The sequence below is a fragment of the Hypomesus nipponensis genome, chromosome 2 (genome assembly GCF_054491055.1).
Source record: "Hypomesus nipponensis isolate SF chromosome 2, ASM5449105v1, whole genome shotgun sequence".
NCBI classification, from domain to species: domain Eukaryota; kingdom Metazoa; phylum Chordata; class Actinopteri; order Osmeriformes; family Osmeridae; genus Hypomesus; species Hypomesus nipponensis.
In genome coordinates, this window is record NC_140362.1 from 17,370,264 (window position 1) to 17,511,377 (window position 141,114).

Genomic DNA, 141,114 nt, shown 5'->3' on the forward strand with positions numbered 1-141,114 from the left:
AATCATTATACAAATACAGTACCCAAAGTAATACAAAAGATTTTAACCGTCCAAAGTACTTTTGGTGAGCTTTAAGTAAAATATAACTTCTAACTCTACACTACTCATACTTTTTATTACTATGCTAATACCAATTAATTTAAATGTTTTTTAAACGTAATTTTGAAAGCTTTTTAGCAAGCACTTCCTAGCAACGTTTACATTTTCTTTAGACTTTCTGTCACGGTCTGCAGTATGTGCAGACCGTGTGTTACCTTTCTGGCAAGGTCTGCAGGTAAAAGTTTGCATTTTATTCATCAACGTCAAACATGACATATGTAAAACATGTAAATAGCCTAAAGTTTGCCGCTAGCTCTATTGTTAGATAAGCCTAAGAACCGAGATGAAAAACTGCGCTATCTTGGTGGGCAAATGAATGAGTACCTCGCTTATGTTCAGATCGTCTCCTTGCGGTTTTTTCCCGACACAATCAGAATCATTAGCCTACTGCTTAGGCCATTGTCACTGCGGCTCGCTTTGTGTTTCAAACAGTCTCAATTGTTTCAATAGTCTCAATTGTTTGTGCTCCGATTTGGGTTGCAATTACTTTCGTTTGTGCTGCTTTCATTTTTTAGATATTAAAGAATGTTTTATAGGTCATCCTGAGGTCACTCATCCCCCCCCCCCCCACATATTCCGAATGAACCCAACATAGTCTCATTTGTTTGCGCTTCGTTTCTGTTGTTAACATTTTTGTTTGTGCTGCAGCGGTATTTTTTATATTAGACATTTAATTATGGGTGATGACGTCACCAGCCCCCCCACTTGCTCCAAACTGATTGTAAATATACCTATAAAACATTCTTTAATATCTAAAAAATGAAAGCAGCACAAACGAAAATTGCAGCACAAACGGAGCACAAATGATTGAGACTATTTTGACGATGTTTTGCGAGGCGGGGGGCAACTTCAGTCAGGTGTCAAACCAATGGCCAAAATAATGACTACTAGTCAACTAGGACAGGTCTTTACTCGGGGGCAACCCTTGTCAGCTCTGATGTCAACAACAATTCAATAATTTAACACGACACATCTAACAATAGCGAAGATAGACTGTCAAATTAAACAGACAATGATGTATTTAGTATACTTACAGTGTCATAGACGTTGACCACCTTCTTGAGGACATCGGGTAGCAGTCCTTGGGGTTCCAAGATGGGGTACTGCTCCTTCAAGTTGAATATTAATAATGGGTTGTTGTCTGCCCCAGTCAGTCGAGAAGTTAGGGCCAAGATGCACTGCTTCAAGTTAGCCACAGCTGAAAGGCCACACAGCTCTTTGAAGGGCACTATGGCATTCTGCAGAAAGAGGGGGAAGTTTGGATAAGTACGTGTGAGCAGGTGTACACATAGCACATGGGGTTTACATGAGCCAAAAGTACTTAAACTATTACTCATTTTAATTTAGTTTCACAACGTAGCTATTTTTCTACATAAAACAACATTTGTGTTGTTTATTCTTCCAAGTACTTTCAAGTTGAGTTAAATGAAAACTGGTTGTTTCTCCATATTTATGCTACCTAACAACAACTGAAATGACGGTACAATAGAGGCTTTCAGGAAACCTTCACCACAGTAAATGTGTATGTTGATAGAAAGTGGCTTTGTTAGTCGCTCAAGTCAACTGGCCATTATCATTGCAGTGCACCAACAATAACAATTGTATACACACACTTGTCTACTGTTAAACAGAGGACAAAGTAGGAGACAGCCTAAGGCCGTGTTCAAACTTGACTTCTTTTTATATAAAAAAGCGCTGCCTTCAGTGCCTTTTGAGCGCCTTTTGCCCTTTCAGAAAAGCACTCATCAAGCGCCTTTCTCACGAGAATTCTGTAACCTGAACGGGAATCATACATTCTAGCGATACATTATTATCCGTTTTTTTCCGTTGGTTACTTATTGACAGCTAGCTACTATGTCGAATAAAATGCAATTACTTGCTTTAGCTTTGGCGTTTGAGGGGCCATAGCCTGGTAACTAAGGTAAAAGGTTACAAGGGAAGGTACACTCGTACCTACTCTCCTCGTCCTGATTGGTCAGCTGTCAGAAAGGCGCTTGACGTCACCCAGCGCTTTTCTAAAAAGTGGAGAAAATTGTACTCAAAAAGGCGTTGGGTAAAAGGTGTCCGCCTTTTAAAAAGTCGTCCGCCTTTTTCTATTTCCCATTGGGTTGCATGTAAAAAGGCGCTGAAGGCAGGCAGCGCTTTAAAAAACGAAACAAGTCAAGTGTGAACACGGCCTAAGATCTGTTGTACAGCATCTTAAGGCCAGTGTTATCACACAATGAATATGATGTACACAAAGCTACGATAATAAACCTTTGTACACAATGTGTAATGAAATGCCACCATGACCAACAAGTTTCAGGAATTTAGTATCCAGTTCCCTCTATTACATGTCAATACATGTAAAATTGTGAAAATTGCATGAAAATATGTAAGCAATGCTGTTTTAGAGTGCCAGTGACTGATGAGTATTAGTCTCAATATGTACTAGACTATGTAAATATCATTTAGATACTTCAAGGGACATTCTCCTTCAAAACTCATCTGTAATTTACACCACCAATTGAATAGGACAATAAACATCTTAAAGGAAAGTTCATACCTGCATGTTTTCTCTGAGGTCAGTTGCCTCTTTGAGTGGCAGAGTAGCTGTCTTGAATACATCATCAACAGGCTTGATCGTCAACACCCTCATGGTGGCGTACTCCCGACTCTGCTTGCCCTTGCGCACAGACAACCCTCTCTTGTGGGGCTTACCCCCACCCCTTCTGTTCGTGATGGCCACATGGACAAAAAGCCAGGCATGAGGCAAAACCTCACCTGTGAGGGATTGCAGTGGAATGTGCCGGAATCCTGGCTGCAGACACTCAAAGGGAATTGTGTATTGGCCAATGAACTCATCGCCAATGTAGTCATCATCCAGAACCACAAAGCGCACCATGGCCAGCTCAGGGAGGTTAATCTGGAACTCAAAACTTTCATCAAAGAGTGGGTTTTCCCCATTTTGATTGACTGTTTTAGTTCTTTGCTCTGCACAATCGGCCGGTATACCGTGAATCTCCACATAAATGTAAGGATCGACAACGTCCCCTTTAGCTCCTGAGCCTTTGGGTTTGGGAAAGTTTTGTCCACTAATAATCTTAATGTGCAATAACTGTGGAGAGACACCAGGCACTGAATCTTTAGTGTTGGCACTAAAGTAAGACACCTGTTCCCTCATGATGGCTGGCCTCAGAACATAACCACAATTCCCATTCTGACGGAACCAGCCAATATTTAAGTCCATCATCAGACCTGGTGTCTGGTAGTTCATTGCCACAACTTGGCAACCACACTTCCAGAAGGCCTGAGGGTTCATATTACTGGAGTCAATTCGCATTGGGCTGGGGTACACTCGTGCCAAAAACTTCTTGTTGTAGTTCACAAAGTCTCCAGGGAAGTCGCTGGCACATCGACTGGCAAAGACTTCATTAAAAGAGCAAAGCTCCCAGTGCTTCTGGCTGTGAAAGGACGTTGGAAAGTCTTTGAACTCAGTTGATTTACACAAGGTTACAAGGTCGGAGAGGTCCTTTGACAGTTGGAACTTCTTAGGTGCAACACTCTGTAGTTCTCCAGGCTCGATGTTCATTCTTTGGGACATCTCAGCACCTTCATCCTCATCTGTTACCTCACCTTCTGAGCTTGTGCAGTTTGCGCCGAGCTTCTTCCCCTTTAACAAGACTTTACCCTTCAAGTCACTGGGTGAGGGAAGGTAGCTATCCTCTGGTTTGGGGGGATTCAAGTGGATCCTATCCCCAAGAATCTTTTTCAGATGCTGAAACATGACCTTCTGCTGCTTTAATGAACAATGGTTTTCCAGACATAATATTAGGGGGAATTCAGATGCCACAAAAGCATATTTGTTAATGATGTCAATGACACTGCGGAAGACTATTTGCGAGGTCATTGTATGGCCAGTGTAAATGACAGGTTCATTGTCTGGTCCATCCCATACATCTAGTTCAACACTACGACAGCCCATCTTGAGTGCTCTGATGTACCCGGTGATGTCAGAAGGGCCTCGAAACTGATCCTCAATTAGGTAGGTGTTGTGGGAGGCATTGATGTAATAGTGGGATAGAGGCTGATTCATGTCCTGGCAGACAGTTTTTTGTTCTGGGTCAAAGATATGGCACTCCTGAGACATCAGGTAATTCGTTAACCCATCAAGTGAAAGCCAGCCCTTCATCTGACCTTCTTTAGAAGGTTCATAGTTTTGAATGACTTCCAGACTTGTGTCTTCACTAACTTGTGCCATACCCTGCTCAGCCTCCAGAAACATCATTAAGTCCTTGGTGTCCAGAAATTCCTTATTGCTAGAAAACTGGACAAGAAGGAAGTAAATTTCTGGTCTTGTACAAAGGTCATGAAAGACTTCAATGAATTCTTCTTTACTCACGTCACAACCCATCTTATCTTTCGCTTTGTGGAGCTCCTTGAATTTGAGTTCTATCTTAACATGTTTAAGTCCAGGGTTAAGTTTTTTGATTAGTTGTACAGCATCACACAAACTGATGTGCTTGCTATTGATGATCACAGCCTCATCAAAGAGTTCACCTATCCATGATGAGCGCATGTTATTCTGGCTGCTTTCAATCATATTCAGAGTAAGTTTTCCATAGGATTTCAAGTATCTAAGCCCAGTCACCCATATGTTAGCTATATCAGCTGAATTTGCCACCAAGTCCAAAGATTCATAGTTCTCCCCATAGATGATTGAGAATGCACAGTCTTCCGATATTTGATCATTAATTCCATTGGTTCTAAAAGTGTCTGTGTTCTTCCCTGTCCGCACCTCCTTAATGGACTTAACATCAATTTTGGCTTTGTCGGACTCCTTTTTGGAAGGCTCCCACCTGAGAGACTGCATGTCTGCGTCCAAGAGGAAGTAGCGGTGATAAATGCGGGAGTTTGAGCGAACCTTCTTCAGTTCAGATCCGTCCACCATGGCGTTGATGCAGTCACTTGCACTACTGATCTTTTTTTCTGTTGGCATGCTACTGAACGACACAGTCTTCTTCCTCTCTTTGCGCTGTCTTGAGCCATCCTGTACAAAAGAAGAAAACTAAAATAAACAAACTAAACACACTCATCTGAGCTACCAGTTCATAGCCACATACATCAGTAATAACATTTCAGAAATGTAGCAGAACTTTGAATGTTTACACTCTGTAGACAGATTATTAGATACATCTAGAACCCCCCACCCCTTTGCCTTCAAAACGTTATGCATCTGCCTCTGTATAAGCATGTGCAAAGCACATTGGAATAACTATTAGAGCTTTTTACAACATACCTTAAGATATGCCATTAGTCAAACTCCTATACAGGTTGAGCATTCACCATCAATTTAGAAAATGCTTTAGCCTCACTATAACCACTCAGCTCTCATCCCTATCAGTTATGCTTACCCTGAGGCTTGCCATGTGACTTTACTCTCCTTTGTACGCACTTACGAGAGTAAGAATGCTCATGAAAATCTAGGCCTGTGTGCTTTACCATAAGGAAAAAGTCAATTGGAAATTAATCATTTTCAGATCAAAGGAGAATTTACTTCCCCACATATATTTGGAAGACTGTTAAATTGCAGGGTTTAAAGTGAAACATTGGACTAATTGATTTATGATATAAAAGTGTCAAATTTAATACTTAATATATATTGCAAAGCCCAAGAAGAAAGCTGCCAGCAGTGGATGAAACAGTGAAGGAGGACCCATTTTCAGCCTAATACCTTCAACCAACATAGTTACATTTACATTTAGTAATTTAGCAGACGCTCTTATCCAGAGCGACTTACAGTAAGTACAGGGACATTCTCCCCAAGGCAAGTATGGTGAAGTGCCTTGCCCAAGGACACAACGTAATTTGGCACGGCCGGGAATGAAACCAACAACCTTCTGATTAATAGCCCAACTCCCTTAACTGCTCGGTCAACTTTTGTCTCCTAGCTAACTGGCTAATATGTTGTCATTTATTTAACACAATGCAGATGTGAGAAAACATTAGTAAAACTGGATTTTAAAAGTATGGTTACCATTTGCTGGTATTATTACTACTATTACCTAGCTAATATTATTATTACGGGCAAACTAACATTATCCGCTGTAAAGTTTAACTAGCTAATGACAACTATAGTTTGGGTTGCATTGTCTCAGTGCTGGAGGTTTAATGTACCTTAAATTTTATAGACTATAAAGTTGAACATTACATCCCAAAAGGCAATTTCAAATTAATTTTCCTTTAATTTTTGTAGCATTTTGTGAATGGATGGCCATCCACCAAGTATCCTAACACTGTAGTTCTGTATGCTTTTGCTTCAATTATTTTTCCTTGTTGATTTAAATATTCAAATACTCCTCCACTGCATTTTCCATTTCATTTTACCTCGATTTGGAGGAAATTGCCGAGGTAATACTCCAAAAACAATACCTTTATTACGGACCGGCAATATACTACTTTTCCCCCTCCATGCTCCATACCCTTAGAAGGGCATCTTGACGGAGTAGCAACAGTAAGTAAGGTGGATGGGCTTTTACGAAAGATGTATTGGCTCGAAAGTAGCGGGCAGCTCAAAATTGAAATATAATTTATATCTCACTTCAACCAAGCTGAATTTGTTGCTAAACAAAACAAGGACCTCATTAACTTTTACAACATGTTTTTACTTTTCTTTGCTTACAAAATAAATCTTAACTATCGTACCTTTTACATTGCATGCTGGTGCAATAAAAATATTTGGGGTAAAATGTCAAGACATGCTTTAAGAAGCATAAATGGTTTGTATTTCCATTTTTTCAACCCCTGAGCAGATGAATTATATAATGCGATACCATGTCTGAGAAGACCTAACCTAGAATAAACTTATACACTATGGCTACATTTCTCTAGACAGTCTCAGCTGCTGGATGGTTTAAGCTCCAAGGGAAGAAAAAAAAATCTAAAATGCATGACTGAAGATAATCCGCATGATCTGGACAAGAATGTGGACTTTATCTGCAGGAGAGCTTTCATTTGTGTTGACCTCTAGGTGTGGCTGCCTGCTAGCCCTATGTTCCTGATTTACGTTGAATGGCTTGGGCTTCCAGGCCCGGGTTCCGCCTCAGGATTTCCTCTTCCACTTGATGGGGACCAGCATCAGCCCTCCAGGCAAGAAAACAATACAGCCAAACTCCCCTGTGTCTTAGTTTTTTGTTTTGTTTTTCGTGAAAAAACTATTTTTGTTTACATAAAAAGTAAAGGGGGCTTTCCTTGCCAATGCTCATTATTAGGTGTGTATTCAAATGGTTGGTATAGAGGTACAGGCTGCTTGTTTGTATTATGATATTGTTTTTATACTGTACTGTTTATTTTAATACAATGTACCATGGCTTTTTTCTTCATGAGTGTTAACATTGTTTAATCAATTAGCCTCATAGCAGAAAGGATCAAATAGATCAGATCTATCATATTGGTGTTAGATCATTGTGGCCAACAAAAAGGTTAATCTGACCACTGAGCAGTGTTTGACATAACGTTCCAACGTGCATGATTTGCTTTCAATACTCAAAGGGGACCTTAATCTGGACTAACAGGTTGTGTCTTGTGACCAGGCCAACAAACTGTGAGAGCTGAGGCCTCTCTGAGCAAATACTTTTTCTTTTTTTTTTACCTGAACTAATAATAATGATCTTGTGAGTGTTAAAACCCTTTTCCTGGAATGTTAAGGTCCTGAGACATGTACTATGCCTGTATGCTGTCATATGTCTGAGGAGCCACTACAGTCCATCCAAGAAATGATTTGCACGTCATGTGAACTGTAGACGTAAAGACTGCACAGGGAGAAATGCATTGTAAACTATGGGATAGATGTTATGGATTCAATTGTTTAGTCTAGTGCCTTTCAATAGGGGTAATTCAAGATCAAATAAAATTGAGAATTGTAAAGAGCGGAGGGTGGTTTTTAGTCAAGTTTAACACTCCTAGGGAGTGACCATGCTGCTACTCGACGCCTAATGGCTAATGCTCTGGGCATTTGATATTGTGATGCCACCTCAGGTACATTTGCTGAGATTCTGAGATTGATACCTAAACCGCCAGTAAACTCACCTAGATTGTCGGATCAATACACCAAATTCTTTCAATTTTGCCTGGAGCATTAGATGGCACGCAGGAGTATTAGACGATACCCCACGCAGTCCGCGGTTCCAGAACCTTGGCCTTAGTGGCAATGTGGGCCTATCAGGTCTAGGCTTTTTGATTTTAACAAAGTTTTCAGCATCTATGAGCAACCAGTCAAGCAGACAACCTTCAACTCTACAGTGTAATATTGACTTAATTAGTCTTTTCCTTGGTCCTGTAAATAAAAAATCTATAAGGAAACACCTGTGTACAAAGCAGATAAGTTGTAACATAGGCCTACTGGATATAAGAGACCACTGTCTCTGAAAAACAAAGACTTGAAGCCTGTCTGAGCCTTAATGTAAAATATTTTGAGATTAATTATTTCCTACTCCAATGTACTAAGGAACAATGCCACCAACTGAAAACCAAGAGTTCAAGACTGAAATTGTGCTTTTCCTGGATTAAGAAAACAAAAATATAGAAAACAAAGAAACAATATTGGAAAGAAGTAGGCTCTTACTTAAACTGTAAGACACTTTGTAGAAGTTCAAAGAGCTGTTCCCGGAGTGGTTCCCAACACACTGTGTGTGTGTGTGTGTGTGTGTGTGTGTGTGTGTGTGTGTGTGTGTGTGTGTGTGTGTGTGTGTGTGTGTTTCAATAGGATAACTATGTGTTAGCCAACTGAAACAAAACCACTTACTTACTTACTTTCCACTTAGTAACCATGGTTAGTAAATAAAATATGTTACAGTACACCCAAACCCATTATTGCGTAGCAAGCCCATGCATGGAAGTAGGCCTGGTTCATCAGCATATATTACTTGATAAATAATGTAATAATTTGGTCTTTACTGGGATGACCATGTTGTCTAGTCGACATTTTCTGGACGTTTATATTGGACAGATACAATGTAAGCATATGCATCCGGTTCTAATGATATACAAAACTCTATATTCTTACTGTATACCTTTATAATGCTGCTCCTGAGAGGTATTTCAGATTTGGCATCCAATGCCAATGAAGTATTGTTAGCCGTTTCCTGTCCCTGGCTGTCAGGGAGGAAGATTAATCCAGAGACAACCATGTCTGGCGTTATTCCACAGTCCCCGTTCAACACCGATCCTTCGCACTGCGTCTTCCCAGTTGTCTCATCACTGGGCACTGTCGTCGTATCCCCAGAATTTGATGGGGACGAGCCGCTGTTCTCTCCGAACTCCGCCATAGGCACTTCACGCACACAAACCTAGCAAGGAGCGGTCAGCTGTTGGACAGGCGTTTCTGTTGCAATGTTTGTCTTCCAATTTCCTTGTGAACGTATTACCTCGTTAAAATATCCGCACGTTCCATAAAATCTTTCACAATTTACAGGACACTTAACAGTGACGAGTCCTCCATGGTTAATGCTCTGTAAAAACATACAAACCATAAAGGATTTATCAGTATCATCTAGAGAAATGTATCCACAGCCATGAAAATACTACATATCCAACGTCTATGTGTGATTGCATAAGTAATGAATTAAAATGACAACAGTTGCTACCTTGAGATTTGGGTTAAATGTAATAGGCTTCACCTCCTTGGCAATTCATGTATTGTCCTACATGCGCATATTCATACATCTTCTTTAACACCCAGTAAGAGCATTCCCTTCTTCAACAAGTTAAACAAATGCTGTTCTCGAAGCATGATTTGTGTCTCATCACACAACCTAGCTCTTGGCTACAGCTAGCTGGAGCTATCTCCAGTACCACTAGTAGTACCAGCGAGCAAGCAACACGTTTACTGTAGACCAACTATGCGCTGGCTAGGTAGATTGCTCTAGGTATAACAAACCAAGGAGATATGCAAATTATGGTAGATTTACGAAAAAATTATATGTATACAATTTGTATAATAACTTTGATATGTGTAACTTAATAACACAATGAATCAAACATTTCCATAGCAACTTCACTTGCCTGGTTTGATGAGGTCTTATTTAAGTGTCAGAGCTTCATTCTGATCTGCTGTGTGGTGTGGGGCGGATGGGAGTAAAGAAAAAATGCTACTAGGTACCTACACTACGCTAAAAAAGCATCATCAACTAGATTAGTTAGTTTGGCGAAATATCTAACGCTAGTTTGTAAAACGTCTGCTGCTGATAGGGCTGAGCTGGCTTTACTAGTAGCCCATTAGCTACACTGTGCGCGGTGAGCTAGCTACGTAACAGTAGTCTGTACAACGTAGCTCAGTTAGCCCTTTACTGTAACCAAGTCTATTCAAGCTCAAACCCTTAATATTTTTCGAACAAATTGCTGGCTAATTGTCTGTCCCTGCAAACATTATTCGTCCACATATTTGCATTGAAGTAAAGAAAGTCAGACTGAGCAACAGAAAACGGATAGACGAGGTCTTTATCAAAACCCTAACAGGAGAAACCTAACAACCTGTGCATTACCTAGCTAGCAAGCTATCTGAGAGTCATACTGCTTCCTTTTGATTTCTGGACCTTGTCTAGCGCAAGCAGCAGCGCGCTACCTTGCACGATTTAAACGTTCAGATTGATAATGTCAGGTTGATTTCTTATTAGCCTTCATATTCTGTAGCTACTTGTCTAGGCCTGACATAAACAGTAACTACAAAATATTGCTAGTGGCCTAGAATGTAAAGTTCAACTGATCTTTAACCTATGGTTCAGATAATAAACTATAGTCATGCTATTGTATCATCTTAAAGTCTATAAATCCTGTACAGGCAACAAAAAAAAAGCAATTCGTATAAAAAAAATACAACAAAATAGGTACAGTAGTTAATTTTTAAAAGAAATGTTGTTTATTAATGTATTTGTAAATAGAAAGCAGGTTGCTTAATGGTGGTGATGATTTAACTGTTGAAAATAAGCCTAGTTTGAGCTCATCATAGCCAAGCAATTGACGGGTGGAGTTTCATTTCAGAGATGCAACCTGGGACATATGGAGATGATAATATTACATTAAAGTCAAATAACATTATTAAAAGTTTATTTTAAACAGTGAACAAACCCATTATGATTTAAAAGACAGATTTGCAGCTATTTTCGCTACTGTGGCTTTATTTAGGCTAGGGCGTACTGCATGAGAAGTTTTATAGTAAACAACATCACACTTTCTTTAATTAAACTGGTTTCCGTTCTGTCATGTCGACCATTGTAAAAAGCAGCCTACATATTGGACAATATAGCCCTCTGCTGGTGAATTAACCTATAGCTACCATTTATGTTTTTGTTGTCTTCATAACCATTAGGCCCTACTTCACCAAGGCCAATGTTAATTTTAGTACTAACGTGCGTTTGTTTGGTACGTTTTAAGACCAGAGAGTTGTAGAAAAGAAAACTGCATGTGTTTGTACAACACAAACAATATATCAGTGAGTCAGATTTGTTTGGAAAACCAAAGTGCAGGTTATGAACTAGGTGCCATTTCATGTTCATGCAAGCTACATCACTTGAAACCTTTTCACCCAGTTTTTGCAATTTAGTTATAGTCTTTGATCTTTTTTAGAGTCTCACTATTGTATTATGATTACATTATTTAAGTTTGTCTTACCCTTTTAAATGAACTGTTTCCCCTTATTCTCCTGAAGTAAGCCACACCCACGTTTGGTCCAAACATTGCCCATTGTGGTAGAGCTTGGACTGAACTGAACTGGAATGTGCTTTTACACATTATGTAGCTATGCAACCCCGTACATGTGAGTCATACACTCAATTTCATGACAGAATGTACCATTTTAACTATTCAAAATAAAGGTAACACAAGGTATTTTACTGGAGTTGGAGATTTGGTTGTTTTGTCCCATTTCCCCCAAACCAGGTAATAATTTCATTGTTTGAAATGCATTTAATGCCACATTACAGAAAGGTTTAGCATAGAAATCCATAAATGTAATCATTGTCGATTGATATTAACAAAATACATCCAACATTTCAGAAATAACATTTTAAGATCAGTGTTCTTTGTGCAAACTTCAATTTTTAATCAAATTTTCTTTGCATTAAATCTAATTCTGTTTGTAGACAGCAGAAAGCTTTCCACTGGTCAATATTCCATGAAACTGATAATAGATATTCAATAACTTTTTCTATTAATGTGGTGTTAATCATGTGCTCAAGTCAACCACTGCATAACTGTAACAATAATTTGATCAAGGAAAGTATTTACGTCAATAGTCTTGAACTTGATTTGATATTATCTGGAAATTATATTAAACTGACTTAATTTAAATCAATGTATCAGCAATGTGTTTGTTTTTTAAGACAAGAAGCCAACTTTGAGATGATTCTAAGTGATAATAACACATGACATACACTGTTAGCATCTTGAGACCATGAAATAGGAGTTTCCTATTTTCGAGCTATTGGAATTATTTCATTGTGGCATTTACAGAGGGCAGGGCAAAAGGTAGACACCCAAGTGTTGGAACACCCGGCCTTTGCTTTGAGTGCTGCACAGTTGGGATACTTGTTAACGTAAGGACAGGGATTGGCTGTAATAAAACAAGGAAGCAAAGTTTATTCACAATATATATATATATATATATATATATATATATATATATATATATATATATATATATATATATATATATATATATATATATATATATATATATAGTATACAGTAATATCACTATTACTCAATTACTATGGGTATGAGGTAATTGTACTATATGGCAGGTTTTTGCACAATGTATATAATGTAACTTACTGCAAAGGTTGTTTTCACATGCATTGGGACACATGGCACATGGCGCTCCAACCTTGTATGGTGGCACTCCTCTGTAATTCCCACTGTTAACAAAATCATTCAAAGGATCACTAGCTTATAACTTCCACCCGCTTGATTACTCTACACCCATGAGAGGTTTTTACATTTAGCGTTTTGACACAGGCTGCATATATATAACTTTTCAAATGTCAGTTTAACATATGCTTATCAATTTATTGTAGTATTATGTGGATCAGAGTGCACGTTCTAAGCAGCTTGTGGAGGTTGCAAAAATGTAACTTACGCTCTGTAATAGTGGCAGCCGTAGAAATAGACTGAGCCAGGACACATGGCTACTCCACAGCCAACTTTGTAAGAGCTATTCCACACTACCTGTATCAAAGGAGAAGCTAAATTGTGCTAACAGTTTGACTGTATATGAATGATGTCTGAACCTTTACATGTTCATAAAGTCCAAACAGATGCCAAAAGCATTCATCAGAAGGTTGTTACCTGTGTGTAGTGACCAATAGGTTGACCATTGATAGAGCCATTAGGATATAGGTAATTATTGACTTCACTGTGCCAGGCTGTCACAACTTCCGTCCAAGCATATGATGCAGATGATTTGAAGAGGTTCTCGCCACATTCATAGTCTGTTCATCATGGAAATGAGAAGAGAAGCACAAATGCAAATAGAATACAGTATATCCACATCATAATTTAATATATACATTTCTTAAAATACGTTAGCTCACAATCTAGGAACACTGTACCTATAGAAGGGTGTTGGGGTCCCAGAATTTTAGCTCATGTGATTTGTTGTTTTGACTAATTGGTTGATCATATCTCTGTGATCCAATTTTGACAATGCATATTATGGACAACCCTTGGTTGGTTTACTACATTACAGACGCCCAACTGATAAGTGAAGTGAGCCATCTGGTTTACCAAGCTACTCAACTCTATGATTGATATGCATTATGTAAGTTAAATATTAGAAAGTCAGTAGGTAAGCTAAGAGTACTTTGAAATCATACAGTACCCTGTAGAGTGGGTAGATATATCGGTGAAAAAACATTTGTATGCAATGGGAACGCCTTGTCCCAGGGGGATGAGTGAAGATGTTTTAATTTAAATATGTTTATATATTATACCTCCAATCATGCGACTGCTGGGTGGACCATGAACCATGGAACAGGTATCGACCCATGCCTGAGCACTGGCTGCAGCCTCCTTACTCCAGCTCTGCAAGGTACATACAGCATGCAAGTGATGGGTCGGTAACATTTGGTATTGACCATTTGAATAGTGACCCATCAAAATCAAACCAACCAATTGTTAGACATAAGATATGAATATCAAGTCATTGTCGGTTCAGAAGGACTGGTATGAAACTTTAGATATAAAAGATTACCATCTTGAGCATGTCACCTGCCGTAGGCTGAACAGCTTGCCTGAAAGTGTTATGCTGATCAAGGATTTCCATCTGAACTGCTGTGCTGTCTGTGCAAATGTCTACACACATATTTGAAAATATATGAAAGCCAATAAAAATGTCTTAATCTACATTGACTCATAACGAGTATGGGGTTTTACAAAACACATGATCAATACAACATTGAATGTTAATTAATGTTAGTTCATTTCTGTTTAATGAAACAGTAAAATAGATTTGAGATTGGGCATTCTGTATATGATGACATGAGTACAGTCTACAAAGTTTGGTGACTATAAGTTGCACTTACTTGATTCCTTAAGACAAAAGGAGAATATGAAAGAAAATAACCAGTTAAAAGTCAGAACACAACTTCATCTTGCACATTAGTTAGCATACAACTATTGTATTCTGTGCACATATTGGCTCAGTGTCTTAAAGATTGTTACAAACAAAAATAACTGTACACACCACATTGCATGCAGAGTGAACTCTGTGCAGTGTCAGGATGCAAACCACGAACACAAACATTTTTACAGAAGTCCTGGAGAGAGGAAGATACCTAATGAATGATAAAAACAATGACATAACAGACCTAATATGGATTTACATTGAGAGAGATTTAACTTCCCTTTGTCCTGAAGTGTTAAATTCAGAAGTTGAGTTGTGATGCCAAAAACACAATTTTTATGATAATTTGTTTTCCTCTGTGTTTTAAATAATAACATAGCAAAAAGATACAGTACCTGTTCTAAGATCCAGTACCTGTTCAAGTGGTTGGGTGGTTTAGTGCTTTTTGTACTCTCCTTTTATAAGCCTTCCCTCAACCTATATTACTGGTCATACAATAGTTACTTTCTGGACAATAACAACTCAGCAAACTAGCTTTAAGAACAGCTGACAGGTGCAAATACGGAATTGTAAGCCCAAGGGTGTAGTTTATGTGCAGATATGTGCAAATACTGTGAAGTGATTAATCATTCAAAAAAATGTCATTTGTCAGACAGCAATGCATAGGGTAACAATGACTGAATGCTAAGGTTAACTGTCTAGTCAGTGTTTGTTTCATTATTGTATGGAGGGTATTAGTTCACTCTTTAGAAATATTGCTTTTGTTGCCGTATCCTGTTGTAAGTTATGTAAATATCAATATTGCATGTGGACAAGAAGTATAGCGCAGAGGCCAAATATAACACATGTGCAATGTTGTAATATTATTTGTAATTCCGTTTAAAAAGTGTTTTCTGATAACCTTGTGCCTTGATAACTGGATCAGTGCCTTCCACAAAGAGGCCCTCAACAGTTTTATCATGACTTGACTTCGAGTAAAGGCACATGTCACATTGTAAAAAATACTAGTATGTAACTACATAGCCATACCCAGTAAAACATTGTAGGTACAGAGGAATTTATGTCATCAAATGGATTTAAGTTTTTGAATTATAGGTTAGATATATAAATATATACACTGATATTAAATGAAAACAACTTACTGACCCCATAAAGGTTATCATGAGAAATAAAGCCCTATCAAAATCATACGTATCTCAATGTATGTCTTAAAATACCTTTGCTCTAATTCACAGCTATGGAATTACGTGTAGGATGACGTTCAACAATGTATACTTAACTCAAGTGGGTATTATCCAAAAGACCATGTTTGTGGCTGTGCCGATACTTGTTCATAAACACACATTCGTCGGTTTCTGTTTATTTGAAGAGTTATCAACAGGCACCAACCCACACCATGTCACAGCTTGATGGTTAGTGACCCTGATCGCAATTTCTACAATACTAGGTAAAGAATACAACTTCCAAATTCACATTTATTCATTTAGTAGACACTTTTTTCATTTACTCATGGAGTTTTTAACCCTCCTATTGTGTTTGGGTCAAATTTTACCCATCCACGGTGGTCTATTGAATACAATCAAACACAATTTGATCAGTGTTCTTTTTCTATACCTATTAAAAAAAGTTACATCTGTGGTGTTGTGGGGTCAAGTAGTAATTCTAGGTGGTTTATGCAGGGAAATAAGCACAAAATGTTGCCAAATCATCATAAATAACTGAAAGGTCAACAACACATAAATACTATGAATAAAAACCTACCCAAGTATATTAATATTGTGTAAAAGCATTCAAATCATGTTTTATGCCACTGAATCGCATTGACTTTAATTCAATTGTAGCATGCAGCAAATACTATGATCCCACACAAACACACACACACACACAGACACACACACACACACACACACCCTTCCGACTCTCTTTCACTCACATCCTCCACCCACCCACCCACCCTGCCCCCCCACTCACCCAACCACCCACCCACATCTTTCTGTCCCCCCAGCTGTATAGCAGTATATAGACTTGGACTTTCTCACACTTTATTACCAACATCTCACCGCAGCATGTGTACACACATACACACACACAAACATGAAAATACTATTAAATCTCTCATATTACATACTTTTTTGCTGTTATTATTTTGGGAACCCTTTTATTGTCCTATATGTGACAAAGGTTTTTTCAATTGGGGAGTGGTAACATAATTTTGACAAGACTTTCTTTGAGGTCTTGCCCCCATCCCATTCTGAAGCAGCATATGAGTGAACCCTAGTTCAGGCATGGCACTCTACACCTCACCCATTGGCCCACGTAGGATAAGGCGACATCATAAGGCCGGATACTCCTACACTCTATTCCGGTTGTTGTATTATTGTGCTGCTGCCACCCTCCACCATCCCCATCTCCCCCGTGTTGTCTGTATGTTACTATCCATCAGGTGGGATTATTTCTCTATTTGCTCCCTGCCTCATAGTCTATGTATGTTTTGCTTCCCCTACATACATCCACTCTGCCAAAGTCAAACTTATTTTCATGTTTATGGTTATCAATTAATGCTGAAATCTAATATGTGTCTTGACTGAAGTGCAGTTGTCAACTTGAGCAAAGAATATCTCACAGCCTATAGAAAGATCCTTATTGACATGACCAACATGGAGGGAAGATTAGTGTTAGTGAATAGTCGGAGGGAGATTGACAAATTGCCATTGTCACATTGACACATGCCATTCCAATAATTACCTGGTGTACCTTCCTGGGGTATACAAATCAAACAATGAGGCCCCTGTTTTTGGAATTATATTAGCATTACTCTCTTCTCATGGTCTTATAAATCATTTCCCTGTTCTGTACATCATTACCAAATAAAATAGATAAATGGTGCCTTTTTTGTACATAATACGTGCACATTGTAAGTTCAATATAGTCTATGGTACTTATTCAAAGTCATATATATTTGGATATATATGAACTATGGATTTGGTTTGCTAATATGTTACTTGGCAGATAAAACATTTAATTGGATGATGTTTTTTGCTTTAATTCAGTGACCCTAACCCGCAAACACCAAAGGTGTAAACACTTTTTAAACACAATAGGAGGGTTAAAAGGGTAAAAAAACCTGTACCAGTCGGTGAATGTCAATTTAGTGTTACAACTAGCCTACTATGGAAAACACCAGAGGGCACTCTTGCATCATATTACATAAATTGCTTTAAAACAACTGTACAAGCATTTTTTAAGAATCTGAAACTCAGCATTTATGGACATATGAATTAACAAAATTGTAAACTAAACTAATATACCATGGTGTTTCATTATCATATATATTTGTTATTGCTTTCAGTTAAATCTTTAACATTCATGTCACACTGCACTGATTCTTTTCAAGTAAATTATCTGTCCTGCCAGCCATCAAGAACACATGCGTTATTTAACAAATACCAGGTATGTACAAACCAATACGTGACTTCCGAGCTCAACAACTTGGACTGGCATTATATGTCCCATTAGGATTGTTTTGGAGCCTCAACCAACAAGAAAATGTCAGAAACAATCACTGATACATCCCTCGAGGTTGCTTTCGTTTCAGCAGTCGACCGTCAGTTCCACCACTGCGCGTATTCTCTGTTTTGGTTAAAACTATTTACCCACTGAAGCATTCCCTCTGATTACATGATGTTCGTGGTTTTTTGCTCACACAGTGACAGATTGTAAACAGATTAGGCAAATATACTTTGGGGGTTTGTTACTTTACTTCAAGCTTCAGCAGTATAGATACTGTATACAGTAAAGTTATAAGAAGATATATCAACTATCTACCTGAACTAGATGTTTCTTATTTGCCTCATTTCTGTATCTCAAAAGCAAAGGCTGACAAACCTCTGTCAAAATTGTTTGCCACAACTAGAAATACTGTACAAACAGCAGGGTTGGGATTAATTCTAGTTTCAATATTTTTCTAAAACCTCAATCTTGAGCATAGCCAATAGAATGATGCTTTCAGTCCAACAGGAAGTTATACAAATACAACAAAATACAACCTCAACCCTCCCATCAAGTACTGTAGTAAACCAAAGAGTTTCCTCCTACATGAAAAAGGGCCGAGGATTTTGGTGCATAACTTAAAGAAATTGGAGAAAATGATTATCCTCAAACTTTTGAATCTTTGGGATATCATCAAACCTCAAAATTGTCATAAGAGGGGTTCCACTATTTGCCACCAAGAGGCCATTCAAGCATTGGCAGAGCCACTCAGTTGCCTTTTTGACATTGTTGTTGTTGTTGCTGTGGTTGTTGATGCGTCAGACAGTTGTCCCATGAGCAGTCGCACCTCTCTCTAAGCAGCATTTCAGACTGGTCTGAATAATGAATACACACCTACAAGGGGCATCAACTGGATAACATTAAATATGGATAGTCACTAGAGGAAAGCAAACACACCCATTCAAACTTCTGAATGTACCCTATCGCCCAATTCCTAATGCCAGCCATACAACCCTCCCAAATCTACAAGGGGGGTACTTCAATTAGTTTTTCTTCAAATGCACATAGTACTCATTATGTGTCCCAGTTTCTCTTCCTATGGTTTGTTTGTCTCTGGCTGTTTCTCTCTCCTATCTCCACTGCTCAAGCACTCTTCCCCTTGCCCACCTCTGCTGCTCTTTCCCTCAGCCTGGTATGTCCCAACCCTTCCTTCCCCTTCCCTCCCTGCTTTCCCTTTCCTCTCATTCCCCTCAAGTCAAACTCCAATGGATTCTTCAGTCGACTGGAACTGGTGCTCGGCTGGAGAAGCGTTGAGTGTGAGTGAGCGAGCGAGCGAAGTAGAGAGAGAGCGACAGAGGGAGGCAAAGAGAGGGGTGGAGGGACTGCACTGAGCAGAGGCTGGGTCAGAGCGCACTGACAATCACGGAAGAGAGAGAGAGGAGACAAGCAGCGAAAACAGAGAGAGAGAGAGAGAGAGAGAGAGAGAGAGAGAGAGAGAGAGAGATGAGGTAGATGTGACAGGATGTGGTTTTCCAGAGCTTGCAGAATATCAGCGAGGCATACTTTGAGCATGAAGCAGACAGCTTTCTGCACTCCTTTAGCTGAGTGACTCGCCTGAGAGAAAACATCTCGCCACCAGAGCTACTGATTCCCTCCACATATCAGACTGCTCCCACTCGCTTGTTTCTCCTTTCTCCTGCCACCAGCTCCTTGTTCCAGCTGTGTCAAGAGGACCTGCGTCAGGAATCTCAGTGGATAGGAGCATCTCTTACTGTGCTCTTCTCCTCTCAGTAGAATGAGTTTCTCTTTTGAAACAGCTGGTCCAGTTGCTTTCTCCTGATTTCAACAGTCAACTTTCAGACCCCGGTGTGGTTCACAGCTTCTAAACAGGTAAGCAATCTATCAGACTGTCAAAGATGTGTGTCTGTGTGCTACAAGTCTGTGTGTTTGTGCCTGTGTGTGTGTGTGTGTTGGTCTCTGTATGTACATACATGTATGTTTATATGCATGTTTGTTTGTATCGTATGCATGTCAGATGGCAGACATCTTGTGATCGGTAGTATGAACTGGGGAACAGAATAAAATAATTTCAGCATCACCCATTATGCCCTCTCTTATCAGTAACTATAACTTGTGTGTATTTTCAATGTGATGCCACTGTATGTTGATCAAATCCCAGGGCAAGCTTGGACAGAAGACAAAAGTAAATCAATAGCTGATACCAAGCACCACAAGACTGTGGGCACATCTATACATCAGTTGATGGCACAAGTTACAATTTTGGTTTATCTTGGTTCAACAACAAACTCACGGAAACACAACCACATTCACCCTCAGGGCAGTAATCATGCAGATCAATTGGCTGGTGGGGTTGAAGTCAATTGTACGATGGTACAGGGGGGAGCAAGAATGCACAAAAATGTTCACCTGGTTCCAATCACTGAACCCTGACAGAACTTGGTGTGCTTGACGTACAGTATAAAAATAACATGGCGCGTACATGTCTGTGTATGTATATGTGTGCATTTACATGTCCTGAATCTTAAAGACTTTTAGTAGTATGTATAGTAATATATGGAAGGCTCAAATGGAGGGATGCGAGAAGCCCATTGAAAAGTAGGCGAATGGAGAAAGTATGAGAAAGGCAAGACAACCGACAGGAAGCATCAGAGAAGTTGGGGGGAATGAGGAAAAGACAGAGAAAGTTCAGTGAGTGAACACTGTTTAAGTCAACCAGTTAATCAGTTCCAGCTGGTGAGTTGTGAGCGCTGGACTGTGTTAACCCTTTAGTGTTGATGGGTCAGAAGCTCATTCACATACACACAGAGAAACATTTTCAGAATTCCTCATTCAGGTCATTTCAGAATGTGGAAATAAGTTTGTGTTGTGATGTTTTACATGGCATACCTTGACTATATATACACGTCAGCATAATTGTTGACGATTGTATATTTCAGAATACAAACTAAATTCATTACAATAAAATAATCTCTCAATCGTTATCACACAAAATGGTTTTTAAAAAGCATGTTTTCATTTAATATTTTCTTCTGTAAACACTAAATATCTGTTGAAAAGGCAATGGTCTTTTCTTTTTTTTTACAACCAAAACTCAACTGGTTTGTCATTTTCTCCTCATTCACCACAACTTGATCTCTGGGGATAAAAGTATCTTAGTTTAATGACACTATGGAAGATGATTAATAGATTTTTTGCACAAGCTTCATATCTCTGTTCTTTGAATGCATGTTTAGTGTGCAAGATTGCTGGCAAAGAATGTTCATCTCTTGTTCTTTATTAATGGGCTTTTGAAGGCGCCAAGTTATTCAAGCTACCGGCATAGCCCTAGACTAAGACAGGATATTACCAGAAAACCTTTCTGCTAATGGATGTTGGATTGTGATATTTCTTAGTGCTGGTACTTTCAAATGATGAATTATACTACATTAATTGAGGATCAATGTCTATTAAAGTTACAGTTGCTGAAAGGATGCTTACTGTTTCCTTAGAACAGCAGCTTAATTTGAGGGTTCAAATTGCCGGGTATAGAGTTCTTAGACTCCCCCAGATGGACGGTGAAAGTTGGATGGGCTGGGTCGACTCCCTTGGTGGGATTCACAGTCTGATTATCGAGAGGTGTTGATGGTCTCACAGGCATGGATAGTTTAACAAATGTGGATTTTGGTCTTGAGGAAGAAAGTGTTTTGTCTGTCTCTTCATAAACGGAGTGACTAAGCTCAATTAAGTTCTGGATTTAAATAAATATTATCAATCTGCAGATTGGGAGAGAAAACCAGACCTATGACAATAAATGACAACTCAACACCAGACTTAGGTCTCAATCATGTCTCTCTCAGCTCTGAAGGCCGGAGGACCATCTTTTATAGGGCACAAGAATGTAAACATAGATAGTGACAGTCAGGCAGTAATGACGTTACAACAGTCCGACACATAGACACAATCTGCTCTTATTAATAGAAAGCTTACATGACAACATACTAACTAGTATCCAATTACTAGTTCTATTGATTAGTGAATAATGTAATCACACAGGAAATCCCAATTTCCTCCACTGTCTCTAAGTCTATATGTCAGGCCAGATTCTACAAGGGAAAACTCCATGCCTAATATTCACTGCTTTGTAGCGGCTTAATTGAAGAAGATGACAAACCCCTTGATATTTCAAGAAGCCAAATGGACTCCTGTTGTTATGGGTGGTCCAGAAAATGGTGACACTATTGATTGGGTAATGTTCAACATGGACATGTCAATATGGTATATGAAAAAGCAAAGAACTTCATTGACCTGCCGCAAGTTCACTGAAAAGAGTGAGTGATTCATGTTTTGAGGAAAATAATGAGAAACCAAAAGATGTTCTATTTTTAAACAGCTTTTCCGCCTTTTTTGTTGTTGTAGAGATGCATTCACTTTGATGGTGATCCCAAAACATTTAATTGCTTATGCATGGTAGATTTAGAATATGTTTGGATTTTCAGTCTTGAGTGATGTAAAAATCCCAGTAGGAAAAGATTATGCATAAGATATTAAACTCATGACTGTCAAATGCAAAATAAGAGGAGAATATGTGGATTGCTGTAACAGATGAGGAAAGAAAGACTTATGGAGGAGGAGAGGAATGAGCCGATAGTAAAGACAAAAAAAGACAGGGAAAAAGGAGACCAAGAGTATGGGAGGGAGAGAAAGAGGGTGGGAGAGAAAGAGGTAGGGAAAGAAGAGCTTAGCCTTCAAAAAGAAAAAAATGAAGCAAGGGATATTGGTGTCTATTATTCTCCTGAGAGCGGGAATAGTCATGAAGGGTCTGGTTCCCATGGTAATAGCTCCCTAGACGTTTGTGTGTGTGTCTGGCTATAATGTGTGGATTGTGCTCAGGCCTTGAGACAGTACTGTACAAGGATAGGGGTTCAGCCAGGCCAGAGTGAGCTCGGACATTCAGCCTTGAAGCACTATAAACACAGACTCTTTTCAGACAACTTTTCATTTGCACTCTTCTCTCATCTACCAGGTAGGATTCTCTTTGTGTCTGTAAATACATATTGACCTTGCACATTATAATACAACCGTGTTTTTGTGTGGGAAATAGTGCTATTAGTTAGTACATAGTACTAGTCCTTCCAACAACATGGTTCACAAATTTACCTTTCTCAAATATTTAGCTGTCCTGTACACAATAACCCGCTACAACCCCAACACTGTTTCAGTGTTGTAGGTTAATAAAGGCAACATTCAATATCTTCTAATCATAGCCCATCCCCTGTAACCTCCCCATACACTGTCCCACCTAGGTGAGAAGCCAAGGAAGGAAGGAAGGAAGGAGGGAGGGAGGGAGGGAGGGAGGGAGGGAGGGAGGGAGGGAGGGAGGGAGGGAGGGAGGGAGGGAGGGAGGGAGGGAGGGAGGGAGGGAGGGAGGGAGGGAGGGAGGGAGGGAGGGAGGGAGGGAGGGAGGGAGGGAGGGAGGGAGGGAGGGAGGGAGGGAGGGAGGGGAGGGAGGGTATTATTCAAATGGGGAATGACCCCTGCTCAGTGCTCTGGGCTCTTGGCCCTTGAGAGCGCTCTCTCTGTAGTGGAGACAACACACCAACAGGAAACTGCACCTTATGTCCCACTTTTGTCACAAAAGGACAAGGAAATGTCAAGTGAGAGAACAATATTTTAAATGGTCTTGATTGGTTTTCTACCAGTCCCTACATTTGCAAGATAATTCAAAGTAGTTGTCTCTAGCATTCAGCCACATATTTAGCCACATCATTTCCTGGCAATTGCTTCCAGAAATGTATGATTGTTGCTTTCAGTTCCTGAACCCATGGCAGAGTTCATAACCTTGACGCCAGTGAAGCAATGGACATTGAAATGATTGCGAATAACAGGATCCCAACTTCTGTATCATATTGTCACAACAATCCAAACAAACTCAAACTTGCTGTTCTTATTGAGCTAAACATCACATTTGATGGACTTAGTGCAAATAAAAAGGACACAATTTAGTTTAAACCTCAAACCAGCCTGCAGAGTGCTATAGGAAAATGGGCAGGCCCAACAAATTCTGATTGCCCTGAGCGGACCACCTCTAGAAGAAGTTGGACAGAGAAAAAAAGTTGTTGCAAAAAAATCATAAACATCTCACACTTCCCGTGTCAGCTCTAAAAATACACTCCGCCTCGCCTCCTTTAGTCTCCAGGAGTCAGGAAAATACAAGACTCCTCCATTTGTTCTCTCCCTTTGTTTTCTTTTTGTTCACCTCTTTTGTTCTGGCCCCTTTCCCCTTGTCAATGTAGACATCATGGCAGAGCCCCTTTCTTCTCTCTCTTTCCACCTTTCTCTGACGCTTTCTCAATCTTAAACTCTCTCTCTTTTTGTGTCTCGCTTGCTCACTCTCACTGAAACTGACAGAGACCACATCTGAGGCAAGAGATTATGGTAAACGCTGTTTAAGTAGACTGTAGAGGATTCTGGGTCTTAGAAGCATGTTAACTCTTGTCTTGTTTATTTTGATGTCAGAAATTATTTTAAAAGATGTACTAATTGAACATATCAAAGTTTGCATATGGTCCTGGGTGCTTATATTCTTTTTAGATTTGAAAACACATTCAGGGAAATCAATGGAGCTATTTCCCATTTTACTTTTTGCCGTTGAATATGCAATCTGGGAATGGGAAGAAAGGATTTGATCTTGACATGTAGTATAGATGACACAGTTCCCTGAGGTGACATGCTCAGCTCCAATGAACACCAAAAACATCATAGGACATCAAAGATCCCACCGCAATCACTGCTATTAAGTTGTAGTTTCGTCATGTGCATTTTCCTCAATTTACAGTAACTCAAAAAAAGACTTTGGGTACAACCTATGTCCCATGACGCACAACAGAGACGTTTGTCTAAAATGGACAGCACTCATGGTAAAGGGTATAAATCTTCTATTGCCAACAAGCCTGTGGCCTTCCCCATCATCCCTTATTTGAGTCTTCTTGCAGTCCTCTCTTTGTCCCTCCCTCTCTCCCACATTCTACTTGCAATGCATTACAGACCCTTGTCTCACTAACGAGTAATCTCCAACAAGTCACCCCATTTCCTCTTCCTTACCTTGATTGGTTTTCACCTTTTCATTCTTCCAGCTCACCTCATTAATTTAGCACACCATTTCCCCCTCCCCACCCCCACCACGATCAGCTCTATCCTTCCACCACCCCTCAACCCCCATCTTTCCCACCAACTGTCCCCTCGTCTAGCAGTAACTCTTCTTAAGTTATTAGAAAGGTACACAATAGAGATCTATTAAAAGGGGCAAGACGGCAGCCAAGACCCATCATACTTCCAACCCACCCCATCCTTCCCAAATCTCGCTTCTGCACACGCTAGAAACCCAGATGGTGGAAACTGATTACATCAAACTGTTTAAGTAATCAAACCGTCATTTAATAAATGTATAGATTGTATGAATTATTATTTACTTATAGATATTGCTCAAATGGTTTATTGTCATCAGTAACCACACAAGTTATGAGTATTGTGAGTACAAGTCGTTTGGGTGACGGCAGACGAGTAGGAACACCCTGGAATATCTATCAGCCCCTTTGGAATAGAGGGCTCTGGGAACCATGAAAAGTCTTGCTCATTTATGACCTTTTATTTATTTATTTGGAGTCGTTATCCAGCATGTTGTTCCTTATTGGTTTTCCCTCTGAAACTCCCTGAGGGACCACGGATTGGATGTCTTTGTGTATGTGTGTGTGGCCCATAGGATCGTGTGTATTTAAATGAGAGTGAGCGTTAGAGTGACGGGGACGGCAAGAGAAAAATAGATTAATATTTCCTTCTACCAGACAGCGATGACGCTTTATGACTGGTATCCAGCTTCAACACAACTACACACACGCACACACGCACACACACACACACACACACACACACATAGAGGGAAAGTAAGGAGAGAATTGATTGATTGAGAGCACACAGAAGATTTAGCCTCTTCTCAACCCTTCTCCTCGCTTTTCAGGGTCCACAAACACTCTCCAGAGAGATGGGGTGTGGACTGAGAAAGCTGAAGCCGTCCGAGGAGAACAGTCCAGGGAAGATCTATTCCACACTGAAGAGACCTCAGGTGGAGACCAAGGTGGGGGTGGCCTACACCTACCGCTTCCTGGACTTCCTCATAGGGAAAGATGGTAAGTCATACAACTAGATTCCCAATGTAAGATTTTATTTCAAGTTTATAGTTTAAGTGCAAGTATAGGTACATTAGAATCATTTGGTCCAGCTTGTATCGACAATCCTCAGCCTTTAAAAAATCGAAACTTGTAACAATAATTCCTAACCAAATATATAATATAAATAAGAATTTGAATAGGGAAGAATACTGAATTAATTTACATGACAACCGAGAATTCTCTAAGCTATAGCAATAGCAACTCAGAAAACAACCCTACTTGACAGAATAAATAACTGTACCATGCTGTCTTGTGATTAGCAAACATGATCCTCATAGTCCACATGCCTCCTTTTCGAACCCTAAGCCTTTGTGCGACCTGCCGCTTGCCCACTGACTCCACCAAACACACACACACACACACACACTCACACACACTCATGGAGGAACTTGACACATGCACACAGGCATAGGTGTTTGTTTCTTCGTGAGATCCTGAAACCCGCCACAGGAGCAGGCGCATGGTTGGGGCGAGAGCAGGGCGTGGAGGTTGGGGCTATATATAGCACTCCCTCTGTTATTTCCCCTTCAGACACAGTCAGAGTTAGAGCAGAGGGTGGGGGGGAGGGTAGGTGGGGACCGGAGGTTGGGGGGGAGTGGCATCTCTGTGAATCTGAGCAATACTGTCTAAGGGACGGAGGCTGTGACAGTTTATTAGTCTTCATTAGTTTGTCAGTCTGACTGGAGTGGATGGATGAGGAGATGCAGCCATCTGGGTGTGTGAGTGTCTGTCCATCTCTTAGTTTTGGTGTTGCTGTATTGCTAACTAATAATGGTAACAATACAATGTCATCGTTGCCAAATACCAGTAGGAATCTATGTAAGCTACTCAGTAAGCGACAAGACATACATAGTAGAAGTTCATTTGGACTCACTCTGGATTCATTCACCAGCTGACTCCAGACAGCATGTACGTGTTATGTTGTCCTTGAAATCAAAACCACACACATGAACCACAGATGCACACATACACTTGTCCACACACTCAGACACCCAATTTGATTTAATCTTAGTGCCAGACACATTATTTATATGCAACCCTCCAGAAGGCCTCGTGTCCTCTGGTTAACAGAAGCTGTGTGGCAGGTGAGTGACATGTAGAAGCAGCTTTCTCCCAGCGCTTGACTCACCGCTCTAAAGATGGAGCTGTGATGAGGGGAGGTCAGCAGGAATACCTACAGGACACCCGTGCAGGGTTCTGAGTGGAGATTAGCCCTGAAACCAGGCATCCAGGGTTTATCCAGGTTCCATGCTCCTAGAGGCGGAATTAAATGTTGGGTCTCAGGGTAATGACATTGAAGAGTGAATTCATGGTCACCTGCTTTTCCATTATATTTCCATTATATTCTCACTGTGGGGGCTGTTGCAATGCGAGGGATCAAATACACTTCATGCAGAGCATGTTTCCTGTGTAGACCTACGTCATAAGCACACCAGGCTGTAGAAAAGAATGTTTGCCTGTATATATGTGGCCTTGAATAGTCACATCATACAGAATTCATGACGCGATTATGATTATGATGGCCAGTAGTCACCTGGTATCACACTGCTCATAAGCACGAATTGTGTCCAGGTGCATGATTACCTGAAATTATTTGTGCTATACAGAGTAAAGATAAATAAAACCCATGCATTTTTGCAGCACAGTTTTTTAACTTTTTTGTGCCACACTGAATGTTTTAATCGTAGGCTTTTTCATACTTTTTCGTGTTGGGCTAGGGTTAAGATTACATTTACAGTTAGCTATCTCTAACCCTAACCCGAGTTGCAATAGTATTTGATTTTGCTTATGGCGTTTATGAGTAAATAATCACTGAATGGGTTTGAGATTACATATTTTATTTCATGGGTAAAACATGCATTATTTAATACTCTTTAACAACAAAAACAATAATACGATCTTGCAAGTGGTTAAATGACACAATTAATACAAACTGCAAGTAACTTCAGTCATATGAATATATTTTCAGTCTGGAAGTCAAACTGGAACATAGGCCCTTGAAAACCGTTTTAACCATGATCTTGGTTCACAGTCTTGTCTCTGAGTCTCTCTTTCAGTATATTGCACCCATAAAGTACAGCAAAGTATCAGTTAGTAATTTGTGAAAGAAGAGACATAGAGTTGTGTTTAAGGCTTTGGCAAACTCAGCAGCTTCAACTCATTAAAGCTTCAAACCAGAGCAAATGCTGACAGTGTTCTTGCATGAACAGGAAACGCACATTTCGGCATAGTTCCTTCCCCTCCATATCCTCTCTCTTTCTTTTTTTCTCTCTCTCTCTCTCTCTCTCTCTCTCTCTCTCTCTCTCTCTGTCTCTATCTCTCTCTCTCTCTCTCTCTCTCTCTCTCTCTCTCTCTCTCTCTCTCTCTCTCTCTCTCTCTCTCCCTCTCTCTCGCTATTTTTCTTGATCTCTCTAATCCCTCTCTGAGCCTGTGTCAGTACAATAGTTTTTTTTCATTTGTATTTGAGGTACTTTATTGCTGTGTCCAAGGTCTTCTTTTTGTGGTGGTTAAATCTCAGTTTGCAGTATGAAGCATGCGATTTGGCAAATACATGATTTGATTTAGCTGACAGACTGGAGATAAAACAGTTTTGGGCGGGCTGGTAACTCTCTTTTTGAGTGTTTGATGCCTGATGGTACAGTATGTGTATGTGTGTGTGTGGGGGGGAAACATCCCTGAATTACTCAGTATTTTCTATTTTAAGTTGTCTTTCCGACAGACACACAATAAGTCCTCCGCCTCCACATAGCTTCATTCGGTCTCATAGTCTTCTTACTCAGTTCCATTATGCTGGTATTGATTGTGCTGAAATGAAATCTAGGCCCCCGATGGTGCCAGAGTAAACAATCTAAATTTAACAAAACACCTTTTCAAACCTTGCCCCTGGCTTCAAAGAACCAACTGGAGGAACAATTAGATTTATTTTTTGGGCGGGGGAAAAAAGAGTCATACACTTTATATAGCCTGTATTATCATGTCTATGTCACTCTAAAACTAAATGTTAAAGCTAGGTTGGTTAGGGTTTATAAAGGAACTGAACCTGAACTTTGACCTCACTTCCTGAGAGCCATGCCAGCTTTGGATGTCTCTGCTTTAAAAGCTCAAGTTTCACTTTAAGGTTTTGTTGACATTGGTTCCTTGAGAAAACGTTGTTGTGCATAATCAAGACATATTTAGGCTCTGAAATGGCATTAGAGAGTAAAGGCCTAACATATTACATTCACAGTCCCTGACTGTCTCTCACCTTTGTCTTTCTAGCATTCTCTTCTACAAGCCAATTTAAGCTTCCTGGTTCTCTGAGATAGTTTGAATCCCCCCTGAGCTAGTATGAAAGTATGAAAAGTCAGACTTTTCAAAACATTTTTGAAGTTGTATCTCATTAGATTGGTCCGCTAAGACGGTGCTTCCTTCCCACCCACTCTGTTGTTTGAAGGTGTGTGAGACTCAGCTGAGCACTTAGTGAAGGAATCAGTCTGAAGGACTTTCCATTAATAACTGAACAAAGCACTCCTGCAAACGAATTGACAAACTTGGTGGGCAAAATAGGTGTGAAATGTTGGAGGCCATTAAATCGATTTTGTCGGACAGTGGCCTCTAACGACATGGATGGAAGAAGCTGTATTGACAAAGTCATGCGGCAGTATTTAAACTCGCTGCACCTAGAGTGCTTTTGGCATGTTTATTATACTGTGAAAGTAGTTTGTACTGTAATGGTAACGAAGCTTCAGTTTGGTCCTTTCAGAAGCTATTTCTCAGACATGTGCATTCACTCTTTCATCATTCATCGAACACACTTGTCCCATCAATAGTTTTGTACATTTTTTAAGTAGAATGAAGGCATCAAAAAACAATTCTAAGTAAGCAAGCCCTAAATGACTCATGGCCTTGATACAGGGGGTGCACATGTTCTGTTTTGAATTACTTTGGATATAGATCTCACTTGTGTATGGATTAATGATTACAGATCCATATTGGAATAGACTCAACATTGAGATTGTTACATTGTGCCTACAACATAGTTTCCATGGATTTCACAGTGGCGGGATGTTAGTTTCCATGACAATTTGCCACCTGTTGCTTGACGTAGCCGCCCATCTGTTTTGGAGATTGAGGTGTATGCGGCCGATTAGATGAAGAACTAATTACTTTTGAAGAGGGTGTGAGTGATATCCTCATTCATTAATGAAGGCCCTGTCTCAGAACCTCTTTCATTAGCTTTTCAGAGCTGTCAATGTATTTGTAATCATTAATATTCACATTCTTTATATTTTTGCAATGTAATTCAAATATGTCTTAAATGCTGATGCTTCCCTACAGAAACGTTTTAAGATGGAAACAGTGTTATCAAGTTTAAACTTGAGTGAAAAAATTGCTGTTTTCCCAAACATCTGCTTGAATTATGTCACATTACTGAACAACTGAATACCATTTTTGATGTGTGATAATAGTACACATTATAAGATAAAAATTAGTATGCAGTTTCCATCATTGTATTTGAGGGCCTCCATTTTAAATCAGACTTTTGTTTTCCACAGTATTATAACAGAACCAACAAAATGTATGAATATGTTATGTATGATATTCATGACACATGCTTAGCTTTATGAATATCCCCAAAACTATTATGTTTATTCATTGAAATATTATTGACTCTCAACTAATTACATTAATACATATTTCACATCATTCATGCAATAAATACACTGGCAAACAAGTTGTTCTGCATTTTACAGAATGCCAGGAATCCATGTTAATTATGCAACCCACGTCACAGATGTCACAGTTTTTGAGGTGAGGCTTGCACTGTAGACTTTAGATAACAGGTGCTGTACATCACAGCTCAGTGTACAGCTCTCACTCTCGTGTATAAACGAACCATGCAACATACTGGTTTACTATGTCAAGCACTCTGGCAGTAATTATGGAGGCCGTATTGCCCTTACATAAAATGTTTAATTTGGTGATTCTAAAGGAATGTTAGGGGCCCGAAGTTGTTAGTGTGTCATTACATGTCATTACATGTACTGTATCCAACACAAACAAACGTAACACATGCTCATGTAAGCAATGTCAAGTATGTGGCTATACCCCTCTCCATCCTCCCATAACAAACTGAACTGGATCCCGCTCTGCTAACAAACAGACTGAAACATGTAACACTAAACATGTACTGTAACTGAGTCTCGCCATTGGTTGAAAAACCGTACTTCAATGGATTCGGCATGGGATTGAGGAACAACCTGCTCATTTAACACTACTTGTCTCTCAAGAGCCGTCTCCAGGCAACAGCCCTGTCAGCGGATATGCATGGACAAAAACTCGTGCAGAGAGTTCCTGTCAAGCAAATGTGATGGAGGTAGACTTAATTCCAGGGAGCCCTTTACCTGCTATTTATAAACCTTTTACTGGCTGAGCAAATAACAGCTAGTTTTTCTTCCATCAAGACGTCACACCAGGCACCTTTTTTATGCCCTGTTACAAAATACAGAGCCAAGGCTGCAGATGAACTCTCCGTGCTTCTCTGCTTTTTTGTGGAGGCTTACCCGAGTTAGTTTGGAGATTGAGCATTTCGGGGCATGCATATGTATGTGGAGATTTACTAAGAGAAAGCCTTAAATGCACTGTCTAGACGGAGCAAGCGCAATTGCATTCATATTTGGCATTCTTGCCCATTCCGTGTGCCCAACGAAAGTAACGAGACGAAACATCTGATCAGTATTCAAGCTGTGGAGAGGTGTGGTCTCTTGATGACTGACTGCAAACGCCTGCCAGGATGCCCTGTGTCCCAATCTCACTTGTAAGCTGTCACACAGCCGACATGGCCTGTCATAACGTAAAACATGCTTACAGTTCCTCTGTACCACATTTCCCTTCCGAATGATGACTGGGTGCAGTGTTTTTTTAGTAAAAATGATTAGCATGTGTCATGTAACATCATGCTGAGAAGGGAACAGGACCAGTGTGTTCTGTACCCACTTGAGGTGTTATCCAAGCACCCACGCTACAAAATCACATGGCAGGTGCACAACTGTGACTGTGTGACTGCGTGTCTGTGTGTACGAGCACATATGCATGCGCGTGTCGGTCTCCAAGCAAATGTGTACTGGAGGGGTCAGAGTTTGTGTCAGTGGGTGTAAGCAAATTTGAAATCTGTACATGTGTATGAGTGAATGAGAGAGTAGGGGCACCAGCAGGGCTCTAGCACAATGACTCATTAGCTGGGTAATTAGGGCACAAGGCTGTGCCCCCGAGGCTCTACAGAAGAGTACTGTGAGCCAGGACTACTAATGACGAGTCGTGGCCGAGAGCCGCGTGGAGGTTTTGGGAGGGGTGGGGTGGAGAGACTGGCCCCATGTTAAAAGCAAGAGGGTAGACAGTTACAAGAATAAAGGTAGAGGAAAGAGCAGGGGGGGGGGGGGGGTTAGGGAGGGAGGGAATAGAGGGAGGTGGAAAGGGAACGCAGGGGGTAAAGAGAGGAGGTAAGAGAAAGGGAGGTGGGAACAGGGGAGCTGCTGGCATTTCCATTCTCAGAGTGTCACAGCTAATGACACAGCAACAAGGTACAGCAAGAGAGGTCCATAGGTGGTCCTCAGAGAAGAGAGAGGGTTCAGGGGAGTCAAAGGACATTTTAATTGGCTTTAAATAAGGATAGCACTGCTCTGGGAAGATAATCATTGGGTAGATGTTCATGTTGTTGTGACCTAATGTTGCCAATTAGGCTAATATGATAAAACTACCTAGTACTTAGAAAGGGTAAAGGAAGGGTTTAGGACATTTCACTGGGTTCATGTAAAAAACAAAGGCAGTTATTAGGTCGCACAGTCACAGCCACAACCTTGTAACATAGGCAGGTACCCTACTCGAGTTGCAAGATCGCAGTTGTTGTTTCCATGACATGATTACATGATCCTGCTCTGTCACACATTGCCACATCCTGAAGTCAAAGCAACACTGGCTTTCAAAATGTTTACGAAACATTCTCTCAATCTCTACATTGGTCAAAGAGATAGAGCCTTTAATATCAATATGAGACAGTGGCTGCACCTAGTGCAAATTTAGTAATAAACTCATAACATACACAGACTTCAGTAATAATAATGGTGAGATAGAATGATACCCAAGAACAGATAGCCGATGAATGGATCGGAAGCTCTGTTCCTGCTAGCCCCAGTTATCTAATTTATTGCAGACATTTTTTTTTTCCTCTGTCAAGGTTCATGCAAATCGTATTGAAGCGTGTCCCCTTCCGGCAGAGGACCGTGTGTTTGTTCAGCCCCCGTGCTCCAATATCTCAGCTTATTAATTTCATATTTACTCATTTATTTTTCAAACACATCGACTGATGGAGACGAAGGGGCTTTAGATCAACTCTGCTTGCACGACAAAGGCAAGATGGGAAGGTTTCATAACAGATGTAAGATTCAAAACTCTGTACAGGGAGATAGCTTTGGCATGGTAGTAATGTGGTTGTCATCAAATCAATCTGATCTTAAACAAGTATAAACAAACATACTTATGCAAATTTTTATTGTCACTCAGGTTGTTATAATCTAACATATTTCTATGTATGTCTTTTTGTTCAAACTATAAAGCATACAGTATCAAAGCATGCTACTGTATGCTTGCTGTGCAGTTTAGTACAGACATTTAGTAATCTCTACTAAATGGATGCACTTTACCACTTGCACTTTTTCATCTCACAGATGAAATTGTGGTATGATTCCTTTACAAGTTTCCCACATTTTGGTTTCCTTCTTGTTGTTACAGAGGAGTCTTTGTTTGATGGGTCTATGTTAACACAATTTTCCAGAAAACCAATTTGTTGGTTGTCAGCCAGGAGCCTTCTTTCTCATGATTTGTCACAGCATGATTTGTTCTTGTTTCTTTCTGATGCGAGCAAAATTTTTCTGAGTGAATCAAAACATGGGCAGAAATAATTGTCTTTCTATTTGCTGATAAGGTCACCTACTGAAGACCGCTTGTCCAGATGGTCACATGTTTTTTTAAACAAAGATCTTCACATTTTGAGAACATTGGACATTAGACACGGTATACGTATGCTGTACAGGAGCTAATCTGTAATATCTACCTTAAAAGCAATTTGCCCATATCTTGTTGCTACGTCTTCTGCCACATCTCAAGATTTCACATAACTTTGTAATAACAAGATGTAAGGAGGATACAGGTTTTCTATCAGCTTTTGTAAGAAACATTCAGTTACTTATACCCGATGTACCTTGTATTTGCTGTTGACCAATCTAACCAGAAGAGTTCAGAGCAGATGTAAAGAGTGTTTTAAACTTGTGCTAATAATCATCATTTCACAGACCAGGCAAATGCAGCTTCCAGTCCTTGGGGAAAGAACTGGGTGTTCATGCATCCTCCAAAAAATTACAGATCACACATTATGTCCAAAGGCAGCTTGTGGGGAAGAAGAAATACGACCGTTCCACCGTTTGGAAATGGTTGGCCTATTTTTTTGTGTTAATTCCTCCATGCCTTGTTAACTCCCGGAGCTCATGTTGTGACCGTTTAGGACAGAGTGTGATTGAGAAATTCTTAAAATATATTTTTAGCAAACCAGTCTCTGGCCTGAGGGGACACTGAGTTTTTCAAAGCTGTTTCACAATGGACCGTTGGATCCATGCCCAGGAGAGTCCTGACTGAATCAGCTTTATTCCGCTTCACAATGTTGCTTTCTAATTGGCAGTGGAAGCCTTGTTCCATTTCCACCTTTCCTCTTTTGGTATCTTGGTGATAGACTGTCTAAATATGCGACAATATAGTGTTAAAGTAATTACAGCCAGCCTTTGATTTTACAGACTGATTTTAGTTGCCAATGTGTACTTTATTCAAGACTGGGCACATCTTCCACACTCAGGCTTAATGTCCCTGTGATCAATGTACAGTAGATGAAGTGTTTACAACCTTTCAACCTCGTTATTTCATTACTATGAACTATGAACACAAGAAGAGCTCCCTGAGTCCCCAGTCATAAACTACCATCACTGCTAATGTTTTTTTTATATGGCAGGTTGTATGATAAATGAAAGTCAGTGTCAATAGCAAATTTTCTGTAATGGAGGAAAGCCTGACATACTACAGTAACACAAATCTATAGACAAACAATACATGCTGTATATATGCAGTATATACTTAGATACATTTGTGAAGTATACGTATACTATATGTGTATGTACATATACACCGCAATACTGGCCCCAGCATGACCTCCCATATGTTCACAGTTTCCATGGACCATTTCTCTCTCTCTTATCCTGATTCTATGGTCAAAAGTGACAGACCCTGCACTGCAATCTCTCCCTCTTGGCAGTTTCCCACACACCACAGCTGTTTGGACTGGTTTAAATGCCGCTCTCACTGTGGATTCTGAAAGCTCAGCCGTCAATCGACCGGGGACCAGGTTCCCTCACCCGCTCGGTGTCTCTTCTCTCTCCCTTTACTTTCTCTCCATCTCTCAGAGAGATCCTCATTAGCATACATTCTGTTTTGATTGGCTGGCCAGGACAGGGGCTCTGTGTGTGCTTGTTGTTGCACAGCTGGGTGATTCTGAAGTGAGGCTGACACTCTGTCTCTGACACTGTTTTGCATGGCTTGGCTTGGCCTGTCGAGATAGCATTGAAGACCAAAATGTCATAACAATAATAAAGAACACCTCTATATTCTTTTGTATCCACGTAAAATACCTGGTTATTCAGCAAGTGTAGGTTATTGTTCCCAAACATGTACAGTAGCCTACATTTTCAAGGAATTTTGTCTTTGAAACTTGTACTGTACTGTACTGTACTTTTCAAAAACGTTTTTGGTTGCAAAAATTCAAGTTTGGGTCTGGTTAGCTTTTGTAGTCCATACATGTACGTAAATGCTTTGTCTTTTTGGTTTGTCATTGTAGCTCCACACTGATTCTGTTGCCTGTGTTTAACATTCTCCAAGATAATTACATGCCTAATCCATCCTTCCTGTCTTCTTTTTAAGATGGCACATCCACCCTGCGCCTCGTTTCAGTGAGGGAACTTCCCTCCCAGCTCCAAGACCTCTACCAGCAAGGCTTTGTACTGGCAGCAGTCCACCCTTTCATCCACCCCTGTGGACCTGACACAACCAGCACCCAGCACCAACTGTACCGGGCTGTACTTTCTCGACTCAACGAGGGGTATGAATGTTGTTGATACTAAAAAGATGAATACAATTTGTTTATATTTTGTATTTGTGTAAAACGAAGTCATGCAATTGCAGAAACGGGAACGAAGGAGCACAGTTAAGAGATCAAATGTTGGTATCTGAGAAGTGACACATTATTCGTTTTCAATTTACATTTTGGACGAACATGTAAATGTGACATTTGATCGTAAACATCTGTGTTAAGAGATTTGGGAATTAATCAGTGTAGATTTGGACCAACCACGCTGAAAAGGACAGTTGTTGCTGGAAATGAGTCAGCAATAATCTCATCCCAAGCCTCTGATGCCCTGGCCAAAATCTGCTCATGGTCCAAAGTCACATCTGCCCCCTGCATCTGCCCCTCCATACCAGACCCAAGTGCCTCCAGGCATTGCATGGAAGGTGGGTATCAGATTGGTCAGGGCATATTTTCCAGCTCCAAGGGTAGGTGGAGGGCATTGCGGGGCAGTGGAGGATGGTAGAGATGAGTGGCCAAGCAGTTCCACATGAAGCTTTCACCAGCTGGCTTTTCTGAAGGGACTGCGGTTCCATGCCTTTTTACTAGGAGTGTTTGGCCATATGGGTAAAGTGTGTGTGTATGTGTGTGGTTGTGTGTATTTGTGTGTGTCTGTCTGTGTATGTGTGTGTACTGTATGTGTATGTGTTCATCTGGTGGTTGGGTGAAGAACCACTTATGACTTTACCCCAGATATGTTACATGTTCAGCATTTGAACCTCTCACCTACCCTCTCATCCATGTTTCATGGCCTGTGTGTGTGTGAGTGTGTGTGTGTGTGTGTCTTTGAGTGTGTGTGTGTGTGTGTGTGTGTGTGTGTGTGTGTCTGAACGCAGCAGAGGTCTGCTGGGAGAGGAGCTTGGTCTTTGTAGTGAATCTAGAGCTTCAGACCCATAAGCCAGATTCTGTTTAAGATGACTTCCTTCTGAATTTCATGTCCAGGAATTTACCTCAAATTATTTTAAATTATTCTGGAAATTTCATAGACAAATAATTATAGACCAATTCCTCAGAATGTTGTGGATTTAAGATAATTTCTTTTATTTTGATTGTGTGCCTGATTGCCTTATAAATACACCCTTCAAGTGTCTCCTGTCCTGTTGGTCAATAACGTGCTTCCATTGAAGACGGATATCCCACCTCCCCACACACAGAAACATACATAAACACAGTGTTTGGTCAATGAACTTGTGTCCGGACAAAGGAAGATAAACAAGCTATTGATTCTGTGTGTCACAACATGGATGAATGAGCAGCAGCGAGGCTGCCTTCCCTCTTGAGAGGAAGAATCTCTGAGAGACAGTAGGCAGTGGCTGGGTGTCGAGGAAAGAGGAAAGAAGATCACAGCCGGGGTGTGAAGAGAAAGAGAGGCAGAGAAGGAAAAAGAAAAGGAAAAGGCAAGACGGGGGTGCCATCCTTTGATGACTCTGACCAAGCCCAAGCCCGCTTTAGCTCAGCGTCTGTCAACGTGAAGATGCCTGCTCACATCAGCAGCAGCCTCGGGGGGATGAAATCGGGAGAAATAAAACAAATCAAATGTGGAGCATCTCCACTTCCTGTCACCCTGTCAGTCCCCGTGAATCAAAAGGAAGAATAGAGGGGGAGAGAAAATGCGGATGAAAGCTTGACGGTGCACCCGTTCATCACGCTCTGAAAACAAACAGACCCCAAAGTGTCCTCTGTGCTTGACGGTGCTCTGCGAGTCAACCAGAGACAACAGAGACCGAGAGGGAGGGGAGGGGGAGAGCGGGAAAGGAGAGAGAAACAGAAATGGAGAGACGGAAATAAATAAGGAAGGAGAAAGCCAAAACAACAGCTAGGCTCTGCTTAGCAGCTGGATTAGCCAGTGTTTAGTATGCACACAGTTTCTTTGGATACAGTCCCAGCCAAATCTCTACAGTATTAGCCTGAATTCTAAAGCCAAATGAAGAATGATATATTCATACCGTAGGGTGACATTACAGGAGATTAAATAGACAACCTAATCCACGGGCCAGGTAGGTTACATAAAGCTGAACGCCATTGGTAACGCCATGTTCAACACTGTCACCTGCTTGGTATACTAGGTGCACCAGAACTTTAAACGTACAACAGGGTTGACTGTGATTTGTCATTGGTGGCAGTCAGAGCCAGGTAGAACCCTCCAATGCAAACGGAATGGATTGGACCGTTTGAAACGTTAATGTCAACTGTCAAAATTCCCAAAGTTCAATTTGGTTGAGGCAAAGCCAGGTTACTGTTCAGTAAGCAACGTCTGATAGGATATATTCATCATTATTGGGTAATTGTAAAGCTCACGCGTGCTCAAGGAGTGGTACCAACCAGAAACCATTAGAGGAGATTTGCTCCAGTTAAATTATTCATGACTCCATGAAAAGCTGACATTAAGAAAGATGTTCAATGTTTTTAAAGCCAGGGATATAAGATTACTAAATACAGGTTGGGTGATTCCCAACTGAGGTGTTGTCATGGTGATTGATGATTTTAAGTGTCCATCTTGTAAAGTCTTTCTTGAGATGTCCCTGTAGCCTATTCAGATCTAGTCAAAGGATCTCTTACACTGCTTGTTTACTGTATGTACTGTATTTTAGTCTATTTTTTACTCTTTAAATAATTCAACACAAAGCCCCAACTGGTGCCTAATGGTTCCCTTGTGCTACCTGTTCTAGTAAATATCAAAGAAGCAAACAAGACATTATATCAGAAAAAAAGTAACTAAAACCAGAATGTTGTGCTTACTGGGGATGGGGACAATCATGATTCTGTTCTTTGAGGATGTGCTGTCTACAGACAGTAGCCCATGTGAACTGTACTGTAGGTTGTCCGCTGATTGGAACCTACAGGAAATTGTACAGATTCTTATAAAGATCAGAAACTCTTTTGCTAGAGCAATATGTAGAAGGGAAAAATATTCTCAGTTTCAGTCACATGGTATGTCCTAATTATAGCATATTGGGAGTGAACATTAATCCGATTTGAGGCCAAACAGTCTGTGTGAGACTAGGTTGTAAACAAATACGAACACAATAGTTTCCTCTCAAGCTGCCATCTCAACCGAACTTCTCCCACAGAGCTGTATAATTTCTAGTCTTGGCAGTGGATGGGTGGTCCAGCAGGTGTTGACCCAGAAGGAGACTGGAGGCAAGCAGGCGTTTGACACTCACTCGAGCCACATGAGGCCCTTCAATACAGACAGCCAGAGCTGTGGGCTGAATTTAAGTGACTGACTCACACTGAGAAGATGGACTGCAGGTGATGCTGCTATTTTTAAAAGGTAGTGCATGGTTTGCCAGAAGGACAGAGATGCACTCTTTGAGATGTTTCTCTGCTTTTGTGTTTGGTATTTCGCGAAAGATATGAGCCTGCCTCAAGCATATCTGAGGTAGTTAGAAATATTTGTCTGCAAATCGGTGGCTGGAATAGAGTCTACTGTTCTGCCTGTTATTTAGAATTGTTAGGGGTGTAAAGAGTGCTTCAGTTTTTATAACAAGCATTAGCAATATGCATTCATGGTCTATATTTGGAATGGCGTTGTATATTTGGCAGTGTTTGCATCTGTCTTGATCCAGGGCAGTGGTGAAGTGTGAATGGTGACAGTAACATTGGACATGGTTGCTTTTGTGACTCTGAGAAATGAGTAATTAGATTTCATCCTGCTGTGCATTGAAGATACAACGACAGAGCAGAACTGGGATGTGTGATCATTTTCAATCTCACCCACACACCTTAACAATGCATACACATTTTAACACTCACACACACACGTGTTAAGAAAGGTTAACAGTGCTCTTGTCAACAGGATGAGAAGCAGAGAGAAACCGAAATAGAATATGGTATTATCCTCCTCAGGGGTAGCTAAGGGATTTCCTCTGGAAAAAAATAGAAAAAATTAATAACAATATAAATAGATTATTTTCGATCACTATCCTGATATGGGATGAGTGGGAAAACAAGATTTGCATTGACTTTCTTATTGTATTGCATCCTTGAGTGCATCTCTATGCAGATTATTTGACTCCAGAAGTATAAATGTTTCTCCGTTATACTCACAACAAGGCAAAGATTATACAAACAAATTACTTTCAGACTAAAATTATACTTACATTGTCTAGCAATAGACATGTGATAATATATCTACATGAATACTCTACAGACCAGGTTTAGGCATCATGTTTGGTTAAGGTTATGTTGACCATGATGGTTTCGGACAGGTTACAGGACAAAGCTTGATGCAAATCCACAATGTACAATTTCAGCACATGTACATGAACGTATTGTATATACTTAGTTTACAAGACTTGTTTGTGGAAATGTACACCTCAGTGAGTCAGCATATAAATGTGCGTGTCGTCGTGCCAAATGACGTTGTGTCCTTGGGCAAGGCACTTCACCCTACTTGCCTCGGGGGAGTGTCCCTGTACTTACTGTAAGTCGCTCTGGATAAGAGCGTCTGCTAAATGACTAAATGTAAATGTCAGATTTGCTGGTTCTGATCATCTCTCTCTCTCTCACACACTCTCTCTCTCTCACACTCTCTGTTTCTCTCTGTCTCTCTCCCCCCTCCCTCTGGTGTTGTCTGTAGAAGTGATAAGAGCCAGTCCCTCCCTGCAGCTTCCTACCGGCTGCAGCTTGAGGAGTGTCTGCCTGGTGATCAGGTGCCCACCCCTGAGCTCATTCAGGGCTACGTAAAGAAGGTAAGTCTTTGGCCACTGATAAAGCCATCCTCATCAAGCCTCCATCAACAGTACATATTTCGATTCTCACTCTGGATGTTAGAGTGAAGGTAGCTTCACAAATCCTGCCAGAGGTATGGACTTCTAATAGGGAGCCTGATTACAAACAAGAAAAAGAAGAGAAATAATAAGGTGTACACACAAACACACTCACATTCACCAACACTTTTTCCAGATTGAATTTGAGATGTCTGGACTCAAGGGCAAACAATTCTAATGAACTGCTCATACTTTTAATAACTTTTAATTAAAATATGATATCTCAAATAAAATTACGGTTGCAAATCATGTAGTTTTAGTGCGAATAAAGTACTCTTCAAATTTCCACTCACAATATCGATGTAGTTGAAGGGCAATAAGACCCCATTACACTGTATCTTGGTTATTTAATTAATATTGGATGGGAGAAAGAAGGCACTCTTTATTGTATGAAAGCCATGGACTGTGGACCTGGATCAGCAACACAGTGGCAGTCCAGTCCCAGGGGCGACAGAAAACAATCTCTGCTGGGGATTTCTCCTGACCTTCAGACTCAATACTCCCAAAGCAGTCTGATATCTAGGAAAATATGAAATATGTTCGATGTAAAAATAGCTTTCCTCATATTTGATTTTTTTTTTTTTTTTTACTGTGGGCAGCTGCCATTTTGCCATGGAAGCAGGTCCAGACAAGACTTTCAGTAGATAGCCGATGTACTGAGACATGACAAAATGAAATGTAACACAAGGAAATTGTATGAATGTAATATAAACAACATTTTTTACAGTTCATTACCATGACCTGGACAATTGCCTGAACATGCCTAATCTACAGTAAACATAGTGTGACTTCTCTCTTAGTTTTGAGCATTTCAAACCCCAGCCATCACTACATCAGTGCTAATCCAAATCAACATTAGACAAAAACATATGACAAGAAACAATTACCCAGTCCCAACAGCCATACCATCAAATGAGATGTTAAAGATTATATTTATTTCCTTTCTCTGTGAGGTTCCATTTAGCATAGATTACTATACATATAACATGCCATCACTGACTGAGCTTTCCTAGATATTGAACAATGCAGCTGAAAACGATGTCACTATTTTCCAATTTAATTTCATACTGAATAACCTACGATATGCCATCTACACTGATTAGATTTTTATTCTCTCTGCATCGGGTGAGAGATAGCCATGTAGCGCTGCTGGCTGAGTCTTGTGAAGAAGTAGTCATAATGGAGAATGGCGCCATTAACATCCCTTGACAGATAACATTTCAGTTTTGATGGATGGAAAATCTCCAATTGATATAAAATGCCAGATGACAATGAGATGGAGAAATAACTGGCTTGATTGGATGCGGCAATGGTCGCGGTCTTGAATGCAATCAACTTTGCTTCTATTAGAGTGCTTGATGCCAGGAAGAGAAGAGGAGAGAGGAAGGAAAGGAATTGGAGTGATGTAATTATGCAAGTATCAGATATGACAACTGTTATACTGTCTATAGTTACCGGAACAAGATTCAGTATTTGCTTTCATTCTCCCACAAGCTTTCAACTGTAAGAATATGTATCTTAAGAACTAACTCTTCTTTAGGTCAAATTCCACTTCTGGAATCACAAACAAAACCACTCAGAGTGCAGAAACCACACTGTTTATTTCAGTCTCTTTCTGAAGATGCTGCTTGTTCTCTATTTCCAGCAGATCCAGGATGCGGCTGACCAGGGCATCACATTTGTTGGCTTTATCCAGGAGCCACGAGGGGCCCCTGCCACTAAGATCCACTTAGAACCAGAAACCCCTTCGCTCTCCCTCCACTCCAGCCCCAGCTCAATGCTCGGCTCCCTAAGCAGCGGCAGCCCCCTAACCCCCAGGAACCATGGAGAACGAAGCTCCCCGGATCAGGAGAACATGGAGGCTCCAGACTCCCCATGTGAGGTGCAGGGGGAGAGCTTGCCTGGGACCCCTGGGAAGAGTGGGCTTACTGGGGTGGATGTCAACCACGATGGAGGTTCCTCTCAGGCTGTATCGCCATCCTCAGACGAACAAAGCCAAGAAGAGATAGAGGAGGACACACTGACGCACAACAACAACAAGACAAATACCACAGGACCAAAGGAGAAACCGAGTCTGTATACCAAAAGAAATGGTAAGCCCAAACCAAATGTATTATTGTTTAGAATTCATTTCCCCCAAAAGTTAAACAGGTCAGAATTTGGTCATGCCTGACTGGTGCTGGTTACATGAGCATGGATATTTTGGTTATCATTCCCATTTGAAGTAGTGTATCTGAGTTTTATGCATTACAATTACTTGGAGTGTAGTCGAAAGATGCAGGTAATTCTAACCAATTTCATGTTATTTTTCCAAGTTAGCACTGATTAGCATTGTCTGCTATGTTCAGGAAAATTATGGGAGAGAGAACCTTTAAAAAGAGACGCTTTAAGACAAACTTTCTTTCCTGTAATAGTCTTTCTAGGCTCAAAGTTCTGCAATTGCTGAAAGAAGCATATTATAAAACCAATGTCATGAACAGTCATTTTTATTTCAACATTTCGAAAATTCTTTATTGAAACATTTACACTAAATAGTTAGGACAGAAATGTTCTACTCGGCAGTGGCACAATACATTATGAGTTTGGAACAGAAATCTTCACTCGGTTTCAAAAAGCCTACTATTTATAACTTATAACAATACACCATCACTATTCTAAAGCTCACACTGTCGTGCATAAATCAATTGAAGTTTGGCTTCATATGAGCATTTTGGAATACCAGATGGATGGGCCCACCCACACAGTTTTCCCATGCGAAGATTTTTTTGGGTGTGAAAGCATACGCGTGCAAGGATTTGTGTGAGCGTTTGTGTGCCTATGCACCCACCATCGTGAATGTGTGTTTTCGTGTGAATATGCTCATGTACTCTCTTGGCTCCAGCATCTTGGCCCATCTGGACCCCCCTACCATGCGTTTTGCACTCTCATCCCCTACCTCCTTCAGCGTTATCCTTTCCTCCTACACTCATCCACCCTCATGACAACCTTCACCCAGACCCCTCCCCTTCTCATTGCCTCACCAACCCTTTCTTATTCCCAAACCTTCCAACATACTCTCCACCCTCCCTGCCCCCCCCCCCTTTCTCCCCTGACATTCCACATCCCCCACACTCCCAGCCTGTTATGGCGTGTGATTGTGTGCCAAGTTGCCATGTCCCTTGCTTCTAATTCTCTCTGCTGAGATTGACTCCGATTCCCAGTTATGGCTGGCCTGTCCACTGTAATCCTCTTCATTCTACAGCTGCAGATGCACACATGCTGTAGTCAAAAGGGTCAATTGGGTCAACTGCAAACTTTAACCATAGTCTTAACTGAAGCAGTATCCACAATGTAAATAAGAAAAAATCTATTAAACAGTGCAGCTGTTGATGAGATTATCTGGTTGGAGAAATGGTGTCCAGTGGTTACTGGGAGAAAGAAAGAAAGAAAGAAAGAAAGAAAGAAAGAAAGAAAGAAAGAAAGAAAGAAAGAAAGAAAAAAGAGAAAACAATTAGCATTCACATATTTAAATAAGATAAAATCCCACAGGATTAGCAAAAAGGCAAGAAAATACTTCAGCAGAGTTAAACTTGTCAGTTGGACAGGCATCCATGAGACGAGACTTTGAAGTGACATGTTTGAACGTTGTAATTGCATTCATGCGCTCGTTACCCTGTTAGCTGCTAACGTCAACACATAGCAGGCCAGAGAAGGTAGCTTTACAAAGACTGTCAGTCATGTAATACCTTTCATGTGAAACTTTAATAGGTCTCAAGATACTTAACCTGAAACATACTGTACTGGATACACTCCACAGTGCTAATTGTATGTGTGTGTGCTTTAAAGCCAAACCCCAAGACAAATAACTATATACCTACTGGAGAATTCTTTTAGCATGCAAGTTTGCATTTGACAGAAAAACAGGCAGGTCAGTGACATTCTGTGAATGTCTATGAAAGTACTGTCTCTTGTCCGTGAATGTTTAGGGGTTAAAAAGTAATTTGACCATATCCTAAAACAATTCAATAAGTCAGGTTTGAGACACCACATATCAGATTAAAGCCTAATCAAGTAATTCCTCCTCTGTCCTGTACCAATATCAGATGAGCCAGGGAAATGGTTCAATATTAATAGTTAGATTGTGTAGATTGTATTGGACCTTTACCTAAAATGTAATCTGGAAACCAGTTTTGATGACAATTATGTGTCGAGCCACCAGATGTTCCAATGAGGGCATTGACATCACACACCCTATCCTCTCCACAATATGTTTGGCATGTTGCATGTTGGTTGGTCCTTTTCTGCCCCTCAGACATAAACAAGTTACTTCTGGGTTTGAAACAAGAATTCAGACAGAGTTAGAAATGTTGACACATCTATGTTGCTGCGTTGCAGTGGTTGGGCTGACTTGATTCTTGCTGTGGAATTTGGTGGCCAGCTGTCACATCGCTCAAGCGTGCAAGCAATAAAATTATAATCAATTATTTATTATTTCTTGTTATCAGACTGACACACTGACAGATGAAACTGTTCCGTCCGTGTGTGTTTGTGTGCGTGTGTGTGTAGGGGGGGGGTGCATGGCTGTGGGTGGAAGACTTGGAGTATGGCACATTCTGGCCCTCCATCTGGTTCACAGGGGAATGTTGTTGCATTCAATGAAAAGCATTCAATTTAAAAGAATAATGTTGGCATTTTAGTTGCAGCTGCTATGGCAAAAGTTCATAAACATTGTAATTTATTTTATATACTGAATCAAGACAAATTTATGATTTACTTTCCAAGAAAAGTATATGTGAAGATATGTGTCCTGTTTCAAGTGTCCTGTTTTTGCAATGGAGTTAAATTCATCATGAATTAGAGCTTGATAGAAACCAGTTGTAAACATTGTAATGAATTATTGATCTATTGTTGTATATACTGTAGCTCCTCTGTAACAAAGAATGTGTCAACTTTGTTCCACCCCATCTGGTTCATGGTATAATTCATCAGTGTAATTTTGCAGGAGTGTGACTCAATTACTGAACAACATGATATCCCTTCAGTACAGAAAATGAATAAACCATAGTTTAACTTGAATACTTCAAAAGAAAGAGAACCCCACACTCAAAACAAGATACAAATTTCCCAATTTTTAGAACTATTAGTATTTTCCCTGTATTTGGGAACATTGTGTTTGACCAGGTATTAAGTAAATATATACAAACTATTTTTTATAATAAGTCTAGTCAAGAAGTAGTAGTTGTACCTTCCTATGATGCTGACAATGCTGCCCTCATGCTGCCCTCACGCTGCCCTCACGCTGACCTCACGCTGACCTCATGCCTCCTTCGTGGTTCCCTCATGCTGCCCTCATGCTTTCCTCACGCTGCCCTCACGCTTCCTTCATGCTTCCCTCACGCTGCCCTCACGCTGCCCTCACGCTGCTCTCATGCCTCCCTCATGCTGCCCTCATGCTTCCCTCACGCTTCCCTCACGCTGCCCACACGCTGCCCTCATGCTGCCCTCACACTTCCCTCACACTGACCTCACGCTGCCCTCACGCTGCCCTCATGCTGCCCTCACACTGCCCTCATGCTGCCCTCACACTGCCCTCACGCTGCCCTCACACTTCCCTCACGCTGACCTCACGCTGCCCTCATGCTGTTCTCTGCCTTCTCAGGGATGGAGCTTCTCGCCTTGTTCAACCACCCGGCGGTCCGTGAAAGCCAGTTGAAGTATTACACCGTCAAGGTGCCTCTGAGGGTTCAGCTCCGCGGTGAGGGGGTCAAAGGGGTGGAGGCCAACTGGTTGGATCACATGACTCAGCACTTCAACAATGGAGCTTCGCTTGTCGATGGATACTTCCACCTGGGCAACGATAATGGTAAACGTGCATCACCGTGACTGTCTAAATGCACAATATCTTGTTTTTCACTGTCCAATATGGCATATGGGAAATAATTTGCTGTAAGTCAACCAACACATTCAAGCCAAATGTATAACTTCGTCATTGTTCAATTTGCAATGCAAAACTGTTGTCCATGGCCCCCCACCCTTTCTGTGTCTGTCTGTCTTGTTGTTTTGCCAAGTAACCACTCCCCTACCCCACAGTGCCCTCTCCAGCAAGGCCCTAGGGCATGCTACTTAGTTCTGACGCCGTTGGTTTCAACCAGCCTGAGCAAATATAAGTCATAATTCATTAATCTTCAAAAGTGAACGCATCAGCGACTCTGAGACACAGATAATTAACCTGATAGCAAATTAGTGCCTCCTTGCATATTTTATGTAAAGGGAATGGGGTAATGAACTGTGTTATTATAATTCCATTTTCATTTTTCTATTGGGTTTGTCTAATGTATTTTGCATATGTGCCTGAGATTGGCACATAAAAATGCCTGGTCTGGAAAGGTAAATATATAGTAAACTGTTCTGCTTGGCTGAAGAAATGTGTTCTTTATTTGAGTGTCCCATAGCCGAAACATCAAGACGACAGACATCCATTTTCAAAACCGATAATTTTATGTAGGTGAAGGTTGTACTGGTGTTGGTGTTTAACGTTTAGAGATCTTTGAGCTATAACAAAGACCAGGCAGAATCCAGCCATTTTGTTAGATAATTAGATATTTAATTATTTAATTACTGTATATCAAACAGAGGATCAGCTTATTTTAACAAGCCTTGAGAACCCATGGCTGTACACACATCTCCAAATATAGCACCTCTTTGAGATCAATGTTTTAATTAATTACAAGACACTCCCTCCTAAAACTGGAAACCAGCTTCACCATGTACACATCAAGGATATATTCAGTGGTGAAGATCAGGGTAATCATAATGAGTGAACGCAATTATTTGTTACCATGCAGAGCATGTCAAGTTGTTAGGTTAATAAGGAGGCTTATGTTTGTTATTAACAGATGTTGTTTGTTTAGCAATGTTTGCAATCGTCCCATAAATGAGATACTCTGTATTTAAAAGAAACTAACAGTGAAATGTCCAAAATCTAGGGAGATACAGGTTGTTAGAATTGATCGTGTTAAACGTGTGAACTGGATAGTTTAAACAACAGTGTGAAGCGGGGTAAAGAGAGTCAAGGAGATATATGTTCCTGTAGATGAGAGAGTATGTTAGATTTATGTTGATTTAAAATAAGAATAGTATTTCATCTATTGAGAAGAGGTGCCAATAGTTCATTTCCAGTTGACAAAATGATCAAAAAGTCCAAACAATGTTAATATAAATCAAGTATGGTGAAATCAGACAGAAGTTCATTTTTTAGAGACCAATTTAATCTGCAGTTTCCTGATGTCAACTACAGTATTCACTTATTATTATTGGAGGTGGACTTTTTCAGCTCAAGGATTTAATTATACACTAGAACCCCTGGTTAAATCTAGTTAAGGAACAAGCCAATGAATGAATTGACACTTTGTCACCTATTAAGAAATGAACAACATGAAGTTAAAAAGTTGCAATGGGTCCCATCTACAGGCTTATATGTTGTTTTCATTAAATTGCCAACAAATATAACCAGATCATCATCATTTTATGACTTGACACCTCTGCATTTTCTGCCCTTGTTTTGCTGCTATTGTTTTCCTTTCTTACAGTCACATGCTTCTTTGTTCATATTCATGTATTCATATTTATATATTCCTCCTTATCTGGTGCCCTTTTCCTAAACACAACACCTCCTCCCTATTGTGCTTGATGCCGACTGCCGGGGATGGTCCATGGGAATACGCACACACCACACACTCACAATCACACTCACTCACAAACAGTCCCATCCCGCTCACCCAGAAGATGGGTTTCCATGGTGAAGCTTGCTGAGGAGGCGTCGGAGGTTGAAGTGTGGTGGGGAGGGGGGGGGGGGGGGGGTCCTGTTTAATATTGTGGCTTGGCGGGAGAAGGTGGGAGTGAGTTCTAAGAGAATAGAGACTTTTACAGCACTGAGGGGTCGGATATTAGACCATTATTGAATTTAGCAGATTCTCCACCAGCAGAGCAGTCATCTCCACCAGCCCTGTGTCATGAGACGACCTTTAAACATTCCTACTCAGCACGTCACCTTAGCACAGCAGCAGACGCGCACGCAGTGTGTCTCCCAAACACGTACACAGCCAGAGCTCGGCTGGAGTTCTGAGATGGGGGAACGAGTTTGTCTCCTGGCGAACTGACACTAATGGTGTTGACGGGGAGTTTTTTTCATTTTTATTGTTACATTTAGCTTAAGCTATCTCCAGTCCCACTATAAGGATTTGTAGCCTGGGCTGTGAGACATTGAGCCATTTATATGCATGACAGTAAGCTTTGGGCTTTATATATTCAGGCAAAGCAGAAGGAAAATCCAGGCATATGAAATTCCAATACGGTATTAGTTTAGGAGGGAAATGATGTGCTTGCATTTTTGGAGAGACAATGTATTGGATGTAGAATGAGAGGCTTGAAGGCCTGTGTCTGCATGTATGTGTGTCCTGCTTGCCTTCCTGTCTGTTTGTATATTTCTCTGGAAGGTGTCTCTTTAGATGGTGGGTAGACAACAGTATGCCGAACGATTCAAGTCATATTCTTAACAAAATCCCCTTAGCTACAGCCAGAAATCTGCCTAGAAACAACAGCTGCGTGGCCCCAAGCCTCCAGACCTTTGGCTCACCGGGGAAGAGCCCCGACCAATCCACACACATTAGTAACCTCCCCATCCATCCCTTTCTCTCTCTCTCTCTTTCTCCCTCTCTGTCTCTCTCTTTCCCACTCCCTCTTTACCTCTGCATCTGCTTCTCCCTCTCGGTTCCGAGCTGTCCCATTTAAAATATAGATAAGCTGTCACAGCCATGTCTCCTTGTCTGTCAGGCAGTGCTGAGCACACATGTTTAAATCATGTCAGTAGTAGACATGACTTGGGGCAGGGGCAGTTAGTGGCTTCCACTCGGTCAAGACAACCTCAAGTTCACACAGTCCTCTGACTCCCTTGTGTGTGTCTCCCTTAAGGAAGTCTGCTTGCCGAGTATGTGTGAAGCCAACATCGGTCTCCAGAGCTTTTTTTTCTTCCAGTGCCTGTTGTCTGTCACTTCCTTGACACCCTGTGCCGATTTCTGGTGCTCTGTGTCACAATGTGTCAGGCTGTGTCACCCTGCGACTCCAGCCGTCTCCCTCTAAAGTCATTCTGTCTTTATGTTCCCTTTCTGTTATTTTCAGTCTCAGTGAAGCATTAGCATGTGTCTCTATGTGTGCAATCCCCTGTGCTTTGGACGTTTTGGAAGGGTACAAGTTGGTGTCTCGCGAGATACCCTTCAGTCAGTAGAAGAAGCATAATGTTTACATTATATGTGTGGCCTCTTATCCCTGCCCGGTCTGTTTCCACAGCCCCTTCTGCTAAGTGTCTGTCTGCATCACAGACTAGGCGTGTTTCTCCTAAAGCAAAGAGACAGAATCGCTGTGTGCATCTCACCTGAATGATCCTGCAGCACTGGCGAGGAACGATCAGGCCGACGCAATCTCCGCGAGGGCTTTCCAATTATACGCCAAGTAGGGACGACTGATGAATGATGTGGGGAAGATGGAGAGGTGGATGGAAGAGGGAGAAGGGAAGGAGTATAGGGGGTGGGTGGTTGGTTGGGGGACGGGGGAGTGGGGGGGGGGGAACAACGACAATGTCTGTATTTGAAAAGAGCCAAGAGATGTCTGAGAGATGTCTTTAATTGAGCGCACTCAGGCCCTAAATGGGTTTTCTGGGGAGAAAATAAAGGAGCCTGTCGTCCCGCCTCTTCTGACCGGGCTCCCCAGCCACCCCTTGTTCCCCCATTATTATGGCCACGTAATGAAATGTGGAGTGTCTCATGGTGAAGCCTGGGCCCAGCAAACTGTATTAGTGTGTAAATGGTGCGGGAGTAATGAGAAAGCACTCAGGCCAGGAGAGAAGTCTGGTCTGGTCTACAAAGGTCTGGGCTGTGTTTTTCACGCTGCTCAGTGCAATAACAAGAGAAGAATAGCCCTTCTTTGTCAGGCAGTGAGTTTTATCCGGGATGCCAATATGGCCAATATGGCCATTGGCATCTAAAGAAAGTCTGTTTGTTGTGCTTAAATGTAAGTGTGTATTGTTTTAGCGATTGTAACATGGGTCCCTCAGTCTCAAGTGAAGTCATGGATCATAATTTATCCTGAATGTCATGTGCACATAGTATTTGTGTCCAATCATGCTCAATGTATCAGAAAATGAATCGGTCAATCCTATAAGGTCTATTTATCCATTCGTCACAGTATCTGTCTAATAACTCACCCACTCCACCGCTGTACAACAAACGTAGGAACATATCCATTCCAGACCATACGTTACAAATACAAATGCTGAGTTTAGCCGGTGTAATAAATGACCCACTGCATGTGGGATTGCTGGGTGGCTGCATAATCTCATTAAGTTTCCCTCTGGCCCCAAGGCTTGGCAACAAGACACCCTCTGTCCTGTCAATAGTCTCTCATGGCCGTTCTCTCTATTCTCTGCAGATTTGCTGCCTAAGTCGGTGGAAAGCGTCTTCATCTTTCAAGAGGCAACAGAGGGGGAGTCGAACACCACCACTACCTATGATGCCATCGTGGTTGAGCAGTGGACCGTCATCCATGTGAGTGGCTTCCGTCTCTCATGTTGCAGTTGTTTGTCTTGACATTGAGAGTGGCAGTTGTCACTTTGAAATGTTCCCTGTGCTACCAGTGATCCAGAGGCAAATCTCAATTCATGAGACGTGTCACAGTGGCTTGTCTTATCTCCCTTATCTAGCTCTTATCTTCCCAGCGATTAAGTCCACAGTTTGTAGAAATCCATGTTCGAAATTGATTTCTGTCTATTTTGTTTGGGGGCATTTCTTTCTGACGTGAATGTGTGTTGCATCAGAGCCATCAGTATGATTATTTGTGTGTGTGTGTGTGTGTGTGTGTGCATGTGTGTGTGTTTGTGTGTGTTGTGTGTGTGTGTGTGTGTGTGCTGATGTTATCACAGTAATCGAGTTTGGATTTTCTAGCCCTGGGGCTATCAAAGTGTGAAAGAGACTTTTGTCCTCAAAATGTGACTGTCATTGTCCATCTCAGTATTGGTAGCCAGTGAAAAAAAACTGAATGGTCATGAAAATAACTTTTTAACCTTGACATCAACTCATTTGACAGGTGATATCGTATAAAGTTAATTATTATTCTATTTTGCCTGTCACATATAAAGTCTTTGAGGTAGATAAACAAACTTCACTTGACTGAAGGAGCACTCTACTGTACAGACAAACTAATCTTTCTGGCTGTGTTTTCAAATGTCTGATGAAGTTAGATGTAATTGTGCATCTTACATTTTTGTGCCTCCTTTTATAAAAAATATGTTTTTGTACCATGATGTAAAAAGAAGATGTACATGGCAACACCTATAGTGAAACGATTATAGAACTGATTGCAGTTACACTTCATTACGGTTTAACTGTACAAGTTATTATACAAATTAAATTTGGAATGGGGGAGGTTGGGTTTTCCAGGGGTAAGTGCATGTTAACATTGATCTTGTTCAATGTCCTTGTTCAACATTCACCTACTGTACCACTACACCTCTCCCCCAAACTCTGCCTTCTAATAACCTTATCTGCTAACACTTAATACCATTCATGAATTACTATGTACCTACAATGTTCTTACTAATTGTATTTGTATTGCTATGTAGTTACTTTGTAGTTGACGTGACCTGTAAGGTCTACCCAAGAGTCTGTGTAGATCCGACTAAAGAACAAAGATCTAAACATGTTCATTCACCTGCTGCCTACTATAACATGTTTTTTTTTCTGAAGACTGCAGGTATATTGACCCAATTTCAAGGAGTGCACAGAAAATGAATAACTCGGCCGACACCACGTCCTCCACAAAGACAGCTCAAACACAAAGCTTGTCTACAGACTCGAAAGAAAAATCAATAAGGAGCGCAGCCTTGGGTTTAGGGTTTAATGCATGACAGTCCACTCCTCCAACTCCTATGATTGTGTTACACAGCAACAACAAAAAAGTTGTTCTCTTTAATAACCTCAGTGAAGACCATTCTTCATAAATTTGCTTGCTGGTAATATCAATATTACTTCTTATTCCTGAAGGGGGAATCCATTAGCATCATGTTATTGTATTTACGACAATCTTGTTATATCCAGATGAATTATTAAGGAAAAACCTGAGGTGAGGCAACAGGATGTTGACTTTAGTTACATTTGTTGCTTGGGCGCCAGTATTCTTTGCCTTAAATCTTGTTTTTAGATTCTGTACCACTGAGTGATTTTCTAGTTCTCAAAATGATTAACCTTGTAGGACAACATTTTAGTAGCTCTAAAAGCCAACCCTCTTGTTTTCTCAATGCCCCACAAGTGTTTCCTTTAGGGGCTATATTGAATGGAACTCACCAGTACATAGCCATTATCAATATGATTTACTAAGAAATGTAACAGATATGTAGGCTAGTTTAAGTTATTATCTGCAGCTTTCTCAGAATTGACGTTGATGTTACTCGTTATTTTCTAATGGTCTGGAGTCCTGACTTTGATGAGCGTCACTAGAGTCACAGCATCAGGATGTGTGTGTGTGTGTGTGTGTGTAACAAGTTCACATTCACACACATGTTCGAAGGAAAAGTGATTTGGATGTTGTTGTTCTACATAGTTGACGACATCTATAGAAATAACAAAAAAGTGTACATATCAAATGTAAGCTCAATGGTTCAGCAAGGGGACATCTGGTGGGATTGTATCAGTGTATTATTTGCCCATAATATCTTCACTGGCAGAGGTGAGAGAGGAGGTGACCTAGATACGAGATACAATTTTGACTGTCCCTGCAAGTGTGAAACAGTCCAGTACTGTGGTGAGAAGTGTGACTGTTGCCGAGGGGCCTATGGGAAAACCTCTGAAATAAGAATAGACAGACAATAATAGAAATACTACAATTTAAATATAACATTCGATTTAAAAAGAGATGAAAACCATTGTTTTCAGTCAACAAGATTTATTTGAACTTATTTAAAAACATACCACTTGTCTGAAGAAGCAGATCAGAACAAAAACAAAACAATGGCCCTGTGTTTTCTTTCTCCAAATTCCTTAAGTGCACTCTGAACTTCAAGCTGACCTCAGCTCCACCCTCTCCTGAAGCGTTTTTAAACCTCTTCAACGCTTTGGCTTCATCCCAACCTTTTCACACACTTCATCATGTATGCCTAAGCATTGTTAACACCCCACCTTTAGTATTTATTCGACCATGTAGGGTTATTTTTACACTTTCTATACTTTATCTTTACTCAAGATTATACCTTGAGTAAAGATCACCATAAAACCTTGCTTAGCTTTTCATTTACCTAGCTGTATGATGTGGTGAATCACATAAAGGAGAACCTTTAAAAGGTTTAACCTTTCTCTCAGAAGTGGCCTACTATTTCACAGAAATCCTTTTGCAATCAATACCCCTTGAACGTGCACGTAAAAAAAAAAAAAAACTGTTCTGTAAAGGTTCCAAAACTAAAGTCTTTGAGAGGCTGGAAGAACGAATGCCAATGTAAATAACCATTACAACATACTTTATTTTCTGCAGAGGTAGCTAGTGTTTCCAAATGTTGGGGCTGCTGTAAATGTGTCATGTTTGTCGGTGTTGTCATGGTGATGTGTACTGTGTGTACTGTATGCTGATAGAGATACTATTAGATCTGGTGGATCTCAACATTCAATGTTTTTTGACCTGATCAGAGCAGTTTGCTGCATCTATATGCTTCAAAAATGGCTGGAGAAGAAGAATAAACCGTCATTAATATCGCAATAGAGTATCGGTAGAACTGTTGTGAACTAGGTTTCTCTTCTGTTTTTTGTGTAAGTGCCAGCGAGTTGGTATGTTTGACACGTGCCGTGGTTTCTCAGTCAGTACAAATATGTAGAGCACAACAAACCACCAACACATCCTGTGAGAGCAAATACAATGCGGGTGTTTGTGTGTGGGTGTGCATGTACATGAATGTACTGCATCTGTGTGTGATAATATCTCTCAAACTTATGAGAGGTTAGTGGCTGGCTCTCCGGTTAAGGTCTTGTATCTCATACACCAAGGCCTAACTCGTCTGCCAATTTCAGGTTCAATTCCAGCCCAGGCTATTTCCTGAATGTCCTCCCACTGTCTCTATTCCGATAAAGCAAAAATGCACCAAAAAATAAATAATTAAAATTCTAAGGGATAGAGACTATGCTGTTTTAATAATTGTGTGATATGATCTCTCCGTAGGGTTTGCAGGTCAAGACAGACTACGTTCCATTACTTCAGTCTCTAGCCATGTATGGGTGGAGACTCACCTGTGTGCTGCCTACACCTATCATCAAGACTAACAGGTAATGGAACTACATTGTGGTTTGGGCATTTAACAGGTGTTTCCTAGTGTCCACTCAATGACAAAGCCGTCCTTTTGAATAGTTTTAACACCTCAGTCGCCTGAAGTCAGTTCATGTCCCTAAAGAAACCACAAACATATAGTTTTTGGCAATGGGGTTAGGGTGTGGGGAGCAACATGACTTGAGAAGCTCATGTGTGTCACTGGAAAATCTTTTGACAGAGCTGTGACTGTCTGTCAGTTTAGCGAGCTCTGACTCAAATGGGCGTAGCATGTGGACGCATCCACTCACTCGAGCATCTATCATGCACCAGAGAGACAGTACGAAGACAGATACAGGAAGCGGTGTTGTCCCTACAAGGCTTCTGTCATCAGTGGCTGTTGCAGTTTAGCATGCCCTTGTCTCTGGTGGTCCTTTTTGTGACCGTTCCAGAGCATAGCTGATTAATTACAGATCTATTCTCAACTCTGGGTTTTTTCCTGTCTCAAAATGCCACAACACAACGGCGCAACATGGCTAATTAATCAAAGAGACGGCCTAGATACAACACAGCACTCATTTATCTGCCGAAACTGAACCGCATCAGTTGTTGTTGTCCCCCAAAACAACTTGATCCAAATCAGATTATCTTAGTCATTACACTTTTTTTATTATTGGTTTAGACCGAGAATGTTGTATGTATACTGCTTTCACTCTGAGATCCATTATATTCTCTACAATTTGTGTAAATGAGTACAGTCTGTTTCATCCCATCCTCATGCTGTTGCAGCAAAGTAAAATAAGCTTTTACATGTTTCATTGTATTCACAAAGACGAACCTTATGTCACAACCACGCTTTTACACAGTATATCAATATCACTGAACACAAATAGCACTCCCATCAAGACATGAAAGAGGCTTAAACATAATTGTAAATCATCTTTGACTTTGTCATTACATTAATGAGCACTTGATTGATTATGTTGTTTGTGTGCACCACTGAATTACAATCTTGAATGAGCAATTAATGGGGAGACCTAGACACAAGAAGCCTAGACACAAAAGGTAGTCTTTTGTGGCAGTTATAGGAGGAATTCTGGGTCCACAGTTACATACCTCTTAAAGGTCTAAGCCACCCAGCTTTTTTCTAGTTTAATGGGCTCTTTTTCTGAGAACTCAGGTTCCTTTCCTCCCATTTTGATTTAGCGGGAAACTGCCCACCAATCTGACAGCCCAGAAAATGGGTTGTGGATAAACGGTGGAGAAAAGGGTTTGGGATGGTTTAAATGGTAAGCCTCTGCATGAGACCTTGAAGCCAAGTTGATGTAGATGGAGAGATTTGTGCAGACTCTTAATTTGTTACACTGTTATCAAACTCGCTATCGCTCCTCTCGTGCCAGGTTATGGATTCAGCTTTTATTCAGGATCTAACTCAAAGCTGCATCCCACCAGTGTGTGTGTACGAGCATGCATGTGTATTTGTGTTTATGGGCTTAGACGGGGCTATCTGAGAGAGAGCATTTCTCATGTTTGAGAGAGGAAGAAAAAGAGAGAGAGAGACAGGAAGCCCATGTGTAACAGAATCAGTGTTTCCTGCTCACATTAATCTGTCATCTCAAGTACTCATGTGGATCAAGTGAAAACAGAGTGAGACATGAATTGGGACTAGGGAGATTATGTTGTTGAAGTTTATGGGAAGAGAGAGCGGCCATATTTTAAGAAAGAAAGTCCCTTGTGAGCACTCCCCTACACCCATAATAAAACATGATTGATTTAAGTACGGTCTTTTAAACCAGTTATTTTTGCTTTTACGTCATTGTGGAAAAGTGCTAAGATGCACACTTCAGGGACAGGATAGGATATTGGGAATAGGGGGGTCAATATGCTTGACCACATTAGCAAAGGCATGATATGTGCCTTGGGGGGGGGGGGGGGCTCAGCAGCATTTGAGTGAAATGTATTTCCTCAGTCCCTCTTCACTGAGCATGTGCACAGAGGATGACAGAGGGAGAGAAAAGCAATACTGATGACTGCTTGTTCTTGTGTGAATGCAGTCTTGCTGTGTCAACCTACAGCAAAACAAAAGGCAAATGCTAGCCCATCACTTAATTCTATAGTAGTAGCACACGTTTATAGAACCAACTCAAGGTGCTATTACTACCACTACAACTGTTCCCTTTTGTAGATATTGTATGTATACAACAAAACGTAATGTGTTAACTTTTCTACCCCTTCACCCTCTCCCTATTTTTAACCTCACCCTTTTTTCTCCTGCAACCTAGTGATGGAAGTCTGTCCACCAAACAGATAGTGTTTCTACAGAGACCTGTCTTGCCTCGCAGGAGTAGGGAATCTAAGGTACAGAAATAGTTTTCTTCTGCATTTTTTTGTTGGCATGTGTGGGGTCCACTCGCTTTTTGTGACCTCATATACTATTTATAACCTCTGACATATGAGATCTTCCGTCACATGCTTATTTCCAATACTTGATACAAATGATATAATTCGTATACACTCTTTGTGCCCTGAAGACATCAATCATTTCTCTTGAAATTACTTAAATGTTCTTCCCCACATTAACAAGAGTCATTTGAATCATCCTATTCCCTAGCTTGTCATGAGATTCCTTTTGTACAGCTTGGCAACAATGAGCAATGCATAAACATTGTAGACACATTTTAACCCCAAAATCCTGAATTTCAGAAACTGATCTTTAAAAACAGGAGCAAGTCCAACAAGAACTCTGTCAAAGATGTGCCAAAGACCAAAAAGAAGAAAAACAAGCCATCAGAAGGAGAGAAAGAGTTGGAAGACCCTAAGATTCTTGAGGATGGGGAGAAATTTGTGGAAGAGGAGCGCCAGAGTTTGGACGAAAAGGAGGATATAGAAGAGAGAGTAAAGAAAGCAGAAGTAGAGACTGAATGGAAAGAGACGGTGGCACCAGAAGAGATGAAGACTGAGAATGGAACTAAAAGTGGACTTGAAACTGGGGAAGAGCTGGATGGGAATGTAGGAACAGAGGAGAGAGTAGGAAAGGACAAGAGAGCAGAGGAACAAGCCAAAGGAATGGCAAACACTGACCAGAAACAAGAAGGACAGATGGAAACAGTGACTTGTGTAGAAAATGGTGGTGTTGACGACACAACAGAAATGGTCATTGTGACTGAGGGAGTAGAGGAGACTAAAGATGAAATATTTAAAACAGGAGAAATTGAAATAGAGGAAGTGAAAGAAAATGGGGTAGAGACTGACAAAGAAAAAGATGGAGATGGAGAGAGTACAAAATCAAAGAATGTTGCCATGCAACAAAACACACCCAAACAGGAAGAACCATTAGTTCAGGAAGAGGTCCAAGAGGAAATGTTTGTTGACGGACAAGTCACTGTGACCAATCAAAGCCCTGAAAAAAGTCTAGGAACAGCAGAGTAGACCTCATCTTCAGACCACAGCAGAGACCCAACAATTTGTCCAATTCCTCCAAACAATGTAACGTGAAGAGGTCATTCAATCTCTGGGACATGCCTAGGGGTGTCACGATATACCGGTATTGACGATAATCATGATATTTAAAAATGACATATTGATAACATGTTAATAAAACACATGATAATACCGTGAAAATAAACAGCACAATTTATAATTTTAGATTCTTTCTGTTCAACATTGTATTAACATATTTTGAGTTTAAGTGTAATTCCTTTGCAAAAAAAGAGACAAAACATACAATAAACAAAGTTAAAGGTGAATTTGACTGATAGTATTATTTTATATATCTTTTTCAAATTTTCTATAGACATCGCGATAATATCGTTATCGTGATGTTAATTGATTATTTTAAAAATGCAAATATCGTGACAGCCCTAGACATGCCACTATCTATTGGAGGGACAGTTGGAGCTTAAATCACTGCAACATTTATCTCCCTCATTCTCCAGAACATTTTGCCTCCCCAGAAGACATCTCCCTCTCCAATTTGCCTTTATGATAGCCTCCAACATACACCCTACTGTATACTCACATGCTGAATGTATATAATTAATGATAGAGGAGAAGATTGTAAAGGATGCCTATATCCAAACTACTGGAATCAATTGAGTTTTTTGAATCATTAGGGTCATTGGGTTTAAAAAAGTACAGACTTGCTACTGCTTATGTCCTGGTCCTATGCTGTAATATACTCAAATACTGTAATTGTGTTAATCAGAATATGAAAGACAAAAACAGGGGTAAAGATTATGGTTATTGTTGCTGCAGTCAATACGGTAAATGGTGAATATACTGTATAGCTTTGTCTCTGTGCCCTTGCCATTCAAGTGCTATAGATCAATACTGATAATCATTCTGATTGTCAAGCCAGGAGTGGCAGCTTCACATTGCCTCCTTAATGGGTCCTTACGTTTCAGCAGGTCAAGTGTTCAGTAGTATGAATCATCCTCTGAAGGAGGGTTTAGGTATAGTTAAGGCTCTAATCATATTCAACATAACATTCCAGTCAATGGTATATCACACAGGTCTTGCAGATAAAGAAGCCTGTTGTAAGGACCAAGACCTTTGACAGACGAAATGAGTGCGTGCGAGAAAGAGAGAGAGTACAAGACGTCGGTCAAATATAAAAGATAAATTGCCTACTTTAATTTAGAACAGGTCTTTTGAATGGCCATTTCTCACCTATTTTGCTTTGATATTTCACCTCCAGCTCTATTAAGAAGCTCTTTGCAGCATCATTTCTAACAATAAAGAAATCCTAATGTACCCTTTCATGGTATCATGTTGTGTTCCATTTTAACAGCTGTCTGCATTGACACTACAGCACAGTAATTTGCAGGCTAATGGATTTTGTCAACGGGGTATCTGTCAGAAGTCTCATACAGTTATAATCTGGACTCATTTATGGACCCAATTGACAGTAACCCAACCTCACCTTGTCAAACACATGACTCTTCATGTTAACGGTGATTGTCATAGGCATGATTCTAATTGTGTGGCAGTTGCCAAGCTAAGTTGGTGTGAGATGTGCGTCACATGAATGTTTTTTTGGGGAAATGCGGTCAGTTTTTGTATTTACTACCAGCTGACAGTTCTAGACTGTTTCATGTGAACGGCCGATGTATTGTATAGAGTAGAATTCCAAACTGTTGCCAGGATAGCCTTGCCAAATGTGGCCCTAATAGTCCATAAAGGTGTTGTAGAGGCCATTACTTTGTGTTGTCATCTTATTAAAGAGCATTGCATTCAGTATTTTTAGATAAATGAAAGGTAAAATCTGTTTCCTGAGGTGAGGTCGGAGTTGTTAACTTAACACGTTTTTAAAAAGTAACGTTTTTTAATTTGAAGGTGAAGTTGTCTGCTTTTGACTTTTACAACCAGTGTTTGGGTTTTGGTTTGGAAGTACAGGTTCTGTGTACTGTAATGCTGTCGTGCTTGAGCTTGCTAAAAGGTGTTTCTGATGGATGCTGTTAGCTACCCCTTTGAGGATTGACATGGGGTTTTTAGCTCTGGGGGTCATTATTTCTGACCCTTTTCACCATATGCTTCTTGTCCTCCTGGCCCGAGATGATGGAGCTGGATCCTGTGAGCATGAGGTCATAAATAATGGCAGAAAGGTCAGGGGTCACGATGGAGCTCAAATTGATTTTCCACAAGTGGAAGGGGGTGAAGTATACAGGACTTTGCCTAAGCAATGGAAAATACCCATCATGATATCAAGTCTGGGTGATCTCTTATTGGAACATTATTTGTGGTATTATTGTATTGTTATTCCTATCTTTCTAAAACATTTGCTTCAGGCTGTATGAGCCTTAAAAAGCATTTTTTGTATTTGCCAAACATTTTATTTAGCCATTTTGGATTACAGGTGATTATTATCATCATTAACAACTACAGTTCAGTATTTAGTTGATACAAAGATTTACAGGATAAAAATGACAGTGAAAAAAAAACTTTGTGATGATGAAGATTATCAGGAATATTTGAAAGATTTCCCAGTTACATTATATCAAGTTTTGTAGGAATCCTATCATTCTTTTCATTGTAAATGTCAGTTGAACGGCAATCGCGTTTTATAAAAGAAATTACTGATTTATTTGTTTCAGAACGTTGTTTTTCAAATCATAAATTCAATTTTTGTAGATCCTTTTTCATATCTTTGACAGGTGTTCCCCTTTGACATTATTGAACACTGGAATGGAATTGCCCGAACAAACATAATGTTAATTTAGTAACTGGGGAAAAGTTCAGCCAACCAGTTTTGGGTGATCTCATACTTTATATCATTTTTGAACGCCTACAGGAGTCCGGTTTGACGTTCATTACCATGTACAACAATGACCTTCAAAGAATTGGGGTCAAATTACACCAGGTCCTGTTTCCGTCTATACCACCCGGGGTCACCACCCCCATGGTCTTGTCTCTGGCTGTTAAGGAATGATTGGCTGTTTTAGATAGAGTCCTTGGATTGGGACATGAAAAAATAATTATGGAGAGGGAGTAAAGCAGGATCTGGAACTTCATCAGTTAAATTATGCTGAACTATGTTTACTTTCCCTGCCGTGACAGGACCAAGACCTGTGACTAATGTTACATCTCTTTAGCTTTGTCTAGAATCTTATACAAACGTATGTAAAAAGCTAATATGCTGTTTCCTGTCTTATGTAACCACAACTGTCTGAAGCTCAGCAGTGGAGCAATTGTTCTAGGGTGACACTGTGCAAATACATGTTTGTGGTACAGGGTTAATTCCTGTGTGCTATGTTGTGAAATGGACAAATGAGAAATTACATGACAAAATACAAAAGGATGGCAAATCATTTTAAAAGTTGTTTTGGCCTCTTGACAATGTATATGTATTTTCATCTGATGTTGCTGTTTTCCTCACCTCGGCTGTCTTCTTGAATGTTGAGTATCTTTGTTCATCGTCAATGCTGGCATTACATGTAAGGAACAATATTTTTTATCTTTGCTATCATGGAAAGTGTTTGCATTTGTAATTGTTCTTGACATCTGTACAATTTGTATATTATAAAATAATTTATATTTAATGTGTAAATGTGTAGTTTATTTTTCACGTACAAAACATTGGTACAATCATCCAAAAGCAGAGGAGAAGAAGCAAGCAAATTAAGATATAAAAATATCTCTTTACCAACTGCATGCATTCACTGTTGAGAACTCTTAGTGCTCAGTGCTTCCTGTTTCTCGGTGTGGACAATAGGAAAAACAAGCTCAAACAGGTAATCTCCATGTTTTAAATAAAGAACTCTTATGTTATCCTTGGAATGGTCAAAGAATGTAAATGTCTCCATTCGTTGACCATTCCAAGGAGAGCAACTACTTAAGCCTCTGGTACCTAACTGGAGAGCTTTCTATTGTTGGACCATACTTGATGAAAGAGCAGCCTGTATGTTTTTATCATGAACACATTATTATCTTGCAGGTTGAGAGTCTTGGAAGTAGATTTGGGGTCACATTTGTTGGGTAAAAATAAATAAATCAAGACCTAAAACGTTTCCAAAGTATATTTTACAGAAATATCCCATGAGTGATGTAGTTGGACCATTGTGCTTATGAAAGTAATCATGAATGAATCATGGGAGGGCAAGCTGGTTATGAGAAGGACTTTGTCACTAGCTTCTCATAGTGCCACTAAAATCACAACTCTGAAGGTGTTGGAAGTCTTGGTGTTTGGAGGAGTTGATTCCGGAATTTTATAAGTGTGCTGTAAACAGAAGCAAGTCAGAAGTTCATATTTCTTATGACTCTAAGATTATTATAATTTTTCCACATCTGTTTGAAAAAATACTGTATCACAAATCTGCCACATAAGAAGATCAGATTGTTGTTGGTTTTGAAGGTATTCAGTTTTACAATTTCCTCAAATTGATAATTATCCTGACCATTATGCCTCGGTTGAATAGAAATGTGTACACATGCCACTTTCATATGTATCAAAACAGAGATGTAAAGGTATTCACACAACCACATCAGTTATTAGTTACCTGACTGATTTGCAGTACATCTCAGCCATCTTGTGAACAATCTTGATTCCTATGATCCACCTCCTAGATAAGCCTGCCACCTAGTGACAAATTGTCACTGACAAAGCTAGTCACTTGCCCCTTCCTATATCCTATATAATTTATTTATGCTAAAATAAAAAAGGGAAGCACATTTTCCACAATGGCACCACTATAAGCTATCAGTCCCAACATTCTATGATTTTTTATTAAAAAAATATAACACATACATGTATATGGGCTGACTATTTTATTAGGTTAATTATGTAACATTGTGAGTGTTCAGAGGAATCTTAAAAAAAACTATAGTCCCCTCCCCTCTAACAAATATATTTACATTTGATGTTGTCAGAAGCTTTTACAATTTACCAGACACTATTAATCTGCTTTCATTTTCAATATCTTCTAAAAACGTTTGCTTCAGCATTTGATAAAAGTCTCCAATTTCGTTTTTTCACACACCCAGCATCAGTAGTAGGCCTAGATTAGCAACTCTCCGATTAATTAATTCACCTCTGAGTGTACCAATTGCCTTCTTATCAGTCTCACTCAGGCCTTAAACTGTAAATGAATTAATCCTGTCTCTTGTCATTTCTTAATTAGCTTCTTTCCAGGAGGAGGAGAAATGTATGTGTCAGCAACTTCATTTTGTGCTAACTATTGTTATGACTTTGCTCAAAGTTTATTGGTTCATTAGAAACATTGTATTGAAACATATGATGTCCTCATGTTGATGAGAGTGATGGTGTACCATCAATTACAACTATAAAGGAGATCTCAAGTCAAAGACGTATAAGTCCAAATCAAGCTACTTGTGTAGCCTACTTGTAAATTGTAGACCATGTCACATTTAAATTTTATGTAAAAAAAAATAATAAGAATGACAAGAGAGACAAAGTATTATTATTTTATAAGTTTCCCTTTCATATATCATAACAACACAGTCGAGGGGGTCCTTAGTTTGGTCCTGGTTTGTGTTCCAGGTTGAGGTGGTTCACAATCTGTTACTCACAGATCATTTCTGGAAAAAAGCATCATGCTAATTACAACAAGGTCAAAATGAACAATTCAAGTCATTACAGGGGTAAGTTTCTTTCAGCAGCATCAATATATGGTCTATTGACGAATTTTCTTAAATGGCTTTAAATAAAAGCCATCTAATATAAACATTGGTAGAAACCATAAATATCAACAAACTACAATCTTCTTGTTTGTTTTACCTGGGATTGGGAGCAACAGAGCAAACGCACGTCATTGAGAGACGAGTCGTCCAGCCCATACTGGTACTCTTCCATCTTGGTTTCAATGCCACAGATGCCCCCATTACCACATTCCTGGCTCCAGGTGCCGTACTCTCCCCACTCATTACCGGTACCCTCCAGAACTGGGTTGCTGCTGCAGCGGAATTTGATGTTATTGACGGCAGTGTCGTCACCAAACATGCCCTGGTGTGGCTCCACACGCAGCTGGAAGGAGATGAGTGTTCCCCTGGGGCAATACTGAGGGCTCGACCAGTCACCATAGCTGGAGACGAGGAGTAAAATGGGGAAGGGAGGGGGGGGAAAGGTAAATGAGATAAAAGAGTTCATGAGGGAGCATGGAACAGACAGAGGGAGCCCTTTTGGTAAATTACCAGGGATATATTTACATTTACATTTAGTCATTTAGTAGACGCTCTTATCCAGAGCGACTTACAGTAAGTATAGGGAAATTCCACCAAGACAAGTAAGGTGAAGTGCCTTGCCCAAGGACACAACGTCATTTGGCACAGCCGGGAATTGAACGGGCAACCTTCTGATTAATAGCCCGATATATAGATAAAGTTACTCAAGTTTCCTCAATTCTCATATCTTAACAACATTTTTACAAAGACCTGTATCCTACATTTAATCTACTCACACAAGGCAGAAGGCGAAGTTTACAAAGAAGTTTAACAAGTCCTTAAGAGCTAAAGTGTTATCTTACTATCCAGTGTGAGACTCGATTGTATAAAGGAAGCTCCTATCCTCGGCTTTGGCACAAATGAGGCGAATGCCATTGAGGGAAGTGTCATCCAGAGCATATTGATTAGGTTCCACCTGAAAGAGAGTAGACAGACACATGCTAGCATGAAAATTAACCCAAATAGTAATGTGGGTTACTTAAATGCACAACTGTATTGATTCCAAAACTGAAAAATAATTGAACCAAACTCTCAATCTGTAAATTGTGCACATACTACACATAGTTTTTACCCTCAGACTGAACCCAACAGCATAGAATGTGTCAGGGCACATCTCAGGCCATGTCCAATTTCCAAACTGCTCTCCATTGGACACGGTAAGCACAGATGAGTAGGGTCTGCTACTGTATGCCGTGCCTGCACGCTCTACAAACGTCTTTTCCCCAGATGCAGAGAGGCCAGTGGACAACGTAGCAAGGACCACAGCAATTGGGAGAAAGATAGCCATGTTTACAGTCTCTCAGCCTGAAGACACAGAAAGTCAACTGAGAACTGAAATCTCTTATAGTTTGGCCTGGCTTGATGTGGCCTCCACATTGTTATCTGTATGTTAATTATTTACCGTCTTGTGAACCAGCGTGGGTAGAACAGATGGATGTAGTCATAGACCTCTATTGCACTTTTATCCTGCATGCCTGCGCATCAATGATTTTGTCTAGCCATGGTAGTAGTATAACTTTATGTTAAAGTTCCTATAAACACTATCTAGACTAAACTACTATGTGTACATTCATATGTTTATGATGACCATGCAAATCCAGTTCAAAGCAGATTATCATGTTCATCACAGCTTGGTTGCAGAAACAGCTATAACTATCAATGTCTTACCTACCAAATAATATGTTATTGCTAATGCACAGTGAAAACACTGATCAAGATTGAAATGAAAGCTTCAACAGATCAAAGCTACTGAATACTGCGGAGAAACACATGACAATGTTTTATTGAGAAAAACCTTGAGGGAAATGTACCCTTAATTGATAACACAAAAACAAACATTTGTGTGTGTTACGTTCCCACGGTCCTATTTATGCTTTAAATCTAGAAAAGTCATGTTTTTATTTTGAATATATCACATAATTTGAATGGATATATTCATTAAATAATAAGGTTCTTAAATAACTTTTTTTAATGCAGTACTGTTGGGTAACTTCTGAAATCATATGGCAGGCCAAACAGGTACTAGAAAAAAACATAAAAAAGTTATGTGGGAAGAACCTTTTATTTTCTTACATTCATGGAAGACTGAGATGAAAGGATATTTTTAGAAAACAGTGACTGGCATCTTATCCTAATAGTCTTTAAGGTTAATTGTGGAAAGCCTGAGCTTCTTATAACAAACTCTCTATATCCATTTAACAAACTAAAGTACCGTAAATAAAAGTATTATTTAACACAATTTCTGTCTCAGTAATTCTAGATTTTACTTGTTCCTTCTCTTCACACACCAGTCGTTTTTAGGTGACCCAGGTGTCCAAAAGAGAATTGTATTACGCTCCTTCCTTTTATACCTCATACATGGTGACGTCTTCATACCGCCATCCACAGCCTAACCAGGCATAAAAATGAACAGCTGCCACCTACTGTACATTCACAAATATTAGACTATGTGCTTCCTTTTCTGTAGAAAACCCTTATGTGATGAACTGGGGAGGGAAAAAACACCTGACAATTCAAGTATTTGTCATCCACAGACAGGCCTGTGTTTGATTTGCTTCTGGGCTGCAGAGATCCAGTAAACATGAACCCTTGTTTCATAGAAGAGGATTTTTTTTTTTATTATACAGTTGTAAAATGAAAGGTATGTTTCTGAGGCAGCATTCCAGTCAACCAGGGGCTAACAATATCCATAACATGTTTGTAAAAAACAAACGATAACTAGAAGTGTCACGTCTGAGGAGAAATATAGAATACAAAAGAAAAAGCAGGACAGGAAAAAATACTCACTGTTTGAACAAAGACTGTGACATTCAGTATATTACATACAGTAGATTCTTTAGAGATCGTCCAGTAACAGTTTGTGTCCATCTACCATCTAGTGAATTTTCTTGGTTCAACTAAGAACCTCAAGTTGCTAAGATACATAAAATATCCAAGGATTTCTAAATCATTAGAGACCTAAGTATCATCTGCCAGATAAATGTCCTTTACAAAAATGAAGGTGCAACAGAAAAGCTTACATCTCTTACATTCCAACAGCATTTGCAACATCTAGAAGGTCAATGATGCATGTGTTACCCAGCCTGCTGTAACAACTGCTTGGTACAGGGCTATGCTACCATGACATTTCACATGACAAGAGTTGCTTACAAACAAAACAGCTCATCGTAATAGTGATTTCCAGTTCAAGGCTTGGCAAGTCATGCTGTGGAAGTGGGTAAGTTTAAGTCTAACATGATTTCTATTTGTTATTTATCAATAGCAACACAGCCACGGTTAGTCCAAGTGTTTCAAAAACGTAATATACTATGTGGTGAATCTGTCCGACAATATAACCCTAAGAACACATCTCGAAGTCTGACTCAAGGTTTTGTCTATACTGTAGTCACCACAAGCAGCCCACTTGTGCAGAAACTGACATCCACACATTCTGGAAATATGTTTAGACACATTTCCACCCAATCAAACTGAACTTTATCTTCTATGACACCTAAATGAAATACAGGTTAGAAGGACAGCTCAGGTAGTTGCTTAAGAAATCAAAATAAACTCACTTGTGACTGCAGCTCTAATACACGTAACTAGACAAAACACACCACCCAAAATTGACATCTATTACCTGCTTTTTTTTTTTTTTTTTTTTCACTGTCATGGAAGGCCCCTTTGCCAATTTAAACATATCGGGACGATGTCAGCAATATGGGAGGAAAAAGCTAAATCCAACCTTGAGAGCCAGCCAGACTTTACATCACAGTGCTTCCAACTTGGAATGTTTTTTTCCAGGATCTCAGGGAAGCAATGAACCATGGAAGTCCTACACCGGGGGTCGAGGATTTGGATTTAGGATAAAGCGCATCTCTCTACATCTTTTCACTTCCTGTCTCCCCTCTTTGGGGGATTTCCATAAAATTCTTCTTTATAAAAGAAACATAGATACATTTGTACAAGTATTTACACAGGTTAGAGAAGAGAGTTATAGGAAAATCAAGGCATTTAGTGTTTTTGTTTTGCGTGTATACATGCTGACCATTGATCTCTCTTCCTCTGTCTTCGCGTACAAAGTCCATAACCCCCCTCCCCTACCCCCGCCCTGCTTTGAAATGGAGCGTTCCACCTGGGGTGTCTCGTCAGGGCTGCCCCCTTCCTGTCAACTCAGGGGGGGACACAACATTAGTCCTGGACCGCCCATGTCCCTGAGTTCTTCTCTCCGGGTGCTTCTCTCTTGGCTGGTGGTGGCTGGTGGCTCAGCCAGAATCTGAGTCGCTGGTGTCTGAGGAGGAGGAGGATGAGGAGGAGGAGTCGGAGCTGGAGCTGCTGGCGCTGAGGCGCGAGGGCTGGGCGTGAGGCTCCACGCTGCTCTGCTTCTCCACTGAAGGGTGGCGGAAGGGACTCGATTATTAACACGCTCGTGAAGAATGGAAAAGGGGGGGGGAGAGGGAGGGAGAGAGTATCGCACCGCCAAGCTTACCTTTGGGTTTCTGGGGCTTTTTGGCCGAGTTGAGCTGTCCGCTGACATCCTGCAGCCGCCTCTCCAGCTCTCTCTGCTTCTCCTGGGTCAACTCCTCCTTTGACTTCCCACTTCCCATCTTCTTCACTGTTACATACAAATCGGTCAACAATATGATAAAATATATAAATAATTCAGCTGTTGTGAAACCCTGTTGATGCAGTGGTGGGGGAAGCAGCGCTTGCTGTTACCGTAGGGCTTGCGGGGCTTCTTCCTCAGGCACGTCATCACGTATCTCTCCAGCTCCCGCAGCGTGGACGGCTTGAGCGTCTCAAAGTCGATCTCGATCTCCTCCGGGTTGGTGTCGCGCAGCGAGGGCTCGCGCGCCTGGATGATGTGGACCACCCGGCCCAGCTTCTCGCCCGGGAGCTTGTTGATGTCGAGGCTGAGCTGGCGCTTCTCGTCGTAGCTCATGGGCGACGTCTCCTCCTCCTCCTCGGAGTCGTAGTGGGGCAGCATGGAGGAGGCCGGCGGGGCGTAGAGGGCCGCTGAGGCCTGGGACTTCTTGGTGGTCCTGAGGAGAGAGAGGGACACGTACAGGACGTGTTATGGATTGTTGAAGTATTTCGAGTATGAGTGTGGTTCGGTGTCCACACGATTAAAACTAGTGGTGGTAGATTGAATGGGTTGTGCCAGGCCAGACCAAACAAACGGGGGAATATAGAGAACAAATGTAACAAGGAAATGAAAAACACAGACAGTCAAGGACAAATACAATAAACAGACAAACTAGTCGGAGTCATGCTGTGCGTCACTCACTTGCTGTTCTTCTTGCGACCGGGGCCCCTCTTGCCCTGGGCGGGCACTACCCCAGTCCCTCGTCCAGACTTGCTCTTGGAAACCTTGGCCGGCTTTTCGCGTTCCTCCCCTCCTCCTCCCCCCCTCGCTCCCCTCCCCCTCGCCCCCCTCGGCTCCGTTTTTCCGGCTTCTTCTTTTTCTTCTTCTCCTTCTTGTCCTTCTTGTCCCTCTTCTTCTTGGGTTTGACGATGGGCCCGTGAGAGAGGGCTGCCAGCTGCTCGTGCACGGCTCGGAGCTACACATCAAAAGGAAGAGCGCAAAAGGAAAACGTTGTACTGATCCGACATTCCGTGGCCATGTGTAATTTCAAGCTATGCGTATTTGCCGACAATAGCTAATCCACTTTCTGCTACAATTGCGTCTTTTTTTTGTTTGTTTTGTTTTTTGTTTGAGTGCCTGCGTTGGTCCCGGGGGAGGGGTGTCCTACCTGTGTGCAGACCTGGTCCTGCAGCTGAGCCAGCCGCTGGGCCCGCTCCTCCTCGCTGTCTGAGCTCGGGCTGCTCCTGCTCTCCTCGCTGTCGCTGCTGGGCTCGCTCTCCGACGAGGAGGAGGAGGACGACGAGGAGGACGAGGACGAGGAGGGCCGAATCCCGAGGGACATGGCCGGACGATCCTTGACAGGCTCGTCAGGCATCTTGGCAAAGCGGAACTCGAACACATCCTGGATGGACAGACCCAACAGAGAGACAGACGTTTGTGACTGGTCAACTACATTGGCCATGGGTCCCTGAGTAACCAAACGATACCCTGAGCTTGTGATGACAAGATATGAGTCAACAGGAAACCAAGGAAAAAGGATAAAGAATGAGGAGGAGACCAAAAGAATGCATGTTCTTATCCACGTGACGGACATGACAAGGGACTACTTTACTGCTGCTACAGAGAGGCCAAGGCTTCGCATTGGCAGACTTCAGTACCTGTAACTTGCGGGCCATGCCTACCACATCGTGGTCAGGGGGGTTGTACTTGTAGCAGTTGGAAAACATAAGGCGGATGTCCCCCGCAAACTGCTGAGAGTCCCTGTACTCACGACAGTCCATCTTCCTCTGAGGCAAGGACAGAGAGCAGGAGACAACAGTTAGGCGTAGACACAAACAGTTAGACACGATATCACGTCGAGCTTTCTGCTGGAGGTTCACCTTGACGGTGCTGAGGTCCATGGGGTATTTGATGATGTCGTGATAGTCGTGCACACCCAGAGCTGAGGCGTCGACAGGCTTGTAGAAGGGCCAGGCGTACGCCGTGTGCTTCTTGGACACCAGATCCTTCAGAACCCCGTTGCAGTAGCGTAGCTGCTGGCTCAGCTTGCCCCGCCGCATCGGCGGGACCTGCAAAGAGTCCGGCAGGTCCTTCTTGGGGGGTTTAATGGGGCGTCCGCTGCCCCCTCTGCGGCCCATGACCTTCCCACCCCCAGCCATCATGGGCTGGAGCAGAACGGGCCCCCCTGGCCCTACGGCACCCCTGACCAGGCCCATACCCGGGGGGGCCTCCATGCCCATGCCCCCCAAGGAGGACAGCGAGAGTGCAGAGGAGGGGTCGTGAACCTGGCCCCCGTGACCTCCCTTCCCGAGGCCCACCATCCGGGCTCCGACGCCCACGGGCAGGCCCATGGTGGAAGGGGTGGTGGTGTCGGCCTTCCGTTTCACTCCCTTCTTCTACAGATTAAAAGACAGAGAGAGAGAGAGAGACAGACACATTTTCAGATATTCTGGCTGTTAAATGTTTCCACAAAATTGTGTCTCGCTATCCAAATACTGCAGTGTGAGACGGCTAGCACAAAATGTACAGCTTTTTCCCAACGTGTCCATATTAGTGCACCGTCGACGAGGCGTGTACCTTGGCAGTGGGCTGTGTGTGTGGCATGCCTAGCATGGAGGCAGGAGGCAGGCTCTTGGTCAGAACGGTCTGGGGGGAGTTGGAGAGCATGGAGTCGGCCGTGTCTGAGGAGGAGGGCGAGTAGGCGGACTGAGACACAGCCGGCACCTGGTGGGCTCTCACAGCTGAGATGAAGCGAGACAGAAACGGAACACCCACAACGGTCAAACCAACACCACGCTCGTTCATCATGTCCTGCACAGCTCGTCCTAAAGACGTGCATTTCGATCCCTTTGAACCATTCCTGTGCTGCAAGCGTCTCCCCACGACATCCATCCTGGCGACTCACCGTTGGCCTTGCGACCCTTGCCAGCTTTTCCCAGCTTGCCTCGTGGGGCAGGAGGGGCCAGCTCAATTTCCTCCTGGGGCATCTGGGCCACCTTCTGTAGGAAGACCTTCTCCAGAGACTGGGCCATAAGCACTATGTCATCTGTGGGCTGGAAGAATACATCAACATCATACACATGTTACCAGGATAAAAATGACCTGATTGATTACATCAAGACCTTTTTGTATTTAGTCAAATTGATTAAATCTGGATTCAAAATGGTGCATATGAATAAGGCAATGCTAGCCATTTGGGATAAATATGTCCTTTGGAATTTTCAATCTGGCTGGAAGCCATTATATGGTCATGAGTTGTTGGGTAAACTCGTGTGCTACCTTGTTGTAGATGTAGCAGTTGGTAAACATGGTGTTGAAGTCCTGCATGCACTCGCTCGCACTGCGGTAGTAGTTGTTCTCCAGGCGCTTCTTGATGGTGCCCATGTCCATGGGCTGCTTGATGATCTTATGATAATCCTGTGGAAAGACAGAGGATGGATGATTTCATGTGATGTGAGAAGGTCTACAGCACCACCCTCACAGGTCCACAGATTTGAAATGACCAGGTGGAGGGTCACGCACAAAACAGATCATAAGAATGCCCAGTACAGCTCAGAATGAACAGGCCGATATTTGCTGATAATCCTAAACACTAGGTTTACTTAACCCTTGTGCTGCCTTCGGGTCACATGACCAAAAGGTTCATAACAAACCATCGTTGTGTTTACCCAATTTTACAAATACAAAAGCGAATACAAATAATTTATTTTAACCTTCGCAATGTGGGGGGTCTGAGACAGCCCAACAATTAAAAAAAAATGCTTCATTTTGTTTTTGTATGCGGTAAAGTTGTTGCAAAATGACTGATGGGTCAGAATGACCCGAAGAGAACACAAGGGTTAAATTATCCAAGAACCACTGGGTATGGGCACATACCCGCTGGGAATATTCTACAGTCTGTGACCACATCCGAGATAATCCGCCAGTAAGTGTTGTCCCATTATCAACAGGGAGGAAACCTCCGGAAGTCTCAACTCACCGGCAGACTCAGCCGAAAGGCGTCCACAGGTTCGTGGAAGGGCCAGGCGAAGTGGTGCCTCCACAGAGACTTCAGCAGAGCCTTCTGTAGAAACTGCAGCTGGTTGGTCATACGGCCCTGGCGCCCCGGATCCTTGACAGGGGGCTGGGGTGGTGCGGGGGGGCCCGAGCCCAAGGTGGCCACGTGGGGCAGCGAGGGGCTCTCAAAGCCCTCATACAGCAGCGAGGGCTTGCGAATGCGCTTGCCAGGGCCTGAGGCACCCTGCTCCATCCCGATGACACCTCCACCGCCAGACAGCCCCGCCAGAGAACTGCTGTCCGTCACGTCGAGAAGGACGGAGAGGCACAGAAGGAGGGAAAAACGGGAGGTCAATTAGAAAGAACAAGGAGACGGTGAAGACGGGATGGGGAGAGAGCAGTGGAAGGGTACAAGGCAAGAGTTGTCGGTGACATACTGTTAATGTCACTGCACTGCCCTTTGAGCAAGTCACTTATCATCGCAACAATAGATGTGTCAATGGGAAAACAAACGAGTAAAAAAAATAAAAAAATAAAAAAAGTGTAGATCTCTCCTTCTTACATCATTGATATAGGCTAACCTTTTGTATTCTCCATGGTCCACTATTGTTCATCCCTGGATACTATAAGTATGTAATGATCCTTATTAAATTTACGGGAAATCTAAGCCATTTGCGAAGATCTAATTCCTCATTCCTGTATGTGTCTGGGTTGGTTTAATCACAACACAGCTCTCTCTGTCTCATCTCTACAGAAACCATAATCCTGTCAATAGGCTGCCACTTTTGACAATGTCATGGCAACCCTTGTGGATGCTTGTCTCTCCATGGAAACCGCACATTGGTGGAAATTTGCACTTGGGCAGTTTGGCCAATGGTTAAACAATGCCTAGGCCAGTCTAATTGTGTTGTTATTTAAATTGACATAAACCTTCCAACATTAGAATTAAGCAGACTTCTAAACAAAAATACATTCCTAAACTAAGATGTACCTCTCCATGACAAAGATAACAAGTCTAAAAGAACACATTCAGAACATATCTTGTCTTCTCTTTTGCAGAGGCTGAAAATGGTCAACTTAAGTGTCACAGGTCAGAGTCCTGGCACACACATGCCCCACTGACACACAAATGAAGGCCAAGTTTCAGAATGTATTCTAGACTCACCTCAATCTACTCACACACCCACAACACTGGCTGTGAATTAACAAAGTAAACCTCCAAAGGACAAAAATAGACGCATGTTGTCACCGATAATCTTATTAGCATACATTTAACTACCAGTTGTATTAACACAAACAAAAATGTAAGGTATAACGAAATCCCTAATTCTAACACAAAATACAAATGGGTACATTTCAGGAATAAATGATAATCAAATATCACAGACTTTTTTGCATGGAATTAATCCGTGGACATCAGGCTAGATAATCATGAACCTTTATCCTACTAACTGTCCTTAATGGCTGACCTCAACTGGCCAACCAGATAAAGTAGGTTTCCTGCTCTTGCCAAAAAGTATGTAGGTGCTCCCTCCCTAAGAAGCTTCGTCTCACGTTGTGAGAATCAAAAGGCAGAGCCAGAAAGTTCCGTTTAAGAAAGGATTTGTGGCACCTGGCGCAGCTCTTGTCAGGCAGTGTGACAAACGGTAGTCGGAATTGTATTAAACGTTGTGCCACCTTCAACTGTTCTATTGATTAATCAAGGACAAAATAACGTTCGGACTCATTCCTTTTTCATCAACTTGTACAACCTATTTAAATCATGTAGTCCTACTTTCGCGTTTAGATTGTGTTGTTCAGTTATGGTTATCAACATGAGTCCCAAATGTAAACAAATCGAAACATGCAGTGCTCCTCACCACCACAATACTGACACCACCCCGCCTTTTTGGGATGTGTTTGTAAACATATTCTAGGCCATCACAACTAAAACTTCTCCGCAGCATTGGGTACACTGCATATAATTAATTGATCTGGCTAGGTTCTTAACGACACATTAAGATTTTCGGAGACTGTATTCAAATGACCGTCCACATCTTACAGTAGTAGTCAAACGATCAAGCTAGTCAGCACGATAAAGCTTGATGTCAGTCTAACCGAGTAGCGTCCAGTACCTAGCCAATATGACATGTAAACATGTCGTGAATGGATAGTTGAAAACCCAATTTACGGGAAATAACAAGGATACTGAATAGTGCTGACGTCAACTTGGTTGAAAAGTTAAAATAATCAAATGCAAGCTTGCTACAGTTGCGCCTAGCACAAAGATGGCGGTGGACCGTGAAGGCTCCTGGTGCAATGCCGCTCAATGAATGACTCAATCCAGCTGTTTGCAGAACTGTTGTTTACAGCTACTGTGGCGAGCAGCATGCAAAATGTATCTGCTACCCTTTGTTTTGTCCCAGCTACTTAGTAAAACTACACAAGGGTAGTCTAGACTAGTAGCTAGACACCCATATAGGTTAACTGGTGACAAGCTACATAATTGAAAGAAATGACTAATGCTGGCTATAGCTAATAGACTGTACTAATAACAATTGTTCCGGCGAGAGGAAATGCATTTTAGTAACATTAAACACCAGATCAGTCTGACACTGCTTGCGTGCATTTGCTAACAATAGCTAGTAGTTACCTGTCCAAATAACAACATTCCCCTGAATAAGTTCCCTTCCGGTGGATGGTGAATAGCTTGCCTAGCTAACAGCTACTTAGAAAGCAAGCTAGCTGTGCTAGCACAACCGGCTAGATTAAAGGAAGAAATGCTGCAAGATAGCTAGCAGATAGCTATGGTCATACCAGTTCAATATATTTTATGCCAAACCTCCAAATCTTATCGGTATCCACGTGCAATGTAGTGAATAGTACCTGTCAAGGGGTGGGTTAATGGCCGTTTCCATCAGGATGGATCCGGATTTTTAGTTTGTTCCAATATTTCCACTGTTGTGTTTACGTTCGTACAGACTTCAAGACGAAAGCAGTGAAATGGCGCCGATCAGCTTCCGTCGGTTGCCTTTATAAACCTACCATGTGGCATTCCTTGCATTTCCTGTAGCCTGTCAACCAATCCTGATTGTTCATTGGCTACATAAAATATTTTTCAACGCGGAAGACAAGCCTTAACTCAACTGCCTAGAACACCCTGGCATTTTGCCTTATTATAATGCAGCAAGATGAGCTTCCCACTAACGTAGCTACAAGAATAAACGCAATATTTGCTTTCTCGACGAACTCAAGTTATTTACCACTTTCATATTGGTAGATTCGTTTAAAAAAGCGACACACGTTAAAAGTAAGGAAGTAAATGTTTAAACTATCCATGTTAGCTAGATACATCATCTAGCTAGTAATGCTACAATCCTGCATGCATTGCCATATGGTTAGACTACAAAGATTTACCATTTTCTTCTGCCATCATATTTCGCCTACACCTACAAGCACTCAAATCGTTATCCAATAAATCACGTGACTTATAAGCAAAGCACGACACACTTAACAGTCTCAACACCAAACCAGGTGGTGGCAGTCGTGTCAAACGTCTCAAGAGGGGGCGTGCATGTCAGTGCTGAATAAATAACTTACTACTAGATTGCTAAATACATAGTAGACTAATAACAAGCACTAGAATCCTCACACTGTATCTGTTTGGAAAGTAAAAGTGACCTCGAAAGCCTCGAGACTTTTCCCGCCTTAGACAAATGCTTATTTTGTTGTTATGCAACCAAATATAACGTTTTCAAAAAGCTCATAAAGAAAATGTTAGAAATGTTTATTTGAAACACAAATGTAGAAAAAAAGGGGCATCATCTTAAAAGCTAAATGACTCAATGGAATTACACCTATTTACAATCAGTGTTTAGGAAATATAAACTTTGCAGCCAACACACAATGAAAAATAAATACATTTTGGGATTTAAATATTTTATAAAATTATATAATTTAGCAAGATGTTGTCCAGGTTTTTCTTCTGATGAGTCATGTTATGCAGCTGACGGAGTTGCAACAATTTGATGATGATATGAGATTATATAGATATGGAGCAATATAACTTGAAACTAGAAATTGGATTTGAAAAAGACAAATCAACAAAAGACTTGAGTGTCTAAGCATTTCCAATTTCCATCCCCTCATCTTTACGCTGAAAGCCAGTGTTCTGTTTCCTCACCAATTCTGCATAGAACCCACCATTCTTCATGAGTTCATCATGGCTCCCCTCCTCATTGACTTCTCCCTCCTTGAGAACAACAATATGGCTGGCTTTCTCCACTGAGCTCATCTTATGGGCAATCAATAGCACTGTACAACGATTACTGTCCTTCAGCAGGGCTTGGTGCACCTATGCAGAAACAAAAAAAACAGTAATGTGACATTTGTTTAATGTAATCTTCAATAAGAAAGCGATGTGGCATGTAAAGAGTATAATGCTACAATACACAGTTTATAAGACTACATTAAAATGAATACTTTACCATGTGCTCGCTTTCGGTGTCCAGGTTACTGGTGGCATCATCCAGCACCAGTACCCGAGGTTGTCTTATCAGAGCTCTGGCAATGGCAATTCGCTGCTTCTGTCCCCCTGACACCTGTCCCCCCTTCTCCCCAGCATCTGAGGAAGTACATCTATGAGTGCCCAAGCAAGTCCATTGTCCTTGTTTCTATCAGTGGTAAGTTGGTCAATTCAAATGAGCAATTAAATGAGGTTCGGGAACTAACCTGTGTCATAGCCATTGGGCAGTTCGGAAATGAATTTGTGGGCATTGGCTCGCTCTGCCGCACGGTGCATGTCTTCATCTGTCATGTCCTCACATCCATATTTGATGTTCTCTTTGACAGAACGGGCAAACAGCACTGGCTCCTGACTCACCACGCTGATCTAAGATGAGAAGCAGAGATAAGCATGGCCCATTCTCAGATAAAACACAGATCGGTTACTAGCTACTTACTAGTTACTAGTAGCTCAGGTGCTTGTAAAAATAGTTCACAAGTAAAAAAACATCAACAGTGGATGGCTAACACCTACACTGCAGACTTTGATCAATTTCCATACATGTACATCATAATGTAGTACACTATAGCTCACTTGAGGAGTAAGGACAGGTCTCATTGTTTGACTACAGTTTAAAACCTATAAAGACACATACCTTGTTATGTAAGTACTGGTCATTGTAGCTGTTTAGTGGCTCTCCATCTAGCAGAATAATTCCTTCCTGGGGTTGGTAAAACCTTTCTAGAAGACTGACACAAGTGCTTTTTCCTGCACCAGACAGACCCACCAGAGCAGTAATCTTGCCTGGTTTTAGCTCCAGAGACAGATTCTGAGATAGATATTAGAGATGGAAGAGTGAGAGAAAGAGGGAGAGAGACACAGATGGAAAAGGTTCCAGAATTAAGTTTTTGGAGGAATTGTTTTGAGTTATGAGTTCAAAAGTGCTTCAACACTACATCAGAATGACTCTTAAAACACACACCTTAAGCGTAGTTTTGTCATTTGTTTTTTCTTTGTCTTGGTCAGGATAAGCAAATGTGACATTCTTGAATTCCACATGGCCCTGAAGTGTTTTGGGGGCCAAAGACCCTTCTGGAGGAACTTGGGGCTTTCTGTCCATGTACTCAAATATCTCCTCAGATGCACCAATTGCTTGCTTCACGTGTGGATAGTATGACATCAAAACCTAGAGAATTTAGGTTAAAGGTTAAGTTAAACATAATGACTTTAATAGATATATAAATGATTAAACTTCATAGCCATACCTCCACAGCAGAAGAGAACTGGAGCTCATACAGAACGAAAGACACCAAGTTCCCACTGCTGACGTCCCCTCTCGTTACCAGCATTCCACCATAGTACAGGATACTGACTTTAAGTGCCAGGCTAGACATCTGGACACATACATTTTTTGGAAAGAGAAAACACTTTCCATTAATATTTCTTACAATGCAACATACAAGTTCCCTTAACACGCATGCACACACACACAAAAACACCTACAGTATATCGTTTATATTCGTCCGGTGTCAAATAAAATAACCTTGCAAGCGGAGACTCACACTATTGGTCCAGGTGGAAGCTGCATAGGCAGCAGCTTCCTTTTTGTTGAGAGTGTACGTGTCCTCCAAGCTTTTTTTGTATCTTTCAGTTTCCCCTTCCTCATTGGCAAAGCTCCTCACTGTCTTGATGGATGAGAATGTTTCGGTGGCAACATGATTGGCCTTAGCTAGAGACTCTTGAACCTTTTTGGAAAGTGCCTGAAGCAAAAACAAGATACACATCAAGGTTATGATGCAGCTGAGTCATTTATTCTGATCCTGATAGACACAGTATGAGAGGTGCATCCCACTGTTTTTCTTTGATATATTTCAACAAGTACGCATTGGACATCATATTGGGCATCAAATCCCCGTACCTGATGGAACTTTCCGGATATCTTTGGAATGACAAGGATGATGGGGAGTCCCATGGCAGTGAAAAGGGACAGCTTCCAGGAGAGATTGAGCATGAAGCCAAAGAGGAAAACAATCCGGGCAAAATACCACATAAGCAAGCTCAATTTCTCACTCAAAGATTCACTCATCGTGTTCGTGTCCGTGGTGATGCGTGACACTATCACACCTAAAACACAGATTGGAGGAAGTTAGTGTTTTCTTAGCAATTCTTTTGTTTGACATTCCTACATGACATTGTGAAACCTTTTTTTATAAATACTTAAAAAGTACATGTAAAAAAGTGGTGCGACAAATGCTACTCACCTGTTTTATTACTATCAAAGAATGCAATCTCTTGTTTTAGAACAGACTGAAAGACCAAGCCCTGGATAGAGGTGTGTATAAGGCTCATGGTGATATTGTAGATGAGGTCACACACAAACTCACAAACGGCACTGTAAAGCAAAGACCAGTGTATTACTTCTATATAATGACAAGAAGTGAAGAATAATGATAAACATGGACGAACATGAAAGTTACTACATTATTAAACTGTAGCCTACTATAATAATAATAATAATAATAATAATTTCAAGAGGAAGCTTACCTGGAGATGGTGATGACTGTCATAATAGTGATGGCATAAGAAAAGGCTTCAGGCTCATCTTCATTCATAATCCAGTCTGTCATACGGCCAGTGTAATGGGGAATCGCCATCTCACCTTAAAGACAAAGATGAACAGTCTTACTCTCAGATCTGGTTTCCCCTGACAAAATTGACTGTCTTTACTAGACTAAGTAGAGGATTATTACCAAGTGACGAGACGACCACAAGAAAGAGCACCCCTCCAAAACGTATCGCGTAGGGCTTCATGTATCCCAGCAGCCTCTGCAGCGAGGACCCAGTCTTTTCAGGTTCCTTAGTGATCTTACTGGATCGAGTTGGGATGTAGCGCGTCCAATATAACCAGGCCACAACTGTCACGCCATAGCTCTGTAAAAGCTGCCCAACAAAGATTTTTTGTTTTAGTTTCTTTATCAAGAACATTGGTTGTTAATTTTCACCCTGTAAATTATGAAATGGTGTTAAGATAATAGATTATAGGTTATTTACTCTCAGATTAGTAATGCAAATATATATAATACATATAACACAAAATGTTAGATGACTTTAATTGTACTGTCTTTTAATTGTATATGGTACAAACAGCAGTGCAAAAGTTAAACAATAGCAAACTTTCACTTACCCCCTGCCATGAATGCCATCCCCATAGCTGATCCAGGGTGGAAACTCCAAATGTCCAGAGAAGGCTAATGTAGACTGGGTAGAGGGAGCAAAGTACTCCCATAGTCTGGACTCCCTCCAGGCTACTCATCCATGGTAGGGTCCCAGGGTAGGTAGCGGTGAGAAAGAGGAAGAGGCAGGCACGGAGAAGACCTCCACCCCACAGGGTGATGAAGGGGTGCGGGAGGAGGAGTGGGGAAAGGTGGCACATACCGATTGCCCACACCGCACACATATCCACAAACAGATAGAGGAGTGGCGAGAACATACTCATTTTCTGCATCCCAACTGTTTCTACATTAAGAAAGAAGGGAAATGGATCAAGTGACCAAAAAACAATGAGATAGCTTGCAAACTACTTTCACTTTCACATTTGACACTTAAACTGTACAAGTAGAATTGTAGTGCATTGTGATTAATATTACAAAATATTACATTAACTCTAAGAATGCATATATAATGTTAAAAACAACGTCATTTACAATCGGCCTATGTATTTCGTAGGCTTGGCTTCTGATTCTAGCTACTGTGAGATTTGAATCCAAATTTACCTGTGTTTTGAACACTCAACCTTGAGCTTCCGGAATATGGATTATCTTCCAGAGTTCAAATCTTCCATGCAAATCCTTAAGAATTGGCTTTAATCTACACCGAAATAAAAAATACGGTGCTGAGGCTGCCTTTCAAAGGTCTGTGCTGTATCGAACTAAAACCGAAAGTAACTGCTTTGGAAAGTCCCCTTGTAGCCTACCCGACCCTTTAACAAAAGTCCCAACTATAATTAGCCTAGTATATGGCATTTGTTTTATAGTTCCACTTGCATTCGAGTATGGAGATTAAGGTTTTACATCAGTATAACCCACATTTAATTTCAATATCCAGAAATGTATACATTGTGTCAAAGAAAATGAATACATTTGAACTTCCTTGTGAACAAGGGCGACTTCGTGTGGCATTTTTGGAAACTGCGTCTTCAATTTGGACGTTTTTGTCAGGGGACGTTTTTATTTGCAGGAAGACGATGTAGATCTTTGAGTTCATGGTACCATATTGCATTGCAGGGTTCAACTCCAAAGAGACCGACTCCATCTGTAAAGGAATACAACTCACGTGTTTTTTAAATCTTTACTAATATTATTATTATTTTATCGTTTATTTGCTCATTTTTTCTAACAATTGTAACTTTTATAAACAGATGTTCATCCTCTTGATGCAATTTCCCCAAAATAAGGAAACCATTTGAAGACGAGAACAGCAGACAAAGCTTTTGTTCTGTCGACACCTGCTGTGAGTCCAGAAGTAGCCTATGAAGTGACCATGTTAGGTGCCCCCTAAAGTTTCCTGTTCTTATGTCGTCCTTTCATTATCTTTCAGACAGATAACGTATGACGCAAGAGCATAGCACCTGGGAACTAAAGTACAAAACAAAAATCTATACCTCCTGAAAGTGGCATTAGCTTACCTCGTAATGTCAAGCACACCACATTGCCATAGATTATTTTAAGTTTAGATATGTTGCCTGCTCATGTTTGTAGTGTATTGTGTAATTACATTTTTGAAAATATTGTGTAGAAGTGTTTTTTTTGTGTTATGTGGGCAAATGCCCTTTTAATTAATTTGCGAACAACATAAAGGCATGGTATTTTTCATTTTTTTTTAAATGTCACCATTTGAACCATGCCATCACAGCCCTAAACATTACAATAATAGGCACACACACCCACACCCAGCAACTCCCCCACCCACCCACCTCCACACACACACACACACACGCATATATACACACACAACACACACGTCCCGCTTCTATTGTTCTCCACACAGTGGCAGGAAGTTCTCCCGATATCCGCAGTGCTTCTGAAAAAGATTTAGAGAGAAAATTGTGGCAGATATTTGCAAAGGTTGGGGGCTGTTCAACAGACTGTTCACACGGTCCAATCTTCAACACAATCAGGAACATAGCAAGACCACAACTTAACAGGAGAAGACCAAGAGTGATACCCCCAAAAAGTTCCCATGCTGGAGAACCTAAAGACTGTTGTAGGACCAAGTTACTGGATTAAAGTGGCTGCTGGGAAGAGAGAGAAGAGTATCTCTTGAGTCTCTAGGAACATACTGGAACATCACTGGCCCAAGGATGCTAGTGCTGTGGATGGCCATTCTGCTGGCTTTAATCAGGATGTGTGCAGGTGAGTATTAAATCCAGCTGATCAAATGTTTGACGGATGTGAGATGGAGGAATTTATACTCAAAAGTCAAAAAAGTCTCAAATTCATATTCATCGTCTTAGCTATCTGTTATCCAATGCCTAATCGACCCACTGCATACAATTAAATTATATATATTATACTTTTCATATACTATACACATTAGACACAAATTCTATGTACATTATATGGCAATTATTTGAAAAGTGTATTTGAAGTAAACGATTGTCTGTCTGAATGTCCTTTCCTTTAAAACAAAACAGCTTAAGGGCAAATAATGGTGCAAATGAAAAATGCTGGTTAAAATCAGGATGACTAATTTGATAGTGCTAAGTAGGACTGATGTGAAATGTACATTTTTCATGTGTTGACAGTTGTTTAGTGTCAGTTGTTTCCATGTATTTTATACTTTTTGTTCTAATATTCTGTTGTAACATGCAGACTCAGAACCATTTAATTATCATGGTTTTAATGTGACCTCAGTGAAGGGCCTATCTTTGAAATGAACAGAATGGCTTTCATAAGTAGTCTTAGACTAAGCTACAATATGTTTAATTCCAGCTCCATTGTGCAATCTGTCAGTGTTATGATTTCATTGTGAGGAATACACCTGCCAAACCCATTGTCCCTCTCCATTAAATTCCTCATCACCATGGCAATAACCTTCAACCTCCATCGCTTTCCAGTTCACGCCATTTCCTGTTACTATTCGCTTCTCCTGGAAACTTCCTGTTTGTGACAGGCTTATTTCCTGCTCTCTTAACAGTTTATGCAAAAGGATACCGTTTTCATTGCTTTAGCTTTGTCTACATGTTTTAATGAATGCTTGCTGATACATTACCACGTATAATAATGTGGCGATGAGGAAACTAAATGTGCATGCAGCACCAATTTACAAACTTTAGGAATTTAATCTGTGTGTGTGTGTCTGTGTGTGTGTGTGTGTGTGTGTGTGTGCGTGTGTACACGCAATGTCACCCACAGCAGCATCTCCTGGAGACCCATGGGGCCAGTGTCCAACCACCAGACAGTGCAAGGCCAAGTTTGCAGACGGATCATGTGACAAGGAGTGCACAGAACCTGAGTGTCTGATGGATGGCTTTGACTGTCTGAAGGACCAAGGCCAATGCAAGTATGATACTCTTAACTCATTCTCTCTCAAAATGGATTCCTTGAACTCCTTGTGATGAAATCCCTATGGTACTATTGAAATAAAAATTGCCTTTCTTGGCATTTTTGTGTGCCCTTCCAGTCCAGGCCATATCCAGTATTGCCGCGACCACTATGCCAACCAACACTGTGAGCAGGGCTGTGACAGCGCCCCCTGTGGCTGGGACGGGAGTGATTGCTTCAGACACCAGAGCCCTAAGTGGGCTAAAGGCACCCTTGTGCTCCACACGCGGGTCCCGCTGCAACATGGCACCTTCTCCAACAGCTCCCTTCTGTGGGCTCTCAGTATACTGCTCAAAACCTCCCTTAAACTGCGAGGTTCAATTCCCCTTGACTCCAGCAAGGACCTCCTGAACTTTGACCCCCAGAAGCTTGCTGAACTGTTGGCGCAAGCCGCATCATATGATGCAAATGGGTAGGTATATACAAAAACACAAAAATATATATTTTTGTGCAAGCCCGAGCACTGCCACACACCACTAACGCAGATTATAATCTACTATATGAATCATAAGAATACAAAAATCAAGCAGGGGAAAATGATAGCCCTCCTTCCCATTTCAATAACGCTCCCCACCTCCTACTCAAACAGATCTGTGTTATTCCTCCAAGTGGACAACAGGCCGTGCTCCCGCCATGCTCCCGCTACCTGTTTCTTGCACGCCACAGAAGCAGCCAGTTTTCTGCGCGCTGTGATGTCACTGAACCGTGCGTCCCTCCCCTTCCCCCCAGACCTCCAGGCCATTGTAAGTGTGAGGGGGCTCCGAGAGGAAATAGGAGGAAGGGAGGAGGACAAGGTTGAACAGGAAACTGGTAGGTCTTTGTGTGCTGTTGTTACAGGAATTAGAACGTCTAGGAAATTTGATTTGGATCAACAGTACACTTACATAAGAAAAATTCAGATAAAAGCATGTTTGCAAGAGAGCCATTCTGTGTTTGCAAAGATCTCTCCTAATCACCTCGGTTCTCCCCATTTCTCCAGTAGAGGCCACACCCTCATGGCTGTGGGCTGTGATCGGTGTTGCGGTAGGTCTGACGCTGGCATTGGCCTTGGCGGTTGTCTTGGTGACCAGAAAGGTAAGAAGGAGTCGAACAGAGAGGGAGGTGGGAGAGAGGGTGAGGCACAGATCCACCGTCACCGACAACAGTGAGGGCGGGGCCAAAACGTGGGCACAGCACACACCCCATCGTGAGCGAAGGGGCAGGGTGGGGAGGGAGAAAGACAGGAACGGGATGAAGAAGAAGAAGAAAGCTAAGGAGGCAGAGAAGAAGAGAAGGAGGGAGCCGTTGGGGGAGGACGCCATTCGGATGCGGTAAGCAAATGTGGAGACCAAATCAAATCAGTCTCAATTCACACTGAGTCTCACTCAGTGAGTGTTTCATTTGCATATTACCAAACATGACACTCTGTACACTCTTCTTTCAGACCACTAAAAAGGAACCTGGACATTGGCAGTGATACTGACTTTACCCAGAGTTCCATGGAAGACATCAATGCCAGATGTTCCACACGCCAGGAGGATCCTTCTATCTGTGATCACAGAAGCCCGGAGCAGAAACACTTCAGGGTCACTCCCAGCCACTCACAAAGCCCTAGGCCTATACAACGTATAAACATTTCCTGTTTATAGTGAATGTATCAATAGACTATTCATTTCAGCCCCCTGTATTCCTTTAATGGTATGCGTTACAGCATGATGTCATTGAATATATTTCAGCTCCTCCAATAGGATGGGAGAGAAATGCTGTCCCTCCACTTCTGAGTCCTCCCAATCAGGTGAGCTCTCCAGTCCTACACAGTCTTGATACTTGTCCTACGTGAGGACAACTTTGGAATAGTGTGACAAACTAGGTGGGACATGTATCTTTTAGAATCAGAATCAGAATTTGGTTTATTCGGCATGTATATTACACAACCACAGAATTTACAGTGGCAGGAAGGTGCAAACAATAAACATATACGGATCTTCAATTAAGTATAAAGTAAAATTGTTTAACTACTTCTAAGAACTAAACAATTTAAAAATAAAACAATTAAAAATATATATATATATAAAAATAAGAATAAGAATATGGTTGAGCAGCATGAGTGGGCAACTTAGTGCAATGAGATAATGAATCATGAATAAAGGTGGCTTGTGCGTAGTGCAATAGGTGTCAGATGGACTTAAAAATAGTTAATTTGACCAATACCTGGCCTATTGTTAGTTAAGGTACTCAACATTGACTGTGGATACACCTTTACCAGTCAGCTCCTGTCCAGTGGTGTGGTCCAGATGGGTCGGTGGTCCTTATTCGGGCAGTGCGGAGTGGTCTCGATCGAGTGGTCCTTGAGCTGCTGCGGGCTGGGGTGCCGGTTAACAACACAGACCATACTGGTAACGCCTTCCCCACAACATTGTATAATGATAACACAAAATCGAAATCTCCCTATGTATTGAGAGGACGACTCATGTACTGCGTCCGTTCACACAAGATGACAGATATCCCAGATTAGTCAACATATACAGAGTACAGTATTGTGTCATGTAAACGTTGATGTGCTTTTGAGAAGTCGTACATTGTAAGAATGCTCTATACTTTGACACTTAAGGGGATGAGTAACTGGTGTAACTTACCCATCTCTCTCACATCCCTTCTTGTGTCCCGTCTTTTCTCTTCCCTCTTCTTCCATCTCTTCAGCACCCCTGCTGTCCCTTTCTGATGCAGAACAAAGTTAATGAGTGCTGAGGCAGTGTGGATGTACCATTTTAACACCGCTCGCTCCCCCCCCTACCCTCCCCTCTCTCTCTTTCTCTCCCATTCTCGCTCTCTTTCTCTGTTATTATATCTCTCTTTCTCAGTCTCTGGATCTGTCTCTCTTTCCTGGCTGATTCACTTGTCTTTCACCCTAATTTGCATCCCTGTCAGAGTCGCTCCATTGTTTCCTCAGCATTTTTCACCCTCTGGGCTTGATCTCTGTTGTATAATGTTTGTTCACTGGCTGACTTACCGGTAGTCCCCCATCTAATCTCTGTACCAACCTCCCTCCTTCTTTCCCTCACGTCCCTCTAAATGCACTTTATCACTCAGGGAGATCAGCCCTCCACTGGGCATGCTCAGTAAACCACCTCTCTCTAACAAGAACCCTCACTCGTTATGGGGCAGCAGTGGACCTGCAAGACAACAAGGTACCCAAATGATTTATTTTATTTTAAAATGTATTGCAGAAACTGTCCCTAACTATCCCAACAAGAGTCACTACTGGAATGTAATAGTTTAGGCCCCTCCCACTCTGGCAGTGCCACATTATGATCTGTTGGGGCAACTCTCATCTTCCACCAGGGAGAGACACCTCTATTTCTCGCCGCCCTTCACGGTTGCTATGATACTGCCAGGTTTCTTCTCCTCAACGGGGCCAATCAGGAATTGCACGATCGAAGAGGGCGTCGCCCACTGGATGTTGCCCGAGAGGGAATGCATCACCAGGTTTTGGAGCTCCTATTGGCTCACAGAGTTCAGAGAGGACATATTCCAATTGATCCATCCAATGAGATGTTGTGGGATGAGCGTGGCCTCATGTACTCCCCGTGGGCCACTTCCCAGGGCGTACCTGGGAGGAGTTCCTCCTTCTCCGGGGTCATAGAACAACGATACATGACTCCACCTCCACCAAGGTAAACCATCTATCTTTTTATATTTAATCTATCAGGAGCAAGCCAACTATTATATACACGCCCCATTACCATCTTTGATTGATAGGTATCTATGCAATTGAAAATGCTTATTTCTTCTTTGACAGTAATTGGTCTATGGGCAGAGTACAGTGTCCCTCCCCCCAGAATTGGCGGCCACAGCTCAACCAATCAGCAACTGCATTGGTCACTCCAAGAATCATGGGTCGTCCACCTCGGCCAATCAGCACACTCCAGGAAGTAACCTCAGAAGCAGAGGACGAAGACAGAGAAAGAGCACAGGAAGTTCCTAGAGCAGCCACCCCCCACTTTTTATTACCCCAGCCTGCTCCTCGACAACGGTCATTCTCCTGTACCCAGCATGCATTGCAGCGTCGCATTAGTACCCACCAACCTGCACCACCCCTTAATGTCGTCCACCTTGACACATCTAATGAGCCAATAGAGAGAGTGATAGTGGTCGCTCCCACAGATGCACCCACACAATCAGACCGCAGATCAAAAACTGATAATAGTGACATCACAAGCAAGGCCGAGGCAGCAAGCTCCACAAATGTAGAGCAGAGAAGCAAAAGTGAGAAACTAAATAACATGGCTGACTCTACTCAAACAGCACTATAAGCACTGCACTAAAGGCTTTCCCACAAATGGGCTTATGGGTGTTTACTTTACATTCGGAGATAACGTTAGGTGAAGGATTCATTTGTGTTTATATGCATTTATGTCTGAAATTACAAACAAGCATCTGATTTGTATTACTGAAATAATACACCTGTATTGGGAGACATAACTAAAGATTGTGAATACAGATTCTTTATTGTAAAGGAGGTAGAGAGAATACAGGTGTTTCACTGTACAGAGAAAAGACTGCACTGTTTATATACTCAATTAAAGAGTTCAAATGGACAGCACAGACACAAGTGTGCCTCATTCATAAAATACACACACAAGCCCAGTAGAAAAAAAAAAAGAGAAACACAAATTCTTTGGATTTTCTCTATTGCCCTCTCATTCTTGATTTCATCTCCGTTGTAACATAAAAAACACTACATATTTTAAATGCTAATAAAACAGCAATAATAATAATGTGTCATAAAAACTATAAAATGATAATGCAGTTGCCCAAGCCCCCCAACCAATGTGATGCAGTAACAAGTCCAGGTAGTGGAAAACAAAGCTCATGATCCATGATCCCAATACTAAAACCACAGATAGAAGTACACAAACAAACACACATACACACACACACACACACACACTCCAAGTGCACATAAAAACACTCACATTCCAACTCTTGACCCATTCAACCAATAGCATGACAGTAATAACATAAAAATGTACTAACACATACAGAAACGATAACTGCAGCCAAGAGGAACAAAAGTGATATCATTCTTTTCCGCTGTCAATCTTTCCGTCAACTGTCGTTGAGGTGAAGAGGACGGGGGCCCATCAGTCAGAGTTGTCAGAGTGGTCGCTTCCCGGGGACGTAGCAGAGGGGGGCGGGCTTCTTCCTGGCCACTTCCCATTAGTCTGCCAAGCCAGAAATAAATGGGTAAAAAAAAGACAGATGTTCACTCATGGGGAGTGGCAGTGAACAAAAAGTCTGCATTGTTTGAACCCTCTTATTCTGTTAGTGGGAAGCAATGAAAGAAGTATTGCACCAAGAAAAGCTTGTCTATTTAAGACCTTTTTAAGGCCTTCCTTCACTCTCTGCCCCACTGCTGTTAAGCTCCACCTGTTCGTAGTCGTGCTGCTGCTTGTGCATCATCACCCCAGTCCATCTGTCTTCTCTGCTCAGTGGGGCATGTGTACATAGTATGTAGTATCATATATGGTTTTCCTCCGTGCCAAATGGTTGCCATGTATACCTCTTATGGATATATATATATATGTATATGTTGATGTTTAGATGGTCAGTGCTCCCATAAACTAAACTCCATTTCTATAGAAAATCTACATGCATTGTCAAAATATGTCTATTACATAAATGGTTAAACCCAACGTGAGTTTTCTTTACGGAACTAAAAACGAGTAGTACGAGCCTAAAAGAAAAGTCTGAGATAAAAACAAGTATCTGGATTTCCTCATAAAGAGCAACTCAGTTTACGGACGGCTATCATCGATATTTGACTGCGTTTGATGTGCTTTCTCAACAACTTCAGGTGTGTTTTTGTTAGCTTTTGTTCTTGCACCAGAATCTGTATATTCCCAAATAGAATTTCCTACCTGTGCTCCCATCTGATAGGCCGAGTGCTCTCCATTCATGGGTGCAACCCCGAGGAAGACGTCAGCTGATGCAGCGATAAAAGGACCCACAGTCATGGTTACGAGTCCCAAAACACAATCAATTCAGATTCTAAATGTAATATGGTTTTACACCTGGGACAGAACATGATTACTGTGGAAAAATGCCATGTGATATCATCTATGGCAGTGGTTCTCAACCTTGGTTCTCAGAACCCCCTGTCCTGCATGTTTTAGCTCCAACTTGGCTCCAACACACCTGATTCCAAAGCATGTTCGTTACCAGGCTTCTACAGAGCTAGATAACAAGCCATTTATTTGAATCAGGTGTGTTGGAGCAGGGAAACATCTAAAACATGCAGGGCAGGGGGACCCTGAGGACCAGGGTTGAGAACCACTGATCTATGGCATATTTCTTTATGTGAGGTTTTACATCCTAACCTGTGGAGTTGGGAGTGTGCGGCGAGTCTTCGTTCTGTGGTGCACCCAGGGCCGTCTTCATGGCGTAGATGTTGGCCTCTTCCTGGAACTTGCCAATGTTCTTCTTGTAGCGGATTCTCTTGTTTCCAAACCAGTTGGACACCTTTAGGAATTGAAATACGAGGGTCAAAACATCTCCGTACAGCTGTGGACCAGGCTGTTTTTAACTATTCTAAAAAGGTCATAGTGTATACTACCTGCCCATGTAAAGCCAGACTACCTGAGAAACAGTGATGCTACACTGTTTTGCTAGTTCTTCTTTGGCCTCTTCACTAGGGTAGGGGTTGGACAGATGGGAGTAGAAGTACTCATTCAGGACTTCTGTCGCCTGCTTGCTGAAGTTGCGTCTCTTCCGCCTGACAAGGCAGAGAACAGTGTTTCAGTGGCAGCACTTTCCAAACTGCAGCAGTGTAAGCGTGCGTACTAGGCGCACACACACACACACACCTTGCATCCAGGAAACGCGAGCGCAGGATCATGACGGCCTCACAGGTGCTCTGTTTCAGCTGGGTCTGGATGGAGCTGAACTTGCGGTGGATGATGGCCACCATGCGTTCGATCTCCCTTGGCGACACAGGCCGTGTGCGTGATTGCTCCCTCAACAGGTTCATCACATGGGTGGTGAATTCGCTACATGCCTGAGGGAGACAGTAGGGCGGGGGTTGGAGGCATACGGAGACACAATGACCGACTTAACATCGACAAGTGATGCTGTGTTACGTCAGCAGCCTTTAGGTTTCAGATACTAGGTGCCCATCCATTTAAATGATCTGCACCCAGCCTTTCCCCCCGTTACATGAGATGTTGAAGCAGGGGTGTTACTGAATCAAGTGTACACACTAAAACAACCCCTGAAGTGACAAAATGACTGGTAAACACTGCTTTGCCAAAAACACTTAGTGAACAGAATTATATTATAGCAACCCATTTTTAGCAAACAAATAGCTTCTGAACAAACTGTATTAGAAAATATGATACTTCAGAGTGGATAATGTGTTTTAGTTGAATTGTAACAAAAAATGTATACATTCCGGGCACTTCTAATAAAACTGACCAATAGAATGCGACAGAGAAATAGGTTTGACGTGTAATATTATCGCACTTTACATATCATGCACTGCTGTTGTAGCAGGTGTAAGCAGTCCCTAGTTAGTAGCACCCATCCCTTTGCCATTGTTAATGTTAGGATAGAGGGAGACAACAGTACACATTCTTCCACCTCAGGTTGGTCTGCTCTCATGAACAGTACCTGCTCATATTTCTCCAGTTCAGTGTGATAGATGTTGCGTATCTGGCTCAACTTGCTTTTGTAGTCCGAATGCTCCAGTGAGCTGTCGGGTGACATCCCTCCCGAACTGGTGGCTGCAGACACAGCCGCTGCCGCCCCACCCCCTTTCTCTGGGCCAGCCACACCCTCAGCCAGCAACATGTTGTCCAATCGCACCAGCTGAGGGTCCTGTGGCTCCTCCTCTTGAGCATTTCTCATCGATAAGCCTGGAAGAACATATGAAGGCCCAGTTTGTATTTACAGTGCATAGACATCAGCACTCATTTGTACAACATGAGATGGACTGGCGAACAACGCACAAGTGCACCAGCGCAGTCCCCACAAATGTTCTGTAGGGAACACACACTATCAAACGTTATGACCTGGTAGCAGTATTTTAATTTGTCGTTCAAGTCTCATAAGCTCCACACTCCCACATCTGGTTTAGGGGAAATGTATGAATGTTACAAAAACAACACGACACAAATGTTAAACAAGTTATACAGGAAATAAAGTTACATTCAAGTCACTGTACAAATTGTCACTATCAAATTACATAAAACCATTTGCCGAGGTTGCAGGCGACTGCCCAAACAACTCAGTAGCATTCTATGCACAGAAGATTGGCTCTCGTTTGTCTCCTCCCTCTACACAGCTTACATTATCCTTGTGTTTACAATTATATTATGATTTAGAAAAAAAGCAGACTACTTCCTTTGAAACTAAATCTTGATCCAATCAGTATGAACACTATCTATGCACATCGACAGAGTGGTTGCGCAGTCTCCAGCAGCTGCACATGTGTGTGTGTGTCCTTTCTCAAGCCTGGTTCACCTCTGCAAACATTATTATGCATTTATATAACGCTACAGTATGTGTATATACCATCTAAATTAGTGACTATGAAGGAATTCCAGTTTAAATCCAAATGTATGTTTGAGGGCTGTTTATAAAGTAAAATCAATAAAGCATTATAACTATCGGATCAAAGACACTATCAAGACGTTATCAGAAATAGATAAGACATAATAAAACACAATAAAAAGGCTGAAAGCTAGCTACAAAATTAGAACACCTACCAGTTTTTTCTTTGATCTCGCACAAGACGCTGAACAAAGCTGGTTTCATACGATGACAATTCAGTGCATGTTTTCTGTAGATTGAAAAGATGATTTGTTACATTCAGCTATAATTACGTTAAGAAACTAACTAGCTGTGTGACTTCTGACCAAAGGCTATTAGGCAATTTAATATCAGGCTACAAAAATCTAACTAGTTATACACTGTATTAGCTGTAGCTACAGTAACCAAGAAACAATCAATTTAACAACCTAGGCTACAATGTACAACGTATTTTTGGCTAGCTCTGGCTAACAAACTTGGCTTGGCTGCAAGAGCATCTATCTTTTATATTTTTAGCCAGTACAGTAACCATTTTGGCTAGAGCTAGATAGACTATATATGACGACATTTGATATCAAGTCTTAGCTATAAGTCTTTATTGTGAGTCAACAATTACGTAGTTACTGCAGTTAGCTTTTGCATAATGAAACTCCGGCACAACGTTAATGTTGACAATTTGAGTGATAACCTGACAAATCCATGAGTGGATATGACAGATGGACATGCTAAGTTACCTAGGTTAGTGTAAATGACAATTATCTCGCTCCCTACTACTAGCTAACTAGCAAAATGGCTAACAATTCATAGGCTAGCTAACGAACTACATTAGCAAGTTAGCATAGTTTTTATCACCTTCAGTTCACGTAAACAAAGCAAAGTGTTTAGTGCTATCTAACTGTCTCGTTGTACATAAACACAACAACATCACGTGGGAAAAGTGCTCGGGGATGCACATTAAAACATTTAGAAAAGTTTTCCACGAGCTATAATGAGAAAAACAATCAACAAATATTTATAGAGCTGGAGCTAGCGACGCTAAATGCTTTGAAGTAGTCGGCACTTGCTAACTAGCTTATTAGCAAAACACCCCCGAGCTCCATTAAATAATAGAGGCTTTAGTACAAACTTGTAACAAAAAACTTTTTTTTTTGGGCATTGAGCCAAATGAAGATCAGAAAGTCTTCTTGGTCTACTTCGCTTACGTTACCCATGCTGTTTTGTATACTTTTAAATAAAAAAATATACATTACAAACTTTGCTTGTGCTTCGTCCAAACTTTGGTCGGTGATGGTCATTATTTGTTGCAATATATCACCAATGTCTCTTCTGGCTTCATGACCATTTTCGGCGACTTCGAGGCCTTGGTCACCATCTTGGCGATGTTGAGAGGATGGATGGACCGAGTTAAGGGCGTGCATACCGGAGTGAGCGCTCAAGCTTAGTCCCCGGCCGTTGGAAGGCCCATTGCCCGAGAGAGGCTGCTGCTGCAACATCTTGAGCGGCGCACAGTGGCAGTTACTCACACCCTTCAAAAGTTTCACACACTAGTGTCCCCTAGCGATTGACAAGGTAAAAAACAAGAAAATCATACTTTCGGACACGGGACTAAAGTGGACTAGTGTGTGTGTGTTTGTTTGATTTAGAAAATCAATATAGAAAATTTGAATAATCTTGATCTAAAAATCATGATAAAAGCCATTTTATTAATTTGATCAGAGCTGTGATTCCAAACATAAAACTTAAAAAATGTCTTAAAAACAAATCAAATTAAAAGTATTCCCTCTACTTTGTTCACTCTGTCATCATCATTTCTAGACTAGACTGTTGTCATTTGTCTAGGTTACATCTACTTCTCGTTTAGCTCTGTCGTGTCAACAGGATGTGTGCCAAAACCACAGAAGTGTTAGAGTAGCAGGGTGCCTGTTTCAACATGCTGCTGTCTTTGAAAGTAAGGCAAAGGCATTTTCTATAGAAAAATCGTATCAAGCAGACCTGTTTATTTTAGACTCAATCAGCTCATGCCTTAACTCTAGTAGGACTACTTATTTACAATACAAACAAAGCCTTACTTCACTTTTCACAGTAATGTTTCATAATGCCATGACGCAGACAGAAGGTGGCCAAATAAATAGGGGTGGGTTGGGGTAAAAAGAGGAACAGGAAGAGAGAAAGAGAAGACTGACAGACAGACAGTGTTGGAGAAAGCTTGACATGCTTGTGAAGCTAAAGGCATAGCAGGTTGTTCTCACAAAACATTTAGACAACCAAGTTAAGAATGCTGTGCCTACTCAATGCTGGTAATTGAAGATGAGATTGATCAAATACTAGATTGAAGGAAGAAAAAGGTAAGAAAATAGTAACTTACTTCAATATTGTTTGAAAAAGTTGGGACAGACTCTAGGGGCAAGTAACGCCCTGAGTTGCATTTTTGAGCTGTACATGATGAAACCTGTCATTCTGGTTTCTTATTGATATTCCATCTGCTATTAGAGCCTATTATGAATACAGCTGCAGTAGTTGATCAGTTTGTGGTAAATCTACAGTGAAGTTGTATTAACATATAGCTATACAGTTAGCACTTTGAGGTTTATTGTGTTGCTGTAACACTAATCAGAACAGTATACATCATAATATTTCTTATCTTAAAGTTGTCGCTTTCATCAAAATTAGATTAAACCCAGTGGGAACTTCCCAATGGAAGTGGATGTTACCATGGAATGCTCAAAACGTGAAGTTGCAGTGTCTGAAGAGCAACACTTGGAGCCTCTTATTATCATTGAAGAGGGGGAAATTACTGAGAACACAGTCGTTGGAGGACCAGAGACCATGACTGAAAATAGTTGTGATGATGAAGATAATATACAGGAGGCTGGACAAATAGGAAAACACAGCAGTAAAAGTGAAGAGGATGGAGACCCTGGAAGATGCCCAAGTCAGGTTAAACAAGAGTACAACATAGAAGAAACAAACAGATATTCAGTAACAAACATAGAAGAAAACACATCTCCAGGTTCTGACAAAGTAGGGGAACCAGGTGGTGGAAGAACAGAAGAAACTGAGAACAACCAAGAGATTATTAAAAAAGAAACAGATGAAGAGACAACAGGTAGAGATCACAAGAGACAGAGTCAGGTAGGAATCAGGATGGAAGAAATAGAAGCCAAAAATACTGAAGAAGGCCCCAAGTTGCACATAGAAACATCAACACAGGCTCTACAAGTGGATACAAACAAACTTTCACCCTTTGACCAGCCACTGAATGAGATGTTCAGCACGGTAGACATGCAGGTTAGAAACCTACTGTATTTTTTGTGTAGAGCCAGTAAATGTTCTTGTATCATCGTGTCACATTCACATTGATTCAATTTGCGAGTCTTTTGAGGGAAAAGGTTTTATCTTTGTTACCGTCCCAAAAATATTAAATTGGTTGCAATGAATCTTTGACATTCTAAACCACCCCCAACCTGAATCTGGAAGAAGATCAGGGGTGATTATATTGTACCACTATGTGGGTGTATCAGAAACTATGCCACAACAAACCAAGAAGAGAAAATGATACAATTCTATAGCCACATTTTCTTCCTCTTTTTTTCCCTCCTCTGACTTTCTCAGGCTCGACGATTAACCCCTGATTTCCCAGACACACTTTATGAGTTGCTGTGCACATTGCAAGAAGGAAGACGTCTGAATGACCAGCGCTGCTCTTTCAACGTGGAGATAGGGGGGAGGAGGCGGAGATGCCACTCTGAACCCAGTGTCACCATGCCAGCCAACAGAGGTGACAGAGTCTCTGTTTGTGACAATTGTCTAATGAGAATTGCCATTTGAGGACACAAACTGATCTGTTATGGTTTGTATAGTACACATTTAGTTCCAACAAAAGTAAACTACTATTAGTTTAGTGTGTAATTCTTTGTGTGAAGATTGTTGAAAACCAACACTTATATTGAGATAATGTTTACACTAGGTTTATTGGCGTGATACAGAAATTCAGATGATCCACATGGAGCTTATCTCACACTCATATAACTCCTTTCCCCTCTCCATTTTCAACAGTGGTTTTTTCCTCCATGACTTCACTGCAGAAAGAAGAGTTCTTTGAGTTTGTTGCTACATCACAGGCACGTCGACTGGACGACCAGCGGGCAGAGTTATTAAAAACCCCACCTCCTAAACCCAAAGCCAACAGGATACGGGGCAGTATAAAACTCTCCATAGTGAGAAAACCTCCCCCAGTAGCAGTACCCAAGGAGGACTTGTACAACATGATTCTCAGCTCACAAGTAAGTGGTTTAAACTGTGATAAGCCTATGGAATTTTGGGGGGCGTCATTTTCCATTGCATACTCTTATGTCTTTTGGCTTAACCTCACCACTTTCTCCTCCTGTAGGGTTAGGGGCTTTCATGGTGGCTTAAATCATCTCATGTGCCGTTAACTTGAAACGCTAAGTTATGTGGGTGTTTCTTTTGGTGTAATGTCTTCCCTCTGTGGTCCTTTCAGGCACAGGGCAGACTGGAGGAGCAGCGAAGTGCCGCCCCAGGTCCAATGGATGACGAGGACTTCTTCTCTTTACTGCTGAGGGTTCAGGGGGGACGCATGGACGAACAGAGGACTGAGCTTTCCACAGCTGTCAGTACCTGAGAGCGCACAAGAAAATGGATGGGAAACAAATAATGCAATTCATTCCGTATGCTGGCGCAGCTTTGATCTGTCAACATTTTTTCTGGATGTGTTTTGAGTCTGTGTTGAGAGTGTTGTATGACATAACGGCGCAATAGTGTAGTCATCATTTAGGCCTCTGTCAGAATGTGAATAATATGGGCAATTTTTACTGCAGTTTTCCTGACCAATTTGACAAATTCCTCCTTCTTTGAAGATGTCTTGTGGAATCACCTATTAATAGACATTTACTTATATCTGCAGTCTTTTCACCTTAGCTATATTGTTCCCAACTTTTTTTGTTACAATCGTATAGGTGTAAATAACAAATAAGCAATGCAATACTTTAGGCCCAACAGCTCTGATAGAATGTTTTAATAGCATTGGACAGTGTTTCCATATTGTTGGACAATCTCCTCAGGAAAATAAACAAGATGGTGAAGGTCACAATGACTCGTTTATATGCTCATTTACTTTGTGGGAATGACAAATATATAGCTATGTTTATCTACTTCAGTTATTACATGCAATTTATCAGGGTAGCACACAGCTATAGCCAGAGGGGCCTCTGGAAATACCGACATCATTTTGAGCACCACGCCAACTGCATGAGTTCTCAATGTTCCTAAGTAGTTTTGGGGGAGGTGAAAGTAAATGAGGTAGAAGACTTTAGTTGGTTCCTCAAAGCTCTATAAGTATGCAGGTTTATTATAACTATGGCCACTCTATGTGGTGTGCTACAGTAAAGTAGTGCTCGCAATAAAACAGTTGAGATGTCATGTGTCCAACTGTCTGAAAATGTAGGCATAGAGGGGACACGTTAGACGTTAAAGTGTATGAAAATGTTTAACCAGTGAAAGTTGTCACATTTCATCCATTTGCAGCATTAGCCTGGTAGAGTTACAGGGTAGTAGGCAACCAAGACTAACTTACCTCATAGAAAACCTTTTTGGTTTGGTTTTGATGAAATAGGCCCTCGAGAACCATTTCCAGTGACAAAATTATGCGAATAAATACATGCCGTGGGACTGGACTGGTCTTTTCCACAATTAAGGGGTAAGTTCAATGTCTATGTTTGTGACAACTGTCTCACCCTGACACTTATCCCATTCTGTTTTACTCTGGTGGAAAGGCTAAACAATGTAATCTAACGAATCCCTTTTGGTGCAAGAAAGCAAGTGTGGGTCACAGGAAGTGTAGGCCTATGAATAATAATGATTGTTTAAAAAAAGACTTCTTTCATTTTTATGTGATAAAGGAAATGGCTTCTGACGATTGAGACAGAAACCTGGTAGGAAAAAAAGATGTGCAAAAATAATGACAGTGGTTCATGAATGCGGTTGGCCTACAAATGTGGTCACAAAAAATAAAATGTTAATTCACGGTTGAGATATATTTCTGTAAATGTGAATAAAACAAGTCCCCTAACAACATTCCTACACTCATTAGCTGCGCATTAGTAAGACAACATTTTAAGAGTTTTGGAAAGATCCATTCTCGTCTCTCACGGTTAATGAAATCCCCTTGCTACTTACTTCTGCATGTTCTATGGCTCTGTGTCTGCTTCTTTTTTTTTCTTCTGTGTGCTGTCTTGTGATTCAATGATCCCGCCCTGATGACATCATCAAAACAAGGCTGTGTTAGCGTTTCGAATTCAGTACGGCAACGTGTTTCTTTATTCTCACTTGAAGGGAATACTTGAGGTTGATATTTAGTAAGGTAGGCTAAGGAACTATACAAAAAGAAGTTATTATTCGTCAGTTTTGGTTGTGTGTTGGTATCGGCTACGCCAATACAGAAACATGTTTAAGTGAGGTCGTAAAAGTGAATGGAAAGTATTGAAAGTGAATTTTAACTGGTCATGTCTAAGACAGTTTTATATGAAATATATGAAAGTGTTGACGATACTGTACAGACCGTGTTTACTTAATTGTTCGAATGTATGCACACAAATCAGGAGACTACTAGTGGGGCTAATGGGGTTGGGATTTTTACAATGTGTATAGTCAGGTTTCACGTCATCGACTAAATATCATCGAATGTATTCATCTACACATTATAGTATGTTGGTTAAAATAATCTTTCAACTGTTCATTTTCGTTTCCGCAGATGTTTTCCCTGGTTGCCCTGCTGATCATAAGCCTACCAACAGATGGAGACACCGCACCTATCACCTGCTACAATGACGAAGGAGTTGCTGTTGACTGGTGAGGATAGTTTTGTTGTCTGTATTAAATGTGTTATGTTTGCAGTTGTATCAAAGGCTATAGAAGCACTTCCAATACTCTTAGGTTGTAGTTTGTGAAATTGAGACGTTAACGGCATAGCAGCTTACTTCAACCCCCACCCCTTCTCGCTCTCCAGGTTCTATATCTACAAACTGCCACATAAGCATGGTAGCAAAACTCAAAACGATGGGCAGAAGTATCTACTAATGGATAAAGGGAGTGAGGGATGGACGGATGGGAAAGTCCTGGTGAACGACAGCACTGGAGCACTAGGGAGGACAGTGGGACAGCTATATCAGCAAGAAAAGGTCTGTTGTGTTTTGTATCCCTTCCCAATATGTATTTGTTACATCAGAGCTGGGATAGAGCTATGGAAGACTTCAGTCACAGTCTAATGATTACAGTCACAAGAAATCTACACCATATTCAAAATGTGTAACAATGATATTCTGTTGTTTCTCACTGATAAGACAGATCAGTAGAAAATATGCTGCTTTTAATGTGTGTGTGTTCATTTCAGAGCAGTGAGCTTGCCTATATCTTGTACAATGACCAGAGTCCACCCGAGGATATGGGTGACAGATGGTTTAATGAAAGTGGAAGCAGTGGGGGGCATACTAAGGGTGAGAGAGAGGCCAGCTAAATTATCACACATTTCACATAATCCTTTTTTACACAGTTTCACTCCTTTGCTCAAGTGTATGGTATCTAAACTGGTAGTATTCCAAGCATTTGCAGTCAGACTTAGAATGAGCAAAGTATTACATTTGAATGTAATACATTTGCAACAGCTGCATGTGAAGAGGATCTTCGCTAATTATATCAAACTTGAGGTATAGCGGTAGAACCTGATAGTTGTCACAGGTGTGAGCAGTATCACTTCTAATCGGTTAGCATGGTTGGACATTGAATTGATGGTTTGATTTTTCTCTACAACAGGTGTTGTGCTTCTGGATAAGAATCAGGGGTTTTGGCTGGTCCACAGCACGCCTCGCTTCCCTCCACTACAGAAAAAAGGGCCGTATTCTTACCCGAGTACAGGTGTGATCAACGGACAGAACTTCATCTGTGTCACGTATCCACTGGAGCGCTTTCAGACCATTGGTGAGAAGATGAGTCACCTATCATTTGGAAAGATAAACGTCCATAAGAAATATGTATTGTGGCACAGGCCGTAGACGGTGTATAAAAGGAAAATAGGATGACATCCAGTTGGCAACCCAGTTCTTTAAAAGAAAAAGGAATATTGGATGATTTGGGACTGATAGTGGTCAATAACTTTTAAATAGTCTCATTTTTTGTACCTTTTACCATTTTCATTGCCTGTTATACAAAATGTTTCAATTGTGCAAAGTTGACAATACCCATGAACTAAACAGCCTTTGTATAAGCATTACCAGTTTTTATTTGCATATTATTGTGGAAGTGCAACTACAGCCTCGCCCGTCCACCCAGCAGCTAGCGCCGTAACCATAGCAATGTCTAATCGAGAGTAATCCTTTCTCGATGGCAGTGTAACCATAGAGACAGTGCATCTCCAGCTGTGACTGTTTGCTCCATCAGTTTTATGTATCTTCACGAGTGTTGAGATGGGCACCATTAAGTTAGGTATCGCACTCCTGTTGAGCGCTTCTATTGTAACTGTCTTCAAGCCATAGCGCACCGTGGTAAGCCTAGATATGGTTAAACATATGGTTAAACAATAACTAAAGTTTGTGGTAGGCCGTGCATGGCTGTGCACTCGGCCTAGAGTTTAGTTTGGACAACTACCTGTCAATTTGCTGATGTAGATAGTCATGTTCGCTGGATCATTCAAGTGATTCCTCCTCATGTCCTTCCTTTGTCTATTGCAGGAGAACAGCTGCAGATAAACCAGCCTAACGTGTATGACTGTGATGTTCCCGCCTCCTTGGCAAGTCTGGTGCCCTCCATAGCTGCTGTGTGTAAGAAGAACCAAATGACCAACAGCATCTTTCCTTACACCAGGCCTGCAGCCAACCGCAGCATGTCTCTCACCTCATTGGGTGGAACAAAATTCATAAGTTTTGCAAAAGGAGCATCATTCAATAATGGTAAGGCACCAGTTTGTGCGATCAGCCTTTATATCTTGTGCTGCTTCTTATGCAACAAAGGGAAAACATTCATTTGTGTATGTTATCTTGCATTTGCATCAAGCATTCAGTGGCTTGATAACTATCTATCCTTCTATCAACTTTGATTGTTGATACCTGATACAGTGTTGAACACGCCCTACCCTTCCTCTCTTTCCTATCAGACCTGTATCACTCCTGGGTCGCCCCCACCCTCCAGTCCAACCTTCTGGTCCAGTTCTGGGTGCGCTCGACGGGCATACTCCCATCGAATTGCACCCGGGGCTGGAAGGTCTTAGACATCACCAGCCTCTCCCCAGGCCAGAAGTTCACCTACAAAGCCAGCCAGGACCACTCAAAGTGGGCCATCAGCACCAAGGGGAACTGGGTATGCGTGGGCGACATTAACCGCAACCAGGCGGAGGAGAGGCGTGGAGGCGGGACAGTGTGCCAGCAGGATGCCCTGGTGTGGAAGGCATACAGGATGGCAGCGCTGCAGTGTCAGATGTGTGGGGGAACCATAGCAGACTGTGCCACCTCTGTGGGCTGAGGTACAGCACTTACAGCAGGGAGATGAGGGAAGGGAAACGAAAAGTTGTTTTGTCAGTCATCTCTGACAATTTTGCACAAATCTATTTTTATCATGCCTACTGAAACAAAATTGAAACGCTGCTTCTGATCATGACTAACATTCTTTACATGTAAAACAGGTGCACTTTGCTTTGAGGTTGTTACTGTAGCAACCAGTGGTAGCCTTATGGCCATTCAACAATAATTGTTGACAAATTTCAGGTTGTTAATGTTTTGTATGTGCCATTGTGAATGCAGCTAATTATTTGGATGAATTTGTGGTCGAGCGGTATTGTTAGATTAATGTATGTGTATGCTTGGTTTTGGTACTGTTGTTGAAATGTAGTTCTCTTTTCTGAAATAAAGATGAGAAAAACAGTTTGTGGTGAGGACATCTTTTGCAAGGAAATATTATATTTTCAAAAACGATTATGCTGCAACATTGTATAAACATATTTGAGATGTGTATGCATCTGGTAACTTACAATAACTCAAAATCAAATTCACTTGTATAACAAGTACATTTATTACACAAAAACCAAGCATATATGTAGTGCATAAACATGACATGTTATTTAAAACATGCATAATCATGTATATTGCGAAACATGAAAGGGGTGCACTCCCCTAAGAGAAAGGCACAATCATCTCAGCTTATGCTAGCACCTCATCTCAGATCCCCCAGAATCCTCTCCTTTAGATCCACCATATGAACGCCTCAGTCCCAGCTGGGATTTCAACAGCACTAGAGACTCAAGTGAGTTGACAGGTCTGTATTACACATTGACCCCAAATATTCCTTAATTGTAGAAGTTGGGTTTTAGCTCTCAACCAGTCATACATAATCATTTGGTTAAAAGTAGGCTTTAGCTCTTAACCAGTCATACATAATCATTTGGTTCAGATGACATGTAAGAGAGCAGATCATTTTATGTAGGCTTCTACATGCAGGCTTTAGGTTGAACATTGTATAACGTGTCTATTTATACACTTAAAAAACAAAAGAGTAGAACAAAAATAGAATAAATACTATTTCACATACTGGTTTTGAGGACAGCTATTCCTATCTAGAAACTATACACCAAGTTCAGCTTGTGTGGTACTGAACAGTTTGACGTGGATAAAAGAAAATAAACATAGTCTCTGTAAAAGGCACATACTAGTTTGGAGTTTCTTTAGTGTCTCTGTTTGAAATAATGGTGTAGCTAGGCAGTATACCAAGTATATACACACAAGCCAAAAACATACCATACTTAAAGGATACTTACAAAGTATAAGATTAAAAGCTGTCAAACTCAGTGTCAATTTTAAGTACATTTCCAATGTACTTCCAAGAAAATCTTTGAAGATCTAATTTAATACATTCAAATTAGATTTAAGTACACTCCTTTTCTTTTTAGCAGTAATTATGCCTTATGTTACATTCTACAATGTCCACAGCTAGAGTGCTTTGTGTAGATAATACAAGATGCCGCCAAATAAATCATTAGTATTTCAACCACTATGTCATCAATATATCAATGAATGTCAATTCAAAATGCTACTGAAATAACCATGCTTTTTCTGCATCTTGATTTGAAATGTTTGCTGTTTTGTGTGTTTTTAAAGCAATTGAATGTAACTTTATAAACTACAAATGATACCTTGAGCCTTGACTCCTTGCCACTGTAAACACAATTAAGACACCATATTATACATATACACAGCACATCAACATTGACAAAACGTAGATAGTGTAGTTCAACGAGATAGCCCCAGTGTTTTGCTACGATAACATATCCTTACATCACTTGCATCTCTAGAAGGTCTGTCATTTTGCATATATACTGTATATTTCTAGTATCCATCTTTTGCACAATATTGAAAGAAATTATACTAGACACTACAAGATTAAAGCAATAATCATAATCTGGATTTATTTGTGATCTGTTTAGTCAACTAATAAACTCAAATATCATTCCTTCTGTCAAGACAAAACCTGAGGTACCTCACAGACACAGAGGGAAGCCTTGGTTGCTGTACTAGCATCCATTTGGTTAGACAAGGAAAAAGAGATGCAAATGCCATTGCTCAATGATTTCCATTGGTCCTTCCATTGGTCCTTAGATACTGAAAGGATTTCAAGCTAGCAAGATTGATCCTGCTCTCCACATCAAGTAAATGGTTTCTGGTGTGGTCAGCACGTGATATAAATGTCTTTGCGTCATTGTACAGGTTGAGATACGTTCAGCGGAACATTTTGGTTGAAGAAGCTCAGTTGGAATGTGAAATTGTTTTTGTAAAAAAGGTATAAGTCATTTAGGGCTAGGAGAGACAAGGCCACATATAAAAGAGACATCTTTGTGAAGTCGGGATTTCAATGAGTTTGGAATCATGTGTCAAAAAAGAGTTCTGACCAGTCTCCGCCCCTTGTCTTTGATTCGAGGAAAGGTGGCACTGGTCTCAGTGCTTATTGAATGAGAGCTTAATGGGGTAGTACCCCCTTTTCTTCTAAGTAGGAAGTCCACACTTGAGGAAGTCATAGCGTAGAAGACGTTTCCTGTGGCAGGAATAACTAACTCTGTAGGGTATACAAATATGCAGAGTATGCAAATGAATAGTTGTGGACTATTTACAACCAACATACAATGAGTCTTGCAGCTTTAAGATAATTTCCTCACCTTTTCCTTCAGGAAGTAGTTGAATAAGCTCATATTTGGAGGCCTCTTTACGGTCCTGATTGTTCTTCTCAAGGGCAGAACTGATGACAGTGGGAGTCTTGTCATTGCTGGACACCTGAGCAGACAATGAGACAGCTTTAATCCTACTTGTTTTATTCCGAATGCATTACTGTTCCCCCTAAGGAAAATTGTTTTATTACTGCCAGATGCTTAACAATTTAAGACAGAAAAAGATACAAATGATTCATCTTTAATCCTTTACTTCAGTTAATGTCAGTTTTCTTGTCCCCCCACCATAATGCTTCGATATAAATTCCCATCATGTAAATCCATCCGTATCCTGATGATTCGCATATCTGGCCCCGACCCTTGATGGTTATAGGTGGGATTGTTGCCACAGGAGACGGATCGACGATGTGATTTGACTGTGTTAGGTGATGAGGTCAATGCAGCAGAGGGGGTGGGTTCAGTAGAGGAAGGGGAGGAGTCCACATCAAGACAGGAAACCGAAGGGGATTTCATATGCTGCAACAACAACAACAACAATAATGGTAACTACAAAGCTTCTCCGCCAAGGAGAATGCAGAAGACAAGAAGACACATAAGAGCATTAAAGGACCTTTGTCATTCCATAGCATGTGTTTCTGCAAGCCCTTTAATGATTGATGAACACAAGGTTGTGCTTGTCAGTAAAAAAGCAACATAACATACTACCATTCACACAATAAACAATACAGTAGCTTAACTACTGCATTGTAGTTAAACTACAATACAGTAGCTTAACTACAATACATCCTGTGCTATATATAATATATGTTGGCACATCATTTGATCATTACCTTTGCAAGCTTGGACAGTAAGTGATTGACAGGAGAGGGAAAGTCAAACATACTTTCACTATCACCAGCCAGACTGGTTCTTGAGGAACTTAAGCTGTATAAAAGATGGACAGAGTTACTCATGCATTTGTATACTGTATTGAATGTATGTTTGATACTTAGAGGTTGAACTCAAATCAATATTATTTGTATTTGCAGTATTTACTCTGGGCACTGAGTGACGATGACAGTGGGGGTAGGGCCACGACTTGGACTAGGTTCACTTGGCGCTTCTATCTTATTGGAGAGTCTATAACTGCAGCACACATAACAAAACACAAGTTTAAATTTTTTTTTTGCATGCATATACCAATATAAGAGTAAAACAAAGATATGGTATACTGTATTATTGTGCTCCTATTCCATTGTACCTTTCTTCTTCAGTTAGTGTCGGAACACTGTTGTACCACTGTAGGAAGGCCTCGTCAGAGATGAAGACACAGTTTTTACAGGAAGATTGGAGGAGTCGAATTTGAGCTAAAACTTCAAATTCCTGTAAAAAAACAAAACCCCTTATCTCTTTCTCTCTCTCATATATATATATATATATATATATATATATATATATGCACATACAGTATATAAACATAAATGCTTATAGCATAAACAGCTTAAAAATTCAGTGAAATTATATATCAAAGTAAAACAATAGCGTAAAAATCTAAATAGTACACTGCTTCTGCTTTTAACTTGACTTAATGACCCTACAAGGAGTGCTGAATTCTTTCCATTACGAAACAATGCAATACTTACACGTCTCCGTTTGTCAAAGTTGATATAGCCATTCTGAAAGGGAGAAACAGGAAGTTTTTGTGTAATTTTGTCGGGTCACAAATGAGTATGTCACAAATGAGTTTCACTTGAAATGATGATTGCAGTGGTTTGATTCATTTGCAAGAGGACACCTCACCTCTAGCTTGTCTTTGACTGCTGTGTCCAACATAGTGAGGTCAGTCAGGAAGATGCCCAAGTAGGGCACTGTGCCCTGGGCACTGGACTGAAAGAGAAGAAAAAGCAGGAGCATTGTCAGCACCACTGAACATATATGTCTGTATTCTTTATATCATGGTAATGTCTTAATTAGACCAAGCAGTCTACCAATCGAATAAAAATCACTATGTCAAAACAATATGGATATGAGAGCCCTCATATAAACATTGAGATTATTAATGAAAAATAATAAAGATTTTTGTGCTATTTGTCCTGCTTATCAACTACTTGGCCATATTTTGCACTTACTAGACATGCCAAGGATCACTGTGATTCACTTTTGATTAGCACTAATGTACATTGTAATCTTTAAGGATAATTTTTTTTTTTTAATGTTGTGCATATTAATTCAGCTGTAACAGTGCCATTTCTTACCAGGGATCAATAATAGTAGAATTGTAGTTGGTCATACATTCCCATATTGTTCTGTAACACTTCTGTTACAAGATATGTGTGACATTAAATTATCTTACCCCTATATGTTTTCTGTTGTTCATTTTGCCGTCCACATTGGCAAACTTCGAAGTGCCCTCCTAGAAAAGACACAAACAAACAGTGGATATTCCTCTTCCATTCAAAAAGGGTTTACCACATTGACTTTGACTATACGGTGTATAAAAATAGCATCGGCTGAAAAATCCTGACAAATTATGCTGTATACTTCTTGTATTGAATGCCTTACACGTTTTCAACCTTGTCTGGTAGAGCTACCCATTTCAGGCATAATGAGCTAGGAAGTGGCTTGCTCTGGCGATTATCAAAGCCCAACAGAAGATGTCGGAGAAGCTTTCTCCGACATCAAAGCTCTGATTGAAGTTTTCAAATGAAAGCAACAGCAAATGCTTTTGGGAATTTGCGAATGTATATGGCTAAAATTGATGCTAATGCATAAGTATTGATGCCTGCATAGTTTAATAGTGAGTCCAAATTATGTAAATACTTCTTATTCCCCCAACCCCCACTCACAATGCCTCCTGAACACAATTCATATTTAGAGAAACTGCTGTTTTGTGTGACAGATTTGTGGCAGCTATACAGAACCAGATTAAACCTATTTTGGGCCTAAACAGCATGTTTACTCTGACGTAGATACTCTTAAAAAAAGGACTTTCACTTCTGTAAGTTTTTATTGAGTACATATAAGTACAAATTTTGCATGAGCTTAATCGTTCAAACTTAATCATTTTTGGAAACCTGTCTCCATAAAAGTACCTCACCTCTTTGAGCAGCTCTCTGCTGTGGGAGAAATTGTCCTTCTCTGAGAAAATGTCTGACAGCTCCTCGTATCTCCTCACGGCCTCCCTGTCAGGGTCACGTGACAAAGACGATGAGTGATGGGTGTAAAAAAGGCTTGGCCGACATTCTTTCCAAGAGACACAACATTACACCCCAGATCAAAACTATGATGAAAATGTTAATGAAATATTATACTTGTCTGTCTCTAGCCAGGTGCGCCTCAGTCTGTGGATGGGGTTACTCTGCAGTGCACAAACAATGGCATACAAGGACGAGAAGTTTTTCCTGGCTCTGCACTCCTGTTCAAAAAGACATGCACACACCCACACATTATGTACTACACACAAACCAGCAGGTCAATGGGTTTGAAAGGCATTGAATTACTCTTACTGTCTGACATGTTCAATCATGCACAGTTATAAAGATATTTCTTTCTTTAAAAAAAAGTTGCTGGGGGGGGGGGGGGGGGGTCAGGAGAGTGATCTGGAGACAAAATGTATAGGAAAATAGTTTACATTCTTGAATGCAATAATTACTAAATCATATCCAGAGAATGAAGGCTGTGTATTTTCAAATAACGAATGCTAAGTAAATACTTTCTGTCCACCAGTGCCAATCAGTCAAACGTAATTTCTGATAAGACATATTTGTCATATTGCACAGACAGCATATTGAATTATTTAAATGATCCCAGTGTCCTTTGGCTTTTTGTGTTTGACCCACTAACCTCCGCCACACTGATCCATTGCTCAAGGACACGAGCTCTCTGCCAGCTGCGTAGCTGCGTGGACCACAAGCAGGACGCCGACACAGTATTGGCAAGCTTGTTAAACTGCCGTACCGTGGCCCGAACAGACCAGCACACTCCCTCCCGTCCTTTCTTATCTCTTTGGGACCACAATGAACCAAGGCAGTGGTACGGAACCAGACGGACAAACAACTCCTGGCAGAAGGAGGGAGGCGAAAGAGAGAGGTGGGCAAAGAGAGATCGGCCGCAGGAGAGAATTTGGGTTATGGGGATGACATTGTTTTTTACGTGTAACTTTGTAATTGACAGGAACAAGGCAAATGAAGATCATCATTTTTAAATTTCATGAAGGGAGATTCAATGTAACAGGGTTTCGGCTCACAGTCTCTATCTTTGTAAGCTGCTCAGCAATCAGCCCAGCTGGAAAAACCAGTATGTTGGTGGCATCGAACTTGGAGAGGTCAGGAGGGGGAATCCGGGAGATAGTTTTATCTGAAGAGACATCCAGTACAACGAGACATTGACATTAATGAGGCCTAATAAATCAAACTGAAAATGCTAGTAAGGCTTATGAAAGAGCCATTCAGAGCGGTCAGCCACCACCAAAGACTAAGAGTGTAGAATATTGGCTTAATCCCAGTGTTATGGTCATATGCCTTGTTCAAGGGCTGAATATTTTTTACGGTATGCACCTCAAAGCCCACTTTCATTCTTGATTACTAAACGTGTAGGCTACCTACAAGACAATATGAATATGGATACTCAAAATGAACACGGACCTGTTTGGCTGTCAGAAAGCAGAGCCTTCTCACTGAGCTCCTCTGCAATCTTCAGGAGGCGACTGCGGAGATCTGAGGCTGAAAAGTCCTGGGGGAGGAGAGGGGCTAGGCGGAGCAGGTGGGAGGGCTCCCCCAAAGAGAGAAAATCCTCGGGGTACTCCGAAAGCCAAGTGTTAAACACCATGCACACCGCTCTGAGGAAAAGAGGAAGGAAGAGAAGAGGAACAAGATAGACAGAGATGTGAGGAAAAATGTGTTAACAGATACATGGCTGGAGATATGTAGTGCTTTGAAAGCCTCACCTGTTGAAACTTTGCCTGGTCTGACTTCTTGTGCTTTCTCCTGGTGGATGCTCTAATCTAGACAGAGGCAACCAAATGAAATCATCAACAAACAGTGCAACTTTAAACATGTGGCCAATTGATGTATTTCTGTGCCGAGGCTTCTTTGCCTGGAATTTCGCTGTATTCATTGATGTGTTTTTTCAACCTGTCAGTCAGGATGTCCAGCACTCTCTTGGTGGTGATGAAGGAGCGATAGGTGGAGAGAAAGATTGTAATAAAGGAGGAGTCTCCCATAGAGAAGGAGTGGAGAAGGTGTAGGACTAGCTTCTCTTCTGTTCCTGCTTTCACACATTGGGAGCGTGGGGCAGAGGACTGAATGGAGGCAGAGGAGGGAAGGAAAAGAGAGGACGTTTTTTTTCAAACTAAAAGGACCCTTTAACAACCCTTTGTCTCTTTTTTCAACAACACATATGTGTTGTATCGTATGTTGAATTGTGTGCATTCTCACCTTTGGACTGGTGGTGGTGCCATGCTGTTGTTTCATCACAACCGTGTATATCACTCCATCCTCCTGCTCCTCCAACACAGTGGACTGAGGAAAAAAAGTTTCATGTTCACTTCAAAAAGGCTTGAGAAACGTTTCAAATGTATAGCATTATAGACTTCTGGCACATACAGCAACAATCAACTACAATATGCAGTATGATTCATTGTGTTGGGTTATAAATGTAAGTGGGAAGACTTCGTATGCGGGAGGTAAGCACAGTTTTTGGTATTATGGGCTCATATTCCCTTTCTGATACTTAAGTTCTCTACAACAGATTCAATCGAATCCCCTATTGACGCCAGGGCAAGATTTGGGAAGAAAGAGGGTGGCCAAGTTAGTGTGTGAGTTAACCTTACCAAGTCCAGAGGACAGTACCATGTTGTTTTCATCGGGGAGAGCTCACCCTGAAGGACATCCACATAGATTATACAGATATCACTCAAAATTAGCTGTAGACTTATGAAGTCTTATCCATGTCTTAGCCTCATATAAGGCCCAGGCAAAATGGAATCACACGCCAATATTTGCTTGTGTATGTTTTTAGAATGACAGAATGTTTGACTTTTTGGTAAGCAAAGCTTGCTGTTTAAACTATAGCGTTGAAAATATTACAGAAACATGTCTTTTTAGGTAAACCTATTACAACAGTACTGATGCTGAATACTGACAGGAAGTAACAAATTGGAACAATCACACATTTACTGGGGTGATTTAGGGACTGCCTTGTGCCACCCTATTCAGTACGATCAAAATACCTCAAATGCATGTCAAAAAGAATCTTGGAGTGGAACATGATGTTTGTTTACAAACAAAGAACCGCAACAGCATGTTTTTGATAATGAACATACATGAAGGTATTTGAATCTGACAGTACAGTAGTAGATGTTTCTTTGGAATACACATGAAAACACATGCGACAACATAACTTTAGCTGAAACCATTTCCATTTAAAGAATAAATGAAAGTCACTCAAAATGTGAGAATAATATAGATTGTCACAAACAAATGATTAAATAACTAACATGCCATTCAATTAGATACTATAACATATTCAAGGAACATATCCTGTTACACTTCTACTGACATTGAGACTAATGCACAGGGATTTTCCATTCTGAAACATGTATGAGAAACAGTGACATCATGATTCCGTTGACACTGAACATGATAATTTCATCATATGGATCCTTTCTACTCCATATGTCTACTAAATAAACCAACTATAGAAAATGAATCAAAGCAATAATAACTAAAAAAATAACACTTGTTTCACTTCTTATAAGAGACAGTTTACTGTCTGTTGTATTTGTCTCTCATCACCTAGTTTCCAAACTACGACAGACTTCCAAATACTATTTTCAGATGAGGGTAACATAAAACTGCAGGCACAAGTAAAAATAAGTTCATGTGGACAACTGATTAGGGCTGAACAATAGCCGCTGTTACTTATTATCTGCTAATGTCCTTAGTTTACCTGTTATATTGCTGTTACTGGCATTAGACACTGTAAGCGTCCATAAACCTGATTCACATTACCTTAACTTGATTATCAAAGTTCAGTGCTCTATGTAGTAGATGTACCATATTGTAGTAAATATATTAGAATATTTCTTTGAGTGCTGGTTTTGAACAAACTGGTTTGGCTGTCCATTGTGCTTTCCTCTCTTGCTGAGCCTTTCAGTTAACACATATCTACTCGTCCTTTTCTTTCTTTCCCACAAACTCATGCCAGATGTACTTCAAGTTCCCACCACAAGCACACAAGTTACCTTTGACTCGACAAGTCCAGGCAGGCAAAGAACATTGATCTTCCTTGAAATCTTCACCAGAAAGGAGCAAACATTATCTCTGACCTGCCTTGACTTTTCCTTTAACTACTTGACTGTGGATTATTATTGACCGCTGACCTGCTTCTGAGTCTTTGTCTTTCGATCGTCTAGATTTTGCACCCGTCTTCGACCAACACACAAAAACACACCTGAAGCAATAGCTAGGGCCACCCCCTGTGCTAATACGTAATGGACACACCTATCACACACTCACACACACACACACACACACAAAATAAGATAAAGACCTGCACATAAACACACAAGGACAAGCTCCAGTCAGTCTAAACGACCAAAGTTATTGTTTGAACATTACAATACATTCTCTCTCCCAATTTTTCCTCCCCCCTGTCCCTTTATCTTACCTTACATAAATTACCTTCCGCCAATGTGGATGAACCTGTTTGGCGGAGTACCCAGTCACTCTCTGAACAGATCACATGCAGAGAGAGTATTGCTTGAGGTCTGACATATTGATTTCACGCTAGCCCACATGGGCTGAGTTTTTTATCCGCCCTGATAAAATACACTTGACTGCCAAAAGCTGGTCAAAAATGTTAAGTCAACCAGGAGGCAAGCCCTGTTTACTTAGGGTAGCAGTGGCTAATGTTGCTAACTGCTAGTCTTGTCCCTTTAGAAACAACAAGGTAAGACTGTGTAAACATACTGCAGTAACTAGAAACCATGTACACAAAGTAAAGCTGTGAGATGATTATAACACATTGTTAAAGTTCAGAAAGTGCTATCAAAGCTAACTCTTCAGTGCATCCCCTAACTGTTGTGATCTAAGCCAGCTGGGGGGTGCTAAGGCTATATGACAGTTCACAACAACTGACTCTCACCAGGGTTTTGCACCCACTATGCATGTTTTGACACTTGCATTTTGACACTGGCATTTTAAGGACAACTTTTAATTGTACTACTGTATTTTGTAGATTTACACTCTATATGTAAGTAATTTGTTTTTAATGTTGCATCTTCTAATGTAACAGCGCAATTTATATCTGGGGTCCAATAAAGAGCTACTCGACTCAAATACCACAAAGATGTTTTTGTACTGAAGCACTTAGTATTATTAACTAACAGTACAATGTTTAATGTAAATACCATGAACTTGAAGTAAAGTTGAGGTCAAATTGTATACATATTTCAACAAATAAATAGCATTTTATTCTAAAGTGTATTTAAGTTGAATCACAGTTGTCAAATGTGTTGGTTATCCCCACCACTTTCAGTAAACAGAGGATTTGAAAGAGTCCACTAGGGATCTAGTTAACCATATCAGCCTAGCCAAATATTTTGGGCCTTCGCAATTTGCGATAGTTAAAAACTCACATATTAAAATGAAATACCTCAATTCAAATAGATTTTCTGTCTAACAGTGTCCATACTCTAAGCCAAACTATTTGATAGGTAGAGTATCTTCTCAAACAGTCAAAGTAAAAACTTGACCGCCAGGCAGCTTTAAAGATAAGATAGGAATCGTGGCCATCATTGCCGGAGGTTCATTTCCTGAGGAAACATTGTGATAAGAAGCAAGGACTTTATTTCAAATATAATTTAAATTCCATTGCTCATGATCTGTCCCAGCCATTATCTTTAATACACATGCTTCTTTCTTCTTCAATGCTAATTAGGATTTTAGAAGTCCCTTTCTCTCATGACTCGATACTCTCCTTGTCTCTACGTTTCCATGTTTTCTTTTCCCTCCATACAGGAAGTCCATAATGGGCAGAGACAAACACAGGAAGCAGGACGTACAGTGTTGTCATAAAGCTATTTTTCCTCCTTCTCCTTCCTTCACAACAAAGTTCCGTCAGCCTCTTAACACCACTGCAATGGAGTAAAGGACAATTCCCCCCCCACCCCCATCAAGCAGGAACTGTGTCGTAGTGCCTCCAACTTAATACTTAAGTTTCAATTCTGCCAGTTGTCTGCTGCTTACAACAACTATTTTCAGCTTTCTGCCTTAAAATAACACCCCATTTTGCCAGCTATATTTTGAAATGGTAGATTATTGTCATTATTCAACATGCAGTAGCACTACTGCTGCCACGATTATTGTTTGTAACTGCGTAACATTATTTCTATTGGGGGGTGGTCATAAATATATCTTCTGAAGCTTTATTTAAAGATGCCCATTGTTGTGGAGCTCTCCCCATGTCTCGCACCCCTTCCTTCCTATCTTTCTCTGTTTGTCTTCTCACGCTTTCTTTTAGTTATGCCCTTTTCTGTTTCTTTTTGTTTTTTAAATAAGTGAAGTATGAAATTTAAGCCTTCTTTATAGCCTTGTGTCAAATCTATCTCTATCCAATTTAGCTATAAATCTTGCTTGCATGATTATTTTATCTATGAAGGTCATATCCCAGGGGCAACCCCCCCCCCCCCTCCCCCCACCCTAAAATTGTTCATTCGTTTTTGTGCACAGCCAAGCCCAAAATCAAAACGCTACAGACAATGTGGGTCACTAGCAAAACTGTGAGACCCATTTTAGAGAGAAATGCAGGTGTCACTTTCACTTGTTCCACTGAGCTAGTGAATTACTGCAAATCATTCATTACAGCTGCAATTTCAGTAATATTGCTAATCGCCAAAGTCTAAGTCTATGAAAACACATACGGAGAAAGAACCCGGTATTACTCTGAGAAGAAAAGTTCACCCGTCTGCAAGGGGTGGCTATTTATTGTGAGTTCTGAAATCCATTGTACGAACCTATACACGTGCATCCAAGTTTCCCTCATGAAAGAGTAAGCAAGCGCCTGGATTGGATTCCACTTGACAGGCTGTCTGTGGGGATTGCCTATGATATTGTATCTGTGTGCACCGTGGGGGAAAGAGCAGGTGTACAACACAGCATCCCGCAGACCGCCACATACATTATTTACATTCAGCCTGCGCAGCCGTCATATGACCCCCAATTGGGAGTGGATGGAGAGGAAGTTTCCCTTGTTGAAGTCTGAGTCAGTGTGACTTCTTAATATAGCCTGGGGAGTTTCTAGTGGTTGCTTGCGAACATTCAAATCGCGGCCCAGGCGAATAAGACAACCACAAGTTCAGCTGTCATATGTACAGTATATGTCTTCTTCATTTATGTATCTTAAATTACTATTTAAAAATATATATATAACAACGTGGAACTTTGATGAAACTGCATCAACTCTTGTACAGCAACATGATGTGTCCTCTAATAAAGATTAACCATTTTAAAGCAGCTCGGGAATCATATTCACCTATTTTCCATACAGTTCTTTTTTCCATATATTTATTTTTTATATGTATTCATTTAGTGTCATTTACAAACACTACTTTGTGGAAAGTACTTGGAAAGTAACCTCTTTGTTGTCTATTTGTAATTTACTGTAGGGTGATATATCCCCTCTGGCTTTTCTGCCAATCGACCAACCAGGCCTGCTGTTTACTCAGAATCTGGTTGCTTTTTTACCACGGTTTTTCAGTGAACTGCTTAAGGGCCACATACAATCTGTGCAGATTCAGTCAGACAAAGATTGATTGGCATGCACTTGCCACTTGGGTGAAGTTTTCCTTTTTTTCTTTACAATATGTGTAACATTTATCTCGTTGACACGTTTGATTGTAGTGTCAGATAAATAATATTTTTGTGTGTTCGGAGAGACTGATAATGAGAAAGGAGAAACCAGAGTCCATCCCAACTTTATCCATATAGAAGTGTAATTCTGACTTGATGTCTTAGCATCAGATTGTTGCTAGTACCTCCCCATTTTGTTTTTAACTGCTGTACATTTATGAAGAAGAGTAAAGAAAGTCCCTTCAAACCTCTAAGGTGTCCAGTTCTTTGCTGTCAGTCATTCTCCCTGATTGGCTGCTGGGGTTGTTGTTGTCAAGTGGTAAGGGCCGGTAGCCAATGAGAGGAACTTCCCTTGACCCCACCCCTGGCAGGTCTATTCCACCTGTCCGCATATTACGAGGAAGCATTGTGCCAGCAGCTGTGAACAAGTTGAAGAAAAGTACATGGAAGTGTTAAATTGAGGCACATAGCACTAGCATATATTCTGAAAGAGTGTTATCTGGAGAAAGCCTATAAAGGTATTGTACATGCCAGGAGCAAACATCATTATGTTACATTTATTACATTTTCCCAGCACTCACATGAAAAAAAAACTATGGTGAACTTGGCAGTTCATTTGTTTAGGCTATATGGCTTTCATTTAATGTCAACCAACCTTACTCCAAATTTGAATACCACCCCTCCTTCCCTATTAAATCCCTGCTATCTTGATTACCATGAAGACAGAAACAAACGGTTACAGGAAGAGAAACAGCATCACAAGAAAAAAGTAGGTGGCAGGAGCATTGTGTCCTCATATAGGGAACACACCCTATTAACAATAGCTTACTTTTTAAGGTATGAAGTTGGAAATCAGTTCAGCAGATCTAGGCCTCCAATTACGATTACAGAAAGGATGTTTCCGAAAACCTTTGGATAGGTAGGCTGTCCATGTCCCTTTAACGATTGCTTGCTCCAAGGTTGAATAACTTGCATTCATACTGCTCCTCACCAAGGCAAACACTCAATGAATGTACTATTTACATCACTAGGCTGTTGCCTACAGCAGTATGGGTCACACCCCGTAATACAAATGTTCTATGTGTCCAGTGCAGCCGTTGGACGGTGATATTTTGACTTATTAACATGATTCTGCCTACCTTCTATCAGAAACTTTTTATTCGAATAATTTGGGGTTTTCAGCCATCATAAAAGTTTGCATACATGCTCATTTGTTTCTGCTGACAAACATTCAAATTATTTCAGTCAAGGCCGTACGTGATGAAGAAATGTAGGAAATGAAATTAGTAACGATAAATTGAACTCACAGTGAGCGATGTCATTCGCTGGATCTATTGCGTGTCCAACTGTGGTCAGCTGAATTGCGACAACATCGGGGTGCTGCTGTTGTCCACGATCCAATGTGTGGTAGGCTACCGGTCAGTTGACGAATGTCGCGCCCATCCGTTCTGACAGACGACGAGGGACGAGACTTTCTCCCCCTATCTATGTCCCCTGCTAGTCGCCTGTCAAGCCGTCATCGGATGATAGCAATACTGGACGCTTTTTGTTAGCTGTAGCAACATTCGCCCTCTCCCTCTCTCTCGTGACGGCGCAGTTCCTGTATGTTGTACACTCAGCGCGTTTGGCAACAGCCCACACTTGGTTCTCTGGAAAGAGCTCTGACCAGTGAAATTACAGTGGTCACCTGGGAGCTGTGCTCCCTTTGAGAATGAGTATCCAAAACTCATACTCATGCACTCTCTGTCACCATCCTATCTTTAAAATATATGCCACAGAGCCAATTAGGTAGTAGGCTACATATAGGCCTAATCCTGACAAGGTATCATCCTGCATTACTTAAAACATTTAAAAAAACAATCAAGAGTTGGACATATGACCCCCATGGGCTATTGTAATGTGATAAAACAACAATGTCTTGCATTGAAAGACCAGGCCTATATGTTGTTGCCTTCATTTAATCTGAAAGTAACAGTATGTGCATAGGCATGCATGAGCCACTTCTAAGGGAGTATTATCAAGAGCTCAACATGCGACCAGTATTTCATCTCTTCGGTCTCATGACCCCAGCACTCACAAAGTACTGGTTGTGTGAAATGTTTCTGTGTTCAGAACTGAGCGTCAACCTTATGACCCCTGAAAGAACGCCTTGTAGACATTAATGGTGGTCATTATCTCTGAGGCAAAATAAGCCCCCTTAATGTAGAGATGAAATACTATAGATCTACTGTATACAGTCTGTTTTATCTACTTAGACATGTGTGGTATGTGGTCACTATGTTGTCAACATATTCACTGTAGTCTGATATAATAAATGGTCAGACAATGTTGCTTTGTTGTTGTTTTTTGTTTTGTTTTTGGGGGTGGGGGTGGGGGGGTTAGTAACCTTCAGCAATTGCTTTGTTTTTTGTGATAGTAACCTTCAGCTTTTCTTTTTCGCCACCCTTATCCTAAACACTGATTGTGAATGTAGCACAATTTTTCAATAATGGGCATGTGCAATACAGTAATGCTCTACCTACATCCAGCTATATGAAGAAAAACAAATCTAATTACAGTGTAGTTAACTACTCAAGTTGCTGTATAACAAATATGGAAATAAACCCTTCTAAATGATAGGCTTGACGTAATAGTCTAATCTGACATTAGCAGAGGATTGGCCCTCCTCTTGTCACCTTCCAAAGAAATGTACCATCATGCTTCTATGTGATCTTCCAGGCTGAACACCACTGCATCACAATTGTGAGTGCACTGAGCTCGCCATCTAGTGTTGAAAATAAAAAACTGACTACTTCATCTTTAAAATATGCCAGTGGCCATTTTGAGTACAATACAATATTACCATATGCTGGGTTGGTGTGATTCACACATCTGGCACAATAGATAGCTACACCGACAAAACAAACACATGTATGGAAAACCCTGAAAGATTGTAGTGTGTAAAGTGTACATTTAAATCACCTGTGAATTAAATATTTATAGATTAGATCACACAGAGTCATATTTATTCATTTTACAAGACCAACAGATAATAACGGCAATCATGTAATAGACTTAGACTACCTGGTGATGATTGAGGTCACTGTTCTGTGAAAAAACCATGCACTGCAGGCTATTTGATGCAATTATTTAGTTAAAGGGACAACAATTAAAAAATAACAATAATAGATACATACATATATATATATATATCGTCTTAATCCATGCATTACTAAACACAATATATTTCATTCAAATTTGATAACATTGTGGTCAATGTGACACATTGTATTTCCCTTCTCCTCGCCATAAATTGTGTTTTTTTCTTTTTCTTTTTTTTACACGATTTTAGTTGTGCAGTTTGGGAGAAAATCTTGATTATGTGCAGCTTCCATGGACTTTCAGTTTTCAAACTTTCTCTAGTTCAGTAACTTCACTAACTTGGGACCAATTAATGAGGCGGATGAACTTCCTCTAATTAGCCACTGAAATCTCAACGGTCAGCTTCCTGCTGGTCTCTGGCTCCCCATGTTCCCTTCAAAGAAACAACCTGTCTTGTCATAACGGTTTAGGGTCAATTCGTCCGATGAGAAGGTGTTCTCGCCCCGCTCTCCCGGTCCCCGGTCTCCCTCCCACTCTATCTCTCGGTGTTTTATGTCTGCGTCACAACAAGTCGGTCGAGAGAGAGGCAGGGATGATGGCGTCTCTCGCGGGTTGATTCTAGTACTGCTCTGACAAACACGCTTAATAGCATCAGTAGATGGAGAAATGAGAGTAAAGGCACGGGAACATGACGAAACGACGTCGCGGAGGACAGACAGAGAGAGAGAGACGGACGGACAGACGCCTTTCCCGCTGACAGCTTGACTGACATCCGCGCTTGGCACAGGGACATACATGCACATCCACTTGTGCACACACGTAGGCTGCACATCCAACCGGCCAGTAATTGGGAAGAGGAAAACAGGGGAGCTGAAACATTTCATGTCAAGTCTGCACAGGAATAGCTGTGACCCCGACAGAAAGGAGTTCGACTTGACAGGTAGCTAAAAGGCTCCTTGTCCATCCAGCTTCTGTCTTTGTTGATGTATTGATTCACAAATGATAGGATGTAACCTGTGTCTCTTTACTTGAGATCATGCACTGGAACAAATTGACTAATGTGCAGACAAAGCCTGTACAGCCATTCCACATATCTATTCAAGTTTATAGTTGTACATGTTCAAAGAGAAAACATAAGTGCTTTTTTGATATTAAGTAACAGGGATGCTTATAACACTGTGCTGTTTGAATGCAGTGGTGTGTTTGGGTGATATGTTGTGTGTCGTAATGATTTGTCCTGCTCTCTCATTGTGTACTTTCTCTCTTATCATTCAATGTTGTGTATTTTGACTGTCGCTATGCTCAGTTGGTGGGAATTTAACCCTTTAACTTGCCAGTCTTGTGTCAGTACGGAACAATAAGGCCATAAACCTCGTCTGGGCAATGGCAGTAAAGTATTCTGTGAATAAATCGGATTTCCATTTGACATGGGTCTTTCTCTCTCTCTCCCCTCTCTCTCCCCTCTCTCTCTTTCTCTCTCTCTCCCCTCTTCAGGATGGGGGGAGTAAGTGAAGGAGATGATGTTTTAGCTCGATGGAGTGATGGACTACTGTACCTAGGCAATGTGAAAAGAGTAAGTCTGTTGGTGACTGTTTGTGTGTGTGTGTGTGTGAATGGAGGAAGGTTGTGTGCATTTGAGATATATACACACAGGTGCTGTTTGTCTGTGAGAGAGTGTGCCTATTTTGGGGTCAGATGGCTAAGCGGTTATGGGATCGGGCTACCAATCCAAAGGTTGCCAGTTTGATTCCTGGCCGTGCCAAATTACGTTATGTCCCTGGGCAAGGCACTTCATCCGCACTTGCCTCAGGGGAATGTCCCTGTACTTACTGTAAGTCGCTCTGGATAAGAGCGTCTGCTAAATGACTAAATGCAATTTGAAAAGAGTTAGCTACGTCAATCATTACGTTGACTTGCTTTCTGTCACAGGTAGATGGAGTAAAGCAATGTTGCTTGGTGAGGTTTGAAGACAACTCGGAATTCTGGGTCCTAAGAAAGGACATCCACTCATGTAAGATTTCATTTTTTCTTCAGATACCTAACTCAGTCTAAGGAACAAAATCTAGTATCTCATAAAATTAAATAATGTGATTTTAACAAATGTACTTTTCTCATTAGACATTGAGTGCTTTGTAAATGTTAAAATTGTTTACTCTACCTTTCACCATTGTATGCTTTATTCCCTTTGGGGAACCCTTGGGAGATTTGGATGAAGTGCTTGCAAACGGTTCTTTTAGTATTTGTTTTTATCCTTGAGCGTTCAGAAGTTCATGCTTAATTGCATGCTATCATTCAAGTCTGGTTCTTTGTAGTTCAAACAGATGTTGATCAATTAAGCGTTTATATTCACTGCAGAGACACAGGGAAGTGTTGCCAGTTCTGATAAAAGCACTTTTATGTGTAATTGGTGTATTAGGGTGTATTTATGAATTTATTAGCCTAATGACTCCACAGGGAAATGGCGCCCCCCACTCGGTTAGTGTAAAGTAAGAGGAAGTGCTGCTCGTTAGGAGCCGGCGAATATCCAGGCGTCAAACAGAATGAAATCTGAAAGGGTGCAGGAGACATTGAAATCAATGAGGTGGCAAGAACGCGAATCAATATACATACATTAAAGGCCGAGTGAGTGATCACGCTCTCACTCTCGTTCTCCTTCCTTATTCAACACTCTCCTTCCTCTACACATCTCCTGCTCCTCATCGCCTAATACCTCCTCTCTCCCTCTTTAGTCTCTATTGGTGTGGAAGAAGTTTGCTGTATATGTGACGCCCCGCCTCTGAAAGACCCCCTCGTGATTTGTCTTAAATGCCGTCATGGTTAGTAATCACTGCATTTACTACTGTAGATGTACCTCTGCAGTTCAGATGTGAAACTATAGCAATAAGTATTGGATTTAAGCACTGTAAACACATTCCAGAGTTCTTCTATAGTATAATGCATGTTGAGTGGAATGCCATCAGACTAAGTTAACATTAAACACAATGCTCCGTGCAAGATGCTTCTCCTGACTCGGGTACTGGCCTTTATCATTCCACGCAATGCTCTGTCTTTCTCTTCCAAAACAGGTTATCATCCAGAGTGCCACACTCCGTCCATCGAACCGGAAGCTGACAGCAATTCATGGATATGTCGGCAATGTGTCTTTGCAGTCGCCACCAAGGTTAGACTGCTAATCTCTCCCCCGTTTCATACCTTGGCAAATCCTGGGAAAAGAGATTCAGTAACGACGTGGTAAAAATTGGAAAGGATGTACTTTACTTGACTGATAAATAGCACAGTACAGGGGTGTGTACTGTACATTATAATCCACCCAAGGTAGGGTTAGGGTTACATTATGGCAGATTTCAATCAGTTTGTCCTGATCCTGTTTTATAAATGTGAGATGCTAATTGTTTTAATTGTTCATCAGTCAGCGTCCATATCTCATTGTCCCAGCTTCCTCTTTGTTTGAACCTAGCCTGTGTGAGCAGCCACACTATAAAGCGAGACAAATTGCCTTTTCTGGGCAGTTTCCTCAAATATAATCTATGTTGAACTGCTTTGACATGACAGCAAATGGAGAGGTCAGTATCCAATCAGTTTATCCAAATTGTTTTTCAGAGAGGCGGAGCACTTAAACGAGGACGCTTTGCTCGGCTCATGCAAATCATGAAACTGCGGCTGCCCTATCAGCTGTCGTCTTTGGACTGGGATCCACAGCATCTGACCAACCAGCAGCAGTGTTATTGCTATTGTGCTGGCCCTGGAGAGTGAGTGGCACACCTTTTGCACATATATGGTATATTTACTCCTAAGATGTAAGAACACCAACACACAGTATTTTTGATTAGATTGTTGTGTTGTGCTTTTACCGGCATTACCTGTTTCTCCATCAAATGCAAATGAAACTGATCATTTCAGCAGTTGAGCCAGTTGTGTTTTCTATCTCCCAAACATAGGTGGAACTTGAAAATGTTGCAGTGTGGAAGTTGCGGGCAGTGGTTTCATGAAGCTTGTACACAGTGTCTGACCAAACCATTACTCTATGGAGACAGGTGAATGAAAAAATAATTAACTACACACACTGGGCTTTTGCTATAGACATTTGATAGTGTCCTAGACAAATTGCAGTGCTTTAATAGAGATTCTATGTCTGGTGGAATGCAAATTCTACGACATACTTTACTCTTAGTTTATGTCCCTATCAAGGCTGGTGTATTGTTGGTAGTGGTAAAGTACTGCAGTGCTGTGTTCCAATCAATCTTTTGTCTCATAAAATATCTTGAGTCAATTGATCAATTATTATAAAATCTATCTTTACTCACAGACTGGTTTTAATTTCCATTTAAAGGGCAAATCAGTTTTACCCCTTGTTAACACTGTGAAGAAATATGAGAGATGTGAGGTATTCGTATTGAATATCTCATAGAAGGAGGTGGGTTTGTGACAACATCTGCTATGCAGGTGACGAAAAACTAGAGAAATGTGCTTCAAAAAGAGATGGTGTGAACTGAGGATTCTTCATTGTATATTTCCACTGACCTTGAGCTATGTAGAGTTACAAACACAAACAAAATTGATACATGATGGTTATGCAATATGCAGGGTCTTTTTTCCTAGGTTCAGAAAAAGGTCGATTACAATCGGAAGTATATTGTTAACAGGCTTTTACATTTCTTTAAAGGTTCTATCAGTTTCAGTGCTCAGTATGTGCAAATGGACCAGAGACCATTCAGAGGCTACCCATGAGCTGGTGAGACTGTGGAGAATTTAATTTCTGAAGGAAAAATGTTGTAGAATAATTGTTTGTTTGTTTTGTTTTTCAAAAAGTACTTGTTCACTTGCTTGTAATTTGTACTTTCATTAACAACGGCTCCATCCTCTTGTCTTGGTTTCTCCTTTTTGTAAATGCAGGGTGGATTTGGCCCATCTGGTGCTCTACCACCTCTCCTTGTGCTGCAAGAGAAAATACTTTGATTTCGACCATGAAATTCTGTCGTTTACCAATGAAAATTGGGAATCCTTGCTTCTAGGCTTGGTATAAATATTTCTTCACATAAGTACCATGAAATGATGAAATGAGGTGAAAATATAAGGAGACGTCTTATAATGGCAACCACAAGTTCAGAAGCAGTATGACTGTAATCAGTACTTTTAGAATTGTTTATCTAATGTGCAGTTTATGTAACTCAACAATAAGATCAATTGACCGTTCAAACCAACGAACAGTTCTTGGATTACAATTAGAAGTTGAAATGTTTTTAATTTCAAATAAAAATCAAAGGGAGACTCAACATTTTGGTTAAACTATCGTCCACAGGGTAAAGACTGTTTCTTATTCTTATGCATTTCTAGCTTTCCGACACACCAAGGCAAGATCGCTGTCACAATCTGCTCAATGCTCTCAACTCTAACAAGGACAGGTGAGGCTCTGCATATGATGAAAGGAATAAACAAAAAGGACATAGAACCTGATTTATGAGCTCTTGTCCATTAGTTCATCAATAGAAATGGAATTAGGACTACTGAGTAAAGACTATCAAAACATGTACAACGATCACAAGTTTGCCTAATAATAACAGACACATAAAACAACTACCTTGTTTAGAACTGCCATCTAACATGTCAGTTTTATCTGAAGTAATCTATCTCTCCTGCCAACAAGGTTTGTCTCTGGTAAGGAGATAAAAAAGAAGAAGTGTCTTTTTGGACTTCAGGTCAGAGCTCCGCCTCCGCTGACCTCTGATTTGTCCCCTCTCATCACTGACCCGCCCATTAACATCACACATAGGAGAAGGTCAGAGTAAGGACAACCTCTTTTATTCTCTTATGTCAACATTAGCAACAGGACTTTCTACACCCTGATGTTGCAGTTGTCATAGAAAGGTTTACTTCATTTGGTCTTAAATTGTAAGTCAAAGGACTGCTTTTTCACTCACTCTGGTGAATATGTTTACTCTAAACTGTTGTTTTAGTTACACAAATCCTTGGTTATTGCAGAATCAAGTGTGTGTATATGTGTGCATAAATCCGTATGTGCATGTGTGTTTCTTGTGTGGGTGTGTGTATGTGCACGGATGGCCAGTGTGCAATGTCCCTCACTGAATTCCTCCTCCCAAAGTTTCCTCAATTTTTCTCCTCTAGTGAGTTTTTCTAGGAGTTTTCCTTGTCTTCCTTGAGGGTTTAGGTTGGTTGAGGGCCAGTTCTGTGGGCGTTTGTGAAGCCCTCTTTTACATTGCTTGTAAAAAGGGCTATACAAATACATTTTGATTTGATTTTGATATACGTGCAAAGGATATGTGTGCCTGCCTGGGTGTGTGTGAGTGTACGTTTGATAGTCATGCTCATACAACAGTCACATCACACCATGATGTATTCACACACAGGCTGCACTGCAGGTTAGTCACTGTTGCTGTGTGTGTGTGTGTGCGTGTGTGTGTGTTTTGTGCTTCAGCCCATTGTCGCTGGCCTGTCAGAGGAGAGCGGGAGGAGCGGAGTCACGTAAATCAAAGCGGAGCATCATGGAGACACAGGTCAGTGCTTCTGTCTTCTACTGGGGACGCCGTCAAAAAAAAAGAGATCAGACACCTGCCGACCTCCTTTATGCGTCGATGCAAACAGATTCCTGGCATTGAAATGACTCGTCGCTCATGCGAGGAGAAGGCATGACTTTCTAATCCTGATCTGTCTGTCTGATTTTCCTTTAAACCGTTGTCTCGCTACCTAGGGTATAGTGTACTTATCACATTGATTTGGTTTAAATACTCAAAATCAAAAAACGCAATAGCATTCTCCACACCGATCTAGTGCATAATGTGCTTCTTGCAAATCTATGCTTATCTATGCCATACTACCTTTCAAAAATGTATTGTGACAAACAAAATGTTAATATAATTAAGGTATAATTTAGGTATAATTCCGAATTCAAATAAGTCCTCGAAACTACTTTTTACATCCCTCACATACATCAACCTCTGAATATGTCACTAATGTCCTATGCCTTCTTACTATGTTCAGATAGTGATAAAACACCCTGCTCCTACATCAGCAAGCATATCCAGCCTTCCGTACCCACAACTGGCTGACGTTTATCGTCGGCCATCTTAGGGGGCAGGTTGGTTATCATAGGGAAAGTGAGAAGGGAAGGTATGCTGATATGCGTAGTCTGGGAGCGCTTCCAAGTGCACTTTGCAGTCTATTACAGTTTGGCCAGGTGGTGCTGGCACTTTGACAGTGCAGCACTGACAGAGCACATCCATTTAAAGGGACAGTGCACTAATAATTCCCTGGTCTACTGCTGTACTATCACAGCCACTCCATCCTTAAGCACCATATCATGTAAACTGCATTTGGGGGTGATTGACAGCTGATGATTTCAGTGATGGAGCTGATGGCGCTGACGTTTATTCCCTTGAGGAGGTTAATAGGCTTATGCTGTGGAAAATGCTATCAGGACCCACTGTAGAAGAATCCTATAGAGGGGACATGAATAACACTGCTGTGCTTGATGTGCTGTGGAATAGCATTTTTCTGGATCAGCAGCAATGTGCTCCCACAAGTCACACTGTACATGCAGAGCCATAATTTAGTGTTAAATGAATGCTAATGCATGTGCTTGGCATGACTATCCTCAAAACATCAAAGCCACCTTTCACTTTGAAAAAAAAAAAACATAGTTATCCTTCGCGTTTTCCAAAATGACAGGTCTCGATTGGAATAAGTAGATGTTTTCAAAAGGAAAGTTAGCGCATTTGGGAAATAACATTCATGCATGTGAAATGAAGTTTGATTGGATCCTCTGATTTGGCATCCACACTGGCTAATCAGTGTGTCTCCTGTATCCAGCCTTGTCCACCCCCGGTTGCTGCCAACTCCATAGATCTGGTGCCATGTTGCCATGGCTACGTAGGTGGGGCAAACCTCTATAACTCCAGGAAGGAGGAGGAGCTCAACTTGGGGTATGTTTTATTGTAATATATTCCGACCTATAATTTGGGGATATTTTGATAAAGGGGGTCTCGCTTGCTAACATACCCATTTGTTTTGGTGTGCCATGTTTTGCTTCTTTTTTTGTTGCATTCCGTTCATAACGTGGTTGTTCCCTGTTCCACAGTTCTCCCCCTAAGAGAATGTTTGCCCTGTATCATCCCACCTATAGTGGAGCCCCAAACATATCCAGAGCACTGCATAACTACAGGTTCGTGCCAGCTACTTAGCAATTATAGGTCAAGGATGTATGTCGATTCAGCATGTTGTGCTTGGACTTTGTTGATGAGCTTGATCCCTGTTTGTCCACCACCTCTCTTTACTTCAACAGTAGTGAGGACCCCTGCAGATTGCCACCCCCCTGCCTCCCCTTCTCCGTCTCATCCTCCCATCACAACCTCCACCATCATCACAACCATCAACAGCACAACCACCACCTGCACCACCTGCACCACCCACACCACCAACACCACAACCAGCACCAGACAGGTCAGAAGCTGGAGCCGTGTCCTTCCCTGCTCCTGCGTGACCTCGCCCCGTACGCGGGTGGGATGGGGGGAGGTGGAGGTGGAGGAGGAGGGGGTGGAGGGGGAGACGGGGCATCAGCCAGAGCCTGGGGGGGTGGGGAGGCAGTGAGGATCTTGGCCAGACGAGTCACGCCAGATGGGAAGGTGCAATACCTGGTGGAGTGGGGGAACGTGAGTGTGTACTGAAAAATCGAGAGAGGGAGAGGTTTGGGAAGGTTTTCAAAAACTCCATGGTGCTTTGAAGAGAGGTCAGAAAACAGAGAGAGAGGGACAGAGAAAGAGAGAGAGAGAGATAATGACTGTTTGCAGGTATAGGTGCCACTTGAAATGTGGCTAGAAATACAAGCAACACAAAATTCCCATGTTGCAAATCCAGGTTGCTCTAAAATATCACCTCTGTTCAATATCATTCTGCTACATGTTACTATATCTCCCTCTTTGCTAGTGTTTCTCTTATATTTATACAGTATACCTTTGAAATATGCCTTCGCATTTATCACATTTATGTTAAAAGATGTATATACAGTGATCGAAAAGGACTCCTTTGTTCCTTTTTGTCATACTTGATTCATACATTCATATGATGTAATAGAAATAGGAGCCGCAAGGGGGCTTTTGTTTTATAGTTAGATTTCTATAGTCACAATATATTACTCAATGATTTCTACTGATGTGGTTGCATAGTGCCTACCTGAATTGTGTACCTGCTGACTGATCCACTGATAAAAATGTACGTAATCTGGCACGCAGTTATCAAGATCATATTGCCATTGTCGATTGATCAAAACTGTTTTCTTCCTTAAACTGCAAGGAACACATTCTCAAAAATATTAAAACATCTCATTTAAGCATATGTTTGTACAACATTATTCAAGATTGGTGATAATAAAGTATTTCTTAAGCCTTTATGACTATTCTAAGCATATCAATAGAAATAACTTTACGATTGGGTGTTTCTCCACAGTATTGGAAATTAAGGGGGAACTATCCATACCATTTTAAGCCCCTTATGTTTTTAGAGGAAAAAAGCATCAGGAGAAAGTTGTCAGTGGGTGGAATTGAGGGTAAATATCTACAAATGGCCTATAGGGGCATTTTCACCTGGCACATCAAGAAAGTGTACTGTATTTAATTCAGAGCCCATCCCTCTTGATGATGACATGTAAACCACATCAGTCATCTTTGAATAGTTTTAAACCTAGCATAGCATTTTATTTGTTTTTTATTTCTACTAAAAAGAGGTTTTACTGTTTACTTTTAGCCTAATGAAAACAAATAATATTTCCCATATGGTATATACCAATACGGGCTTTGAATTTCGTCTTTGTTCAGAGGACTTTGTGACTTTGTGAAGTATTTTTCCAGCTATATGTTTGACACTTTATAACTACCCTTCATGTGCCATTCATAAACAGTTGAAGATCAACTTAGATGTGCTAGATTCTTTATGAATGCTGTATTATCACCACTCTAATAGTACATTGTTTACATTTATTTTCATGCAAATGTAATGTGTGTAATATGACTATTTTAAGCAGTTTAAATTTCTCCTTATTCATTACGGGTTAAAAGGCTATTGAAATGCCTCATAAAGGTTCTGTTGGCATCTTTAGGGCATAGACAAAAGGAGTCAACACCGACTGTATCTTCCAGGTTACAATGAGGACAAAGACTCAGATGGCTCCATTTCAAACTGGCTCTCAAACTTCTTGTTATTCTTTGTACGTCTGTTTGGTGTAACCAGTGCAGCAACACGTTTAATCAGGATTTAATAGTGTTGTGTGGGTATGTCTATCCAGCCATATCCATATCTACAATATGCAGTGTTGGAATTTGACATGACCATGCATATTTGTGAAAATGAAAACTCTAGCCTAGATAGAATATCATACTGCTAGTTTCAGAGTTTATATTTATACAGAACTTTATTTCAGCATTTTGTTGGATGAAACAAATATAAATCTGTAAACTGTAATGGTTTATCTTCCAGAAAGTCAGATCAGAGGTATAGTTAAAAGAAGTGAATAGGCAGTTATACTGTTATTACCATGTCAAGACCAAACCTTCTCATTTTGAAAGGCAAACTTAACATGTTAACATCTCTTGCCAAGTTGATTGAGGCAGTATTGGACAAACAGTGGCTTTGGTATGCTTCTAAACAGCAGTGCATGTCCAATACACATCCCAGTACATTAATGTCATTTTCATCATTCTAAGTGAATTTGCCTGTAGTGTAATAGGAAGGGGTGTGTTGAGCCGTCTGTTAGAAGATGGTGATGAATGTATTTGTGTGTTTTTTTTATGGTATGTCTATGCCCGTCAAGTGCTTGTTAGGTTATAGATGGAACTGAATGACAACTAATGTGACAGGGGAAATCAGGATATGAGTAAGAAACAAAAAAGCTGAGAGTATAGTCGTCTTATTTTGCATTGTTGTCACGTCCAAGTTTGGTTCAATGTATTTTTGGACTTTTGGTCAAAATAGGTTTGTACATGTAAACCCTATGTTGACACACCTAATATGTAAACTGAAAAATAAAGAAAACTTATCTCATCATGGCAGAATATTTGTATTTGTCTGTGTTTCATGGCCTTACGTCTGTCAATCGTGTATGTTACACTGAACAAAAATAATGTTCAGTGCTAAATATTTTAGGATCTACATACAATTCCAGAACTGTCTGACTATCTAATTTCTCTTGTGAGATTGATAAATCACAGTTAAAAATTGAACTCATTGTAAGCCTTTACATTTGTGTTCAGTGGAGCAATACAGGAACGTTGTTGCATAGGCTTACTCCTGGCCTGACTATCACAACATACAGATTTATATTCAAGGACAATGGTGTGAGCTTGATCATATTTATGGGTTAGAAAATAGAGTTATGACATTCCTTTCTTATTCCTCAACATACAGACAAAAAGCGTACAACATTGCTTAATCTGATAAAGATGATAAATATTTATTTTTAAAAGGTTGTTTGACAGGATCAAAAGTTTAGATTTATTTGGGTATTTATCTAGGCCTATTTATTTATAAATGTCTTATGTCAAATATTGCAACAAATTACATTCCTTTCAGTATTCCATATAGTATCCATATAGGAGCCAATATATTCCCGTATGCGGTGTGAAATCCATCTGCCGCTTTAGTATCATTGCAACGTCCAGAAACAACCGCCAGGTGGTAGCCACTGTCCAAGATTGAGAGACAGGAAGCAACCGCTAGCTTCTCCTACGCCATTTTGGCTCCAGGGACGAAATCCAAGCAATGAGATCGGTTTCCAAATGCTCACCAAAGCAGCACATTAGTTTGGTCATGTGTCTAGGCGAAAATACATTGAAGTTCAATGTAGATAGATAATACGCACTCCTTCGATATGCGCGCAGGCCTTCTTTAAAAATGACTTCTGCATTACACTGGTCCCATAGGCTAACTTACACATCTTGGGGACAAAAAAACTTTCTTGAAAGAAGACGAAGCGACAACATGTGTTTGGATGGAAGATATATGTAATGTTTCACATTAAAGTCTAGGTTTAGCATATTTAGCTGGAGTTTGCATGGGTCAGCATAGCCTATAATGAATATATTCATTCCTTGAGAATATCCAGTAGAATATTGCACACTGTAGCTTAGTTAGAGCCCTAACGATTTGAAAACGGGCGATTACAATTAGGCGATTGACAATAGTGAGATTAATAATTAATGTGCACCTGTTTAATTTGAGACTAACGTTCGTGTGCGTGCATGCGTGCGTGTGTATGTGTGAGCGCGCGCATTTGTGTGAGATGCTCAAATAAATGCGCGTTTAACAACGGTGGAGCGGGTAGTATGAATATGATGAATTTATAACATAACTTGTAGGCTACCTGGAGCTCCTATGGATTAAAACATTCATAAAGATAGATTATAGTCTACATTTGGGAGTGCACACACGAGCGCACGCACTCATCCACTCCCCCCATCTCTTTCTCTCTTACTCTGTCCCTCTCTCTCTCTCTCTCTCTCTCTCTCTCTCTCTCTCTCTCTCTCTCGTGTTTTCCCCCACACCTCAACAACGGCGCGTGCGAAATATTTTGCATATGCACGGGACCAACATTTTGTAATGGTTATCGGCGGTAATGGATTATAATGTATATTTTTATACGAGAGTGGAATATTGGTCTCCATCAACTTCAATTGTGAATAGTATATTCCTAATTTACTGACTGGTGTGGTATTTGTGCGTGCCGAGATCTGTCGAGACGCGAAGACCACGTTCAATGCCGTTGGAACATGTCCTATGTTCCCTTTCAAGGTAAGAAAACCGATATTCCCACTACTGCATCTTCTTTCCTCCCCCTCACCATCCTCCCTCTCTCTCCTTTGCCTCTCCTGCTCTATCATACAGAAGGCTGTGATATACAATTTAGCAAGGGGTGCGTAAAGCGCCGTAGTAAGGTACCTAGAAAGATCAGTGTCTCCCAGATTCCCTACCTGATACCTTAATTTGTCTCTGTGTGCCAATATGTACTCATGCATGTAGCCACATTGCGTTGTGTTATTCAGGAATGCATGCGTGTTGGTGTCATCAGCACATTCCCGTGTGTATGTCTTCATCATCGTCGGTAAATGATGCTTAAATCTATGCTGTACACCTACCAACTTTGGCCCTGTACTGTGAAGATAAAGTGTATTTCGTTTGAGTAGATATAGGTAGGATGTTTTACCAGTGTGTTTGGTTTTGGTTCCAGTTTATCAATATCTGTGGATTAGTGGATTCGTAGCCTTCCATTTCAAAGCAAAGTCCCTGGCAGAAAAGCACTGCAACAGCAACAGTGATTACTTGTCTTTAAGCGGTACATTTCTTGTGCAGTATGTTATGAATTGTGTCAAGGCTTTAGAGTAGGCCTATATGCAGCAAAATGGAGTAAAATAAAACGCCCACTTGAAAGTTTGAGGGACTTTAAGTGGTAGAAAGGGTTCATGTTCTGTGAGTATCTTTTTTACGTTTTTAATTTAGTTTTATTCATTTAGCATACACTTTTATCCAAGGCGACTTACAAATATGCGTATAAAGAAAATCAGCATCAAGTATCAAAAATGCACAGTGCTAACAGTCTTTCAGTTGTCTGAGTCAATGAACGGTCTGTAGTTAGTCACATCCTAGTCACAAGTAACCACATCTCAGCTATATCAGGCAAGGTGAACATGTAATACTTCAGTGCAACTGTTATCCAATAAACACCTTGAAGCAAATGTTTAAGCGAGTATTTGTGTGAGAAAGAGAGGGAGGTGGTTTGCATGTGTCAAAAAAGGCACAGTAAGGCTTCTGTACTTTATCAGCACTGCATTGACAACTGCAATTCAACTCTTAACTGGCAAAACTGATTTAAGAAATAGCTTCCATCTTAAATGGACCACACTGTGAACCAGAGACATAGGTTATAATCTGAGGTTAGGAAATGAATGACAGGTTCAAACTCTGGCCGCGCTTCTGTTGGTCATCTTTTTACTGAGTGGTAGCTGCATATAACCAAAGGACTGTGTGTGAGAATGCAGCATTGAAAGCAGGTTGCATAATATTGTTGAGAACTACTGTTTGCAATCCTTCTTTGAAAAACAATGCTAGGAATATGTGTACAGTTTTCCTTCAAAGATCAATGTTAGGAATTTGAATCACTTGTTGATTTTGGTAGAATTGTCTTTGGCAGTCTAATTAACATTGTTAACCAACACTTTGTGCATAAATTGAAGTCAAACTCCATGGTTAAGTAACATTGTGTGATTTCCATCTGATGACTCAATAGCCATAATGGATGTATGTCAAGTAACATATATGGCCTGGTGACTGACATTAGTGTTACTGTACATGAATAGATGCAATGACACCTATTTAGCAAATGTATGCAGAGGCACATTGACGACTGTGGATTCCTGTAGCAGCCATGTCCTTCCAAGACTTTGCACATGTTATTTTCTGTGAGAATGAGATGATTTTACATTTTTCCCTTTGGTCTTCTCTCTCTTTCTCTCTTTCATACCCCCCCCCCTCTCTCTCTCTCTCTCTCTCTCTATTGCTATCTCTCTCTCTCTCCCTCCCTCCCTCCCTCCCTCCCTCCCTCCCTCCCTCCCTCCCTCCCTCCCTCCCTCCCTCCCTCCCTCCCTCCCTCCCTCCCTCCCTCCCTCCCTCCCTCCCTCCCTCCCTCCCTCCCTCCCTCCCTCTGTTGGTCTCGTCCTCTCTCTCTCTCCCTCGCTCCTCTCTCTCGCTCTCTCTCTCTCCCTCACCTTCTCTCTCTCTCCCTCACCCCCCCCCGTCTCTCTTTCTCTCTGTGTGTCTCTCTGTCGTTCGGTCATATGCAATGCAATGTCTGTGTGTAGGGCAGATGGACACCACCGAAGTACCAGCCATCACTGAGCCATCCCCAGTCATGTCCATTTTTACAGTAGTTTGATATAGCAGCTCCTGTCAAGCATGGCCACAGTTAAAGAGACAGTGCACCGGCAGTGCACTGCAGCACTCCCCCTCGCTCATGTGACATAAGGGGTTGTCTTACACCACTCCACTACTCTAGCTGTGCCAAGAACCATCATCTGTTCGGCTATTACTGTATACTGTATGCTGAAGACACATTGAGCCCATTAGGTGATCTAGCAGGAGAGAAAGCTCATTCATTTTCTAATTTCTGATTTCTTAACTTTGAGCATCCTACAGACATGCATGCAGTGTTGTAATATTGAACATAGAATGAATGGTAAATGGTGGAAAATTGATGGTTTAAGAGAAATTAATTTGTGTTTGATTGTAAATGTAGATTCATTGTCCCTGCAAGAAACAGTTATGGTTAATAGCCATGGTGTAAAGATTAGACAATTTGTAAAATGAATGGGGAAACACAGAAACATGTTTAGGGACACTGAATGCAAGATGTGAAAAGTCAAGGATCTGGACCATCAAGCAATGATTAAAACAAGCTTTTAAATGAAAGCAAACATGTTGTGATCTCTTGGAAATATCACAGTCCTTATTCTAACGCAGAGACATAAAGTCAATCAAAGTTCAACTGCCCCTCATTTGTATAATGTTGTAGATATGCATAAGCTTGTGCTGACATTAAGCAGAAAGGGTGGTGCATAGCAGTTGGTTGTAGCTAATTTATGCATCGTTGGAAGGCAGTCTGAGGTCTTGGGTGTTTCCCAAGGTCAATCGTTGGCCTAAAACCAGGGAACAACTGCTGAGATGATGTCCACAATGATTGAACATGTGTATGGCACTTAGGTATTATAGTCTGTGTGATGTAACTGAAGTGGGGTGAAGCATATTTTTGGCAAAAAAAGCATTATTTTTCATATTGCCTATCAGGTGGCCACAAGCCACCAACAAGGAATCTTTATATTGTATACAAAGATTGCCATAGCGCACGTGGTGTTTCTCAAAACTCTCAAAACAGAACAACTTGTTAGGTACATCTTGGGACCAATTTGCAATGATAGTGCAAACATATAATGTAAAGGATGCCTTGTTGTAAAGAATGTCTTGCCTTTTGATTATTGATCAGGATTCACCCAGGGTAAAAAGTCAGGATGAGCTTGCTCGTTTCCTAACCCAATCTGAAAGCTGCCAATCTGGGATCATGTCCCTCTGGATTGGAGGGTTGTTTTAGAAGACTCCCAGGCATGATTTCATCAATCCCCACAGATTCTTGTAATATGAGGACAGACATTCTGCTTCTGGGCTGTTCTAGAATTCAATGTACATATGTCAGTTCTGAATTATCGTGGCATGACCACAAGTTCTTTGTCAGCCTTTAGAAAGACATGACTGTAAATGGTGTAACAAAGTGATGAGGCAGGGTAAAGGGACTGTGGTCAATCATAAACGCATGGTTCATTCATTATTCAAACCCAGACTTTTTGACAGGAGCATTTCCTAGCAAAACCTTTCCCTCATTGATTGACAACTACCTCACCACAGATACTATAAGCCATATTTGTCATTTGCTGTTGTTAAAGGGTTACAGCAAATATAGAAGTTGAAGGCTATCATCAGGCTAATGTCCAGTGCTTCACTGTACCGCTGAAAGTGCCCTTGGAAATAGAAAACGAAAAACAACAAAACCAGACGGCATAAAAGTCTTGAAACAGCAGAATCTGCTTGATCACAGAGGGCATTTACATTTCTTTATTGAGCCCTTGATTATATTCTGGTCAACGTACATTCAGTCAATGTACTGTATTCTCTTTAACAACTGCATTCTTGTCAGATATGCTGCATTTGCCTTTTCTCTATATTATATAAATATTTTAGCAATGAGAGAGTTTTTTTCACATTACATGCAGGATATTACTTGCAATTGACAATTATATTTCACTCTTAATACACTTTTTTCAACACTAACTCTGACATGTGATATAAAGCAAGTAAATTACCTTTAAATATGCTTCCTGTGAGCTGGAGGCAAGGTTGGAATTCCACACCATCAAATTAGAAATGGATACTACGGGCTGTGATTTAATTGCAGCAAAATTAAAAGGAAACTTTATTAAATAACGACAGTGTTGCCTGGAGCAGGATTACACATTGAAGAGGGGGACTCTAATCTCTGAGTGAGGAGATAGTGCTCTCTGAGGCCTAACTGTACGAATGGTGGGCTAAACCCAGTAGCCACAATACGAACTAGAAGATACTGCTCTGTAAGGGTGTCTAATCAGACACCTGTTGAGCCCCACTCTCAGTCATTCAGCTATGTTTAATGTCCTGTGTGAATTATGCAGTGTCTTGTAGGTTAAGTAAGTCTAGCATTATATTGAGAATGTTTGTATTTCTCACTATTGGCTTTAGGTTTTGATATTAAAACTAGGTCATGATTGGTTGTGGTGCAGCATCTGATCTTACTCAGGGTAAACAGGGGTAAACTCTGGATATTTGACTGCTGTTTTAATGGTGAATTTGACCTTTTTTAAGGAATGGTCAAAAATGATAACATTGTAACCAAGCCTTTTAATAGTCATGTACTGTATCAAGATTGTCACCTCAAACATAAGCTAACCTAAAAGAAAGCGTAGTTAAATACCATAAAAATACATGAGTTTAATAAAACATTATATAGCACTATGATTCAACATAAAATTATATGCGTTTGAGTTTTAGTGTTTAAATACTTATCATTATTTTTGACAGCCTTTACAAGTTACCATGCACCTTGTTATATATGGCTTGCCTGTAAAGTTACATCCCAGAGTGAAAAATAAACCATTTGATGTTTTCTATCTTTGTCTTTGCAACTGAGCCAAACAGCCTTTCAATACCTTTGATTGAGAGTCTTCTCTTTTATTGGCACTCTCCTCTATCATCTCCAGTAGCTGTAACAAGAACAGACAGGTTGTACAAAATAAGGGGGGGGGGCGTTACTTTTCCCAGGCTGTGCTGTGAAACCCAACCTCATCTCCTAACCTTCCCTTGTTTAAGTAGCCCATTTTGTTCAGCAAAATACAACAAGCTTGCTTTATTTAGTGGTGGTGGTGGTAGTGATGGTGGTGGTGGTGGGGGGGATGGAAGGGTTGTATACCTCTCTAATAACATAACAATATTCTCCAATTCTTGTGATGCTGATAGGAGCATAGTATGGTGTCATTACATGTGTTGTGTGAACATTGTGAACGAGAAACGGTTCTCGCTCAGAGGCACTGTGAAGAACAATACATTTTAGTTGCCAGTAATCAACTACACTTTCATTTTTTGGCTGAACAAAAGACACAATACTTACTTTGGTGCTTGACATTTGAAACCATTTTATTACTACTTGTCATTTTTTAAATACTGATAGTTATATACAGTAGGTAGTACACACAGTACAAGGTGATGTATCTGCACAAAAATAAGATGAGTTTGGTTATTGGTTATTCATACACAAATCCCTCATACTTGTCTATGTTATGGCCCTCAAGACTGACCCAGTTTACCTCCAGAGCATCATCCAGCCAAATGTACTGACTTGGGTGCTTAGCTTGGGTGGTCTCTCAACCCGTGAGCAAATAAAGAAGGGTCCTCGCATTCCCAACAAACAGTCGTTCTCCTCCCATACGCCACAGTGATAGAATGACATCTTTTCTACAACTCACCTCTCTGTCCCTACAGTCCTTTCACCTTGTGCTTGAAGACACTCCTCTTCAAGCTTCACGTTGCCTTTCTTCTGTTTTTGCTCAGCACCAAGTCATTACATTATAAAAACATGAAAAACTAACCTAATTGGGCTAAACTAGTAAAAGAATAATCCCCGGAGTATAATGACATAATAAAACAACAGCTTTATTAACATGTCCAGGAATCAGTCTCAAAATCTTTCTTCAATGATTTAAAACACCAATCTGGACATGTTCCCCCAGTTTAAAGCTGCTGGAGCAGAGGACATAAAAGCCCTTTTCAAACCAGATTCAGTTCTGAAATTTGGATCAGTTAACAGTATACAATCCTGGGAATGAAGCGTATGGTGTAAAATGCCCAAATAAAATGATGAGACTCTAAATGACTTGGTATATAAAAAGTATATCGTTGACCGAACATATTAGTGAATAGAGAAGCCAAACCTTTCTCATAAAGTGCAGTGATGCGTAAGGGTTTCGCAGTTTAGAAAAATTGCAATGCTCCATGATGAAGGGTGTCAATTGATCTCAGACACTGAGCTGAAGCATTCATATGTAGAATTTCTGAAATGGTAAATTAAAAGAATAAATAGCAGTAGCAGATATTAGCCTCTTTCTGGCTAAACAAAAACAGAAATGGTTCCTAAAATGCAATTCGAACTTCAGCTTCAGTTTTGTTGAAAGTTGTTGAATATGCAGTTTCTTCCTAAAGCTTGATTGGTTTGTTGGTAAAATAGAATTAGCATACAATAACTATTTCACTGTACTTTCTATGCATTATTTGCAGTAATCGCTGTGGGTTAAAGAGTCCGCTAAATGAATAAAATGTCAATGTATTTGCAAGGCTTATAGAGAATCTGTCCGTACAATGTATGTCCGTTTCTTTTGTTTGTTCTTTTATTGTGTTTCTTGGATTTGGTATTGGTATTGTACACAGTTGGAGCAAATTGGAGACCGTATAGATGCTTTTATAGCTCCTAAATCGTATTTAAGAACAAGGCCCTTGTTTTCATAATTAATTAGTTATCACGGTTGGAGTGGATGGAGCAGAGAACTTCTTCGGATGGCAGTTCACTTCATTTAGTTTTTTATAGTTATTCTTTGAGGAGTAAAACTACTCTCCTAATGGTTTTTATAGTGCCTATCTTGCAGTTGTTGCTTGATTATGTTTGGCTTTCCAGTAAAGTTGAGTTATTGTAGATGGAAGAGAAAATCATGGAGGAACATTCCATTCCTTTTGATCAAAGGCAATGACTAACAGGTGGAAATGGATGGTGGAAAGAGGATAGCACAAGACGCCAAAACAGTTTTATTGCGGGTACTCAGTTCCTTTTCCCAATTGAATAAATACATTAACTGCTAATTTAAATGAAAGGCAAATCCAGCTTAATGATAAACATCAACATTTTTGTACGCTCAGTATCGTGAATAATGCATAGGGAACGTGTTTTGAGTGTGATCACTGGAGGTTGAAGAAGTCAAACTTAAGCTTTATCTTTATTGGTATTAAACTATTTGATTCTTTAGCCCTAGTGGTTCTATAATTTTTAATGGGTGAATGTCTGCAGGATGTTAACAATGCAACTTGACACATTATGGCTCCACGCAATACATTGAAGAGTTGCAAAAAAACGACTCTAAATAGAGTGTGTTTTTGTCATAAGTGATAATGTTCAATTAAGGGTAAGTCTTCCAGTTGTACCACACTGTATGGCAGAACTGCAACTATGTCAAAGGGGAATCTCTGTCAAAGAATATGGATATGCTGAAGGGACAGATGTCAGCCTTAGGTATAGCAACAATAAATCTAATAGATAGAAAACCATTCTCAAGCTTCAACAAACAAAGCCAGGATATCTTAGCAAAGTGTTTTAGACACTGGGGTTAATCTTTCTCGCATGCACAAGCGAAGAAGTTCAGAAGACGAAGTTCTCACATTTCTCCAAAGAATAGAAGTTACATACAGGACATAGTTTACAGTAAACTCCTTCCCTTCCCACATGACATGATATATGTACATAATTGCCATCATTTCTTGTCTTACCTTCTCGCTATATGCGGATCTATACAATCCCAAATGACTCTGTTTGTCTCTAACCCAAACAGATGTACAAGAATGACTAGTTAAGTGGACCCCTGAGTGACCAGGACCAAGGCAGCTTTAATGCTCCACATACGGTAGTAACTTCTATCTGCTGACTGTCTTCCATACATACTGGAGCTATTCAATCCAGTGGCTTACACCCATCCCATAATGTTCGAAAAACAAACATGAACCTTTGCATCACAGTTTTACAGTCTAAAGAATGGGAAGAAGGTTAAACATATCATGGAATTGAAAAAGTATAAATAAGTGTGATTACATGAAAATGTTGGAAAGAGGTAGGAACGTGCATCACCTGTCTTTTAAAGAGCATTCAGGGGAAGGTTGGTTTCAAAACACTTGCTTTACCATGAAGATAAATAAACAAAATATGATATACAAGCCATATATTGTTTATCAATGTCCTGCATAATCACAGTCGAAAAGGGTAACAGAATAAATCATTATTGGAAGAGATTATCTTTAATCGTTGAATCTTTGGAAGCAGTACATTGTGTGAAAAGCTACATTTTACCACATTTATTGTTTAATGAATTTATATTTTGCATTCCTAGGGAACATCATATTTTCATTTTGAAATTAAAACCAACTTTCCACTGAATGTTATTTATAAGTAAGGTGATACAATTGGAGCTAACGTGGCTACATAATAACCCTCAAGGCTCAATATTGTCCACGTTTGGTATTCTCAGACACAGAAGTTCATAGTTTTTTTTCTGTTAGTTTACTTCTCCCCTCTGTTTGCTTGTCCATTCTCATCTGCTTCATCTGCAGGCTACTGTCACTTCAGACAGCAAACATGTCATCTTTTGACAACTGATACCATAGCAGGAAGTTGCATAACAGTATTGTGTCTGCTCAGAAATCTGATTGGTTCATTCAGGGGAAGGGGTTGTGTCCGGTCATTGGGGGTGATTTCATTACATTTCCTGTGGGGTGAAGAGTAGAATGATGAACAGTGTGCAATAAGAAAGAGCTGACATAAAATGACTAACAGAAGGTCCTTCAATGACTTCAGATAGGGTGAATTCAGGGCTCATCGGAGCTTCCTGATTGACTAGTGCCCTGACCCTTTCTGTGACACAACACCAATCATGTTTTGTGATTTTAGTCACATAACATCCATGCAAAACCTAGGGTAAAAGTTCTGTGGACTAGACATTGTCATAGCAGGGAAGAAAACGCTC

General features: G+C 40.9%; 12 protein-coding genes across 22 annotated transcripts in view; 5 read left to right on the top strand and 7 right to left on the bottom strand.

The window, feature by feature from the left end:
• The window catches only part of plcl2 (phospholipase C like 2), a 16,842-nt gene extending 6,562 nt beyond the window's left edge, over window positions 1-10,280 (bottom strand). The window contains exons 1-6 of one of the 3 annotated variants that reach the window (XM_084708724.1): window positions 10,141-10,280; window positions 9,723-9,779; window positions 9,504-9,587; window positions 9,150-9,425; window positions 2,645-5,128; window positions 1,134-1,337 (exon numbers count right to left, since the gene is read on the bottom strand). In XM_084708724.1, the coding sequence (XP_084564850.1) occupies window positions 1,134-1,337; window positions 2,645-5,128; window positions 9,150-9,404 (2,943 nt within the window). In that variant the 5' untranslated portion in view covers window positions 9,405-9,425; window positions 9,504-9,587; window positions 9,723-9,779; window positions 10,141-10,280. Of the gene's footprint in view, window positions 1-1,133; window positions 1,338-2,644; window positions 5,129-9,149; window positions 9,426-9,503; window positions 9,588-9,722; window positions 10,101-10,140 lie in introns of those variants that run through there. The other 2 variants (XM_084708722.1, XM_084708723.1) reach the window with 2 other exon arrangements.
• A 1,960-nt stretch (window positions 10,281-12,240) lies between these two features.
• Window positions 12,241-14,434, bottom strand: LOC146301096 (cysteine-rich venom protein pseudecin). The gene is made up of 6 exons (XM_084708725.1): window positions 14,324-14,434; window positions 14,064-14,154; window positions 13,420-13,562; window positions 13,211-13,299; window positions 12,907-12,989; window positions 12,241-12,685 (listed from the first exon to the last, which is right to left on the bottom strand). Exons 1-6 carry the CDS (start codon window positions 14,432-14,434, stop codon window positions 12,543-12,545), a joined length of 660 nt encoding a protein of 219 aa, XP_084564851.1. The 3' UTR covers window positions 12,241-12,542.
• A 5,277-nt stretch (window positions 14,435-19,711) lies between these two features.
• rftn1b (raftlin, lipid raft linker 1b) lies at window positions 19,712-59,438 on the top strand. The gene is made up of 10 exons (XM_084708727.1): window positions 19,712-20,074; window positions 26,199-26,367; window positions 36,406-36,583; window positions 41,190-41,301; window positions 43,025-43,472; window positions 47,018-47,221; window positions 51,841-51,956; window positions 55,609-55,712; window positions 57,975-58,050; window positions 58,396-59,438. The coding sequence occupies exons 2-10, from the start codon at window positions 26,223-26,225 to the stop codon at window positions 59,119-59,121; spliced, it is 2,109 nt and encodes a 702-aa protein (XP_084564853.1). The 5' UTR covers window positions 19,712-20,074; window positions 26,199-26,222; the 3' UTR covers window positions 59,122-59,438.
• A 5,159-nt stretch (window positions 59,439-64,597) lies between these two features.
• On the bottom strand, window positions 64,598-66,179 carry LOC146301098 (vitelline membrane outer layer protein 1-like). Its single transcript, XM_084708728.1, has 4 exons — window positions 65,939-66,179; window positions 65,670-65,782; window positions 64,925-65,228; window positions 64,598-64,725 (listed from the first exon to the last, which is right to left on the bottom strand). The coding sequence occupies exons 1-4, from the start codon at window positions 66,152-66,154 to the stop codon at window positions 64,720-64,722; spliced, it is 639 nt and encodes a 212-aa protein (XP_084564854.1). The 5' UTR covers window positions 66,155-66,179; the 3' UTR covers window positions 64,598-64,719.
• A 1,276-nt stretch (window positions 66,180-67,455) lies between these two features.
• brd2b (bromodomain containing 2b) lies at window positions 67,456-76,822 on the bottom strand. The gene is given in 13 exon segments (XM_084708726.1): window positions 67,456-69,235; window positions 69,335-69,460; window positions 69,565-69,887; window positions 70,133-70,244; window positions 70,247-70,406; window positions 70,599-70,832; window positions 71,089-71,217; window positions 71,311-71,826; window positions 72,008-72,171; window positions 72,336-72,483; window positions 72,710-72,847; window positions 73,410-73,722; window positions 76,292-76,822. Coding segments are annotated over 13 exon segments (2,520 nt in total). The 5' UTR covers window positions 76,324-76,822; the 3' UTR covers window positions 67,456-69,110.
• A 355-nt stretch (window positions 76,823-77,177) lies between these two features.
• tap1 (transporter 1, ATP-binding cassette, sub-family B (MDR/TAP)) lies at window positions 77,178-81,857 on the bottom strand. Of its 2 annotated transcripts, none has more exons than XM_084708734.1 (13): window positions 81,683-81,857; window positions 81,094-81,419; window positions 80,660-80,849; window positions 80,454-80,568; window positions 80,171-80,301; window positions 79,828-80,033; window positions 79,472-79,669; window positions 79,175-79,303; window positions 78,892-79,095; window positions 78,565-78,738; window positions 78,137-78,296; window positions 77,893-78,029; window positions 77,178-77,759 (listed from the first exon to the last, which is right to left on the bottom strand). In XM_084708734.1, exons 2-13 carry the CDS (start codon window positions 81,412-81,414, stop codon window positions 77,526-77,528), a joined length of 2,199 nt encoding a protein of 732 aa, XP_084564860.1. In that variant the 5' UTR covers window positions 81,415-81,419; window positions 81,683-81,857; the 3' UTR covers window positions 77,178-77,525. The 2 variants fall into 2 exon arrangements, with proteins under 2 accessions (XP_084564860.1, XP_084564859.1); XM_084708733.1 differs by having other exon boundaries at window positions 81,094-81,425.
• Window positions 81,858-83,010: 1,153 nt separating this feature from the next.
• Window positions 83,011-89,088, top strand: notchl (notch receptor, like). 3 transcript variants are annotated; one of them, XM_084708729.1, is made up of 11 exons: window positions 83,011-83,320; window positions 84,323-84,470; window positions 84,591-84,923; window positions 85,101-85,321; window positions 85,491-85,821; window positions 85,935-86,116; window positions 86,227-86,285; window positions 86,757-86,886; window positions 87,581-87,678; window positions 87,833-88,164; window positions 88,290-89,088. In XM_084708729.1, exons 1-11 carry the CDS (start codon window positions 83,269-83,271, stop codon window positions 88,801-88,803), a joined length of 2,400 nt encoding a protein of 799 aa, XP_084564855.1. In that variant the 5' UTR covers window positions 83,011-83,268; the 3' UTR covers window positions 88,804-89,088. The 3 variants fall into 3 exon arrangements, with proteins under 3 accessions (XP_084564855.1, XP_084564856.1, XP_084564857.1); XM_084708730.1 differs by having other exon boundaries at window positions 85,494-85,821; XM_084708731.1 differs by having other exon boundaries at window positions 84,326-84,470.
• On the bottom strand, window positions 88,974-94,643 carry pbx2 (pre-B-cell leukemia homeobox 2). The gene is made up of 8 exons (XM_084708735.1): window positions 94,334-94,643; window positions 93,256-93,329; window positions 92,159-92,403; window positions 91,357-91,547; window positions 91,130-91,265; window positions 90,871-91,012; window positions 90,412-90,476; window positions 88,974-89,715 (listed from the first exon to the last, which is right to left on the bottom strand). Exons 1-8 carry the CDS (start codon window positions 94,570-94,572, stop codon window positions 89,635-89,637), a joined length of 1,173 nt encoding a protein of 390 aa, XP_084564861.1. The 5' UTR covers window positions 94,573-94,643; the 3' UTR covers window positions 88,974-89,634.
• Window positions 94,644-95,244: 601 nt separating this feature from the next.
• Window positions 95,245-98,189, top strand: gpsm3 (G protein signaling modulator 3). Its single transcript, XM_084670518.1, has 5 exons — window positions 95,245-95,424; window positions 95,750-96,367; window positions 96,692-96,857; window positions 97,136-97,362; window positions 97,581-98,189. Exons 2-5 carry the CDS (start codon window positions 95,774-95,776, stop codon window positions 97,719-97,721), a joined length of 1,128 nt encoding a protein of 375 aa, XP_084526644.1. The 5' UTR covers window positions 95,245-95,424; window positions 95,750-95,773; the 3' UTR covers window positions 97,722-98,189.
• Window positions 98,190-99,336: 1,147 nt separating this feature from the next.
• dnase2 (deoxyribonuclease II, lysosomal) lies at window positions 99,337-103,005 on the top strand. Of its 2 annotated transcripts, none has more exons than XM_084708740.1 (7): window positions 99,337-99,458; window positions 99,849-99,946; window positions 100,104-100,275; window positions 100,488-100,590; window positions 100,907-101,071; window positions 101,821-102,039; window positions 102,243-103,005. In XM_084708740.1, the coding sequence occupies exons 2-7, from the start codon at window positions 99,849-99,851 to the stop codon at window positions 102,605-102,607; spliced, it is 1,122 nt and encodes a 373-aa protein (XP_084564866.1). In that variant the 5' UTR covers window positions 99,337-99,458; the 3' UTR covers window positions 102,608-103,005. The 2 variants fall into 2 exon arrangements, with proteins under 2 accessions (XP_084564866.1, XP_084564865.1); XM_084708739.1 differs by having other exon boundaries at window positions 99,369-99,396.
• Window positions 103,006-103,539: 534 nt separating this feature from the next.
• On the bottom strand, window positions 103,540-117,707 carry rgl2 (ral guanine nucleotide dissociation stimulator-like 2). Of its 3 annotated transcripts, XM_084708736.1 has the most exons (20): window positions 117,433-117,704; window positions 116,374-116,543; window positions 111,106-111,153; window positions 110,711-110,794; window positions 110,408-110,574; window positions 110,221-110,277; window positions 109,919-110,112; window positions 109,522-109,631; window positions 109,119-109,334; window positions 108,587-108,690; window positions 108,373-108,457; window positions 107,629-107,688; window positions 107,076-107,162; window positions 106,919-106,951; window positions 106,537-106,658; window positions 106,332-106,421; window positions 106,127-106,220; window positions 105,582-105,812; window positions 105,288-105,402; window positions 103,540-105,187 (listed from the first exon to the last, which is right to left on the bottom strand). In XM_084708736.1, exons 2-20 carry the CDS (start codon window positions 116,530-116,532, stop codon window positions 105,006-105,008), a joined length of 2,238 nt encoding a protein of 745 aa, XP_084564862.1. In that variant the 5' UTR covers window positions 116,533-116,543; window positions 117,433-117,704; the 3' UTR covers window positions 103,540-105,005. The 3 variants fall into 3 exon arrangements, with proteins under 3 accessions (XP_084564862.1, XP_084564863.1, XP_084564864.1); XM_084708737.1 differs by lacking the exon at window positions 111,106-111,153; XM_084708738.1 differs by lacking the exon at window positions 103,540-105,187 and having other exon boundaries at window positions 105,550-105,812; window positions 117,433-117,707.
• A 1,926-nt stretch (window positions 117,708-119,633) lies between these two features.
• On the top strand, window positions 119,634-128,604 carry phf1 (PHD finger protein 1). Of its 3 annotated transcripts, none has more exons than XM_084708741.1 (15): window positions 119,634-120,146; window positions 120,701-120,779; window positions 121,136-121,217; window positions 121,936-122,022; window positions 122,272-122,366; window positions 122,807-122,955; window positions 123,145-123,240; window positions 123,870-123,938; window positions 124,100-124,223; window positions 124,541-124,608; window positions 124,851-124,988; window positions 125,640-125,718; window positions 127,031-127,143; window positions 127,299-127,382; window positions 127,503-128,604. In XM_084708741.1, exons 2-15 carry the CDS (start codon window positions 120,702-120,704, stop codon window positions 127,882-127,884), a joined length of 1,644 nt encoding a protein of 547 aa, XP_084564867.1. In that variant the 5' UTR covers window positions 119,634-120,146; window position 120,701; the 3' UTR covers window positions 127,885-128,604. The 3 variants fall into 3 exon arrangements, with proteins under 3 accessions (XP_084564867.1, XP_084564872.1, XP_084564882.1); XM_084708746.1 differs by having other exon boundaries at window positions 127,506-128,604; XM_084708756.1 differs by having other exon boundaries at window positions 124,851-124,982.
• Window positions 128,605-141,114: the final 12,510 nt, after the last annotated feature.

Excerpts from the sequence above, each read along its gene's own strand:
- LOC146301096 (XM_084708725.1), bottom strand. The coding sequence starts at position 14,434 with ATGTGTGTAGACATTTGCACAGACAGCACAGCAGTTCAGATGGAAATC. Across the intron at positions 14,155-14,323 it reads CAGGTGACATGCTCAAGATG|AGCTGGAGTAAGGAGGCTGC; the intron begins GTAATCTTTTAT and ends TGTACCTTGCAG. Across the intron at positions 12,990-13,210 it reads GGCTGCCACTATTACAGAGC|TGGGAATTACAGAGGAGTGC; the intron begins GTAAGTTACATT and ends TTTTGTTAACAG.
- rftn1b (XM_084708727.1), top strand. The coding sequence starts at position 26,223 with ATGGGGTGTGGACTGAGAAAGCTGAAGCCGTCCGAGGAGAACAGTCCA. Across the intron at positions 41,302-43,024 it reads TTCAGGGCTACGTAAAGAAG|CAGATCCAGGATGCGGCTGA; the intron begins GTAAGTCTTTGG and ends CTCTATTTCCAG. Across the intron at positions 51,957-55,608 it reads AGCAGTGGACCGTCATCCAT|GGTTTGCAGGTCAAGACAGA; the intron begins GTGAGTGGCTTC and ends ATCTCTCCGTAG.
- LOC146301098 (XM_084708728.1), bottom strand. The coding sequence starts at position 66,154 with ATGGCTATCTTTCTCCCAATTGCTGTGGTCCTTGCTACGTTGTCCACT. Across the intron at positions 65,783-65,938 it reads CTGTTGGGTTCAGTCTGAGG|GTGGAACCTAATCAATATGC; the intron begins GTAAAAACTATG and ends ACTCTCTTTCAG. Across the intron at positions 65,229-65,669 it reads ATCGAGTCTCACACTGGATA|CTATGGTGACTGGTCGAGCC; the intron begins GTAAGATAACAC and ends CCTCGTCTCCAG.
- tap1 (XM_084708734.1), bottom strand. The coding sequence starts at position 81,414 with ATGCAGAAAATGAGTATGTTCTCGCCACTCCTCTATCTGTTTGTGGAT. Across the intron at positions 80,302-80,453 it reads ACAGTCATCACCATCTCCAG|TGCCGTTTGTGAGTTTGTGT; the intron begins GTAAGCTTCCTC and ends TTTGCTTTACAG. Across the intron at positions 77,760-77,892 it reads ACACCGAAAGCGAGCACATG|GTGCACCAAGCCCTGCTGAA; the intron begins GTAAAGTATTCA and ends GTTTCTGCATAG.
- notchl (XM_084708729.1), top strand. The coding sequence starts at position 83,269 with ATGCTAGTGCTGTGGATGGCCATTCTGCTGGCTTTAATCAGGATGTGT. Across the intron at positions 86,117-86,226 it reads AAGCCCTAGGCCTATACAAC|CTCCTCCAATAGGATGGGAG; the intron begins GTATAAACATTT and ends AATATATTTCAG. Across the intron at positions 88,165-88,289 it reads ATGACTCCACCTCCACCAAG|TAATTGGTCTATGGGCAGAG; the intron begins GTAAACCATCTA and ends CTTCTTTGACAG.
- pbx2 (XM_084708735.1), bottom strand. The coding sequence starts at position 94,572 with ATGTTGCAGCAGCAGCCTCTCTCGGGCAATGGGCCTTCCAACGGCCGG. Across the intron at positions 93,330-94,333 it reads TTGGACGAAGCACAAGCAAA|AAAACATGCACTGAATTGTC; the intron begins GTTTGTAATGTA and ends TTCAATCTACAG. Across the intron at positions 91,013-91,129 it reads GTAGCATCACTGTTTCTCAG|GTGTCCAACTGGTTTGGAAA; the intron begins GTAGTCTGGCTT and ends CAATTCCTAAAG.
- gpsm3 (XM_084670518.1), top strand. The coding sequence starts at position 95,774 with ATGGAAGTGGATGTTACCATGGAATGCTCAAAACGTGAAGTTGCAGTG. Across the intron at positions 96,858-97,135 it reads CACCATGCCAGCCAACAGAG|TGGTTTTTTCCTCCATGACT; the intron begins GTGACAGAGTCT and ends CATTTTCAACAG. Across the intron at positions 97,363-97,580 it reads ACATGATTCTCAGCTCACAA|GCACAGGGCAGACTGGAGGA; the intron begins GTAAGTGGTTTA and ends TGGTCCTTTCAG.
- dnase2 (XM_084708740.1), top strand. The coding sequence starts at position 99,849 with ATGTTTTCCCTGGTTGCCCTGCTGATCATAAGCCTACCAACAGATGGA. Across the intron at positions 99,947-100,103 it reads GAAGGAGTTGCTGTTGACTG|GTTCTATATCTACAAACTGC; the intron begins GTGAGGATAGTT and ends CTCGCTCTCCAG. Across the intron at positions 100,276-100,487 it reads AGCTATATCAGCAAGAAAAG|AGCAGTGAGCTTGCCTATAT; the intron begins GTCTGTTGTGTT and ends TGTTCATTTCAG.
- rgl2 (XM_084708736.1), bottom strand. The coding sequence starts at position 116,532 with ATGCTTCCTCGTAATATGCGGACAGGTGGAATAGACCTGCCAGGGGTG. Across the intron at positions 110,795-111,105 it reads GGTACTGTCCTCTGGACTTG|TCCACTGTGTTGGAGGAGCA; the intron begins GTAAGGTTAACT and ends TTTTTTCCTCAG. Across the intron at positions 109,335-109,521 it reads AGCTTACAAAGATAGAGACT|GAGTTGTTTGTCCGTCTGGT; the intron begins GTGAGCCGAAAC and ends TCCTTCTGCCAG.
- phf1 (XM_084708741.1), top strand. The coding sequence starts at position 120,702 with ATGGGGGGAGTAAGTGAAGGAGATGATGTTTTAGCTCGATGGAGTGAT. Across the intron at positions 124,609-124,850 it reads CTCAACTCTAACAAGGACAG|GTTTGTCTCTGGTAAGGAGA; the intron begins GTGAGGCTCTGC and ends CCTGCCAACAAG. Across the intron at positions 127,144-127,298 it reads GAGGAGGAGCTCAACTTGGG|TTCTCCCCCTAAGAGAATGT; the intron begins GTATGTTTTATT and ends CCTGTTCCACAG.